This window comes from Protomyctophum bolini (genome assembly GCF_963924005.1).
Source record: "Protomyctophum bolini genome assembly, chromosome: 1".
NCBI classification, from domain to species: domain Eukaryota; kingdom Metazoa; phylum Chordata; class Actinopteri; order Myctophiformes; family Myctophidae; genus Protomyctophum; species Protomyctophum bolini.
Window position 1 is genome coordinate 42,304,784 of NC_137862.1, and position 144,179 is coordinate 42,448,962.

At 41.8% G+C, this 144,179-nt stretch overlaps 6 protein-coding genes and 1 pseudogene across 12 annotated transcripts in view; 5 read left to right on the forward strand and 2 right to left on the reverse strand.

The window, feature by feature from the left end:
• The first annotated feature begins 28,859 nt into the window (after positions 1–28,859).
• Positions 28,860–70,200, forward strand: LOC308312758 (chromodomain Y-like protein 2). Of its 2 annotated transcripts, none has more exons than XM_080759465.1 (7): positions 28,860–29,089; positions 44,613–45,273; positions 52,021–52,238; positions 60,795–60,967; positions 62,620–62,830; positions 64,238–64,381; positions 66,239–70,200. In XM_080759465.1, exons 1-7 carry the CDS (start codon positions 29,066–29,068, stop codon positions 66,395–66,397), a joined length of 1,590 nt encoding a protein of 529 aa, XP_080615591.1. In that variant the 5' UTR covers positions 28,860–29,065; the 3' UTR covers positions 66,398–70,200. The 2 variants fall into 2 exon arrangements, with proteins under 2 accessions (XP_080615591.1, XP_080615592.1); XM_080759466.1 differs by lacking the exon at positions 28,860–29,089 and adding an exon at positions 29,540–29,545.
• Positions 70,201–72,145: 1,945 nt separating this feature from the next.
• On the reverse strand, positions 72,146–77,347 carry cmc2 (C-x(9)-C motif containing 2). 5 transcript variants are annotated; one of them, XM_080768736.1, is made up of 5 exons: positions 77,123–77,282; positions 76,398–76,556; positions 75,495–75,603; positions 72,776–72,847; positions 72,146–72,656 (listed from the first exon to the last, which is right to left on the reverse strand). In XM_080768736.1, the coding sequence occupies exons 3-5, from the start codon at positions 75,573–75,575 to the stop codon at positions 72,567–72,569; spliced, it is 243 nt and encodes an 80-aa protein (XP_080624862.1). In that variant the 5' UTR covers positions 75,576–75,603; positions 76,398–76,556; positions 77,123–77,282; the 3' UTR covers positions 72,146–72,566. The 5 variants fall into 5 exon arrangements, with proteins under 5 accessions (XP_080624862.1, XP_080624859.1, XP_080624860.1 ...); XM_080768733.1 differs by having other exon boundaries at positions 75,495–75,611; positions 77,123–77,281; XM_080768734.1 differs by lacking the exons at positions 76,398–76,556; positions 77,123–77,282 and adding an exon at positions 77,327–77,347 and having other exon boundaries at positions 75,495–75,611.
• Positions 77,348–78,371: 1,024 nt separating this feature from the next.
• Positions 78,372–87,636, forward strand: cenpn (centromere protein N). Its single transcript, XM_080759986.1, has 10 exons — positions 78,372–78,655; positions 79,260–79,305; positions 82,232–82,291; positions 83,842–83,915; positions 84,065–84,238; positions 84,320–84,421; positions 86,159–86,207; positions 86,361–86,470; positions 86,747–86,858; positions 87,224–87,636. Exons 1-10 carry the CDS (start codon positions 78,479–78,481, stop codon positions 87,346–87,348), a joined length of 1,029 nt encoding a protein of 342 aa, XP_080616112.1. The 5' UTR covers positions 78,372–78,478; the 3' UTR covers positions 87,349–87,636.
• A 1,037-nt stretch (positions 87,637–88,673) lies between these two features.
• atmin (ATM interactor) lies at positions 88,674–98,151 on the forward strand. The gene is made up of 4 exons (XM_080777512.1): positions 88,674–89,048; positions 94,675–94,800; positions 95,019–95,218; positions 96,368–98,151. Exons 1-4 carry the CDS (start codon positions 88,692–88,694, stop codon positions 98,127–98,129), a joined length of 2,445 nt encoding a protein of 814 aa, XP_080633638.1. The 5' UTR covers positions 88,674–88,691; the 3' UTR covers positions 98,130–98,151.
• Positions 98,152–103,119: 4,968 nt separating this feature from the next.
• On the reverse strand, positions 103,120–104,136 carry LOC308320373 (DEP domain-containing protein 7-like; annotated as a pseudogene). Its single transcript has one exon. The product of its transcript is annotated as a DEP domain-containing protein 7-like (transcript).
• A 6,492-nt stretch (positions 104,137–110,628) lies between these two features.
• On the forward strand, positions 110,629–115,336 carry LOC308331138 (protein phosphatase 1 regulatory subunit 3E). Its single transcript, XM_080786330.1, has one exon. The coding sequence runs from the start codon at positions 110,966–110,968 to the stop codon at positions 111,890–111,892; it is 927 nt and encodes a 308-aa protein (XP_080642456.1). The 5' UTR covers positions 110,629–110,965; the 3' UTR covers positions 111,893–115,336.
• Positions 115,337–131,391: 16,055 nt separating this feature from the next.
• The window catches only part of LOC308320380 (kelch domain-containing protein 3-like), a gene marked incomplete at both ends in the record, with an annotated part of 42,164 nt that continues 29,376 nt past the window's right edge, over positions 131,392–144,179 (forward strand). Inside the window, 3 exons of the mRNA XM_080770731.1 lie at positions 131,392–131,460; positions 132,948–134,122; positions 136,155–136,279. Of these exons, the coding sequence (XP_080626857.1) occupies positions 131,392–131,460; positions 132,948–134,122; positions 136,155–136,279 (1,369 nt within the window). The remainder of the gene's footprint in view (positions 131,461–132,947; positions 134,123–136,154; positions 136,280–144,179) is intronic.

The following is a 144,179-nucleotide window of genomic DNA, read 5'->3' on the forward strand; positions in this document are numbered from 1 at the left end:
CTGATCTTTTGCCGTACTTCCTCGTTTGTGACAGGTTGGGTGTAGGAGATACCTTATCATTTCCATACTCGGTATTCTCTTCTGTAGCTCACCTGTAAGTCCAAACTTGGACTCTCTCTCTCTCTCTCTCTCTCTCTCTCTCTATATATATATATATATATGAACGTGTGTGTGTCTGTGTGTGCGTGCGTGCGTGTGTGGGGAAGAGAAAGAGGTAGAGAGAAAGGAGACATAAGTCCTATTCATACTCCAGTTTTAGGTGATAAGGTGACCACCGAAGCGGTGGTTAGTAAAAACAGAGAGATGTGTTTGGGTGAGCACTGAGTCGCTTATCACCGCGTTGTCATGTTGACATTTTCGGTGGTCACCTTATCACCTGAAACTGGAGTATGAATAGGCCTATAGAGGTACACTTAGAGGTGTGCAGACTCATCAGTGCGTTGTGTACATTTCTAAGTATAGCCTATAAGTACAAGTTTGCTTGGAAATAATAATTGCATGTGCAGTTTACATGCACATCTGTTTGCATGCAATAAGATGTTGATAAATGAGGCCCTCGGAGTGCCTTATGTTTAATGTATGCTCTACTGTGCGTCAGTGTCACTGCCCCGAAAAGAAAGAGAGAAAAAGAAGAGTTCTACAAGCTCACAACGCACCGCATCTGTGACGCGTTGTGAGCTTGTAGGTTCGCTATGTTTGAGCTTGTAGATCTGCTATTTTCGAGGGCCCATCCTATATACAGGTTTAATGTTTGTTTTTAGTTCAATGTTTGTATGCCTAATTCATGCTTCATCGTACAACGGTGTCGTTTGCCAGAATTAGCAGATTGTCGTAGATTTTGCTACGACATGCGAAGGAGTGTGGAGATGCAATTGTGCAAACAAAGGTTGTTCTTGTTTGTCGTTCGTGAGCTATATGTAGACAATACGTCCCTTCGTAATTTTTCATGTTGCAGGTTCCCTGCACTGTGATAGTGGTCTCGATCATGCTCCGAAAACCTGTATGTCTCAAAGAGTACACCGATACAACATGATTTTTCAGCATGTTTTCAACATGTTTTCAGCATGTTTTTAACATGTTTTCAGCATGTTTTCAGCATGTTTTCAGCATGTTTTCAACATGTTTTCAGCATGTTTTCAGCATGTTTTCAACAACGTTGGGCTTCATGCTGCCTGCAGGGCGCCATGGGCCAGGGGGAAGGGCTGATGAGAGTTTGGAAAAGGTGGAATGAGGCTTAAAGGTTTGGAAACGCATCATGGAAAGGAGGCGGATTGATAGATTGACTAAGATTTAGCTATAGAAATACTGTAGGCCTGCATGTGGCCCAGATTATCCAACTAACACAATCATAGATGGCTGTGGTAAATAACCCACACATGATGTTCCTCCGAGGTCTCGTTACAATTTGGGTAATTATAGTTTTAGATATCTAGTGTTTATCCATCTTATGACATACCTTGCAGCCTCGAACATTTAAAGATGGAGTGCCTTTGAGAGTGGAGATGGAGAGTCTTTTCAAAAAAGTGTACAGTATTTGTTAAAATGACGTTTTTATGTGGACACGCCAACAACAGTTCATTAAGTATGCCTGGTTTGCCTGGTGGGTGATGATCCTGAACTAATGGATGGACCCACATCTGTTGTTTTATGATAAAGGGGGAGGGGTTAGGGGAGGGATCATATTGTGATGTCACTAAATCACACTTTTTTCATTGGTAGCCTACGTTTGACTGTCAAGGTTTCAGCCTCCAGGAAGAAACCCTAAATACAAAAGAAACACATCATTGCATATAGGAACCACACCAAGCGGTTTAATGAAGTACTGTCACCTCATAAACACATGCAAAACTGGAAAAAAGACAAAAATCACAGCACTCCATCTTTAAGCAAATGTCAAGCAATTACCCAGTCAATTTGGGCACTGTGGTCAAATGTAATCTATTATTGTAGGCTACAACCACATCACGCAAAGGTAGTTAGGTTAACATTATATTATATAGTCATGTATTTAAAATTATTTTGTTATTGAATAGTTATTGTTTGCTATAATAATCGTTTGTAGAATGTTTGTAGAGCTCATGAACCTAATAGAGGTTTAGCAAACAATGCCAGGGGGTTTTGTGTGGAACGTATTTGTTATTTGGTTGCAAGTGATCAAGGACTAGGCCTACTGTAGCAAAGGCAAAGCTATTTGTAAGTTTGTACACAGTAAAACTCCTCAGTGTTAATGTAACCATTTGTAACTCCAAGAGTGCACAAACCATCAGGGGTCCATTTGGTTGCATTTCTACGTTTATTGTTTACTTCATGTAAGGTCCCATGGAAAGAGATAAGGTTAGGAATAGGTTAATCTGTGTCCACACAGCTCTGTATATGGATACTGATTATGAGAGCCATTATGCAATAAGTTCAAGAACCCTTTGCACAATTTATTTCCTTTGATACATAGGAATTATGAATTCATATTCATTTGCAAACTGGCATGTGTTTTCTGTTATGTTTGGTTTTATGCAAAAGGTGTTTCATACTGCAAAATGAGTTTTCCAACGATGATTTAATGAAAAGATGAAGCTGTGTCACCTCACCTGTTCAATTGATTTGAGTATACTGTACGTACATAATTAGCCCTTCTATCTTCATGGTGTGATTTGATTCTTTTCTCTTTTTAAAGCTGGCCCTAAGCTTACTCTGACAAATCCCTGTCTACTTATACCGTATACACTATAGGACCCTTCAAGATTGGAGACATTACTTTTCTTTCCAGTTGATAAGCATGCACTTGAGTCTGCCACAAGGGCTAATCATCACATTGTTCCTAATGAATAGCCAGCCAAAATGATTATGCACTCTACAAAAACTCTTAATTAGCAAAATCCCTTCCTCAATCAAGTATCTAAATTACATTTGTACAGTTCAGTGATTACTGACCAAAAGGATGATTCTTCAGCAGCAGAGCCATAAACGCTACCAGTGAATGGGTGACCACTCGATGAATGAATCATGTCCTAATAATTAAATTGTATGGCATATCGGGAGTGTTAACTTCAGTGGATGCACATTGGGCGGCTCAGATTTTTTCAATAGGCTTTTAAGGCAATTAAGTGATGGGCTTGGACAATAATTCCTCTTCTCCTAGTCATTGATCGGTTTCTTTTTTTGGCTCCCTCCTCACTCAGACCCATTTCGTTCCACTACTGAAGATTTGCATTCGATGACTCCTGCCTCATCCCCATAACTTTAAAACGCATTTCACCCCAAACCACTTGAACCCTTGCATCCTTATTCTGGGAATGTCATAATAGGAGAACATTAGGCAAAGATAGCACAATAAGCACACAACGCATCACAACGTTGCGTCACAAGATTGTTGATCAACTATTTTTTACCAAAGATATTTCGTGTAGAGGGGGAAAAAAGGAGGGGGCCACAGATACTGTAGACCCCTGGGGACTCCCGGTCAATTCAATAGGGTTTAAGTGATTAGCAGGTGTAAAACCAAAGTCAAAGTCTACCGAAACATGATAGCCCTTCTTAAACGTATTTCTCTTTGCAATTCTTAATTGTCGTGAAATTGAAATGATATATTTTTAAATGCGTTTAATTAGTTGTATGGTCATTGAGAGTATTAATAAAGAAAATAAATATGGAAACTGAGTCAACAATTGCCAGAGAACAAAGAACACATTGCATCTCTGGGGGTTATTTTGGTACAATGGGTGCTTTTTCTATGTTGAATATTTGAATAAGTATCCAGTGAACAAACTACAGTAGAACGGAGAACACCACCACCATCTAGAGCACAAGTACCAGCATGGCCTCATTATGTCCACTGGCAATTTATACACAAAGTACAGTATAAACAGACAGATTTAATTAGATTAGTTCAGGTCAATTTATACACAGGTATACAGTATTTACAGATGAGTTCAGCTCACACAGAACCTTAAACAAATCCAATGTTTAAAAGCAAACCATTTTTTAATGCAAGAGTGTACAATGTGTGACAAATAAAGCTGCGTTATAAATGCATCATGTGCAAAACCAAGCGAATCAAACATATACGCTGCCAAAATCCTATAGTCTGTATACGTTGGCCTGTGTCATTATCATTAAATGGCAGTGTTTATTTCATTTCATTAGTTTCTTTGTGAAATAGATTTGTTTGGATACTATTAAATCAGTAGATATTATCGTAGCTAGTGTAACAATGATTTTTGTGCGAGTGCCTGTGTGTTTGCGTGAAGAATATTCCCTGGCTGTAGATAAAGGGTGTTAAGTGACTGTAATTGCTACACCAAAATAATACGAAAGTCTGGATTATGCCTCCTTAACGGAGGCGGAAGGCAGAAACGAGCAGCTGTCATGCTGTCTGAGATCTAATTATTTAATCCAGCCACTCTCCATGAAACGCCTCCCAGCCAGTAGAACATTTGTTAAACACACTGCGATTGTTGAAGCAGGGAAATTAGTCACATCGCAGAAAGGTTTTTATTTTTTTATACTCGTTTCATTTCTTTGTTTGACTTTAGAAGAACTAAAAATTTACTGTAATCTATTAGCATCCGGCTATTAATCAAGCTGGTTGCCGAGCAGCCTGCCTGGGTGTGATTTAAGGACCATAACAAGCGTCTCTTCTCGTTCTATAGGCCTATACTCAAGCACCTGCATTTCATTTGTTTCTGTTTTCCTAAAGCCGTAAATCGTGCTAAACCTGTCAGAGTGCCATAATATTAGGCCAATAATCAAAGTCAATTATCGTTTTCCACGGCCCCTCCCCCACCAACCCCATCGGACCCACCCAACCCACCTCCCCCATCCCCTCACCCACACATGCTCATCTTTAGTGTTGATGGCAAACTTTGATTTAGTTTATTCACACATTAGTCACATTTTCTGAAATGTCTACTTTATATTTTCTGAAATGTCTACTTTAATCTACTATATCATAAGATTTTAAATCAGTTGATTTAGTTGACTAAAATGTATTTTGACAGGCCTTGATTGTGTCGTAATGATTGATTTTAGACTTGCGGTTGCATGCTGAAAATAGCAGATCTACAAGCTCACAACACATGACGTGTTGTGCTATTTTCAGCATGCGACCAAACATAAAATTACTTGTAGTTTAGGTGTCTCTTCTCCAGTCCATCCCTAACAATTTAGTCTATTTTGTTGACAAAAAGGTCAGTTAGCTTAGTTTTTATTTAGATTTTATTCAGTGTTGTTTCTCAGATATCTGACGACTCAGAACCTCAGATTCTCACTAGGGATGTCCCGATCAAGATTTTCTTTTCTTTTGCTCCCGATCCGATTCCGATAATTTGATTTTGAGTATCCCGATATGGATTTTTCCAGTTATAGAACACTTATGCCATATCACAATAGTATACAATATCCAAAATCACAGACAATCTCAAGTCGAATATCAAGATATGGATATAATATTGATAATATCATACTAGTTTTTTTGCTCCCGATCCGATTCTGATCATTAGAAAATGATGTGATCGGCCCCGATTTCCGATCACGTGATCGGATCGGGGCAACCCTAGTTGTCACCTCCACACACACAAAAAAAGAAAAAGAAAAAGAAAAATTGTCCTGAACAGAACCTGCCTCATGCTGATGAGTGATAGACCTTCCACCATCTACTTTTCCTTCTAGCTGACTCATAAAGACTGATTAGGCCAGAATCAGAACCTCTTCTCTTCTTCAGTACTGTACACATCATCAAAAAAAAGGGGCTTCCTGGAGTCAAGCAGCCGTATGATAGACGAGGCGCTCTCCGGCGCGAGGCCGCTGTATTGTGCGTGCCACGAAGCCTGTTTTATAGGGTCCATGATAGATGTTGTTTAGAGCGATTTAAGCGGCCCTTATGCTGGTGTCAGCATCTGACCCCTCGGCAGTGATAAAGCTATCAGATAGAGAGAGTAGAAACAGAAGTGAAATATGGAGGGAGGGGACGGGGCTGCATGCCAGATGAACGCCTGCATGCTTGGCACCATCCCAGCTCAAGGGAGAGGGGAAAGCCTCCATGGAGCCTTAACCACTAAAACCCTATACACTTCTTTGACTGGTCTAAGAATAGACCCAGGGGTCCCCGGCCTTCTTTTTGCCCTCTATATACATCCAAATCTCTTTGCCAAAAATAAATAGCCGAACTACAAGCTGATCTGGCATCGGAAATCACAGGACATTCTTTTCCAGGACTAAAAGTAAAGCATTTGGTCCTCGTCACCTCAGTCAAATCTTACTGCATTTAAGAAATCACTTGCTCATCAAAAAGACACGGTTATAGTGAGTTGTACAACAAGTGCACTCTGCAGTTGTAGCTAGAGTAGCCTATATGCATGAGGAGACTGATCAACAAGTGCCCTTTCCTGAGGCTTCCATCATGTATCATAGCATATATGTGAGGTTTTTTTTTAATGATTAGGCTATTCTTCGTCTTTGTTTCAAAACAAGCTTGTTAAATGTGTTTCATGAGTGGTGGTGTGAAAAACAAGAAATTATTTCTCAGGTGCATGTTTGTGTGTCACAAACATACAACCTCGCGCCTCGCGGCTGTTGTTTGCGTACGTGCGCTGTCTCTTTTGTGTTCTCCCCTCCCCCATATCAGTCTAATTAATATTTTAGTAATGTGTGCCTCGCGGCCGTTGTTTGCGTTTCCGACGTTATACTCGGAAATACAGTTGAGGGCAAGACCTAATTTTCAATGTAGCCCAGGTTACAATTCACAAAATACAGTAAAAAAACAATACATCCAACACAATACATTACAAATCAGGATAAAGTACAAAGGAACTTTATGCAGAACAACCAATGGACAGGACAGGTGTGATGTGGTCCCTGGATCGTTTTGTTTTTTTTGAGAACCTTGGTGGTGACGCCATACAGGAGGTTATTGCACTAGTAGTCGAGTCTGGATGTGATGAAGGCATGAATGAGTGTCTCAGCGGCAGTGTGGGATAGCATGGGACGAAGGCGGGCGATGTTGCGAAGGTGAAAAAGGGCGGTTTTGGTGATCTGGTTGACATGGGGCTGGAAGGAGAGGGTGGGGTCAAGGATGACACCGAGGTTGTCATCCATGCTTATAGCTGTGATTGCAGGACCATAGCAGTTTGGGGAGGGGCTTAGCTATAGGTCAATTGAAGCAGGAGAAATCACAGTGAAAAATGTTCTGGAGCATTCCTTTGAACAGACCGAAAGATGGCAGGGAGCTCAGTTTTAAAGAGTTTTGGAGTTCATTCCACGTAGTTGGGCCACTGACAGAGAAAGATGTCTTGCCCAACTCTGTCTTGTGTTTCAGGTGTTAGATATCCATCTACTGCAAGACTATACCCCTTCACTGGCTCGGGTGTATTATATACTTATTTGCAGCTGTATTAGGAACAGACCAGAGCCACTCCTTCAGCTGTGTTTGGGCAGCATTCCTTTTCGGGTTTATGATCCGGTTGGGGGCGGATGATATCGTTACGTCATGTTGTAGTGTCGTCAGTTTGAGCCGGAACCCTCAAACCAGAACCTTTCCCTCAAACCGGAAGAATAATACCTTCCCAATAAAAGCGTGACTCGCTCTCTTGTAGCCTGAGATGAGAATATAATTTCCCTGTGGCATAACAAAGGTATACAGACGCTAAATAGTCTCTGAAAAGCACACTCAAATTTATATTTATTTTGTATTTTAGAAATAAGAGAAACTACGCTTTTAATTGGGACGGTATTATTCTTCCGATCATACAATTTAGTAACACAGACCAGGCTTTCGTCCAAGGTGGACGTGGTGACGGGAGTTTAGGAAAGACCAGAAAGAGAATAGGAAGGACAGTATGAAGCCAGCAACAGCAGTGCAGAAGTGTTGAAGTCACAAACCCCTCATAGTAAGATGTGGAGGTATACAGACTGGTTTGAGAGATTGGGTGATGGAGAATAGATAGATAATAGTTATCTATACGGTAGATTATTTCTCTGCAAAAGCACATTGCTCTGGCAGGTGCCATGTAGAAATGTCATTACTGTAATAGACTCTAATATACTATACTGTACATGGAGAACCATTGCTGCTCATGATGGTATACTGAACATTACATCTATGCAGGCACACACCATTGGTACAGTGACTCACCACTATATTCCAACATGAGGCACATGAGGCAAACATCTCTCATCAGACCCCAAATATATGCAGCAGCCAAAGACAAGCTTGGCAGACACTTCCCATCTTGCAAGATTCCATTTCCGTCTCCTCCTAACTGCTGTATACGACTAGTCGTGGATGTCTTTCGTGGAAGATACTTTGAGGTTGTAGGATTCCTGAATCTACCATATTTTGCTACAGTGAGGAAAGATTTTCAACCATGCATAAATCATGTTATTATATAACCAACCAGTGAGTGATATTTCAACACTGCCATTCACATATATTTTAACAAGATGACGTGTGATGCAATTGAGGTCTCTTGGATGAAATGAATGCATATTTAGTGTTAGTGACTTGCAGTAAGAAGGGATGGTCTTATCTGTTTGTACTAGGGCTGGGACCATTAAAAAATCCAATTAATTCAAGGCATTGTAATTAATTAATCAAAATGAATCACATATCAATATTTGACCTGAGATACTTTTTTTTCTTCTATTAAAACAGATTTCGATATATACGTGAATCAATTTGTCAGTTTATATATATATATATATACGAGTAAGACGCGCAAACGCGGGAAGCGAACGCAGATCGTAAATTGCAATAACAATTCACCATGACTCAGCCATAACCATATAAGGAGTCCCCAAAGCAGCTATACGTCCAAATATGGAGTGTGTTGCATCAATGACAAACAAATCACTCAGCTCCATATATGGGCACAAAGGAGGGACGGACACACGGACACACACACAGACATGATCTGCTAGGTCTCACTGCGTTCGCAATAAATTTCCCACATCCACTGGGCCCAGCAAAGCGGTCAGATCAGCTAATTATCCCATTGCGTGCACCGGTATGATCGGTACGCCTGAAATTCGTCCAGTGAGAAAGGGTCCGTATGTGGTGCAAAAACTAAGCGCAATTAATTTTTAATGGCGTTATTGTTTTTGTAATTAATTAGTCAGTAATCGAGATGAATCGGTAATTATAGTCCCAGCCCTAGTTTAAACGTTGCCAGACTGATGGGCTCATTCACAGTAGTGGGAATGGTGTGGTGTGATATGAGTTCACTCAGGTCAGGGAGCTGCGTGCTATAGGGAGCTGCGTGCTATAGGGAGCTGCGTGCTATAGGGAGCTGCGTGCTATAGGGCGCGCTTGGAAATAGACGGGTTGCAACCCATAGACGGGTTGCAGTTCACTATGGTGAAGCAAATTGACTATATGCATACACGTCATTTTGGAAAGAACATGTTGGCTCACTGGAAACACTGCTACACCAGTGGGTCTCAAAGTGTCCTTGAGTGGGTTCCAAATGGCCCTGTGCGGGTGTGCAAACTCTGAGAGTCTCATTATGTTGTATAGAACATACCTCAAACCGGTTCTGACATTCCATATGTTGATCCTTCCTCTTCCATGTCTCCCTTTTGACTGATACCTGTCCATTTAAACTCTAGACGGGCCTGTTATTAGTGCAGCCAGCGAAAACTAGAGTTCTCAACATGCCCGAAAATGGGTGACAGTCTGCTGTCACCCAGGTGGATATGTGGATCTTACCCCCCATGCTAAAGAACCAGCGCTCGCCCAGCAGTCTGCTGTCACCCAGGCGGATATGTGGATCTTACCCCCCATGCTAAAGAACCAGCGCTCGCCCAGCAGTCTGCTGTCACCCAGGTGGATATGTGGATCTTACCCCCCATGCTAAAGAACCAGCGCTCGCCCAGCAGTCTGCTGTCACCCAGGTGGATATGTGGATCTTACCCCCCATGCTAAAGAACCAGCGCTCGCCCAGCAGTCTGCTGTCACCCAGGCGGATATGTTGATCTGACCCCCCTTTCCAAAGTGCCAGTGCTCCCCCCGCAGTCTGCTGTCATCCAGGCGGATGCATGCAGGGCGAGGTCGCTTCTTGCCCTCAGGCGTCTTACTGGTATATTGTAGGATTGTATATTGTTTTATAGAACATAATTTACATACTACAGGGGTGATGTGGTCAATACAAATATGTTTAGATGAATACAGCATAAGGTCCCTTAAAAAACAACACGATGTGAAAAAAGGAGAGGGGAGGACAAAGGGAAAAAAAGACCAATAAAAGACCATTTCATCACATAGTTCATCAACATCAATTTAAAAAGGTACAATTAAGATTGACCAAAGTAAAAAAAAAGTACTCATTTACTTGAGTACTGTACTTTAAAAAAGTACAGTACTCAAGTAAATGTACTTCATCACTATCCACCACTGGAAGCTATTTTAGAAATGAATTTCAGCCCTAAAGGGGCCATGCATGAACCTCTGCCCTCCACTTTATACACATCCATAACACACTGACACCGCCCCAAATGAATACTTGGCATTGTCATGTGAAATTGAGACCTATGGTTTGTAATCAGCAACACAACAGGCCCTGTCCGTCCCCTCAGAGAACGCTCACCTCGGTCAACCTCCCTCCAACCCATCCCCCCCTTTTTTTTTTATTCCATCTCTGTCCACATGCACCTGACCCCGTCATTTTTCACCCTATTCCATGATTACGGGTTACACTGTCCAACCAATCTCCACTTACAGCCCGTTGTCTTTGCTGGCTTTTTATGACATTATTACATGTCTTTATCACCTCCATCAATACTCCCCCCCCCCCCCCCCCCCCCCCCCACACACACACACACAGTGTGCAGCTGCCCAAACACTGCTAGCTCTACCACAAATCTATGACATACTTCATTTTACAGTAGAGTGTTTAGTATAGAATCGAGCAAACTGTAGCAATATTTACCATTGTACGCAGCATCATGATGCAAAGCAACAAAGTTAATGTATTTTCGATTCCGCAACATCAACACTTTGGTTATATGGCTGTGATAATACTTATTGACCTACTTGGCAGGGCCTGGGATCTAATTTTCTTGTATATTAATGCGGGTTGACTGCTCAGCCTTGACCTTGACGGCGCAGCAGACGTTCAATAATTCCGCCAGCCAAGCATGTACACGGTTTGTTAAAATTGTCACAGGTCCATGTATACAATTTGATTGATCAAACAGAAATTAGATATAAATCATCAAAACATGGCTATATATTTCCTGTATCAGTACTATTTCATAATTTAAATCGATCAAAAAAGTAATGACTAACTAATACACAGTGGGCCAATTAAACAAGATAACATGTTTTGTAAGATAATAATGTCTTCTGCCTACAGCTACACACATACTGTATCTGTATCGTGAGGTTCTGCTGCCCAATGTTGATTGTTAACCCCCCCCCCCCCCCCCCCTCTAATGGAGTGGGTGAAATTATTTTGTGCAAAATAACATAAATGCACGTGATTCCAAAATTAGATTTTGTTGAAAGTGAGGAATCCATTTTAATAATTTGGAACCCTGCTTAAAAACCCTGCTTCCAAAGCATTTAAATAGCCTATATAATTGTATTATGATAATGTTTTTGTACTTGTTTTTACAATTGATCTATTGTGCCTGTAAGAAAGTAGAGAGGAAGAGGAGCTCAATATTCAGCACACTCAAGTGATGTGTTTGTTTTGCTTTCCGAAAAAGCGCAGTGGAGGCAAACAGCATTTTGTTATGAATTTTCATGACAGTGTTAGTTATGTCAAATAATATGTCAACCAATATCAAATCACATCAGTGCCCACTATCGATATTGTATGGAATTATTTATTTCCATACATGTGCATGAACTCCTATTTCCGAAGACTTTAACCGATGGAGATATGTGGAGGTGAGCAGATGCAGCAATATAGATGGGTTATATAAATATACACAGATTTGTCCTGAAGTGGGATTATCCTGCGCATAATGTTTGAGAGGGCACAGCTAGGTTTGCATAAACATGCACAATGCAAATCAATATAGATGATATAGTGGAAGGCCATATGAAAGGGTCTTGCCATGGCTGCATTGCTTAAGGAAGGAGCTAAAAAGAAAAAACAATGCATCACACAATCAAACTAATCATGAGCAAATCTAAACAACAATCAATTACAAACAAACACATTTTGCATTACATTGGCTCAGAAAGAAAACAAAGGTATTCAATAAGATACACCTGGCAATAGACTCCATGCAGACACATAACAGCGCAATAGTATATGTAATAATTATGTATACAGTACAATAAAGGCAAAACTAATCATGATTATGTCACTGTCATGAACTGTACTTTTATTGTGTAGTTATGTTCCTAGTGTTTCCTGTCTGCTCTATTTGTTGCTACAGTACCTGTCATGTCTGTCTTGTCTCACCTTGTAGTTCACCTGTGTGTGTCCATTTAAGTCTCAACCAATCATGTGTTGTTTGTAGTTATGTTTCACCTGTGTCTAGTTAGTCTGTGTCTATTTAAGCCTCTCTGTGTTCAATGTTCCCTTGCCACTTTATAGGCCCTAGTTGTTGTCACAGCTTGTCCTGCCATGTATGTCCTGTCTAGTTCGTGAATAAATCATCATTGAACTTTATCTGCCTGCATGCTTGTGGCTCTGCAAAAATCTGGAATTATGTATTTATTCCAAAATCTTACACAATGTTTTATTGTGTCACAAACTGGCCAATAGTACATGAATCTTGCCTTCTCAAAACAGTACCTTTGCAATTTACAGTACCTTTGCAATTTACAATTTAGGCTCTTACTACATTAAGCAAGAACAAAAGCATGGCAACATCACATACATCAAAAGTTGTCCACAACTTGTCCACAAATTGTCCGTCCACAACAATGGGTACTACTACTACTATTATAGTGCTAACTAATCAATATCACAATATTCGATACATTGTGAAATAGTAAGCCTGCTACTGTATACAATGTGATATATAATCTGGTCAAAATTATCCCCCGCCATCTAATAAATACTAGCATGTTCACTGGATAAAATTAATATGTATGATCTAAAATTCTGAAGGCCCTATTTTGTGAAAACAGGCAGACCAGCATGAAGCATGTATGGTGGAGTGGAGTGACATATTTTCTGTGCTGTATGTGAGTATATAACCACAGTGAAGTAGTGAGATATCGGTTGGCTTTATAAAATGTCTGGTGCAGGTGGATTCAATCATGAGTCATGACCAATCAAAATTATGATCACTTTCCATGAACTGTAAGAGCAGTACACTCTTCTCAGTGGTGTACGTAGCTCTGGTCCATAGCCCTAATGCCCTTTGCTGCCGTTGCATTAAGGCTCTGCCACTCTTCTTCCTCCTGGCTCTCATGAAACGCAGACAAGCCTCTCCTCTTTTATGGAAATAAAAAGAATGTTTCACCTACTCACCAATGCAAAGGCGGCTTATGTAATTAGAAAGCCTACTTTCCTTAGTGGACGCACTCTGAGCCCCCCACCACACGTAAAAAATACTTTTAGTTACTCCACTGCACCCTCTACCGCCAAGAGAAAAATAAGATTTTCCTTCTGGTGAAAAGAAATGACTTTCTGGCCAAAAAGTGCATTTTATACGTGTGGTGGGGGGAGTGCGTCCACTAAGGACTGTATTGGTGAGTAGGTAAAACGTTCTTTAGATTTTCACTACAGACGAGAGGCTGGTCAGCGTTTCATGAGAGAGCTAGAAGCCATCAGTTCCATAGCTTTAATGCGATTGTAGCATTGTGCGGAAGCGGGGATTGAACCCGGGCCTCCCACTCGCCAGACCAACGTGCAACCTGTCGTGCCAATAGGGCTGAGCCCCATTGGCAGGGCTGTGGCGGGCTGGGTCTTGGCTGGGGGCTACACAAGGCAGATTACGCATTAGGACTATGGACCAGAGCTACGGTATACGTACTGCCAATTTACACAGCAGTGTTTTAGAAAAAGGTCTCGGAAAAGGAATTCATCCCATGAGTAAACTGATGTCCTTGTGCAGTGCGGGAGGTACACTGCACAGTCATCATCAAACAACAAAATGTACAGCACCTCAAACGGACTGCCAAGAACAGATTATGTAAAATGATCCTGGGAGAAAATAACACATAGCCAGTTCATACATTTGGCACTGGTGCTATGAGAAGCGTTTCTCAGTGTAAAGCCCAATTCATATTTTCCAGACAAACTAGTTCTAGTATGTAGTATGGTGGATGTATAGTTTCTGTGCAAACATACAGGTATATATAGGTGCACACATCCGCCTGGGTGACGGCAGACGGCGAGCAGCGAGCGCTGGTGCTTTGGCATGGGGGTAAGATCTTAATTTCCAGGCGTGTTGGGAATTCTAGTTTTCGCCGGCTGACGGGCGTGGCTGCACTAATAACTTTGCGGCAGGCCCGTCTAGAGTTTAATTGGACAGGTACAGTCAAAAGGGAGACATCGAAGAGGAAGGGTGGATGGGGAAGGATCAACATATGGAATGTCCGAACAGGTCAGCTCCATGTATGGAGATCTAAGGGTTTGAGGTTTGAGGTCAGATGTAGAGTTTCTGGACAATATTTATGACATCAGGGATCTCCATACTGTATATGGGCTTAATATTGATGACATCAGGGATCTCCGTCCCTGATGATGTCATGTGATGTCACATGCTCCATCCCTGATGATGTCACGTAATGTCACATGCCCGACCAACCAACACTGCGACCTTTGGTCGCAATTAATGTTATATTATCAATACAATCTTAGCGTAACTTGTCAATTATGTGAGGGCCACAATAACCTCACGGCTCACCATAGTGGGGCGTGGTCAACAGGTTGGGAATTGCTGCTGTAGCAGACCCTAAGCTGAGCAGGCTGCAGTGGTTGCAAGAGAGTGTAAAAGTAAAATGAAACCAAATGGACCCGTACGAGTCCATTTGGTCCAACTCTCAAGAGTTAAATTATTGTTAAACATCTGCATCACTTAATTTTCAAGAAGTCTACACAATTAGAGAATGTAAAATAATTGTTATTTTGATGAATGTTTCAATACAGCATGGAATTGTGCAGGACAATGAAATATCCTTTAGTCTCTGCCGGGTCAGAGAGGCTAAATCTCATCCAATGGTGGTCCGTGGCTCAAATGCGAAATGGGCCTTGAAATGAAAATGGTTGAAAACCACTAGCCTATAGGAGGTTCATGCAGCAGTAATTCTTTGTGTCAGTCTGTATCTATCCATGTTACAGTACTTACTACTTACCCACAAGAAATGCTGTCTGTATAATGGGGCTATAGTACCCTGAATATGTTTCTAGTACAGTGGACTATAAAAAGGCAAAAGTCTGCAAACTACATCCATGTACTGCATATTTTCTACATGATTTCTGCTCCTTGATTTCAAATAAACAATTCAATGACAGCTGGTGATGAGCCACACAGAACCTGGCAATAATTATAAATAATCCATCTAGTTTACTAGAAACTATGGATATCATGTCTTTAATCAGTTCTGCTTGTCATGATGCACACTGAAATGGTTGTGTTGAATACAATCATTTAACCATTGTCACATGTGAGTTAGAACGCATCAAGAAACATTCTACAAATACTTTTCCAGCTTGATTCACAACTAAGTCTGAAGCATAACAATATTTAATTTGAACTGTGATTTTGGAGACACATTTTTGGAGTTTCATCTACGCAACTTTGCAAGTGTGCTAAAATTATTATGGACAAGCACGTGACTCCCTAATACAGTTAGTGATAGACATGGTTCATGCAGGTGGATGGTGCAAAAGCTTGGCCCTGCTGACCCCAAAATTGGAGTCCCCAAAATACCAAACACAAACACACACAAAGGCGGTACATGAATAATGACCCCACTTCGCCTCCTGAAATTGTCAAAATTCCCATTTGCTGCATGCCTCACACCAATCTGCCTGCCCCAAAATAGGGCCTTTAGTGTTGACTCATGCATATGAGAATGTGTGCGTGCGTGCGCACGTGTGTGTGCCTGCATACCTATCTGAGTGTCCTGGTGTGTTTAGGTTTAGGACCACACGTCCGTTCATTATATACAGTCACTTGATTGAAATGGGTAATATTAACATGTGTGAGATGTAAGCTCAGTCTCACACAATAGGCCGTTTCAATGTCAGAGGAGCACTGCACTGGTGGCAATTACTATTGACATCATGCTAATTGTGGCTGAATAATTAATAGTTAGTGTTCAGAGAGAGGGGCCTGAAAAGGTGAGTTAGACGTGGCAGCCAGGGCTGAACTCTGGCACATTAGAATGGTGACTCTGTCGCTAATTGGAATTAGGATGATTTTGTTTATTGGACAATTACACTATTACCGATTCCAGTTCAGGTCAAGTTCATGGTGAAAGAGGATGGTTGTCATAATTATTAGAGTCAGGAGACCACAGCATACTGATTACCAGCTATTGCAGCTTGTTATACATCCAAATAATCCAATGTGCACTTGAATCCAAGTGTCTTTGTAAACACACTCAGTTTGTCAGAACGGTGTGCTGCAGGCACAAGTGAATTTGTGGATGGTGAAATATGTTGAGGTCTTGCCTGCCCTCTGTAGGACTGTGAGAGGTTTTTTTAATGCCATGTTTGTGTTGCAACAAAAGGATCTGCCTTGCAGTTGCAAGAATTACAAATAAAACTAATAATAATAATAACAACAATAATAAATAATCATGAAATTCAATTCAAATGTTTTGCTTACGATGACATCAAGGTGATGATGAATAAAGTGGCAATGATCAGATTGGATCACATTGTTGGTCAGTAATTTAATTAACACCAACCATGGATTTGGGATATTTCTTTATGTGAAAATGAATAACAAAAAATCAGGCAGAGAAGTAGCGATTTAAATTACTTCATCGTTTATATTATGCAACCAAATTAACTGCAAGCCTTTACATAAAAGACTGTGTATATGACATTGGACACCTTTTCCAGAAGAGTACAACCACAGCGTTTTATTGTACATTATATGCACAATTTTCAATTTCTTAAAATGTGAAAATTAAAATGTCAAATAGAGGTTAAATGTATGTTTACATCTTTCTAGTGACTGTAACACTGCTGTCAGCAAGCTTTGCCACTGGTTATACGTCATTCACAGTACGTGGAAGCAAAGGAGACATAATGTGATTTCATATGACATGACACTTCATAATTTACCACGGTATACCTCCATGACAAAGGCACCAGTGTGCAAATGGCATTAGACTATAGAGTGAATGAGGTGATGATACATTTTGCTTGACACTGACATGTGATACAGCTCTGTTAATATACTGTTAATGATCCTCCATTAACTGCTAATAAATTAATAAACTAATAAATTAAATTAAATGGTCAAGTTATAGCGATGTTTCATCATGAGTGGAATAATTCTACCAGGTAAGATTAATTAAGGGCATTTCCTCACTGTAAAAAGCAAGAAGGATATCTCTACATGTAAATGTACAGGCTGTGTAGGCTATACTTAATGTCATAGGCAAGTTCTACTCGTTTAAAGAAAATAAAACATGTTTGACTTTCTGAATGTATGGTATTGTATAATTGTTAAAATACATCTACATGAGGTAGAATGGAGAAATTTTGGTTCCACCATTTGGAAGGCAAGCTGTCTTCTGCAATACAATATTGCCATCTAGTGAATAACAAGCCAAACTATTTTTCAAAGCTCTTCATAAAAAAAAGAAAACACACAGTCTCTATTGGATTAGTCTTCTGGGAAATGTATTTTCCAGAAAAAATATATTAAATAATGAATCATTTATATTGGTATAATATATTGCTTTGACTTTACTTTACTTGAGTTCCTAAAAGCCCCATCTGGGCGAAGAGTCAGTGTTGTTTTTGACAGCAAATTTAGATTTTTGTTTTAGTCACAGTCTTTTGAATAATTTTCACTTAGTTTTAGTCACATTTTAGTCACCTAGAATGTTCTAGTGTTAGTCCAGTTTTAGTCGACTACATCTCATACGATTTTAGTCGACTAAATCGACAAAATCTACAGTTGAAAAAGGTAGTCAATTATGCCAAAATTGGTCAGCATGGTAGCTCTCAGTGGGTCACAACCCAGCCTACAGCTTGTAGATCGGCTATTTTCTAATGGTCGAAATGTATACGGCTGAAGTGGTTACTGTATGTTACTGTATGTTTTTGTAATATTGTTAAAAATCTACAAAGTAACAATAGTAACTAAAGTTTTAAAACAAATGTAGTGGAGTAAAACTGCAATATTTGGATCTGAGATCGTATTATTGGAATGGAAATACTCAAGTAAAGTACAAATACCTCAAAATTGTACTTAAGTAGCCTACAGTAGGCCTACTTAAAGGACAACTTTGGGTTTTTTCAACCAAGGTTCATGTTTTAGGTTGTTATTAGAGAAACGATTTTAGCTATTTTTTACAGGGGGGCAGGACCGCAGGACATTCGAACAAGTGGCTAAATAATGTGGATTTTTTACACTGTTTTACAGCGATTTCTTTATTATTATTTACTATAGTCCTACTAGACCACAGGAAAGATTGCGGGGCCACAAAACATTGCGGGGTCTATTGAATGTGAAGGAGGAGGTGACGAACTGACGATTGAACCTACAACACACAGCACGGCAGCCCCCTTGGTTCCAGGTGTTAGAATGCCGTAAAAGAAAGCAGCAAATGAAAAAAAAATAATAATAATAATATTAACACAAATCTTTTACTACCTTTTACAACCTAAAACATGAACCTTGGTTGAAAAAAACTAAAGTTGTCCTTTACGTACATTTCACTGAGTTACTTTAGTCAGTTTAGTGTATATGATATCAGTCAGACTCCTCAGCGACAATTCAAAGTTGATCATCTATTCTTGGGTCTATAAATTCCATCACTATCAATCACTGCATGTGATTGCTTTGGCAACCTGACTGACTCACTGTGATATTTTTAGGTTTGCTCTGAAGTAGCCGGCCCTGACTGTACTAATGGATTCACTGGTGTAGCTGCCGTCTCTGCCACCATCTGTTCTGCTGTTCTCATAGTCCAGGGGTTCTCTTCTCAACCTGCCCATTTTTATTACATTTTTTGCAACTGGATGGCTGCTAGAAACTAGAAAAAGGGCCTCCCGGGGCACAGGGCTGCACCAGGGCAGGTCAGGTTGTGGCCTCCTGGTGGCGCTATAATAAGCCAATGTGAAAAGGGTGACATTTCTTCTTATGCCTTGTGTTGATGATTTGAGGCTTTTTGTTAAAAATCCTGTAAACTTTTAAAGCCAATGTTAGCCAATCAGGATGGAATATGAAATATCGGACAGATCTGTGTTGAGCACATGACTATAGAGATACTGTGTAACGATTTGCAGGATTGTGGACAAAATATGGAGGAGTAATATCAAAAAATGCCTTTTACAAAAGTCGGCCTCCTGGTGGCGCTATAACAGGCCGTTCTGGAAGATTTGGGGCAGAGGTTCGTCTTGGCATCTAGGGAGTGTGTGTGCAAAGTTTGGAATCGACCGGGTTAACGGTGCCGGAGATTAGTTGTACACGGACGGACGGACAGTCGGACACACACACACACACACACACACACACACACACACACACACACGGATGGACAGTGGACACACACACACACACACACACACACACACACACACACACACACACACACACACACACACACACACACACACACACACACACAGTGTCACACACTCAAGGTTCCTCATGCTCAGACAGAGCTGGGCAAGACAGCCTTCTCTGTCAGCGGCCCAACATCCTGGAATGAACTCCAAAAGTATTTAAAACTGAGCTCCCTGCCATCATTCGGTCAGTTCAAAGGAATGCTTCAAAGCACTTTGTTTGTTTGTGTGTTTGACTGCATGGTTGCTCTGCATAAAGTTCCTTTGTAATTTAATCTGATTTATAATGTATTGTGTTTTGGATGTATTGATTGTACTATATGTATTGAAACCTTGGCTACATTGAAAATGAGGGCTTCCGAGTATGAATAAAGGTGATGATGATGATGACTGCTGAGAAAGGGTATGCCCCCCCTCCCCCATGGCAGTGTGTCTGAATTGCAGGCTTTGGAATGCAGGTGTGTAACCTGCATGTAGGGGTCTAGTCGGCTATAGATTTGATTACCCTAGTATCCCTATTCGAGGGCTGAGCATCGGAGCATTCAGTATCCTTTCCCTCTGATCGAGCTCAGGTATTTAGGCCTATAGAGGGAGAGTGAGAGGGAGCCGGGAGAGATTGAGAGCTCGATCGGCGATGGCGAGTGAGACCGCACTTCCCAAAGTGCTTTACAATGGTTCATTCATTCATACATTGGGAGGTGAAGCGGCAAACAGTCGACGCCAACGTCCTCACTTCCCACACCAGTGGTGGCAAGCTCACACCGACCGACTCATTGGCTGGCAATGTAGTGTCTTGCCCAAGGACACTTCGACATGTGGACAGGAGGAGCCGGGATTCGAACCGCCGACCCACCGATCATTGGATGACCTGCTCTACCTACCTCCTGAGCCACAGATTGTAGCTTTGGGCATTTAAAGATGGAGTGCCGTGATTTTTGTACTTTTTCTGTTTTGCATGTGTATAGGGAGTTAACATTACTCTAATAGACCCCCAGGTGTGGTTATAATATTCAAATATGTCTTCCCTGTGTATTTTTGGTTTCTTCCTGAAAGCTGAAAGCCTTGAGTCAAAATGAGGCCCAATCGAAATAACACCATTTTAGTGACATCATAACCCTAACCCGTCCCCTAAATTAACCCTCCCACGTAATCAATTCATACAACAACAGCTGTGGACGAGGCTTATGTTCAGGTGGGTGGTGCCACAAAACTAGGTATACTTAATGAACTGGTGGTGAGTAACATATTTTTAACCCTTTCTGTACAATTTTTTGAAATAAATCTTCCTCCTAGTATAACCTTAGTACCTGATGATCATCTTTAAGTCATCGTTAAGCCAGGGGTTTGACTCCACAAGTCAAAGATGCATCTGCGACGCGTGGAGTGTGTTTGTTTACAAGTCATAGACAGACGGGCGGCAAAGTATGCAGAGCTACGTGCCTTATTTCTAATCTATAATGTTTTCAGATGCATATTTTAGCGTGGTGATTAAGTTTAAAATGAGTAATACACACTGTCTGGATGTCATTAAGAATGGAGTAGTTCAGTAATCAAATCCAGCTGTGTCCGGAGGAACTGCAGCAATGGGAAGAAAACAGGTGAATGAAATCAAGATTCCTTGGGAGTCTACACACCTCATCACGCATCACATTTTTGTTTTTCATAGATGTTTGATATAAAAATACACAATACATGGAAATATTCCCATTGTTTTGTCACCCATTGTTAGGTATGCCCATATGATCACCACAGATATGGTCTAAAAGTGTGAAAAAAATATTTTTAATTTCACTCTTTAAATTTAAATGAAGCAAGTGACAAGCAATGTGAGCTGCTGGACATTTCAAGATATATGAGCCAGACGTTCACAGTCTGTGAGACATTCCAAATTACGTCCATGAGCCAAGCAAGACAGCTAGCGTCTAATACCATGGTGGCTTCTCTGACATTATGTCAATATATCATGTTAATGAAGTCATGTTGACACTGTGTCATATTGACTTCCAAATATGAAGTTATTCTCCACTCCTTTGACTTCCAGTCAAAAATAAAAGTTCAGTTAGGGGGTTACTGTCAGGGAGTTACCTGCTTGGCCTAGTGAAGCAAACACAACAAATGTGGTGCTAACCAGCCAGCGCCGTCGCTACACGCACCATATGCACTGCGAGTAGGGCAACATGCCGAGGTGAGCACCGAATTGTGCCAAAAAGGGACAATACAACACCTTGCAAGTTCTTACGTTCTGCCTCGCCTCTGGACAGACACCCCAAGCTGTTGAAAGTTCGCACGCACACACACACACACACACACACACACACACACACACACACACACACACACACAGCCAAAAACACCTTCTGGCCTGGCAGAGATAATTAACACAGGTACAGCAGAAAACACCAATGAGGGAACACTGGGAACATCTGCTGGATATGAGGACTCTGGACAGTTAGATGCAAATAACCATGATATAGGGAGTGCCGTTAAGCCAATTTTAATATTGGATTATGATTAAGAGAGGCAGATTTAACACCTACAGTAACTAACAGCTGAATACAACATCTAAACCTGTAATTGACTGTGTCCAACAGGTTTGGTATAGCGTTGCGAGGTTAAGCACCTTTTAGCAAATCAGATCTTTTGCATCTCTCAACATTTACACACTTCACTCATCCTCCATAATGTCTTCACATTACTGATATCTCATACACGACTACATGCTGTACACACATACTAAGATTCGTTACTATACATTTGTTAAATATCCATAGTTTAATTAAAATCTGACTTTTGCATGTTGTGCAGTCTTCCCCCTGCTTGTTACACAAAGAGTCACGGTTCATATAGCTTTGGGCATTTATACTTAAACGCCATCTGCAAAGAATGATTCTCCCCGACCTCTGAACAGTGTGTAACTTTTATAAGCCCTATAAACTATGAATACAGGACTTGGGTCATATTTAATCCCACTGCTGTTGTTCGGCATCTTCTTCTTGTTCTTTCTCCTTATCCTTATCCTGTTTCTGAACGTTATTGCTGCTGCTGCTCTCTCTCTCTCGCTCTCTCTCTCTCTCTCTCTCACCCCCCCCCCCCCCCCCCCCCCCGAAACACACATGCAGTTTTTGCCTACATGACATACCCAAAATTGCGACACCAAGATTATTGTGACTTGAAACGGGACGAGTATATGTTTACTTTTGGTATTATTTTGATAGTACTTTTACTCAAGTAAATTTTGATTAGGCCAACCCGACTTTTACTGGTAACGGAGTAGTTCTACATTGCAGTATTATTATTGATACTTTTACTTAAGTAAATAATTGAAAGTACTTTTTTCCACCACTGCTTTTAACCACATTAACCTTGGTGTCCCTAACACCAAGGTCAGGGTCAACCTAGTCCTGATGGGATTTGGTTTTCTTGTGGCTCATTCTGTGTCATTCTACCAGAAAAGCGGGCCGACACAGACCAGATAATCAGTATTGCTGGCTGGCTTGCAGTGACAAGATTGCAGTGAGCCCCAGAGATTGTAGCATTTAGATAGGAAATGTCAATGACTCATGATGGCACATCTCCTCTTCCTTTTGTCTCTTGTCCTTTTGAAATTAGTGAGGAAGTATAGGCTACATTTTTATTCTCTGTACTAACCAAGAACAATGTTTTTGATTGTGTTCTGCCAGTTTAATTAGCGATGGCTCCATAATAGCTTGATGCCATTAGGACTATAGTGGATGTGAGGTTTCACAGACAGACGAGTGAAAGAATATGTCTCCATTCCCGGCTTTCAGTCTTGTGGAGACAACAATCAATCATGTATGATGTATGATCGCCCCTCACTTCACACGGGTGGGATTTTTTACAAAGCCAATGGGACTATGGTAGGCAACTGCTGAAACCTTGCCCACATCTGCAATCATATAGCTAGATCAGGGGTTCTCAACGTTTTTGGCCGAGGACCCCCGGAATTGCTTTGGCAATGTCTCGGGACCCCCACCCGCCCCCTCCCGACCCCCAATATAAATTGACTGCTACAATAACCTTAATAATAGAGACAATAAACCATAAATAATTACTGAAACTAGATATAATCATTGGGGGAAGGTGTATGCATGTACTATGTGTACTATGTAAACTATTAATTTCCATTTTCCAGTTCCAGCCAGTTGCAAAAAAGAAAAAAAGAAAACCCCACGGGTTGAGAAACCCTGAGCTATCTATAGAGTGCCATCACAGACTGACCTGCCTGACCATGTCATGAAGCCCAAGACTGACATGGGAGCCACACCGTTTACTTTACTTCCTGACACTTGTGATCACCTGGTTTTCCTGTCCTATCTGATTAGATGTGTTGTGTCAACAACAGAGCAATCACCTACTTTTCTGCACAGTATATGAGGCACGGAATGGAGAGAGAATTCTTACCGTATGATATTTTCTTACGGTAGTGCTCACTGCCTCTGTTTCAATTGCATAATATGGATGGATGATGGCAGGGCTCTATTTTCGTCCTTGCTAAACCCTTTATCCCTAAACCACTTTGCCTTTTTTTAACTATTATGAAAAACTGTTTGTAAGAGTTAAAATAGCCAATCTACACTAGCTACAAGCTCACTAGGTCGTGAGCTTGTAGATTGGCTATTTTAACTATTCAAAAATGTTTTTCAATAGTAAAGAAAAAGAGAAAAAGGAAAAGTAGTTTAGGGATATTGGGGGTTTAGCCTATAATAGTGTCAACTGTCAAACACCCCTTTGGCAGTTTCTAGCTGTGTGTGCTTCTGAGAAAGCCAGAATATGACAAAATGCAGTATTTATGCTGCATTTGATAATGGTAAATGGTGCTTTTATCCAAAGCGCTTTACATAGATTATAATAAAATAATAAACTATTTATCTAGCACCTTTTTGAACAATGTTCCTTAACGACATAATTAAAACAATCAAGCAATCACAAACATCACGACAATTACAACCAAAAACATAACAACAACACTATCAGGGGGGAATAAAGGTGTCAATTTCTGGGGGTTATAAAGGCCTCTCTGTAGAAATGTGTCAGCAAATGCCCTGTCACCTCTAGAAGGGCTAAGTTGGAGGACCTCAAGCAACGGACCGGCACATATGGTTCCAGGAGGTCCGATATGTATTCGGGTGCCAGGCCATTAAGGGCTTTAAAAGTCAACAATAAAATCTTAAAATCAATTCTAAAAGTAACAGGCAGCCAGTGCAGTGACACTAAAACTGGGGTGATGTGTTCTGACCTCCTGGTCCCGGTGATACAGTAAGTCATATAGCTGCTACATTCTGTACTAATTGTAAGTTGTGTATGGATCCTTTGTTGAGATTTGAATAAAGAGCATTGCAGTAAGATTGTGCATTACTGTACATTCACCCATTCAGATCATACACTGATGGTGGGGGAAGGCAAGGCACCAACCTGCACATCGGGAGCAATTGTTAGGGGTTCAGGGTCTTGCTCAAGGACACTTCGACACTAACTCTGGGGGAGCCCAGGATCGAACTGGGAACCTCATGGTTCCCATCCGGCTGCTCTACCAGCCACCATACCCCTGAGCCACTCTTCACCGATAAACTCAAGTCAGAGGGTTTATGGCAGTGTTGTTTTTGGCAGCAAATTTCTATTTTAGTTTAGTCATAGTCTTTGGAATGAAAGTTAATTTAGTTTTAGTCATATTTTAGTCACCTGGAATGTTTTAGTGTTAGTCTAGTTTTAGTCGACTAAATGTCGACTTAGTTGACTAAATCTGCAGTTCATTTAGTCGCCTGAAGATGTATTTTGGCGGGCCTTAATGCCGTCATAATAGCTCATTTTACACTGCCGATCTACAAGCTCACAATGCGTCACAGTGCGATGCGTTGTGAGCTTGTAGATCTGCTATTTTCAGCATGCACTTATACTGGATCTCTTGTCCACTAGTCCCTTCCTAATATTTTAGTCTTGTTTCTATCTGTTGACGAAATTGTCAATACATTTAACTTAGTTTTAGTCATCATAGCTTAGTTTTCATTTAGTTTTCGTCAGTGGAAAAAGGTAGTCGACCAACATTTTTCACCTTAGTTCTAGTCGACAAAAACAACAAATATCAAATACTTGCTGGTCTTTGCTCACACCATGGATGATCCCCATAGCTCCATAAACACCCACCCATCCCTGGCCAAGGGGGGAATGTCTTCAGACAACTGAAATCTATTCATATAACACTTCCTGTTTTGTCATTTCCTCGTCCGTCAAAGCTGCATTTTAGGCGACCCTAGGGTAGCGATATTCCACAACTCAATGTCAAGAAAAGGTATAGAAAGAAAACACACTTGGTTGCACAACGTGTATGGTCTCTCTTTGTGTAACAGTTTATAAAGCAGATTTGGGTCATGGAAGTATGTGACCTCATGAGGAAACGTCCAATGTTCCCCTTTCTATTCAAAAAGGCAAACAAATCCCCTGACCTTAATAATCACTATGGGAAGTTCCAATACAACCCTCAGTGCAGGACTCATCACCACAACAACAGCTCATAATAATGTGGCAGTGTATCAGTGTAACAGAAACAGACAACAGCATGGTAAACAGTCCTGAGCAGCCCACCAAGCCAGATTTGTCATGCAGGCCTAGATGAGTTGCATGCAGGGAGTTGTGTAGGAGGGCTGTGGTTATAGCCACACATTCGCACAAACACATATCACATATCTTTATGGGTCTGAATCTGCAGATGCAGTCTTACACTTGTTAAAGGGACACTTTACCCTTTTTGAACTGTTCTATTGGTTTTTATTCATTTTACTCGTTTACACGTGTAAAGCGTCTTTGGGTATCAAGAAAAGCGCTATATTAGTACCAGATATTATTATTATTATCATTATGAATAATTTGACATACTTTAGGCCTAATGATTATGGGGGATATGGAAACAACTGCATGCAGGCCCTAAGCAAAAGTGCTATGATAAAAATAAGTTAAGTTATGAAGTTGTTATAAAGTATAAAGTTGTGCACTAATTTCAATTGCGAGTGTTATAAATCAGTGGGTCACTGTACTCTTGTGGGTCATGATTACGCATGGAAAGTCTACCTTTCCATCCGATATATTTCTATAAATAGTATCTTTCAGACCAAGCAGCAGGGTGTTCTTCTTGAGGAGCTCAGCTCCTTCAGCGTGTTCCACAGGCAAGTACTACCCACAGATAGAAAAGTTAGGAACATACGCGTCCTACTTCCATGTTCACGGCCACCTGCCGCATGCCAAAACCAACACATCTTCATATCGAACAAATTTGTAAGTCCCTGGAGGCCCTCATGGATTGATTACTTTCTCTTCCATGTTTGACACAGAGGGCAGAGCATTGTTTTGTGAATTGAAATGTACCAGTAAGTGGTATCTAGGCACCAGGCAGCGTGCTGCAGTTCACTGTTGGTGGGAGTTATGTCAGTATACTCAAACTATTTAAAACAATATATATTATTATGACTGGGGGGTTGGTCCCCTCCTTTTTTGCCTCTATACTCCAAATATCTTCGGCCAACATATATGTAGCAGCTCTACAATTATGCTCACAATGCATTGCGATGCAAATTGTGAGCATTGCACATCCACTATTTTTGAAGTATGTTTCCCTGTTATGACATGCCGAGAAAAGGGATTGGAGGTTGATTGAGGTCATTGGACAACATGGACAATACAGCACAATAGACACTATACTTGCACTAAATAAATGTATCACATTGACACTTCGTGCATGATGCATACCACTACCAAATGGACAAATATATGGCATATTGGGCAAAAATGCACACTTTCTTCTCTTTACTTGAGGATATGATATTGTTTACATTATTCTGCAAACATTTTGTCATCCTTGCTTGGCCAATTTATTTGTATTGCATTCCACTGTCATCTTGTATCATTCGGTTGTATACTACTATATGTTCCATTTATATTATCTTTGCTTAATCTGCAACACAAAATGATGATGAAGCTGCACGGGTAAGCTGCTGATTGTGTCAAATAAAATGAGATGAACTGTGCTTCTGCCAGAATTGAATTTTTAATATCAGTGGCAGTGAGGAGCCCCCACCGGGAGGACGCAGAGCCTTAGTCCTACTCCTCCTGCCCAACACTCCTTGCCGACAGGTGCCTCCCCAGCCTGTATAGGATTGCGTGCATTGACGATTATCGCCTTCCCCAGCTGGCTTCCCAAATCTCCAACTGTAGACCTGTACATTCAATAGACAGAATATGCCTTTTCTCTCCACATGACAAGATCACTTGGATTCTAACAAGCTTTGGTTCAAAGTTCAGAATTCAAAGTTGACAAATTGGCAAAGACTATATCAACCTGTATAATTCTGAATAAAATAGCCAATGGATAAGTGAATAAAGTAATAAATCAATAATGATTTATGGACATATTCTAGATAGATAGATAGATAAATAGATAGATAGATAGATAGAGAGATAGAGAGATAGAGAGATAGATATATATTGATTGATGCTTATGAGGCACTCGAATAATCTCAAAACTATATAGCCTATATTTAATTGCAGCAACCATGACATTTCTAATAATATATTGAAAATAGGACTACCTAGTGGATTGGTATTTATTGAAGTGATAAAATAGGAAGCACAACATGTATGATACACACATGGTCACATGGGTAATTAACCTATGGTCCTGAGACTCCCTGGGTATTTCACATACCTTAATTAAAGAGCATGTGTTAGGGCTATTTGTCAAACATAATAAGTATAGACATGCCACGCATTCTCACGTCCCATGTATTGTAGCGTAAACCTAATGCAGCCACATGTCCATAAACAGGACAGGACAGGACAGGTATAGAAATGAATTAGTACTCTCAGTTCATGGTATCACTCATCACTCATCGGTTAAGACATATCCTCTTGAGTTTAGTGGGATTACAACGACAGAGAGTCTAGAGCAGCCAGGCAGCACAGTAGGACGCCTGCAGTGCATTCGGATTTAGCCTACTGTAGGCTACGTCCACACATACATAATAGCTCGACTAATTTCACTCCTCCATGCACTTGGATCATGGCAGTGGGTAAACACTAAACAGCACCGCCTCGATATGGTTGTTGTTTGTTTTAAGTGTGTGGGAGAGAGCGATCCATCGCAGCAAAGCAGCCGGCGCTCGATTGACACTGTCTAGCTGCTGATCTGCTACTGCGGCTTGGTTGGTTGGTTGCTCAGAATAACAAGGCTGCTCTCCTCGCCATAATTCCCGGCCGTCTCTATCGGGGCTTTTACGCCGAAACACCGAGTCAGTGAGTCGCGGTTAAAAAAAAGAAAAAAAGAAGCCCAACCAACCAACCCAACCAGGCAGGCAACAAGACCAACCGCCGCGCCGCTGGAGTCCAGTCCGCACCCCAGAACCATGGCTTCAGGAGACCTTTATGAGGTAGGGCTGACAACCATGTCAAGGGGAAGGAAATACTACTGTAATGTTGACGAATAATGGAATTAGGAAGTAAAGGAAGGGGAGGTCGGTCGTCGCGTACTGTACTACGGACGGGCAGGAAAACGATGTCCTGGCTATAAGCCCTTTAACAGGCGAAACCAACTATAACCAACCCTTCCCAAACAAGCTCGCCGACGAGGCACGTTAATTTATGCGTTTCACTTTATTGTAGTCGCTTTCAAATATACTTTAAAATATTTGTGTACGACCGACGACGGCAAGATAGTAGATGAGATAGAGAGGGAGCTGAACTCCTTGTCGGTTTAGCCGAGTTGAAAGTCGTTGGTAAAGTGACAGACAGGCTGACAGCAGTCAGTGTGCCGAGCGGACGGACATGTATGGGTCATGGTGAATAGCTACGGTCTGACGAAGTGATGATAATGGGTCTCACACAAGGTGCGCATATACATGTCGTACAGTAGGCCTATGCCAAATTATATTTGGTCATGATGACAAATTGTGTATATTTTGAAACGACTGATGACATTATATAGTTTGTAAACTCAAGTCCTTCCGAGTTTCTTTCTGTGTTACTTTATGGTTGGGAGAAATTGTTGTGAATTTATTATGGCTCAGCTGGCAGCAGTTTTTAGGGGCGTAAAAGTAATAGATGGATGGAAGGGCACATTCGTTAGCAACATGCGCAACATCACTTTGGAAGCAGAGTTTTTTGGGGGAAGGGGGGGGGGGGGGCTGGGCTGGCCTTTTTACACTGTTCTATGTTCATAATGATGCAATCAAGCATTGGTTCTTGGCCGTGTTAAAACCGAGCCGGTGACGATTGTGTGTGTGTGTGTGTGTGTGTGTGTGTGTGTGTGTGTGTGTGCTTGCGCGTGTGTGTGTGTGGGGGGGGCAGTTAATTTGAGTGGATGCCATCAGGTGCCTCAGTCTGAAATTGCAATTATATTATAAAAGTCACACTGCCTGCAAGGCTCATACATGTAATTTCTAAGAAGGCAAATCACACATTATACAATTATATTGCCCATATCCTCCCTGTACCACTGAACATAAAAAACCCTAATTAATAGTCTTTGGTAACAAGAAGACTCCCCCCGTTTCTGTTTTCCTCCCAGAATTTCCCCCAGTGAGGGGTGGGAGAAGCTGGACAGCAGACGGCTGGATTTTGAATTTCTCTAACTATAAGACAGACAGCCTAAGTACAAATATAATTTATGAAAAGCTACTACAGTGAAGTCTGTTAGTCACCTGACCTGACTGGATTCTGCACTTATATGTAAATGACAAACAAGATGTTTTTCAATAGTTTACATATTCAATTAGATTAGATAAGGAACTGGATATCCATTTTCACAAACTGTGTGTGTGTGTGTGTGTGTGTGTGTGTGTGTGTGTGTGTGTGTGTGTGTGTGTGTGTGTGTGTGTGTGTGTGTGTGTGTGTGTGTGTGTGTGTGTGTGTGTGTGAGTGAACACTTACTCACACCAGGGCTGACTGTTGAAATGAATAAGGCATATTATGTAAGGGATAATATCTGGCTAGGTGCAGTCATTGTCGGGAGATAATTCACAGACAGGGAGTCACCTGAAGGTGAATTATATCACGCTTATTACATGGCTACTGGCCAATGTTTTCAAAAATAAATTGCGAGCAATGTTTAGCTGTAAATTACATTGTGTGTCACAGTGTTTACTTGGCGTCATTTTGGAAACGGCAGTAAATCAGTGGGGCCCAGCAGGTGCTCAGAGGGTTTGATTAGGCAGCGGTCTGTTATAGAGCAGAGAGGTCTGTTATCAAGAAATAACACACTGCCGAATTCAGCGACTGACCAAACAGAATCAAGTATTCAACCAAGCCATGTAATAATTATTTGTATTTTTATGAATATCATTACATTTAGCCCTTTATTCCTCAGGATTTTGTCATTGTGTTTGTTGGCGCTCCCCTCGCATTTCTGCGTTGCTCTTCTTGATCAGGGGAAGCACCCTATGATCCGACGGACCATTGCTCCGATGGAGCATTGGTCCGAGGTGCGCTGGGGGTCGGGAGAGGGTGGGTGGTTAGGTTTAGGTGTCTGCCCCGGGGGGGGTTAGGGTTAGGGTGAGGGTTTGAGGTAGGTTGTCGATCGGACCAATGGACCGTCGGCATATTGATGCGGACCCCTTGATCAGCCGCATGTGAGGAGCCCCCACCGGGAGGATGTAGCACCTTTCCTTCCTACTCCCATAGTTAACCCTCTGGTCCACACTTGGCGAGCGTGGACCAGTATCTTGAGTGTGGTTCTCAAGAAATGGCCCGAACCGAGGAAAGAAACAAAATAGTGCCTAGTATCTCTTCTTCTCCTGGTATTTTGCGCATTTGACTGGCACTGGCCTCACGATCCCGCCTAGTGTAACGGGAGAGAATGTGTTCAACAAACAGAGTAGCAGCCAAGTCTATGGACTTTTTTAATGTTTGTTTAGAGCACTTTAAACAAATATTACCGTGTGATTTTTCTTGATCATTTTGGTGCCCAAATGCATGAATTCTAACTCCATGAACGCGCCTGAATCGATTCATGAACAAGTGCTCTGTGTTAAACCCAGCTGCGCGCTCTTTTGCTCGTGCAAAAAGTATTTTGCCCACCTGCAGTTCCATCCTTGGCCAGTCGGGTAGGGCGGGTATGGCTTCACCGTTTCCCATGCCGTTCTTGGGCCTGCCATAAACATGCAATAACCAGCCTACATGACTTGTTGGAGGAAGTAGCCTAGCACATGCATTTCAGCACCACATGGAATGAACAGTGCCACAGGCACATGCACACACACGCACACACGCACTCACACATTTTAGTTCTTAATTTGAATCTGCAGATTACAATTAACAGGGTTGACAGTTCATGGGCACCTATAAGGATACACATGGCACCTTCTCCTCCACACAGACAAACTGCCTATATAACAGCCGAAACAGAAGTATTTGGAAAGTTGTTTGGCTTTGCTCTTTATCATGTTTGCTATATTATTATTTGTTAGGCCACTCGTGGTCAGTTCATGTATGTTTATGTACATGGCCCAGGCTTCCAAATATCAGTATGGCAAATCTACAGTAACCTGGCTTGGCTAGCCTCTTAGCGGGGATTCACTGAAGATTCCTCCCCGCATATGAGTCTGGGGTCGGGCCCATATAGGCTGTATGAAAAGTGGGCTTAGTAGTTGCCTTGACAGACAGACCCATCTAGTCAATCAGTGTAACAATGCGCTAGTCTGCTCCTCTAAATGTCTATGCACGCCACTGCACATTTTTGTAACATACACACACACACACACACACACACAATCACTAACCATGATAATGTTAGCTACACCATGACATGCCCCGAAAGTTACCTAATAATCAATGCCACCCCAATTGCTTTGTAAAAAAGGCTAACATGAACATAAATCATAGGTCACAAATGAGCTCGCTGTCTCTCCAAATGCATCCAGGTTCATATTTCATGACACATTCTTGTCACAGTTCACTTTCACTTTGCAATCTTATTTTGGTCATCAGTTCAACCATGTAAACAATGCACTCCATGTGCATAAAACACAGCAGTACTAAATCAAAATGACAACAACAATAAAAAATTATATTACCGTACATAGTTATGACCAAAAAAGGCTGAAGCTAATAAGCTTATGCTTTATTCTGCCTACCCTTTCCACATACAATACATACAACAGCAACACATTTTCTTCTGTTTGGTTCATGACAAACAAAGAAAACAGATATAAGCCCTTCCAATTAAAGACAAATTTAGTTTCACTAGTTTGATTATCTCTGTCAAATTCTCAAAGTCCATTATATCTTGAAAAGCACTCATCCCCAAGACTAGAATTTCCACCATGCTCTCTACTTTAGCGGTTAATCTGAAATCAATTTCATTTGGACAGTGCCGTCTAAAATTTGCAAATCACAATAAAGCTATGCCTGCTGTAGTATGCACACATTCAGTCTACTCTGGGGGAAAATATGCTCTGTCCCTTCCTGTATGTAGGGCCTCAAACTTGTACCGACTCCACCTCCTCCTCTCTGAAGGTGAGGGGCATGACGAGAGCGTCATGTTTTCTCATGCACCTCGGCTACTTTTGCCTTTTGATAACTTTTATTTGTCCTAATTGTTGGTGCTACATTACACTTAACCTATTTAGGCCTGACGTCAAAATGTAATAATTGTCTTCTAAATCCTGTGTCAGTCATTCTCAAACATTTTCATGTCAAGGACCCCCAAAGATATATATATTTGGCCGCCGACCCCCATCTGAAAATATGTTGTTCCAGGGACCCTCCCAGAAGCTAAGATTTGAGTTAAAAACGTTGGCTCTGAAAAAATACATTTTCCCATTTTTCAAAAATAGCAGGTCTACTAGCTTGTCGCGCAGCACTCGGTGCCGCGCTATGAGCTTGTAGATCTGCTATTTTACAATAGCTAAAAGTATAACAATGCTAAAAACACCAAAAGGGGTTCCCGCCCAGAATGGGTTAAATTCACTGCTAGACCGGACGGGGGAAGAGGGGCTTCGATCTTCAGTGCTTCAGCTCTGAGCAGATCACGCATGCAACTCGAGGACATACGCATGTCGCACGGGCGCTCGCTATTAGGCGGCGGATCGGCGGAGAGAAAGATTATTATGAGGATCGGCTTGGCACATTGTGTTGCCCCATGCACACTGCGTGCGCACAGTATGCCTGGCAGCGGTACTGGTGAGGGGATTTGGAGGCCTCTTCTTGCTCTGCTGGTAGTCTACTTGGTATTTCCGACAGAGCTGGAGGTGATTCTTGTCACACGACCGTATATACAAAGCTCTCTGCCAGGGCTCTGTTCTCCTCCTTGTCGTCATCCGTGATGTGGTTGAAGTCCAAGGTGAACAGAAAAGGGAGAAAGCACTGTTACTTGAGGAGTGCCAATGTATGAAAAACTATTTACATGTAATCACATGTCTTGGACAGAGAACTAAGCTCGGTGGACAATTTGGAAATCACGAAAAGCCATATAAAAAGTAAAAACACAGGCCTATATGTCTGGCACCAATTACCAATGCAAACTTCTATCTATACTTTCAACTAAGGCCTTGCTTCCATTTTCAACAACCCTGCTATTAGTCAAATCCACAAGTGTCAAATCCACAAGTGTAATCTTGCAGCCCCTGCTCTTAAGTCACAATTTCTTGACTTGGTAGCACTGGCGCTCTCCAACAAACACCAACACGTTTACGTGTTGTCAGCTGTCATTGTATGCCGATGCATTGCGGTGTGAATAGGGCATTGAACTATCCAAATGATTCACACAGGCATGTGCATTACATTTATGAACGACTGGAACGGAAATACACAGAATAAAGTAAAACAAACTAAAACGTGTATTTGGTCTTGTAACGTTTCAGCCAATACACACCACACACACACACACCAAAGAGAAAGTGAAATTATATTTTCTTGAAACATCTACATAGAGGTTACCGGCGCCACCACCATATTGTAAAGTAACTACGTTGAAATAATGATCATCAGTGATCCTTTTGGCTATCACAAGTAGGATGTCCATTTCTCTTTTGAAATACGTTTTAGCATTAAATGATGATGTCAGGCAATACACACCACAGAGGGAAGTAAAAGAAACTTACCGATATGCAAGATAGAAAAAGGGAGACATGCATGAGAGACAAATGGAAAATAGATATGGATATGTCTGGAGAGTGACTTGTTGGACTGACCAGTCAATCAAATTAATCAAATTAATTCATGGACTTACTGTGATTGTTACCATAGTAGAAATTTGAAAATCATACTGCCCCCAGGTGGGGTTGGCGAAAAGACCTTGTATGGAGTTTGCATTTTCTCCCTGTGTCCCCTAGGCCCTCACAAAACACATGCAGTAATCCTGGTCTCGGGAAAGGAACTGGTTGGAATAACGTGTTCCTTCCACGTTCTACGTCCAACCGGTGAAACTACCCCTGTCAGGTGATAAGAAGCGGCTTGGACTCCTCATGCATTGAAGAAAGCATGAGCTCAGTTTGAGGTTTCCCCCCCAGGCTGGCAGAGGGAGAGTAGTGCGCAGGAGGATTACAGCTCACGGCGGGCTCCACCGGGCGCGTTGCGTCTCCGCCGTGTGCGTCAAAAAACGAACCGGGGCAATTTTAATGCAGTCACGCAACGCAACGTGGGCAGTGGAGCCACCCTTCATTGATTAAAAAGGGAACATTCCCTGACGTTGACGGAGACGCTGACACGCCCGGTGGAGCCCCGTGTCAGTAATTGGCACCTGGCTATAAAAATTAGGGTGTGTGTGTGTGTGTGTGTGTGTGTGTGTGTGTGTGTGTGTGTGTGTGTGTGTGTGTGTGTGTGTGTGTGTGTGTGTGTGTGTGTGTGTGTGTGAGTGTGATGAAGGCGTGATGCCGTGAGGCGTGACCATATATGGAGGTGTGACTTGACACACGGAAATGCAGGTTTCCATAGTAAATGCGACCTACGGTCGCAATCATCCCGCTCTAATCATTTTTAACAAGGCCCACATTTCTGCTCTCCTGAAATATGACCCCTCTGGCTAGGTAACAAATCAAAGGAAATAGTAATGGGAAATAATTTACATTATCCAATAGAATGTGAACTGGGATTATAGCATTTTCAATTTCACAGTTGATTTGACAATTAGATATTGAGATGTGATCTCATGTGTATCGTACAAAAGAAATAAGAAAGTACTTTGACTATGTAATAAACAATCAGTCAGTTTACCTAGCTCAGAGGAATGTTGAATGGCACCTCCTCCAGTGGATCTGTCACTGACCTAAATTGCCACTTAAGGCACCACTGTGTGTCCTGTTCACCATTTCCTGGTTGCTACTGGATGCTACTATATACTGTAGACTCTACCGTGTTGTATAGGGAGGCTTTGACAGTTGACCGTGGACATTTCTACATCTCTACTAAGCCAAACATTTGTAGTACCATGTGTGGCCAAACCTCTCCGGTCGCTCTCTGCCTTTCTTGAATGCAATGATCTGAATGTTGTGGGATGGTATGCATCATCATCATCATCATCATCATCTTCTTCTCATTTAACTCATTCACTAGTGCCAGAGTATATATATACCAGTAAGACGCGCAAACGCGGGAAGCGAACGCAGCTGAGACCCTGCAGATCATGTCTGTCTGTCTGTCTGTGTGTCTGTCCCGCTGTCACTGTATATGTGGACCTGGCCCCTTTTGTGCCCATATATGGAGCTGAGTGATTTGTTTGTGATTGCGAACATGATGCAACACACTCCATATTTGGACGTATAGCGGGACAGACAGACACACACACACACACAGACAGACAGACATGATCTGCTAGGTCTCATAGTAAGTGCTCATTGCGTTCGCAATAAATATTTCACCCAGTTTTTCTTACCTTTTAAGGTGAAATTGACAGAAATTGTCCAGTTAGTCCAGGGTTATGTCAGTTGTGGCGTGCAGCCATCTAGCATGTGTGACCACCTATGGGTGTGAGTGCTATTGCTTTTACACTTTATACTTTTGGAGGCCCCTCCATGCCTTGACAGAGATGACAAAAATTGAAAGAGAAAATATTTGAAGATGAATTGAATACACATCAGTTATCCAAAAGGAAAAGGGTTGTTTTAGCCCAAATCCGATGGCACAAAAGAGACAGAACTTGATAGCCTACTTGTTGTGCAGTGAGCAACCCATTCTCATTCATTACCTTCCCCTTTTGTGAGGCTTTGTCACACTGACCTGTAATGGATGGCTAGCGTTATAGCTTATTACTCTTCCAGACCATTGTAAAATGGTGTTAGAGTACTCGCTGTACCCGTCTCTGCTCCTTTTTTAGTCTTCATGCCCATATATGGGTATACAGTCTCTGTCTGTCTGTGACCCTTCTATGCACATATATCCACTTCCATGTCCATCCACAGATGGACAGACACAAACAGAGATTTTGCACATTTATAGCATAGGATAAGATAGCAGACTAAGACTATACTCGAAACTCCTCTTGGATTTGTTTTGGGGGGAAAAGCAAAGGAAACAAAGTGATGCTCTGACGGCAACAGTTACACTGACTGAGTCAATACTGAGTGTATTGAACTGCACCTTCTATATTGTCACTTCCCTTGATGTCAGTAAAAGTAGCTATAACCTAGCTGGGCTGATATGCCATGGTTGCAATTACTTCAGGAGCACCGAGTCAATGGAATGGACATAAAAAGGTACAGGTTAGCTTTCACACCATTATGTTACAAAGTGGCATGGCATTGCAGTAGTAGGAGTTTCCCCTGCAAAAACATTGTAAAATCTAAGTTAATTTAACTCTAAGAGTGTACAAATGGTTCCATTTGTACACAACGTTTTGGCCCTTTTTAGGTCTTCATCAGGCCGCCTGCAGGAATATTATTGAGGGGTGCTAGCCCCTCCTACGCCCAGTTTTGAGGGTCTGTGTAAACATAAACATTGAAGACAAAAGTGTGTAAACGCAAACATTGAAGACAAAAGTGAGGACGCAAATTGTGATTGGCCAGAATGAGATGATGTACGATGACATATGATGATAAGAGTGCCACTTCACACACGGATGGGATTTTTATATAGAATATTGTTGTGGATTCCTAACGTGGCCCCTGCTGGGACTATGTCATGGCAGGCCCCTGGCCTGAACAGTGTTTGTGCGGATTGGAGCAATGGTGTGCCTGTGGCCTCCGGGGGCCCCTGCCCTGACATGACCCCTGAGGGCAACACGTGGTCCCTGTTGTTCCAGGCCAATGCCCTGTTGAGCAAATGTAAGCACCCTACTGGTCAATTTAAATTTCTTTTGGGGACATGTTTCAACTTTCAACAGCTTCATTATTAAAGGACCACTTCACCACTTTTCAACATACCTTCATATAATAGGTCCTCACTAATAATCATGATAAAATGGCACCATTTTTTGTGTCTGTGTCTCATAGGAGGGCTGTGGGCAGTTCAGAAACCCGTCCACCAGTGACATCATCAGATCTTTTTACAAACATGTTTATATTATTATTATCGTGAGAACGATGGCTTCCATTTTCACATTGGAACTCTTCAGGACTAGAAAGCCTGCAGTTTATAGTAGCTTTGCTTCCCCATTGATGATGTCACTGGTGGACGGGTCTGAACTGCCCACAGCCCTCCTATGAAACACAGACCGAGTAGAAAATAATTGTGGTATTTTATCATGAACATTAGAAAGGACCGATTATATGAAGATACGTTGAAAAGTGGTGATAAATATATAAAGCACTGATGTTTGGATGAAATGTAATTGATTTATCATCAAATGTGCTCCAGGCCCATGCATGTGTTTGGAGCCCTATTGGGTGAATTAAAAATACTAATACTAAACATTACAAAACAGTATTAAGAAACAGTTTTTTGTTAGTTTTTTCCTATGGAATTGGATAAACAATTTTGTATTAATACTCTTATTTGTGTTATGCCATGGCTATTTTATGTAGCCAAACACAGCTAAATGATAGTTTGTAAACAAATGGATCCTTATGGGTGTGCAACTCTTGAGAGTGTACAAATGGACCCGTTGGGGTCAATTTGGTTCCATTTGTAAACACTCTCAGAGTTAAATTAACATTGATTTTACAATATAAATTGCCATCAAATGGAGGTCGGTAGACTATGCATGTCAATTTGGGAGTCCTTGACATGAAAAGGTTTGGGAAGCACTGATGTAGACATATCCTGTTTGTGTCGAGCCACACCCGGTCAATATCTATAAAAAAAATGATCTCAAAATTAAAGTTGTCATTTCAATGTCAGTATTGATAAGTTTGGTCCAAAAATGGATCATGCCATGCATCACTGCAGTGCAGGCTGGGTGATAAGAGAATAGACCTTCACAGAATAAACAGCCCATGCCCTGTGACTGGGGCAGTGAAGGTGTTTCATTTTACAAAAGATCACACCCGTGTGAAGTGAGGGGCGCTCTTATCATCGTACATCATGGTGTAAAATAAAAAAATCACACCTATGTGAAGTGAGTGGCGCTCTTATCATTATACATCATCGTACATCATCTCATATGAACAAGTACATTTATAGCCGATTTGCTCGTCTACATATGATTTTCCCTTCATTGTCAACGGCATGTAATGTTTGTGTTGCCACAAATTTACGTCATATTTGACGGACATATGACTTATTTCTCCTTTCATTTTCAATGGCAAATATGAGACGTGTGAGACTCTTGACAGCATGAAATGAAACCTATTTGGTTTCATTTTACACTCTCAAGAGTTATTGTTAAAGGTAGAGTAAGTGATTTCACTCAAAAAACCTTAGGTTTCGTTTTTGGCTGTGGGACCTAAGCCTTCGTCCAATCAGGATAGAGAGTCAAAAACGAAACCTAAGGTTTTTTGACCCCCAGGGGTTAACTGGGGACAGGGAGGAACTCCTTATATGGTCAGCACACTCTATAGTAGGGAGGATTATCACAACAAAACAAAAAAATAAGTGATATTTGAATTAAGTGAAATCACTTACTCTACCTTTAAACATCTTGCATTACCTAATATACAAGAAGTCTACACAATTAGAGAATGTAGAAGAATTGTTATTTAGATCTTTTGCCAGATTATCTCCTCTCTATCCTCTCTCATCTCATATAGTAAAGAGCATATAGAAATGACAATGAAAACAATAGCAAAGAGCAAAGTGGTACCAACATTCAATACAGCATGACATTGTGGACAAACTCTGATCCAACAACAACAACATATGTATTGGGTCTGAGAGGCTAAATGTCATCAAATGGTGGTCCGTGGCTGACATAAATAACAGGCCTGAAATGGAAAGGATTTAAAACCACTGTGTTCGGGTGACGTTGAAATGCAACAAACACTGACGTGTGTTTAAGGTTTCTTCATGTTCATGATGGCACTCATTATCAACTATGGCCTCTTATCTTATACTCCCACACTGAAAAAAAGCCCCTTATCTTACAGGCACAACATGTCGCCAAAATAATATACGTTTTGGATTTGACCCGCCCTGGAAACGTCTCTTGGAGTCCTTGTTATGCAGTTGTTAGTTAAAAGTGATTTTCATATAAGTGCTTTGTTGGCTTTGTTTGAACGGCCTGAGGATGCATGCTGTTATCTCTATAGTGAAGGACATCACTTCTATCTAGAAGGCCCAGTCACAATGACACAGGCTGGGGTTGGGCTAATTTTAACCACCATTTTAACCCTAGATATCCGAACATTCTGTGAAAATAGCAGATTTGTGCTTTTTTGTTTCTTTGCAGTTTTGCCATATAGCCATACAATGTACAGTATAGCCATAAAGACACATATATATACAGTTTGATTGGCATATATAAAGCCTATGTCAGCTCTCTATTATTATTGTTTATTTTATACAGGTTTAATGTTTGTTTTTAGTTCAATGTTTGTTTAAAAAATGCCATTGACAATAAAGAGAATTTAATGTTTGTTTTGTCTGACAAAACAAACATTAAATGTACATTTTACATCATCATGTAAGATGATAAGAGCGCCCCTCACTTCACACAGGTGTGATTTGTAGTATTACTTGCGCAAGCAGAGCGAGCAAGTGCTGCGATCGGCTGGGTATGTATGCATGTCGGGGTATGTATGTCGGTGTCCTCTCTTGCTTAAGACCGTAGCCCAATCAGGGACCAGCATCTCTGGTAACGTCTTTATTAAACAGGCAATGAGGGAGCAGTATTCCTGGTGATGCCAGTGGTGATGTCATTGGCATCACCAGTGGTGATGTCATTGGCATCACCAGTGGTGATGTCAGTGGTGAACGTCTCTACTTCAATCCCAATAGGATTAATGATTGAAACAGAGTTGGTTATGTCACCATCAACAGCCAATAAGGGACCACCATTCTTGGTGACGTATCTAAGGTACGTTTCAAGGTTGGTATAAGGTCAATAATGGGTCTAAAGCTAAAGGATTTAGAACTGCAGTTGTATTAGACTTATTAATTCAGAAGATGCAGTAGTTTTTTTAGGGACGCTAGCCCCTCCTACAGTATAATACAGCTTTGGTCCCCACACGTCTCAATATAAGTAAATCAATTGTTCCCACACGGCTCATATTTGCCATTGACAATGAAAGGAGAAATTAGGTCAAATGTCCGCCAAATACGACAGAATTTGTGGCAACACAAAGCGCCCCTCACTTCACACAGGTGTGATTTTTGTTTTACCAGCTGTTGTGTAAGCACAGCTGGTTAATGTTCTCTCTGCGGTGCTTTCACGCCCACTTGCTTTAGTTGAGACCTATGTTTCTCATTGGCTGCACTGACAACCTATCGTCCTGATTGGCTGCCTCGTCTCTAGGCAACCACACACTTTTTGCCTCTAGCCGACCTCTCAGCCATGGGATATAAGGCACCAGCTGGTAATTAATTGATGTCATCAATTCGTGTTACTTGCGCAAGCAGAGCGCGCAAGTAATAATTTCGCTCGGTCTCTTCAAAGTGACAGCCGTCCTTTTCAACCGTTTTTATGTGTATGCAAATCTGTGCCTGGTTTGCTGGGACCAGATTACACAGATGACCATTTATCTTACGTCATCACTGAGAGCTAGTCATACATATACACACCATGTACTCTGGTCCCAGCTCTCAACGATGACGTAATGTGTAATCTGGTCCCAGCAAACCAGGCACAGATTTGCATACCCAAAAAAATGGTTGACGGCTGTCACTTTTTGGCACCAAGTAACCACAGTATACTGCTAATCAAATTACAACTACATACTCTATATAGTATATGTATATGTATACGTATGTCTAGTCATTAGTCATTGCTGGGACGGTGCATACGCATCGAAAAGGCTGGGACGGTGCATAGGGCGCAAAGTAACCACAGTATACTGCTAATCAACTTACAAATTACATATACATAGAGGCAGAAACTGAGATTTGACAGTTTGTAGCGGTCGAAAGTACTTGCGCGCTCTGCTTGCGCACTAGTAGGCCATTTATTGCCTACTAGTGTGCAACAAGCAAGTATGCACTCGGCAGAGTGCAGTTCTAGTTTATACTACATCTTAGATTAACAGTGTTTTATCTACCACAATATATCATATGATATATAAAATATATATAAAACATATTTTATTTTTGAAGCGGTGATGTCAGTGGTGAGTGCACCTCATGGCGCGCTCTGCTTGCGCACAAGTAGGCCATACAGTACACGTATGGCCTACTTGTGTGCAAGGTGCAAGTTGGCACCTCGACAGAGTGCATTTCTAGTTAATTTAAGCAATTATCTTTCTTGCTATAATGACATCAGTTAGGCCTGATGATACGTATTTGTATTGTCAACATTATATTCTCTTGCCTACGTTCAGCATAACTTTAATGATACATGTAGACTTGTAGATTGTAGAGAATGGAAGCAGTATGCTGTTGGTCTAGCCTATATGAAAATATGTATTTGTGCCACCCAACCAACTTGTGCAGCATCAAGTTGTTAAATTATTCACATTTGATTTTGAGAGTCCGCATTTGTGTTGGAAAAAAACAATCTGCATTTTGTATGCTGAAAGTTATGAGATAAAATATAAAGGTTGTGTTGATCACAGCATCACGGAATCAGAGAATATTTAATAGAAATCCATTCTCACAAATTAACTCTAAACATGAATATTTAGTGAAATGTCATCTTGCCCTTTCATCTCAGATATAAAACTGAGCAGTATTCTGTGTGACTATGAAACGATCACCCTTTTCCCCTTCTTTTGTCACTGTGTGGCTGTGACATTGTTCTTGTTCGCTGTGTTTACGCAAAATGTCAATCTTGACCATTTACAATTTAGGCATTTAGTAGACGCTCTTAATCCAGAGCTATTTACACTTACAGTAAACGAGAACAACACAGGGTAATACATACATCAAATTCATAGACATATCTAGGATAATTAAATATGAATCAGGGAGAGTGGTTATTTAATTATATCTTAAATATAGTTGTTTCTGTAGACTCAACCACATGAACACTGGCATCCATCCCTATTCTGGGGTTAACATTCTGTAGACTCAACCACATGAACCCTGGCATCCATCCCTATTCTGGGGTTAACATTCCTACCAAAAACAGCAGATCTATACTCGGGTGCCGCATGCAGTGGTGAAGTCCTTGCCTACCACCACGGAGGTTGTGGGTTCGAATCCACCGCGGTACATCTGGCTTAATCCAGCGTCTATGCAAACACAATTGGCCCGTGTTCGGTGGAGAGGGACGCCGGGCGGGCAGGGGGACATCGCTCATTGCATGTACTGTGCTCCTACGGGCTGGGGGGACGGCACCTGTCAGCAGGGAGTGGTACTGTATACTCCTATAGGCTGGGGGGACGGCACCTGTCAGCAGGGAGTGGTACTGTATACTCCTATAGGCTGGGGGGACGGTGCCTGTCAGCAGGGAGTGGTACTGTATACTCCTATAGGCTGGGGGGACGGCACCTGTCAGCAGGGAGTGGTACTGTATACTCCTATAGGCTGGGGGGACGGTGCCTGTCAGCAAGGAGTGGTACTGTATACTCCTATAGGCTGGGGGGACGGCACCTGTCAGCAGGGAGTGGTACTGTATACTCCTATAGGCTGGGGGGACGGTGCCTGTCAGCAAGGAGTGGTACTGTATACTCCTATAGGCTGGGGGGACGGCACCTGTCAGCAAGGAGTGGTACTGTATACTCCTATAGGCTGGGGGGACGGCACCTGTCAGCAGGGAGTGTTGGGCTGGAGGAGTAGGATGAAGGCACTATACGTCTTCCCGTTGGGGGCTCCTCACTGTCACGTGAGGCGGTAGAGAGTGACTGACAACACAGAAATCTACGTGGGGCTCATAGTGCATGGCACAGGGTGCCGCACTATAGAGGGTATGTGCATGCATAAAGTGAATAGCAAAATTAGTGACAAAGTGAGTTTAATGTTGATTAAAGTCATTTAATGCAATCAAATTTGACTTTTCTGTTTGGATGTATGGGCTGTCAAGGCCAGAAAGTAGTTTTCTGCCACTCAGTAGGCATTTCCACATAACTTCCTGGTATGATGATGATGTCACGCACATACGCTCTGTACGAGCCTGTAGATCTGCTGTTTTTGAAAAATCGTGAAAACGTGTGCAAATCTTTGAATATTCACAGCAAACGTTTTTAACGCAAATCTTTGCTTCTTGGGGGGGCTCCCTGGAACTACATATTTTCAGATGAGGGTCCGGCGGCCAAATATCATATTTGGGGATAGCAGATCTACAAGCTCATAGCACGCCACCGAGCGCCACCGAGCGCCACTGTAGCGCGCTACGAGCTTGTAGGTCTGCTATTTTTGAAAAATCGACTGACATAGAAACATAGCTTTTTCAGAAAACTGTCAGGATGTAGAAGACATTTTTAGAATCTGATCTCAGGTCAGAATGGGTTAATGGGTATAACATTACAGTGTACTGTCTTCCTGTCTGGTCCTCAGGTGGAGCGGATCATGGACAGGCGGCGGAACAAGAAGGGGAAGTGGGAGTACCTGATTAGGTGGAAAGGCTACGGGAGTAAGGAGGACACATGGGAGCCGGAACACCACCTGCTGCACTGTGAGGACTTCATCGAGCAGTTCCACACCTTGCGACCGCACACGGCACACAAGCGGCCGAAACCTCCCAAGATATCTTCTTCTGGAGGGGCGGCGGCGGCTGCCGGCCCGCGGCACCATGACAGTACCAGCTGCCCCTCCGCCCCAGACCCCTCCAGAGCTCGGGTGGAGGCCCGCAAGAAGAGAAGGACTTGTGGTCCAGGGGTTGGGGTCAGAGTGGGAGTTGGGTCAGGCATGACTGTTGGTTCCGGAGCCGCGCATAAGCACAGGAAGGCGGGTGGAGGAGGAGGAGGAGGAGGAGGAGGAGGGGGGAAGCAGGCCACGACGGACAGGATGAGTAAAAGCATGTCATATAAGGCCCCTCCAGCAGGGAATCTTCAGTTTGTTCCTCCACTGAGGACTCCGCATAATGGACTCCAGAATGGCGAGGCGGAGCCCCTCATGTACAGAGCAGCAGCAAGGTCACATGGCTTGCCCTCGGACCGAGTGGAGAGGGCATTAGGCCACGTGGATACTACTGGGCCACAACACCCTACTGAACTAGGTAAGGATCTAAGGGCTCTATTCTTCGTCCATGCTAAACCCCTTTAACCTGACGCTGCCAGATCCAAGAAGCTTGCTACACAAGTTTGTTTCACAGCTTATTGGGATCTGGGATCTCGGGAGGCAATTCGATGACGGGGCTGTTTATTTTTTTCAAGATACTTGGTAGATGATTGGATGGGACCGTCTGTCTATCACCGTGTGGGCGTGCAAACACAACCAATCATATTGACGTGTCTATATAGCTTCACATCCGGTTTCGCACATATCCCGCCCTTAGCTCACGCTGATTGGTTCGGTACGGAGCGGTTCGGTGTTAGCTCAACTCCCTGAGAGGTCCCAGATGGTTGCGGTGTTGGGGAACATGGTTACCCAATACCGCCCCCAGCTGGCAAAGTCAGGTTAAAACCCCTTATCCCTAAAAACAATTGCATTGTTAAAATAGCCAATCGACACGTTGTGAGCTTTTTTAACTACCGGTATTCAAAAATGTTTTTCTGAAAACCCTATATTTCTATATCAGTGGTTCTCAAACTATTTCATGTCAAGGACACCAGAAATTATATGTAATTGGCTGCCAGTGGTCCAGGAACTGCCAGTGTGTAGATTGGCTTTTTTAACTACCGGTATTCAAAAATGTTTTTCTGAAAACCCTATATTTCTATATCAGTGGTTCTCAAACTATTTCATGTCAAGGACCCCAGAAAGTATATGTAATTGGCTGCCAGTGGTCCAGGAACTGCCAGTGTTCCAGGGACCCCCCCCCCCCAGAAGCAAAGTTATGAGTTAAAAGCGTTCCCTGTGAAAGAATATGTATTCCAAGAATTGCACACATTTTCACAACTTATAGTTTTTTTTAGCAGATCTACAAGCTCATAGCACGGCACTCGGTGCTATGAGCTTGTATATCTGCTATTTTTCAACAGTTAAAAGTTAAAAAAAATGGTTAAATTGATTAAAAGCTAAGGTGACACAGATGCGTTCCAGTCCTTAATGGATTGTTAACATCTATTTCTGGGTGGCTATAATGACATTCAGGATTATTCTGTCTCAACCCTATCTTTGTATATTTGGTCCTCACTATTCTCATTATAAGCTGGTGCCATTTCCACTTACACGCTGCATGCAAATGAATATTCCATTTTCGAAGGAATATTTGAATATATATTTTTTTAAGAATAATCTAATATAAAAAAACTAAGGTTCGAATTTAAAAAAATAAATGTAAATGCTGTCGAGTTCTTGCGAGACACTGGGCCACGTAACGTTAATCGGCGGCTTGTCTCACGAGATCACAGAACCCACAGTCATGGGCAGAAGGCGGGAGAAGTCTCCCCTAAAGCTTTACTTAATCGTACGGCGGGTGCCGTGTGTAAACGTGAGCCGAGTTAAAAGTCCACAATACGTTGTGAGCTTGTAGATTTGTTATATTTGCCATGCGACACTGGCATACAATGAAGAATAAATCAGCTGCCTCGCAACGCTCTGCCTGCCTGTTAACAGACTTCACTCTGACCACAGAGTGACACGGTCAGGGCACCGCCACCAGTTGCCTCCGGAGTCCGGAGCAGAGACTTATAAGCCTTGGAGTCGCTAGGCTTTACTAGGCTTTTGACTTTAACTTGCTCGGTATTAGAAAGCATACATGTTTAATCACACAATGTTACTTTGATTAACAAATGATAAGAGGTACTGTATATGGATGGACCGTTCAGAAACCTGCCTACCAATGATTGGTGGAGATTCCAAGCGAATGGAAACTGAATATATGAATATTCTTTCAAAAGTCTGTGTGTGAAAAATAGGCCCTTAACACTGAGGATAGTCATTTGTTTTGCCATGCTTATGAGTAGCACATTAACTTAGCATAGAAACACATTTTGCCCATTCCGTTGTCCATTGAAATGTTGTGTAATTTGACCTCATAGCTCATGTCATCCTTTAATGGTAATCGGTATTCATTTCTAACCCTTGGATGCCGGAGCTCAACTCCCGCAAATGCACGCGTGTGCCAGTGTGCACTGGCTTTTCGTCGGGTTTGGGGGTATTTATGCCGGTTATTTGGCAGTAATTCTGCCCCAGAGTGACAGCCAGGCAGTAGGTATACCAAACACTTTTTCACAAATCAGACTGCACAGCCACAGACTGTACAGTCACAGAGAGTGAGACTACAGCCAGTCACCATGTCATGATAAGAGAGATGATTATTGATTACAAACTGCAGCAGCAGTACTGCTAGCCCCGGCCACTATCCACCATAGCGTGGCTCAGCCTGTACAACACACAACCACAACAACAACAACCAGGCGCGTCACCACCATTCACTGTGAGTCGCAACACCCGCACTCTCACATATAGGTGATTCCCCCCCGGCCCCCACACACACAAACACTTTCACCACCCGATAGCTTCGTTTGGAACCTAGTGACACCCCCCTAGTGACAACAAGTAACAAAAACCGGCATTCACAGCACAGGACACTGCAAGGCTGCAAGTTGACATGTTTATTTACCTGATTGCTGCTGCAGTAGTTTCAGTCTGACACCTTTTCTTTTTTCATATCCTGAATGGATAAAGTCGCTTCATGATGACTGATAGATCCGTGTGTCTTAAAATAAACTCTCCTGTCCGAACCTGAACCGATTTACACCGAAGCAAAAACACTTGCAGTGTGGGGGTGTTTCCGCGTGGTGGAAATAACTACTGCGGTGTCGGCATGTCTCTGATTCTGATCACTAAGGTACGCTGTTGACGGCAGATTTCACCCTTCTGAGCAGCGTACACTGCGCAACGTTCTTTGAACGTAGTTCTTTGTGCATGGTGGGTGGAGGCCTTGTTGGGAATCGGGGGTCCTACGCAGCCTGCGTAGTCTGCGTATAGGACCAATCGGCGCCCCCTACACTTAGGGGAGCTGAAGTAACAGGTACCGGAGAGGAGCTCCGCCAAGCTCCGGCTGAAATGAAGCCCTGATGGTAATACTGTGCTGTTACTGTAAACTGCAGAGAGCTGCTGGAGATTAAGTGCATTGGTTCTGGGCAGAGGTAAAGTAAAGTGACCACTTAGTGCATGTCTAGTGACAACTTTGGTGCGCACAATAGCTGTAGAAACAAACTGGAGAGTTTCTGTGAGAAATACACATTCCTTAATAACAAAATAAGGCTGCATGTGTAGCAGTGGCTCAGAGCCTAATATCTAATATCTCCCCTTGTCCACAGGGATGTCCCTTTGGTCTAGTGCTAGTAGTGGTTAAGATATTGGACTTTCACGCAGGAGACCTGAGTTCGAATCCCGGGCATTACACATGCCAGTCTCATTCAGCCTCATCCATGACTACTACTCCCGACAGAGCAGTGAAGTAACTGATAAGAGCTTTGGATCTCACTCCTGGCTGGGTCACAGTCCAGTTTCCACTGTCATAGTTAATCATTATTTGACTGTTCAAGAGGTCATCACAGCTTTTTTTTTTACTAATAAGGCTGTATTTTACATCTTAAGTGGGAGTGGGAGAATGGGGGGGGGGGCACAGTGGCTCGCCGTCAGTAGTGCTGTCACCTCACAGCTAGAGGGTCCCGGGTTCGATTACCACCGGGGACGCTGTGGGCGTGTTCTCTCCCCCGCATCATCATCAGTCAGTGCCCATACCCTAGCTGGGGTTGCCGAAAAGGGCCTTTCTGTGTGGAGTTTGCATGTTCTCCCCGTGTCCCCTAAGACTAGGGTAGGTACCCTCACAAAAAACATGCTAATCCTGGTCACTATACTGCCTCCCCCTGGTCAGCTAGGGTAACGCCCAGGATTACAGCTAAATCATTGCCACCGGGTGAAAAAGGTTTACAGAAATCGTGGGAGTAATCCGAGTACCGGTAGTTGGGCCACACTTATTATATATCATGCTGGATAGGTACTATAACAGAGAGAAATAACACAAAAACAATCAATCTATTGCCACTTTCTTCAATTCTATTCTATTCACACGTTTGTTGTTGATTCTAGGCAAGGCCATCATTTAGCTGCAGTCAACTAAGTTATTAGGGGTTAAATCACGTCCCTCCCATTCCACCTGTTTATGTTTATTGAAGGATCCCCATTAGAGACACATGACTGAGCCTCTAGTCTTCCTGGGGTCCTGAATAAAACAAATACAATAGTTTTGCCAGAAGCTGCTCCTCTGGTGTTGTAACCATGTTCAGGAGCCAAGCTATACGGCTTACCAGTGGACATTTATTTTCAACCATTAGCCATGCCAGATGTTCGGGCATATAACTAATACTTGTCCGGTATGAACAGCCTAGTGCCAGACGAGCCGCTTTATTCTGAGCAATCTGCAACTTTTTGAGATCCGATTTTGTAGCTGATAACAGGGCAGTATTCTAAATGAGACAAAACCAAAGAATGAGTAACATATTTCATTATAGAGGGAGTGATGAAAGCAGAACACTTCCTAGTCATACCGATTCCTTTTCCCATTTTGACGACAATACTATTTATATGTTTGGACCAAGATAAATACCTATAGTTTCTCCCAGAAGTTTTATTGTGTTCACCTGTTCAATTTGTGTGGTGCAAATTGACATTGCAAGGATTCTTACCCATGTGTCTAGATCCAAGCACAATGGCCTTTGTCTTGGAAATATTTAACACCAGCTTGTTGCACTCAATCCATTTGTAAATGGTAAATGCAGATACCTTGTGGAACTCCACAGTTAATGGCGTTCCATTTTGAATAGCTGCCATTAAAGAAGACTCTCTGTTGTCTCCCTGAGAGATAATGAATAAACCAAGATGATGCATTGGAGGTGAAACCGTAACACTGTAACTTATCAACAAGCAAGGTGTGATCAATTACATCAAAGGCTGCACTGAAATCCAGCATAACAGCACCTACTCATTTCCTATTGTCCATGGAAGATAACCAATCATCATTCATTTGTAAAAGTGCAGTGCTTGTGGAATGACCTTCCTGTAAGCATGCTGAAAGGGTGAGAGTAGATCGTTATTGGCAAAGTAGTCCATGACCTGTTTGAATACATTGAATACATAAAATACTGACGGCTGTTTGGACCAGTAAATGTTGATGTAAGTGGGATGATTTTAGATTCCTTCCATACTGTTGGATGTACCCCACTGTTTAAACTGTTTAAACCTGTCTTGACAGCAGGAGGATATAAGGCTGAAAGATGAACGACTGTGTCTTTGATTCGATTGCACTCAAGACACCCTTTAAACACCCATACAAGGCAATCATTCCTAACGTCATATACCTGACTTTGTAGGGGAGCACACTCACACATCACAATGTAGAAAATGCTGAACATAGCTGAACCTATTTAGACCTGATTCTCAAAAAACTTCCTGTGGGTGTGTGTCAAATTACAGATGTAACATCTGTAACGTGTAATCTGTACAGATTTATGTCTGTAATCCACGTTACAGACGTGGAAAATCCATCATCAGGTTGACATCATCAGGGTCCATTATGTGTAAAGGTTTGCACAGGAACCACACTTCGAACTGAAGTATTTCATCAAATGTGTGAAGAAGTCAGTCAGTGTGGAATTGTGTTACACTCTCACAAATGCCTAGTAGTAGTAAGCAAGCAAAAACAAAATGAGGGGAGGAACTTTGGCTTGTGTTGTATATATTTCTGCTATAGCCCTGAACCAGCATTGTGGAGAAAGGAGGGAAAAAAAGAGTGGTGTGACTTCTAAAGGGAGGTCAAAAAGCGGATCAGTGACCACAAAGTACGTTTCATACTAGCCACTGCAGGAGGAGCAGAGGAGAGAGACTGCATAGCACTCTCTCCACTGGACCGGTGCATGGCTGCTATCCTCCACTGCAGGAGGAGCAGAGGAGAGAGACTGTATAGCACTCTCTCCACTGGACCGGTGCAGAGGAGAGAGACTGCATAGCACTCTCTCCACTGGACTGGTGCATGGCTGCTATCTGCAGGAGGAGCAGAGGAGAGAGACTGCATAGCACTCTCTCCACTGGACCGGTGCAGGAGGAGCAGAGGAGAGAGACTGTATAGCACTCTCTCCACTGGACCGGTGCAGGAGGAGCAGAGGAGAGAGACTGTATAGCACTCTCTCCACTGGACCGCCACTGCAGGAGGAGCAGAGGAGAGAGACTGCATAGCACTCTCTCCACTGGACCGGTGCATGGCTGCTATCCTGCACCACTTAGCTGTCAATGGTGTCATCGCCAACATAAAGGGAGACAGCCATGCCCAGAGTTTATATATATATATATATATATATACACCTCTCGTTTGAAAATCCTCCCTTCAACTGCTTTGCACTGTGAATATATTTGCAATCCCATAGTTTGAACGGTGGGGCGTTGCTATGGGAACCGGACCAATGTTAAAGGCTTCCGTAGTCATCAACCATGATATAGACAAATACGTTGGGGTACGTATATATACGGACCTGGGATATGACGCCACCTAGCGTCGACGTATATACTGTACATACCTGGGGAAAAAAATTGTTAAATGGGGGTCCGTAGACTAATGCATGTCAAATTGGGGGTTCTTGAAATTAAACGTGTTGAGAATCTCTGCTAGAGATGTAAAAATCTTCTCTTATGGCGGTCCCTGGCATATATTTTCAAATGGGGATCCATGGGCTAATTAGTGTCAATTTGGGGGTCCTTGACATGAAAAGGTTTGGAAGCCCCTGCTTCACACCACTGCCTAGTAGTAACATACACGGAACACTGGACAGTTCTGACCCTCCCCTCTGTCTCACAGGTTCCCCTCTGGCCAACGGCGGGAGTCACGTGAACAGCTCAGTGAAGCGGAAGCTGGCCGAGGACAAAGGCTACGTGTTCGACAAGCGGCTGCGGTACAACGTGCGACAGAATGAGAGCAACTGTCGCTTCCGAGACATCGTGGTCAGGAAAGAGGAGGGCTTCACGCACATTCTCCTCTCCAGTCAAACGACGGACAACAACGCTCTGACACCTGAGGTGAGTCAAGTCAACACACTCGTCTCTCTCTCTCTCTCTCACACACACACACACGTGCACGCATGCACACACGCACACATCACCGACATCATCGTTCCTTTTCATGAAAATCGTTGCCATAATGCAATGTCAATGATCAGCGGTACTCTTACTTTGAAACCACGTTGTCCAGTAAAATCCGCTATTTAACATATCCGTCCGGCAATTGTCATTTAATCCACCCAAAACATACTTTTGATCAGCGAAATACTATTGTTTGGATACATCAGACTCAAAGCAAGGTTGCATTTTGGTCTAAAAAGTGAAACCGAGATATTTACGTTCTAAGATGCTGTGTCCCATATAGCAAGCATAAGCCAGCAAAATTTTAATTTCCAGTTTTGGATGAAAATGGGACTGTTATGAGGGGAAACTGGACACAGCTGAGCACCGTAATCAATGGATATAAAGAATCACTGTGTGAAGTAAGCGGTGCAACTATACAGTTATTGTTATAGTTACTGTACTCTACTGTTGCGCTTTGTAATGTATTGTATTGTATTCTAGCTGGATGCATGGGGGTTATTAGTAGACCAACTCTTAGAAAGAAATACGAAAAACGAATAAAGCACCAAAAGAGTTTAATGGCTGTGAACGGTAATCAAACCATTAACCCCTATAGAGGTTATGGCTGTCAAGGAATTTATTAATAAGTAAATAAAAAAGACGCACTAAACCACAGCAAAAATAGCCAATCTACAAGGTCACTTCACGACGTCCTCTGACCTCATGGATCGCCTATTATTGCTACTTTTGTGTGACACTGTAGTTTAATGAAGTTAGGCACTAATAAAATAGTTAAAATAACATTTGAAACATAGAGATACTCTGCCCGACCGCGACGATTTGCGCATCCCTCTCATCCAGGTGTGTGCCATCTGCTGTTACTGTAGCTAAATATCAGCTGAGCTAGTGGGGACTTTTATACAGCATGACATGTGTGTGTTCATTTGTGTGTGTCATACATCACAAATGCAACATACCATATTGGCACAAAGATCACAAATATACTATAGTATATGTACTGTATATCCACCATTAAATTGTGACAGATGAGTTGGTTTACAATTTAGGCATTTAGCAGACGCTCTTAATCCAGAGTGATTTACACTAAGCAATAACAAAAAACATGGTAATACATCATATACAAAACATTGTCATGTATCATACGTAAGCTAAGAACCTAACAGTGGAATATCTATATAATGAAACAGCATATATACTATAGTGCTATGTCTACATAAAATATATAAGTGATATCTAAATGTGATCTTGGTTGATTGTCACCCGTTTCTCCTCTGCAGTATACTGGCAATCCTACTATATTTGGAGGTCAGGTGCCAAGTACTGTAGAGGAGTTGTCGCCGACACTGCCATCTGGTGGATGAATCGCTGTTCACTTCAATGTTCAATGTGAGCAACAACAATAAAAGACTTCTCAAGCTCTTGATGCATCGTTCAGATTGCTTAAAACACATAGGTTTCTTGACTGGGGAGTCAAGAAACCTGACCGAAAGGGAGCCTGTCAGAAATTATGACAGGCAGAAAATAATCATTAACATATTGAATCACATGATCAATGATTTTTTTCAGACCTCTAGTTCTAGGAAACACAGAATGGGGGGACTTTTTTTATTATTTCCACAACAGCTCTAAGGTATATTAATGACATAGTAAAATGTTGAAAATTTGTGGAATGCCCCATTAATAAACATAAAATGACCACACACATACAATTGGTGCTTAACAATAATGTAATTTGGGCGATAATATATATAAAAGATAATATAGTATAATGACGGTATTAGTATTATGACGGTATTCACTATCAAGTATTTTTTATATACTCAAAACAAATTCCTGAGTTAACTGACTTTAGATTGCTGAGACAAATATGATGTCTGATGAATTGAAAGGTTCAACTTCCAGCCGCTCCACCACCACGCAGCAACTGTGCGCCTCCCCAACCAATTAGTTAACATTATTGCTGGCATGTTGTTTTTTTAATTTTAAAATGTTACCTCTGTAATGAACCCGATACTTACCGGCGGTATGGCGTTATTGCGGTTATTGCACCGAGCCCTAGTCACCATCGACAGCCTTATAACCCGACATTGAAACATATCTTATCTTTTTGTTCTTAATGTAATTCTACACGCATTCAAACTTTGGGCAGTCTGGGAGATAGTTGGGTTATTGCTGCTAGTCTAGTTATCATACATCCTGGTGTGAAAGAGAATATTTCTAAAGGCTGTCGTATGCATAGCCTATGGACTATTAAAATCAGATGGAAATATTATATTTTCATGTCATGGTGTCATAATTAAAAAGGGACATTTCACCACTGGAAGAAACTGCAGTCACTCAATGTTAATTGCATTTGTTGTAGTATATAGATAACAGTGGCACAATACATTTTAACCCTATATGTAACCCTACATTTTTGGTCACAAACATGACATATTATATAACAAAAAAAACGTATTACACACCGAGAGACCAGGAAAGGGTTTATTGTGTCCTAAACATTAAAATAAGATCTGGTTGCGAAAAGGGTTGACATGGCATATTCCTCAATCCTGACAGTCATTGACTGATATAAGCAAACTGGGTGTTTCTGCACTTCTGGTTGTTGAATACATCTAAGGTCGTGTATTGTTCTAGAGAGAAGCTGTCTCGGTTTGAATCATCAGTGCGTCTGCATGGTGCTGCATGTCGGCTGTTGTTTCACCCAGTGTCAATTATCTAATGTAATCCTGGGCACTACACTTCCTCTGCCAACCTGGGGGGGCAGCGGACTGATGCTCATGCTGCCTTCTAAGCATGAAGAGTCCAAGCTGCTTCTTTTCACCTGACAGGGGGGAATTTCCCCGGCCGGACCCGTGGAAGGAACACGTTATTCTGGCCGGCCAGGGGAAGGTAGTTTAGAGACCAGGATTACTGTAGTTTTTTGTGAGGGTACCTACCCTAGGGGGCACGGGGAGAAGATGCAAACTCGACACAGAAAGGCCCTTTCGCCAACCCCGCCTCACCCAGGACCTTCTAGCTGTGAGGCGCTACCGACAGTCCGTACCGAGCACTACCGACTGTGCCACCGTGCCCCCTTGGCTGTCTTTCACAGCCATTGAAGTGGCTTTCTATACTGTGTGTGGGTGGCATAATATGTGTGAATGTATGGCAGACAGTAAGCCTTTTAGCTGTGGGCTTATCAAATAGCTCTGGTGCTCTTTCTCAGTCTTTGAGTCTTTGGAAGCTGCTAAAGCAAAGGAGTCTGTGGATGCTTTTACTAATGGCTTTAGCTGAGATAATCTAAAGAAAAGACCTCTGCTAGCTTTACTTTGCGTGGCCTTCAATCAACCACAGCAATAATACCCATTACCTCTCACGTGAAGAGAGAGAGAGAGAGAGAGAGAGAGAGAGAGAGAGAGAGAGAGAGAGAGAGAGAGAGAGAGAGAGAGAGAGAGAGAGAGAGAGAGAGAGAGAGAGAGAGAGAGAGAGAGAGAGAGAGAGAGAGAGAGAGAGAGAGAGAGAGAGAGAGAAAAGATAGATGCACAGCAACAATAATAACTGCTGTGGAAAGAGTGGTCAGTCTTTTTCTTTTGTTGAGGATCGCTGAGAGGGAAGGAGCACTTTCTAGGAGCAAATTTCAAAGCACTTTCCCTGCTTTGAAATTTGCTTTCAAATGTGACATTTTCCACGCCATCAGGAAAACCAGAGAGGCAGCTTTTAAAATGCAATAAAGGGGAATCGAGGGGATGAGACCGAAGTCACTCGCTCATCCCCTGGTTCACGGAAGTAATTTCTCTATGGAGAATAACATGGGGTCATCTTGAAATCGTCTCATATAAGCATTGTGGTCCAAACATAAACAAGCTGTCTCGGCGATATTGTCAGGGAGGTGCATCTGTACCATTTACGACAGTCAGCCACTTATATTTGATACAGTCTGTTTTTAGCGAAAATGTAACTAATTCAGTGGCAGTAACATTAGCGTTTTCTCTCAGTCAGTTGATTCTTCATATCCATATGAATGAAACGGCCAGGATGACCTGTTCACCATTTTTCAAACACAGTTCTTATATGAGGCGATCTAAAATCCCCCTATGGGGATCACAATGCAAATAAAAAGTACATGAACCTGTGTACTCCGGAACTACTCTGCCGGGACTGGGAGGTAGATCAATCTGGCACGTGAAAGGAAGGACTAAGTTCTGTGGGTTGACTCCCAGCACCAGGCACTACATTCAGGAATGGTGGATTCTTGAGCCGCAATGTTTCTGCAGGCTCCACCTGGGCAACGATGGTGCTGCAGGCTCCGCTTGCGTCTTGAATGGCCCTCCTAAAGGCCTCACCAAGGGCTTGTTGGGCTTCCTCCTCAAGGAAGACACAGGCTGGGGCGTCAACCCATACTGCTCCCGGTTGCTGTCTACATTCCGGCTGTCACCCGTCTCTGCAGTGGTCACCAGACTATTCCTGGTTGTCACGTAATCTATTCCTATGAGAAATAGTTGTACCTCCTATTGTGCATCATAACCTGATTTCTGTCCTTGACCCCACTAACTGGATCGTGCTCACTGTGTGTGTGTGTGTGTGTGTGTGTGTGTGTGTGTGTGTGTGTGTGTGTGTGTGTGTGTGTGTGTGTGTGTGTGTGTGTGTGTGTGTGTGTGTGTGTGTGTGTGTGTGTGTGTGTGTGTGTGTGTGTGTGTGTGTGTGTGTGTGTGTGTGTGCGCTTTCGTGCGTGCGCAGTGGGAGGGGGCGGGGAGTGGGTAATTTGCGTCACAGCGAAATATTGCGTGTCTGACAAAAGTAATATTTATGTGGTTTGGTAGGAGAAGGAGAACGGATAAACGGCCATGTGCTTCCATTAGGGTAGAAGGATGATCATTTCAAAATACGTTATCTGTAAGCCACCCATCCATTAGTCTGGCCCAGGGACCGTGATTTCTGTTATAGAAGGGCGGGTGCCGTCAGGATAACGGCGTTGGATCACATTGGTTCACCGATCTGAGCGCCCGCCCCCCTCGGCCCCTCCCCTCCCCTCCCTGGTAGAAAACAGCGGAAAACACTGATGTCACTGATGAATCTGGAGCGACGCTCCTCTGCACTGTAGTTCACTCCCACTCCTAGACCAGGAAATGTGTCTCGTTTCCCCAGGCTTTCATTTTTGAGCCGAATGTGAAGGAAAATGAAAGCCTGGGTACCGAGGCTTCAGGCTACCCATCCAACTGTACAGCTTCAGCAGCTGTGGATTCCTCCCGCACAATGTCCCTTTTGCTAAGGATATTTACGAAGTGACAGAATCTGCAGTAGTCGGATGGATGCTGTGCCTGTGGTCCCACATGTTCACAGCACACCTACTGTAGGTCTGCTTTAACAGCCTTCTCAATGACAGTGCCTGGATCCAGCTTGCTCGTGTTGGCTTTGACAGTTGTAACTTGGGCCAGTTGTGATGCCGAGTGTCTCCGAAAAAGGAGGCAGAGAGTTTTGTAGTTGTCTCCTGATTTATTTCAGCCGACATTCCTTTGCGATCTAAAAAAAAGGTAGAGGTGTAGTTCCAGACTCTATATAGGTGGAGGTTGTGGAAGGGTTGTCTGGCTACTCAACGTTTTTGGCTGTAGACCCCGGAAATGCTTTGGCCATGTCTCACGACCCACCGAAAATAAATTGGCGACCCCCCGAGGGGTCGCGACCCACGGGTTGAGAACGCCTGCTATAGACCACAATAGACCCTAAACTTATTAGCCATATTTTACTATTTAAAAAAACATTTTAAAAAGGTTCAATTAGACGATCAGCATCGACTGAAACTAAAATGTTCGTCGACTACCTTTTTCCACTGACAAAAACTAAATGAAAACTATAAGCTATGATGACTAAAACTAAGACTAAATATACTGACATTTTCGACTATAATGTATAGGAAGGGACTAGTGGACAAGAGACAGTGTAAGTCATCTTACACTTGTTTGCATGCTGAAAATAGCAGATCTACAAGCTCGCAACGCGTCACAGCGCGACGTGTTGTGAGTGAGCTTGTATATTGTAGGCAACTGTTTCAACTAAATCAACTGTAGATTTAGTCAACTAAAATCCTATGATATTTAGTCGACTAAACCTAGACTAAAGGCTCATACATAGTCTGGATTTTTGGTGGTTAGGTGACCACCGAACTACAACATGACGTCACGAGCCGCGGTGAAGAGCAAACCAGCAACCAGCTCCGGTGGTCAGCTCACCACCGGAGCAGTGGTCACCTCACCACCGAAAATCCAGACTATGAATAGGCCTTAACACTAAGACATTCCGGGTGACTATAAAATGTGACAAAAACTATTCAAGAGACTATGACTAAAACTAAAATAAAAAAATGCCAAAAACACCACTGGTCCAGGGACGCTAGGGTTCATTTGGTTAACACATATAGATGTGTGTATCTATCTACCCACATTCCACTCAAACCATGTGTGTACGGATCAAGATTTTTTTTCTATTCCTAGTGTTTACCATTATTTCTCAGGTGTGTAGGCTGTGTACGTAATTCAACATAGTGAGGCCTTAAAGGTGATTATCTGTATCTTGTGTGCTTCTCTCTCTCCCTCGGCATGGATAATAACGAGGTGATCCAGGGGATTTGTTGTGTACTGCAGTTTGTCATATCAGTATGGTGCAAAAAGTACAAGAACGTGTCATATCATATCCTTGCTGTGCCATGCTATAAATATATGGTTAAGGCGTTTAACTTGTACCGTGTGTTAGCCCATTTTGACCTGAGATCAGAATCTAAAAATGTCTTCTACATCATGACAGTTTTCTGAAAAAGCTATGTTTCTATATGTCAGTCGATTTTTCAAAAATAGCAGACCTACAAGCTCGTAGTGTGGGCGCGCTATGAGCTTGTAGATCTGCTATTTTTCTATAGCTAAAGGAAGAATTTTCCCTTCTTCCTGTAGGTAATGAAGGAGGTGTGTCGGCCCTGGATAACGTTCCCTTCTTCCTGTAGGTAATGAAGGAGGTGTGTCGGCCCTGGATAACATTCTCTTCTTCCTGTAGGTAATGAAGGAGGTGTGTAGAGCCCTGGATAATGTTCTCTTCTTCCTGTAGGTATTGAAGGAGGTGTGTCGAGCCCTGGATAACGTTCCCTTCTTCCTGTAGGTATTGAAGGAGGTGTGTCGAGCCCTGGATAACGTTCTCTTCTTCCTGTAGGTAATGAAGGAGGTGTGTCGGCCCTGGATAACGTTCTCTTCTTCCTGTAGGTAATGAAGGAGGTGTGTAGAGCAGTGGTTCCCAAAGTGGGGTCCGGGGACCCCCAGGGGTACCTGAGGGAGTTCCAGGGGGGGACCCATATATTTTGTTCATGTTCATAAAGTGCTAAAGTGTTTAAAGCAGTGGTTCCCAAACTTTTTCATGTCAAGGACCCCCAAATTGACACTACTTAGCCCGTGGACCCCCATTTGAAAAGATATGCCAGGGACCCCCATAAGAGAAGACGTACACATTTAGACGTCTACATTTAGACGTCTACATTTAGACGTCTACATTTAGACATTTAGACGTCTACATTTAGACGTCTGTATACATTTAGACGTCTACATTTAGACGTCTACATTTAGACGTCTGTATACATTTAGACGCCTACATTTAGACGTCTACATTTAGACGTCTGTATACATTTAGACGTCTGTATACATTTAGACGTCTACATTTAGACGTATACATTTAGACAGTGTCCCCCTGAGTGCCTCCCCAGTGTCCACCTGAGTGCCTCCCCAATGCCTCCCCAGTGTGCCCCCCGAGTGCCTTCCCAGTGCCTCACCAGTGTGCACCTGAGTGCCTCCCCAGTGCCTCCTCAGTGCCTGCCCAGTGTCCCCCAGTGTCCCCCCAGTGTCTCCAATAGCAATACAAGAGCAATAATACAAATTAATCTTAATGTATTAATCTTATTAATTAATGAATCAAATTAATTAATGAATCAAAATTGCGGCCTGTGCCCAGCACCATGCCAAAGCTTTTTCCTGCAGGAAACACTGCTTGTGGTTGTAAATATATTGTTATCCGTGTTGCGAGGATGAGGGGGTACCTGGAAAACTATCTACCCCAAAAGGGGTACCTGGTCCAAAAAAGTTTGGGAACACCTGGTGTTGATGGGCTCTTCTTCCTGTAGGTAATGAAGGAGGTGTGTCGGGCCTGGATAACGTTCCCTTCTTCCTGTAGGTAATGAAGGTGGTGTGTAGAGCCCTGGATAACGTTCTCTTCTTCCTGTAGGTAATGAAGGAGGTGTGTAGAGCCCTGGATAACGTTCTCTTCTTCCTGTAGGTAATGAAGGTGGTGTGTAGAGCCCTGGATAACGTTCTCTTCTTCCTGTAGGTAATGAAGGAGGTGTGTAGAGCCCTGGATAACGTTCCCTTCTTCCTGTAGGTAATGAAGGTGGTGTGTAGAGCCCTGGATAACGTTCTCTTCTTCCTGTAGGTAATGAAGGAGGTGTGTAGAGCCCTGGATAACGTTCCCTTCTTCCTGTAGGTAATGAAGGAGGTGTGTAGAGCTCTGGATAACGCCGCTGCCGATGACAGTAAAGTGTTGTTGCTCAGTGCCGTGGGGACGGTGTTCTGCAGTGGCCTGGAACCGTCCTACCTGATAGGACGTCTGTCTACTGATCGCAGGAAAGAGAGCAGCCGCATCGCAGACGCCGTACGGTAAGATTAGAGAGCCCCATGTGCGAAACACGCGACAATTACAGCTATACTTTAGTGCAGACTCTCTTATCCAGAGTGACTTTGTCATGTATGTGTGAGATCTGAATGAGCAGAGTCAAACAAAAGGCAGGGTGCTGTAACTAGACGCATAGGGCTCCAATTTTGTCTCCGTCTTTACCCGCAGCGCGGCCCGCAATACAGCCGCTGCCCGGAAATTACGAATATAGGAGCTTTCTCTGTCCCTTAATGGTATTTTCGTCCAGTATCATCCGCTATCTTTTTGGCCGACACCGGTATTTGCGCCTAGAGGTGTAGTCATGGGCGTGTTGGCACGCTTTCCCCTAAATTGCTATTTTGGTCACATACATTTGGGAAAGCGATAGTGGCATTTAAAAGCACCCGTAAGCCGTACCAAATTAGTTTGGTAAAGAGCGGCCACCGCGCGCTTCAATGGAGATGGAGATCTCCAATATTCATATTGCATCTCTTTGTAATTTTCCTATAATCAGCTGAAGTGAGTGCCTGCCACTTCCTTGTGTCCATTGTGTTTATATAATTGTATAGTCAAAGAAGTTATTTGTGCCAGCCTGCCAGCAATTGTGCGGCTTGTGCCGCGTGCGCGATTCCATTTGCTCTTCAGTTCATCACCAGCGCAACAAATGGTTTAATCCGACTTGCCGAACTTTCCTTTTCGCTTCCTACCGTTCCGTAGAGGCAATCTACACGCACAATCTATATACCAAATGAAAGCCCTAATTTCGTAGTTTACATAGAACTTTGAATTGTATGGGTTAGATTTGAGCGAGTTGTGACTCAATGAAAAGACGAGTGTTCTTGGCTCTTTGCGTGTAAAAAAAAAAAGAACAACACGGGGGGTGGGGGTGCAGCACAAGTGAGGCAGCAATGGGCTGAGGCTATGAAGCAATATAGCACTAACGGGCATCGCATAAGGGATCTATTGAAGGCAATGGGACGTGGACTAGTGATTGGTCTAATTGTGTAACGCCCAAACCACACCTATGCATAATATAATCCCCAAATAGTGGCTTTAGGAAGTTGAGACAAAAATGGAAACAATGTAGTGCCTCAGAGAAACTATGGCACCAGGTAACCATCGATCCAAGCATCTGTCTCTAAACATGTTATCTAAATAATATTCTTACCGTTTTAGAATTTAAAGTAACTAAGTACATGTACCTACCTACGTACAATTTTGAGGTATTTGTACTTTACTGGATTTCCAATTTCCAGTACTTTTACTTCTATTCGACTACATTGCACTTTTACTCCACTACACTTATTTGAAAACTTTAGTCACTGGTTACTTTGTAGATTTTCATTGTTTTCACAAAACATACACTGACCACTTCAGCCCTACAGTATAAATACATTCCATCCATTTGAATATAGCAGATCTACAAGCTCACAATGCATTGCGATGCGAGTCGATGCATTGTGAACTTGTAGATTGGCTATTTTCAGAAGAAGCTACATTTTGATGCCAATACTTTTGTACATTTTGAATTCCAGACTTTTACTTGTATAGTTATACAGTATAGTTATACATTGGCGTCGCAGTATTGACACTTTTACTTTAAGACTTTAAAACAATTGAGTACTTTTGTCCACCACTGGTCTGTGCTGTCGTCCAGGGACTTTGTGTTGGCGTTCATCCACTTTAAGAAGCCCATCGTGGTGGCTATTAACGGCCCGGCTCTGGGCCTCGGAGCCTCCATCCTGCCCCTGTGTGACGTGGTGTGGGCCAGCGAACGGGCCTGGTTCCAAACCCCATGTGCTGCCCTCCGCCTCACACCGTCTGGCTGTTCCTCTTACACCTTTCCGCAGATCCTGGGAGTAGCTCTGGTGAGTGGCTGGCATTATTAAAGTGAGTTTTGTATGTGTCTATGGAGTTAACGTTTGTCTAATAGACCCCCAGGTGTGGTTAGAATATTGAAATATGTCTTCCCTGTGTATTTAAAAAAAAGCTGAATGATTAAGTGATGTAATGGTGATGTAAAACAAACACAGACAAAACAAACATCGAACTCTCTTTATTGTTAATGGCATTTAATGTTTGTGTTAGCGACTAAACAAACATTAAACCTGTATATAGGAGGGGATAGCGCCCCTCAACAACAGCTGTGGGTCCACAGCTTCAGGAGGATCATCACCCTTCACCACCCACCTGGAAACCAGAACTGTTGTACACATAATTTTATCACTTTCTGTACACTTTTTTGTTTTGTTTTTGTACCTGATGTTCATGTGGGGGGGGGGGGGGGGGTCACGGTATTCCATATTTAAAGACGTGGTGAAATGGTTAATTTGGGCGATGACAGTAAAACGGAGCAGTTCTTTAATCAAAAGCACCTGTGTTTGGAGGACGATGCAGCAATGGGAATCAAACGGGTGAGCTTCATTTTAATTGGCTTTTATTGATGTGTAGCTCTACATGTCAGTACAGTACGTTTTTGTTTTAAGTATGTAATTACAATTTTATTTTTCATGGACTTTTGATATACAAATGCACAACACGGCATCAGCACTTATGCAGCCGATATGTGTGCTGGTTTTTAACCTGGCTTCCCTATAGAGGACTGAAGTCCTGACGTCACTCGCTCATCCCCTGGTTCATTCACGGAAGTAAGTAATTTCTCTATGGAGAATCAGAATAACATGGGCTCATCTTAAAATCGTTTCATATAAGCGGCCCACAAATAATCAAGCTGTCTCTGCGTTATTGTCAGGGAGGTGTCTCTGTATCGTTTGCGACAGTCAGTCACTCATATAGGATACAGTCTGTTTCTAGAGAAATTGTAACTAATTTAGTAGCAGTAACAATAGCGTTTTCTCTCAGTCAGTGATTCTTCATATCCATATGAGTGAAACGGCCGGGATGACATGTTTATTTTTCAAACACAGTTCTTATATGAAGCGATCTACAATCCCCCTATGGTGATTAGAGTGCAAATAAAAAGTACATGAACCGCTCCCTCTACCGAACGAGATGCCGTTCTGTTTCATGGTTTTTGTAACAACTCTCCCACATCCCTGTGTAAACCCCAGGCCAACGAGATGCTGTTCTGTTTTATGGTTTTTGTAACAACTCTCCCACATCCCTGTGTAAACCCCAGGCCAACGAGATGCTGTTCTGTTTCATGGTTTTTGTAACAACTATCCCACATCCCTGTGTAAACCCCAGGCCAACGAGATGCTGTTCTGTTTCATGGTTTTTGTAACAACTCTCCCACAACCCTGTGTAAACCCCAGGCCAACGAGATGCTGTTCTGTGGGCGGAAGCTCACCGCCCAGGAAGCCTGCAGCCGAGGTCTGGTGTCACAGGTGTTCTGGCCAACCACCTTCAACCAGGAAGTGATGCTACGGGTAAAAGAAATGGCGTTGTGCAGTGCAGTGGTAAGCATTGATATCTACATACATAACCTAGACTAGAGCTCTGGTTCACAAACACTTTTTATAGGCGATAATACATATATTTTATTAACTCAACGGACAACGTTTAGACTCAAGCATAGGGCTTGGACATTACAGGACCCATTTGTGGGTCATGGACACATTTTACGGGTCCCTTTATTATTTTATTTTATTTTCTTTTTTTAATATTATTTCAACACATAAAAAAAAGAAAACCCCAAAAAGCTAGAAATGTTCATGAATTCAAAACAAATTAAATGATTCATATATATATATATAAAAAAAATCACTCCATTTGTTTTTATAAAATAAAGAAAAAGAACAACCCTCTTATTACCAGCCTTAAATCACATCTTTTTGTGGCTTAGGCCAGATTTGGCGACTTTTTGAATGACAATAGAAAAATGTGAGATATGACCACAATGGCATGAAATATCTCATTTTAAAGCTGCATGTCTCTAGTTCACAATGAAAAAATAATTATGACTCTAGCATGTTCCTTCGTTGACTTATAAGCATTTTAGTACAACTTGGTTTCACTGTTCACTGAAAACCAAGGTGTATTAAAATGCTTATTACTAAACAATGGAATATGCTAGAGTCATAATTTTTCTTTAATTGTGAAGTAGAGACATGCAGCTTTAAAATGAGATATTTCATGCCATTGTGGTCATATCTCACATTTTTCGATTGCCATTCAAAAAGTCGCCAAAGCTGGCCAATGCTGGCCAATGCCCCATTTCTTAATTCGTCATTTTCATGCAAAAAGAAAAAACAGCGGTCTAAATAAATGATATGTATATAATCCGGCAGTTTAACTGTAACACCCAAAACTGCCACCAGATGGCGGGAAAGCACCATTATGCTGAAAATGCCGTTAGAGTCAAATCTCTTGACATCACTTCCTGTTCAAGGGGAGTAAACAAGAAGTAAAAGATTGTCCCCTACAAGATAGCCTCACTCTCTCGGAATGCTAGGCTAACAATAGCTTCATCATAAGTTAGTCTAAAACCACCCAAATCGAGCCCAGAAAGTCCCAAAATATCAGATTTTTTGCCGGTTTTTAGTAGATTACATAAAAATAAAAAATAAAATGCAAAAAAATCGGAAAAAAATGATAATTTTATTAATTGTTTTTGGAATTATTGTCTACCACGTCCACAACGTCCTTGGCCATGAGGGATTTGTTGATAGCACGTCAGAAAGAACGTCCTTGGCCTTCAAGGGGTTAAGAAGAAGTGAAAATAGAGATCTACAAGCTCACTACACTAATTTGGGTCCTGCGGGCAAACGTCTGGTCTACTACGATACCCATGTAATACTTCCTTAATGTCAACAAAGTCCACAATCACAACACCAGACGGAGTAGAACAAACCACGTTCAACCCAGATTCGGCTCAAACAAGGGATTAAATTCACTTCGCTCCTTTGCCACTAAAATGTGGAACGCCCTAACAGCCATTAAGAAATGTGGATCCCTAGCCTCCTTCAAAACCGCTCTAAAAACAAATCTATGCTGTACACGTTTTCCCTGTATTTTAACCGTGCATTATTATGTTTTTGTGTACATGTTTTTTTTTTTGTGTATATTTGTACATCTTTAAAGGTTTTGTATTGCCTGGCTCCAGCCATGAATCGCTAGCATTAAAAACAATATGTTCTGGCGAGTGAAAACGAAATGAAAATTCAGGCTGAGTTTCCGGCTAGTTTTTGTATTGACCTGCACCTTCCTTTAACTGTACCCATTCTGAAATCTGTTAATAACATTTTCAATCAATCAATCAATCACACACCATTAACATACCACACCTATCTCTCTCTGCCCCCTCCACGTCGTAGGTCCTAGAAGAATCCAAATGTCTGGTGCGGAGCATTGTGATGTCCGTGCTGGAGGAGGTGAACGAGAAGGAGTGCCACATGCTCAAACAGCTGTGGTGCTCAACCAAAGGACTGGAGGCCCTTTTCAGTTACCTGCACAACAAGGCTTACGAGAAATGAACACACTTCTACCTGGAAACCTACACCATCCATTGGATCATCATCAGCATCGCAGACCATGTTGGTCTACAGTTAGCCAGAGAGGAACACTCATGGTGATGAGAAGGCCTTCAACTGCAAGAGAAAAGGCATGTTTTCTTTTTCTTTTCTTTTTTTTTAACCAGCAGAGGGCACTCTAGGCTTTAGCTGTTTGCTAACATCTCTAGGAACAACATAAGATCCATCATCATCATGCCTTTTAAACAGCATCCTCTCTGTTTGATTCATGTCTGGCCAAGTGGCCAAGAGTCCATTCTATATTTGTAAGTAAATGGAGAGAGACGAGCCAAATCTGCATTGGTCATGAAATGACAAAATAGATGGAGTTTCTTCAGGAAGGTACTCTGTTTGTGCGCTTGTGTGTGTGTGTGTGTGTGTGTGTGTGTGTGTGTGGGTGTGTGTGTGTGTGTGTGTGTGTGTGAATGCGCTCGTGCGCGTGCGCGCAGGATAATTTGTGTTGATGGAATCACTAATGTATGTGTTTGATGGGACATTATGTGGTAATAATAATATATATATATTTATTTAAAATGTGATTTAAAAAGTATAGTGAGTGTAAGCATAAACATAGGCTCTTTTGTCTGCTACAGTTTTGAGCTTAATGTTTTGAGTGAAGCATAGAGATAACCAAAGTTTGTATGAGGACAGAGTAGAAGACTGTTTCTCTCTCCTTATTGCACATTCCATCCCTTGTTGGACAGAATGAAGCTATACATTGTCTAGAATAAAACACCATGAAGTCATTCACGTAAGATCGTTGACCATCCACAATATGGCAAATTAAGATGGATACTCTGATATTAACAAAACGACATTTGTTTTGTTTATTTACCATTATTTTTCATCCAAAATCCATTCATGAATTTGTCTTGTGCTTTTGTCCTGTCCTTACTGTAAGCTTAACTTAACCTGCTGCAGAAATGCGATACGATCTCTAGAACGTGACATGTTGTATAGTGTATACAGTCCTCTCATCAAAATGCACAGGAATTAAATGTGGGAAGGAAGAATACAGGAGGTGCACCAGTAGCAGTAATCTTTGTGTAAATTAATATACAATTAGCCATTTCCCCAATGGAGCAACATTGGTTGTGTTGTGACTGCATACAGTATGTGATACACTGTACTGTAGTGTATATCTGTGTGCAGCAACAATGGTAGGACTACTAGTGCATAATGGAGTAATCTTGCCCCGAGTTGGCAGTGTAATGTTGTGTTGTTGTGTGAAGTTTGTGATTGCCGTTTGGAAATGTCAAAGGATCTTCTGGATATTATCTTGCAGTCATTCACTTTTGTTCTTTCTAGTTATGTCCTGAATAATCATTTTTATCACTGCACTAATTGTCTGTCATGTAAATTGTGGAGTTGCAGTATAGTAGTCCATGCAGCTGTAGCAGACATTTAATGACATTATCCACGCGTGATGAATAGTTTCAGGAAATACGTCAACTTATATTTTATGTCGGGATATATTTTGGTTTACCAAAAAATATAGTTCTGTGAAAATGGTTTTGTATAATTCAGGCAATTGTCATTTTTGGAGTCGCACACATACAGTACAGATTATGTAGGTTGATTTACTGCATAAATGATGCATGTAATATACTGTAGATAAGTGTGTTGCCTGTCAGAATACTTTATATTTCAGGGTATGTTTTGTATTGGCATTGTAAGTAATGTTACAAATGTTGCACAGTTTATTTTTGTATTTATTTGAGAATAGTTTGTGGGTCTGCGGTGCCATAATCTTTCCTTTCTTGCAGAGTATTGAAGAGGCTCTCCTCAATACTGGGTCACCCACCCCAGGAGTGTCCATTATTAATACATTAATGTCATGCATGGGGCATGATGGCAGTTCAGTCATGTACTTGTATCAAAATGTTTAAACCCAGTTGTCTTTTTAATATCTTTCCAGGTGATTAATTATCTTCTGTGCATTCTCACAAAAAATATAATGTAATTGTAAAACAACAAAAAAAAGTATGTGTTTTTGTTTCAACACTAAATTATTGTCATTGGGTTATTGTTTTTAATGCATAAAATATTTTTGAGACATGTGTTGCCATGGAGAGAGAGAGAGAAACACAGAGCTACCTGTTGTCCACTCAAAGAGCACAGGAGCAACTGATAGAAATGTGGTTCAACACCATCGCTTATAATCAAGCCTATATGATACTAAGATCAAATATGTTATTTGGAATCATAGTTGTGTTTTTCTTCTGTGTGGTGCAGTGATGAAATGTAATGGTTGAGCATCATCACTGTTACAACAAATTACCAAAAAACAAAGAGCCATGCTTGAATTTAATATGCTTTATTAGTTCATATTACTTATGTGATTATTATTTCTCTCCTTCATTAAACTAGATGTTTCAGAATAGCGTTCATTTATATTTAGTTAAGTTGTAGTGAGTCAGTACTAGAACAGTGAATGTGGGACTGCCGTGAAGTGATACTGTCTGAGAGGCTGAAATAGCTGATCTACAAACTCACACAACCCATAGCTTATGCGAGCTTGTAAGCTTGTAGATCGGAGATTTTCAGCACGTGATACAGTACGACAAATGGTGGTCCGTGGCGCAAATGCCAAATAAATAATGGACCATGATATGAAAAGGGTTGAAAACCACTGTTTTATAGTCCCATGGCCCCAGTGTGGCAATAGTAGCAATCACAAAGCCTGATTGGAGTGCACACTAGTGCACCTGGACATGGTACCCTGGTGAACATTTTATTATTTGTAATTTATTTTTTAATTTAAATGAAAATGCACATTTTTACAGTACATATAATTAATTTAACTTGTAGTTGCTCTGTCTGGCTTTAAGGGCTGTCCATACACCAAGCACTGTCGTCATATTTGTGGTGTGGACGATTTCTAAAACAATAACCTTATAGTTAAAGTGCTTGGTGTGGCGACCTGAGGACGATTCTACAAATGTCTTCTAAATCCTCAGTTTTCTTGAAAAATCTGTTTCTATGTTTTGTGTTCTCAAACTATTTCATGTCAAGGACCCCAAAAAATTATATGTAATTGGCTGCCGACCCCCGTCACAATAATGCTTAAAACACCAAAAGGGGTTCCCGTCCTGAATGGGTTAAGAACTGCATCGCATTGCAATCCGTTTGTTATTTGGGAATAATGATTTGAAGAAATGTAATGAACTGAAATGTCTGCTTTACAGTGCATGTTTCATTATGGCACCATTGGGGTCTTCTTTGTTTTTCACTGATACTATTTATTTCCATGACATCTTATGTATCACGTTAAAATAGTGCACATGTATCCTTTACATGTACGCGAGAGCACGCTTTGGCGCGATTCATACTCCTATTTTAGAGCCGAATAAAAGTCGGTTCGGCTCTGTAGAGCCTAATGTGACGTCATTTGAGGTTCGGGGGGGGGGGGGGGGGAGGGGCGGGTACCGTCCCAAAGTCGTCTCTTCGGTGCTACTGAAAATTTCTGACGAGCCGGAATCATTTCGGCACTACAGCGGTAAAATAGGAGTATGAATCGGCCTCCCAACTCTACAAACTATACCTTGTCGTGCCTTAGAAGAAGTCTTATTTCTGTAAAAGATCAATCCATACGTTGTCAAGGGAAGCAGAGCAGTTGTAAATAAAGAACAGTACTTTCAACATGCTATTTGTTTGTTATACATTATTTAAAAGATTTAAAACAAATATATATATTTAGTTTTGTATTTTCGTGAGAACGATGGCTTCCATTTTCGCATTGCAACTCCTGCAATTTCTATTAGCTTGGATTCCCCATCGATGTCACTGGTGGACGGGTTTCTGAACTGCCATGAGTAGGGGAAAAAGTGCAATTTTATCATGATCATTAGTGATGACCTATTATATGAAGAGAGGTGTAAAAGTGGTCCTTTAAGCCAGTGATACTCAACCTCAGGCCCGCGGGCCACATCAGGCCCGCGGGACCATTATGACTGGCCCACCAATGAAAATCTAAAAAAAAAGAAGAAAAAAAAATCTGAAAAATGAAATAAAAATAAATAAATCTGAATGAAGTTATCTTTAATTACATTATTATAAGTAATACTATTAGAGTTATACTATTACTCGAACAAAAATAAAAGCTTGGGGGGGGAGATGCAATGCAAATGAAAGACATATACTGTGTATCCCTATTCCCTGACATAATTTTATAGCTAAACGGACAGAATTCTATTTTATTTGAATGATGAAACCCAGCTGCCATTAATAGTTGGAAATGGAAATGGAAATTGCGGAAATGGAAATTGCGGAAATTGTAATTGCGGAAATGGTGGAAATGGAAATTGCGGAAATGGAAATTGCGGAAATGGTAATTGCGGAAATGGAAATTGCGGAAATGGAAATTGCGGAAATTGCTCTTCACTTATAGCTATCTATTTTCAGGTAGATTGTTTTATTTTACTCAGTCAGCCATATCACTACTCATTTTTTTTCATGAAAAAGGTCATAGCTGGGTAATCTATTTTCAGGCAAATTGTATTTATTGTATTTTATTTTACTCAGCCATAACAATTTATTTTCTGTTAACCAACTTGCTGGCTGGCAGGCAGGCAGACAGCTACTCATAGACAGGCAGACAGACAGACAGCTACTCATGGAGAATTGGACAGGCAGGCAGTCAGACAGCTACTCATAGACAGGCAGACAGACAGCTACTCATGGAGAATTGGACAGGCAGGCAGACAGCTACTCATGGACAATTGGACAGGCAGGAAGGCAGACAGCTACTCATAGACAGACAGACAGCTACTCATGGACAATTGGACAGGCAGGAAGGCAGACAGCTACTCATAGACAGACAGACAGACAGCTACTCATGGACAATTGGACAGGCAGGAAGGCAGAAAGCTACTCATAGACAGACAGACAGCTACTCATAGACAATTGGGCAGGCAGGCAGACAGCTACTCATAGACAGGCAGACAGACAGCTACTCATGGACAATTAGGCAGGCAGGCAGACAGCTACTCAGACAGGCAGACAGACAGCTACTCATGGACAATTGGACAGGCAGGCAGGCAGACAGACAGCTACTCATAGACAGGCAGGCAGACAGCTACTCATAGACAGGCAGACAGTAAGACAGCTACTCATTGACAGACAGACAAATAACTACTCATGGACAGACAGACAGACAGACAGGCAGGCAGGCAGGCAAAGAGCTACTCATGTTATGTTATTATGTTATTATAACAGCTACTCATGTTATGTGCAATAATTTGTGCAGTTATGGAAACAGCTCTTTGTGTTTATGCAAGAAAATGTAACACATTTATTTATTTACATATTGTGTGCATGCACATTGTACTTTGATACATTTTGCGAAAATAAAGCAATTGAAAGAGAGAAGTTATCAAGTATCATTAATGTCGTAATTTTATCTACTGGCCCCTGGCCCCTTGCCATTTTTGTAATGTGGCCCACAGGTAAATCTATTTGAGTATCCCTGCTTTAAGCTATTAAGACATGCGTCCGATTCTCATTCTCCGAATGCCTTCTAAAACAGTAGTTCACACTGGCAGATGTACCACACTGTGAGCTTGTCTTCTATATCTGGTGTTTCTGAATAAATAGCAGATGCACCGCACTGTGAGCTTGTCTTGTATATCTGGTGTTTCTGAATAGCCAATGCAAAAATCTAAAATTGCACAGATGCTTTCCCAGTATTTATTAGTTAAGTACGACTCAGGCTTGTGTTCAACAAGATGGAGATTTAATGAATATCAATGATAATTTTTTACCAACATCAATAAATAAAGGCTTTCATAAAACATTTGCAAGGTTCACAGGATTTACATATTTGATTGAAATCATTGAAATATTACCTTATTGACTGCTTGCTTGTTGATATTTATTATGTCAACCAATTTCAGGATGACATAGGTGTCTTCCACTAGTTCAAAGTCATCATCACAGGACACTCTGTTCTAGTTTTGTCCACTATACAAACTAGGCAACAAATTAGGGTAGAGCTGTGGCGTGCCGAGCCGGGACTATGCCATGGAAAGGACATCATTCAGGTGGTGAAGAATATATGCTTGTCCTGGTAAGCTTATGTCCGTCTCCCAGCATTCTATTCTGGTACTCAAAATTCAAAGAGCCCATATGTCCTTCAGATCTGCTCTGCCTCTTTAATTCCCTGCTTCAACCTCTTCTGCATTTCTAGCGCATGCTGCTTACTGCGCTCCCTCTTTTCCAGTCTCTGTTGAACGGACAGGAGAAAATGGTCAAAGACACTATCGAAAAATAATAGTCTGATCTCAAATCTGTGCATGTAATCGCTTGCCTTTATGATATCACAAATAAGTGAGAGCCCCCTACCTCATTCTTCAGGCACCGCCGCATAGCACGGTCCATATCGTTGCATGTGCCAAAGAACTTCAGGACGACATGCTGTGGGTAATATGAGAATAAACAATTTAATTTGTTTGTTTCTGTATGAGTCTCTAAAAATATATATTCCTTTTGGCTTGACTTGTATACAAGTTTGACGTGCACACGCACATAGACAGAGGTGTCTGTCTATACGTGCTGAGCAGGCAGAGCAGTGCCTACGGTAGCTCTAGTCTAATCCCTAAATGTAACAACTAACTAAAATGTAATTTGTAAAAACCAACCCCTAAATCAATGTCTAATCCTAATCCCAATTTGAATGTGTTCCTAGTTGTAAACCTAACTCAAAACATATTTTAACGATAAGTGACACAGTACAGTGCTTTGATCCTCATGTAGTGCGGGTAATTTTCCCTTTTATTAATTTTTTACAGATTATGAAAGTACAAGAATGTACGCTTTCAAATGATGTGGCATTCATTGAAATCTGAAAATATTTGAAGATGTGCTTATTTGAATGTTGTTAAAGACCAAACCAAGAAGGTGAGAAAAGGGGTCTCAAAGTTGTCATACTACTAGCAATCAGGTAAAGGGTGTGGACAATAGCTTGTAAACAACACCCAGAGTGACGTCATAGATTGGCCACTAAGCACTATATTAATGGGCACAATTACAGTTCAGCGTGTCAGTAATTATTCGTTCCAAAAAAGCCGGTAACTAAAATTAATTAAATCAAACTAATTCTTCAACAGTGAGAGGATGGCAGTCATCGTCCCAGCATACGCCACTGCCTCCCCAGCAAAGGCGGAAGCGAGGAGGAGGAGAAGGAGGATGGTGAAGGCGGCGGGTCCCAAGAGAACCGTCAGACGCAGGAGGAGGACAACGAGACGCACTGCGTCCGCGAGGCCCAGGAGGAGGAGACGTGCAGCCAAAACCACCACCAGGAGACGCAGAAAGTCCACCGTGCGGCGCAGGAGGCCCGCGAGAAGGACCGCGCCAAAGAAGCAAGTGAGGAGGAGAAGAAGGCGGGCTGTATCAGCTGAGTAAGGGTCCATATTGGAGGCTGCAACTATGGATTATGGTCTTTTGTTCAATCACTTTTTTGATTCATCAATTTATTTTTATTTCATATCAACAAATTGATTAACCTTTTGAGTGTTATTTTTTTTTTAATACTTTGCTGCATTGCGACGCAGTTGCTTTGTTGCACTGCAACACGTTTTGAGCTAGTAGATCATCTATTTTTGCTAGTGAGGAGGAGAAGAAGGCGGGCCGTATCAGCTGAGTAAGCGTCCATATTGGAGGCTGAAACTATGGATTATGTTCTTTTGTTCAATCACTTTTTTGATTCATCAATTAATTTTTATTTCATATCAACAAATTGATTAACCTTTTGAGTGTTATTTTTTTTTATACATGCATTGCGACGCAGTTGCTTTGTTGCACTGCAACACTTTTGAGCTTGTAGTTCAGCTATTTTTGCTACGACAAGTAAACAATGTGGCCCTCTGGAGTCTGGAAATATAGTGGCCCTCTCCATCGTCAAAGTTACCCACCCCTGATGTAACAGATCCTATTTTTTGTTCCTTTTTTAAATCAAACAGTTGAGAGAGGCATATTTCGGCTGGCAACGTGGCATGTGACTTTTTTGCAGTATATATATTTTGTTTCACATACACCACATGTACATTCTCCCAGGTGCCGCGGCGCAACTGCCGGTAAACTGCCGGTAACAACCGTGGCGCTGCCAGGGGGAGGGGCTGCATCTCCCGGTTGATTATGTCACTCCACTGCCGCTCCATCTCGTGGCCGCCACTCCACGCCGGGAGAAGGTGGGGAGGCGACATACTGGAGACATTGTGGGTCTCGGGAGGCTAACCATTGGCATATTTTCTGGGAGTGTCCAGTGATTAGAACCTTCTGGACAGAATTTCAGGGATGAATAAATACAATATTTTGTGCAAATTTGCCCTTACAGTTTACTGCATTATTTTTGGGACGTGTACATTTCCAGACGGGGAGATCTGATGAATACTTATTTAGTGTTCTGATATCTGCTTGTAGAAAAGTATTTACATGAGACTGGTTGCTTCCCGAGGCCCTCACCATAAAATAATGGATGGATAAATTGGATATAGTAAATGATATCTATAATATGGAACAGATCACTTTCTCTCTCAGACTGCAGAAGGAGACATTTACTGTATAAAGATTTGGTCTAATTGGGTGAAATATGTTATAGCTTTGCGACCAGATATTTTAGTGGCAAGGATTGAATGTGTCTTTTTTTGTTTTTATTTGAATTATTAACTTCACATACTCTCTCATGTTTACTTATGAGTATCATACTTTAACATGTACGTACACATCTTCTATCTCTCCCATACACTTTATTTTATTTGTTGTTGTTTCTTGTCTTTGTTTAAAAAATATATATAAAAACCTGTGGACAAAGAAATGTCACTTCAGAAAAAATTGCATAACATGCTTATTGATCATATAAATTAAATAAAGCATATAAAAAAAATAAAAGTAGCTCAAAGTAGCTGGGCAGCTGGGCTACTTTCTCTATGTATAGCTGTAGCTTCATCAAGCTACATTTCCCCAGAGGCAGAAATGTAGCTTGATCAAGCTACTGCCATGGTGAGCTACTTGTATCTTTACAAGCTACGCTTTCGAAGTAGCTGACCCAACACTGCTGCCTTACCTCCTGGTGGCACTGCTTTAGAAGAGTTATCAGTTCATTACACTCATCCGTGTGCAGGTGAGGCGACAAGTCCGGGTGCATGTTGAGTTAAGGGTTTACAGTACCACTCCTGCAATACTGAAAAGTCAAAGGTTGTACAAAACAAAAATCAAATAGTAGTGCAGTGATTATTTACAGACAGTTGTTAAACATTAGCCATTAACTGTACATCTTCCAGGTTTTTACACCTGTCTCCAGCAGTGGAGACAAACAGAAGTGTGTGATAGCATAATTTATGTAGACATTCCATAGTACTTCATACTTCATTGTACATATATTCTACTCTTAGACAGATGTAAGGTTCTTAGCTCAGTGGTTCCCAAAGTGGGGTCCTAAATGATAGTTTGGAACCAAATGGACCCTTATGGGTCTGTAACTCTGAGAGTGTACAAATGGAACGAAATGGACCCGTCAGCCATTTGTACACTCTCAGAGTTAAATTAACATTGATTTTACAATATAAATTGGGGGTCCCAGAGATAGAAATGCCATTAAATGGGGGTCCGTAAACTAATGCATGTCAAACTGGGGGTCCTTGAAATTAAACGGGTTGAAAATCACTGCTAGAACCGTAAACATCTTCTCTTATGGGGGTCCCTGGCATGTTTTCAAATGGGGGTCCGCGGGCTCATTAGTGTCAATTTGGGGGTCCTTGGCATGAAAAAGTTTGGGAACCTCTGTCTTAGCTGACTTATGATCCTTGATCAGCTTGATGACTACTTATAGAGGGTATGTGCATGCATACAATTAATGGCAAAGTGAGCTTGTCATTTAATGCAATCAGACTTTTCTGTTTGGATGTATGGGCTGTCATGGCCAGAATGTAGTGTTTTGCCCCTTAGTAGCCGTTCCAGCATAACTTACAGGTATGATGATGATGTCACGCGTATAACCTCTACTAGCCTATATTTGATGTGTTACCACATGTTTAATGGAAAGCACTGTTCTAAGGATACTCCATCCTCCCTCTCCCTCTCCAGGCTGATCAGTCATTGTGATGATGAGCTGTTCCCTAATTCCAGACTGTAGGAGACACACGAAAGAGAAAGGCAGAACGATAGAAAGATATATAATATGTATTATGGGGCGAGGACATGTGTTCACCATGTATCCTAGTTCAGTGGTTCCCAAACTTTTCCATGTCAAGGACCCCCACATTGACACTAATTGGCCCGCGGACCCCCATTTGGAAAGATATGCCAGGGACCCCATATAAGGCAAGATCTTTACAGCTTTAGCGGCCATTCTCAACCTGTTTAATTTCAAGGACCCCCAGTTTGAGATGCATAGCCTATTAGTCTACACCCCATTTAATGGCATTTCTATCTCTGGGACCCCAATTTATATTGTAAAATCTGAGTGTATGGTCCATTTGGTTCCAAACTATCATGGGGACCCTCTGGAACTCTCTCCCCTGGCCTGCGGGTCCCCGGACCCCACTTTGGGAACCGCTGTCCTAAAGGCTACTCTTGGAAGTTTCACAACAAAGTCATGCAGACAGGCATGCAATTTAATTAGCACAACAAAATCAATGTCAGAAGAATCGTTGCTCATTGACATTCTGTAGATCGGAATCGTATGAATCTTACCAGATTGATGATGATGATGCCTGGATCATTTGATATACATTCCAATGAAATTTGATGGGCCTAAATCATATTCCCACTTTTAAAAACAAGAATCACTCTATGCTATATTAGCTAACAATTTAAGGGCAATGTTATATGCGTTATATGCGACATGTGGTCATGCAATGAATCAAATAAATGTAGCAAGGACACGCTCATATGTACCTCACGCTCTCAACAGTTCAGTGACAGTTACAGTAAAGCATGGCTCTGCAGTAAAGGAACGTCACATAGTGACGTGAGTCCTAGATATATATATATATATCTATGACGTGAGTGACAACGTACGAGCGAATCGGCGTCCGTTTATCAGTTTGGTCATCCAATGAAATCAGTTGTTGCGCGACAAAAAAGGCCAAAAAGGTAGGACTTCTGCTGATGACGTAAATAACAACAACTACTTCCTCCTAAAAAAAGAAAACATGGAATTGCTAAACCAGTGTCAGACTGTCGCCACTCGCCAGATGGCGCCATGGCGGTAATTCACGAGTTATATAGGGGAAATATCCAAGAGTGTCAAGAAGAAGACGACGAAGCTGTGTTGCCAGATTCTGCAACAGAAATAAGCGACCAGGTTTTTGATGGATTGATTGATTGATTTTTTTGTTTGCAGAATTATGAGTGAACGATCGACAGACACCATAAACTTAAAGCATTACTTACACTCAAGCCCCAAAGAAGCAACTCCTCTACAAAATGATCACATTTAAATAGTATTCTTTGGGCCATGTACAAGCTTTTGTGAGCTTGTACATCTGGTATTTTCTTTTAAAAAATACAAAATTTAATAAGTTAACCCAAATTTGGCACAAAACATTGAATGGGTGTCAAATGTCCGTTGTGCGAGTGCACACAAAGGACGCATTTCCGGACGCACCCAAAATGTTCCGATGAACAGAATATGAAGGACCCCAATGGAAACAAGTCATAGTAGTGCGTAGCCTGGTTTCCAGCCCATAGACCCCGCCCACTCGACTGAGCGCACTGGTTGGAAGTAAGCTGGAAGCTCTCTGAGTCTGACAATCAGGCTAAGTAGTGCGTGCTTTTGTTTTGCTGCAACTTCCCGGGGGAAGAAAACAAGCCTACAGTCGCTTATAACAACCGCAGCGGACATGGCAACACTGCGAAAAAGAAGGGAAGCTGTTGATTCATTGGTCGATTCAATCCACCATTTCCTGTTCCTTTGCTAAAGGCGCGTTTTGTTTGGAATCTCAATCTAATGTTTACCTCCTCGGTCGGCTAGCATTGCAAGCTATTTATTTGCACGTTGTGTTATTGTTTGGTAGAATATCGTTTTCTTTTCGACGAGTAGTAGTCATGGCCTCGGCCTTACTGTTACGGGCCTTATTACAGAAGGTCATGAGACGAATCCCCAGGGGGAGACTGAACGCCACTTTGGAGAAGTGGGGTCGGTTACCGTTGGAACAGAGGGAGTCTCTGGACTTCACACTGAGCACCCGAGAGTTAACCGAAACCCTGCTGAATCTCTGTGAAGTATGTTGTTGTTTGGCCCCCGTAAAATCTGAATCTTCCATCCACCCCCTTCTCCCTCTATGATGATTTCCTGTATATTTGTATGTCTCTAAATGTTATGATGAATTGAACAAGTGTAATGCTTTATTCAGTTTATTGCGTCGTCCATGAATTGAACAATGTGGACCCTGTTGTAAACAAGTGTAAGGCTTAATTGGGTCGTCCACTCACAGTTAACAGTCTTTGTATTGAGTTTGTGCTTGAAATGTACTGTAATTCTGCAAACTGTTAATAAAGATTTCAATCAATCAATCAATCCACTCACAGTTAAAGAATTTGTAAACATGTTTACTATGTCATTAATATACCTACCAGACAAAACAAACATTATACTCTGTCCATTGTCAATGGCATTTAATGTTTGTGTTAGTGACAAAACAAACGGTAAACTCTGTTCATTATTTGTTAATGGCATGTAATGTTTGTTAGTGACAAAACACACATGCATGCGTTAGTTTACTACATCAGTAGGCTACACTACACAACAACCATCAATCAACAGCATGCTATTTTCTGGTAAAGAGCTGAGCATGATGATTAATGCTATATTTTGTATTCTTAACAGGAACACAGCTTTTCTGTTAAGCACATTGCTGGACTCGAGATGACGTGTAAGTATATTATCATACTATACAGTTATTCTGAGGGAACCTATCCAGTTAATCATGTCAGTACCCTGTGTGTATAGTATACCTTTTTTTGGGGGGGTGGGGGAATCTTCCCAAATACAAAAAAAGGTAATACAGGCAAGCTTCTTCATAGGGTCTAGCTAGCCCCTCTCGGAACCCTACATAAAGCTTTTATGAAATTTGATGGTCGCTTTATATAGGGTTCCTGGTCATGATAAGATTTTCTAATGCGATTGTTGGAACGCGGATATAAACAAACTCATCGTTTAGTCGATCGGCGCGGTATTACGCCATTTTGACCTGTGTTGACTTACGAATGTGCGAACTATAAGTACCTTACATACCTCTGATAAAATCTCCTGTGTCGCGGAAGCCGTTAAGTATTTTTAATCCATGTTTGATTAAAAATGTCGCTTTGATTTCCTCTTGTTTATTTACCGTTTATTGTACCGCCTCCCGATGTGCGGTTGGCTTGTGCCGGCTACGTAATAGCTATAGCACCACTAGCTAGCCAGATAGGCGGTACAATGAGGTGTCAATAAACAAGGTAGGAAGAAGCAACATTTTTAATCAAACATAGATTAAAAATACTTAACGGCTTCCGCGACACAGGAGATTTTCTCAGAGGTATGTAAGGTACTTATAGTTCGCACATTCGTAAGCAAACACAGGTAAAAATGGCGTAAAACCGCGCCGAATCTTTTCTCCTTACGTGTTTACATTGTATTTGTGTGTGCTTGTGTGTGCGTAACTGGTGGCAGCCCAGCGTGAACCAGGACCCAATGGGTAAAGTAATCAAAGTGTCAGAAACTTTACTACATTTGGGTTCTGCTTGTGGGGCTAAGGGTCTAGCTAGCCGCAATTTGCAACTCTAGATTTTTTTTATAATGGGATGAATCTAGAGTTGCAATACCCTCCATTGACTATTTGACTCCCCACTCATCCAATTTGGTTTGCGATCTGCTTGTCTTAAACGACGTTAAACTCACCAACATTGCAGCTGTAGTCCAAGCTTGAATTATCCTCTTTCAATCTGCCAAGCTTGTTTTTCATAAAACATCCACCGTAGAGATGTTATGAGCTACTTTCTGTCAAGACATCCTCTGCATGTGATTCTTTTTCTAAGTGTTGCAGTTTGGAAGCACTAGTTTTTGTTAACGGTCGTGCTGCCTTCTGCATTATGTGCAAATTTGAAACAGGTGGTACGCAGGGCCGTTCAGTGACATATGACGAGTGCTTCCAAACTCCAGCAAAAAAATCACCTGCACAGAATTTATTGACGGAAAGTAGCTCATAACATCTCTACAGTGGATTTTTATGAAAAACAAGCTCGGCAGATTGAAAGAGGATAATTCAAGCTTGGACTACAGCTGCAATGTTGGTGACTTGGTGAGTTTAACGTCGTTTAAGACAAGCAGATCGCAAACCAAATTGGATGAGTGGGGAGTCAATGGAGGGTATTGCAACTCAAGATTCATCCATTATAAAAAATATATAGAGTTGCAAATTGCGGCTAGGGTCTAGCTATCCACCACAATCGCCAACATAAATAATTTTGTTCGAACATGAATATTATTTTATGAAGGGCTTTTCAAAACTGGGTTACTCCTTTCTGTCTACACAAACATCTCTTTGCCAAAAACAACTATAAGCTCTCAAGCTTGCAGCTACCTAGGTTTAAGTGGTTAACACTTAAAAAGCCAGAGACAGAGGTCTCCGCCTAAGGGCCGATTCATATTCCTATTTTAGAGGGGGGGGGGGGGGGGTACCGTCCTAAAGTCGGCTCTTCGGTGCTACTGAAAATTTCTGACGAGCCGAAATCATTTCGTCACTACAGCGCCGAAACAGCGGTAAAATAGGAGTATGAATCGGCCCTTATTAATTAATTACGTCAGATGCCCGGCATGGAGATTAATCAAAAGACGGAACATTAGCAACAGAGCGCACCGCTCTACAGGCTGGGAGCGCCTATTTGGCAACATTTGATGTCATTTCCGGCTGGGAAGTCATCCAAAGTGGTCCCGCTACATTTTAATGGATGTGATTGAAAATCTAAAAACGTGAATAACTCTTGATCTAAATCAATGCATCCGATTCTAAACAAAGACTGTGTTTTTGACGGCCCATCGCGGTCCCGGCGCTAGTCGTGTTTGAAGTAATCATACCTACATTGGCTGCCGATCCTCCGAAGGGTCTTTTGGCTACATCTAGCACCTTCCAAGATGGCGACGTGCCGCTTGATTATGGATCCTGCCACAAAAAAATTAGGCGTGGCCTTTGTGCTTAGTGTCATTCACTTTAAGCATGCGCATACCCTCTATAGATGTGGTACCATAGGGGAGAGACACGAACGTTGATCAATAATAACACTCTTGAGAGTGTAAAATGAAACAATGGAGTCTGGACCTGTATCGATCTATGACAAAATTGTACGTTTGGGGTCTGAGGCTTAATCTCATCAAATGGTGGTCCATGGCTATCTGGGGTCCAATGCAAGAGATGCATCGCGTTAAAACTAATACAGTACATGTTAAGAACGCAGGCTTGTGTAATGTCACTTCCAAGTAACAATGCTTCTCATACAGGAAATCAATAAATCGCTTTGTCGTTTTCATTCGCGTTAATGCCTGAACAACTCTACTACTTGTGTAATGTCATTCATACGAGGGCCTCGAGTTAAAATACGAAGTAACAACTCGTATTATGTTAACGCATTGCTTGTGTTCTTTACAGCACTGCCTGACAGCCTGTCACTCAAGACGGCCGTGGGCCTGCCTCTAAGCGCAAAGGCCGCGCCTCCTTGTTCTTTAGCGGCAGGATCCGTAATCAAGCCGCCGTGCCACCTTGAAATGGGCTCTGAAGCTGCAAATAGCTGGTTAATGGTTGTTTGTTTTTGTTTTTCTTCCAGATGTAATGGACTTTCCAGAAAAAAGGAAGTGGCATGCTCTCCATCTCCAAAACCAAGAAGGTAAGAATAATAATAATAATGATGAATTGCATTTTTATAGTGCTTTTCCAAGTGCTCAAAGTGCTTTACAATGGTTAATTAATTCATACATTGGTAGGTGTACCCAAGTCAAAGTAGTAGGGCTACAACTATGTTATTATTGTATTACTCTTTTGATGAATAAAAATCAATTAACCATATTCTTGTTAGTTATATATGAATCAAAAGTTGTATTAATATTAATTTAATCGATTCATACTATAGTACTTCGGGGGAACTTGAAAATATCCAAGCCACACTGTTACATGCTAGTTGAATTGTGTTGGTCAGCAAGCATTTCTCAACTCTTTGCCACGGCATGCATGCATTAATAATAAAGCAATTTTTTAAATATTTAAGTATGCCTTGTCAATGCCTGGCATACACCAGCTTCTTGGTTGCCCTTAGACCTAGAATGCCTGTAATCATTTAATTATACTTAATAAATTTTCATGTATCACAGGCATAGATCGCTTGCACCAGGTCCTGGTAGAAATGAAACATGTGCGGCATAAATGTGATAAATGCTCCGTTTGTACTCACCCATTAAATAATTCCAAAGACGTGGAGTGAAATATGGTCCTCTAGTTTTATATCCATGTGAAAGTTCTGGCACAAAACGTGTATTTAGTCAATTATCTCCACTTTTTCAAGAGATGCACACGGACATCTTTCTCTCCGGGCGAGGGGGGCCGGAACGATCGATGAACTGATTTTACAAATACGTCCTGTTTACCGCAGACGTCATCACCAATTGACCAGGGAAACACAAAAGTTTGGGTCACACATTTGGCAGGTGGTGTGATTAATTACCCAGCACCTATCGCAAAGCACCTGCCAATTGTGTGACCCAAACTTTTGTGTTTCCCTGGTCAATTGGTGATGACGTCTGCGGTAAACAGGACGTATTTGTAAAATCAGTTCATCGATCGTTCCGGCCCCCCTCGCCCGGAGAGAAAGGCGTCCGTGTGCATCTCTTGAAAAAGTGGAGATAATTCACTAAATACGCGTTTTGTGCCAGAACTTTCACATGGATATAAAACTAGAGGACCATTTTTCACACCACGTCTTTGGAATTATTTAATGGGCGAGTACAAACGGAGCATTCATCACATTTAGGCCGCGCATGTTAAATTTCTACCAGAAATCAAGGAGGGTGTTCTCTGTATGTAAAATACTGTATGTAACAACAAGAGCCGTTCTAGGGCTAGGTTTCCCTCACCTCAGGCACCACCTTCCCACGATCCTGTTTATATCACCAATGACACTTATGACAGAGCAAGCCTTCATGAGATTATTCAGTCTGTCACTGTCCAAGTTCAAAGGAAATTAACTTAAACTAATTTATATCTTAAGTGGTAATATTAGGTTATTAGGAATGGTGCCTCGACTAACCCAACACTGTCTGGCATACAGTTGTGTTCGACTCGTCATTACACCAGCATTCTTTTCTGTTTTCACAGATGATGCTGTGTCTGTACTGTAGATCTGTAGATGAAGCTGTGTCTGTATATCTTTTCGGTTTTCCCCAGATTTTGATGTGTCTGTAGATCTGACCCACTTTAAGGAGACATTTAAGGCCCATCTCACTGAAGTCACCGGACAAGTAAGAGTCTTCTTCCATGAATAGATATAGAATGCCTGAAGCAGATCTCAGTGAAACATATCATTGTTATTCCCATGTTTATGACTTCTTTCTTTTATGATCTCCTTTTATAAAAATATAAACCCTTTTTTCCCCCTTTTACACCCAAGGTGTGTCTCAATGTAAGGAAGCACACAGATGATGCTATATGGATACGTATAGCCTGGGGAGGTAAGCGCTCTCAACCCAACCACCTGAATGCAGTATACATTGTTCATTACCTTCAAACCCCTTATGCCTTCACGACCACTATGACATCACAACAAAAGCTCATTATTTGCCAGGTGAGAAGAATTGATCTACTTGAACAGGTCATGATATTGTAACGATGGTTGACAACATTAACAAACTGTTATGCCCCGCAGGCCTTAGGCTTTGCCACCAGATTCAGCTCTGTTAACGACGCTAATCTCACTGGAATGAGTCTTACTGCCATCAAGGACCTGCTCATGAGGAATTACCAACAGGTATTGTAGACTTGAACTTTGTCTGGTATCATATAGACTTTTGGACCACCATGAAGGTCAAGTTGTGAGTACAGTACAGCAGAATCTCATTGAATTCTCAGAAATCTGTGCTAATATTCCCTACATACTGTAGGACTTTCATAGTTGTCGAGGAGTCATCAGATCCTTTTTTGAAAGTCATTCTTTGGCTGTATCTTTGTGGCTTTCACACTAAACGATTGATCGCCGACTAGGGATCACACACTGCAAGAGTTCACCAAGATGCGATCCAGACCCGATACATATTGTATAAACTACATATATATATATTTTTAATTTCAATCCATTTTGATGTCTCACATACGTGCAGGATCTCGTGAGTCGTGATACATGCGCGAGACCGACGGGACGCCCCCCTCTCTCCCTCTCTATTTTCATTAAATAATTATGTCTTTCTGCGTCTCTCTCTGTAGGTGTGAGCACACACACACGCGCACGTGGTAAAATGTTTGTGCTGCAGCGTAGATTCCAACACGGTTTTATCAGGTTTAAATTGTTTTATAGACTATTTAACAGCAATACTTTTCTAATATAGCTTGCAGCTACCAATATGTACGACACCTAGATTAAAGGTTATCTATCGATACAGACACTTTCTGTCTGTGGGCACAGCTGTCCAGTGCTCTCATTGGCTGTAATACGGACCTTCTCGGGGTACGGTCGCAACCCCGTTCATACTATATATGATGTCCAGTCGGCGAGCGAGTCAAATATCAAACCTGCTAGATTTTCAGAAATGCTCGGGAAGGCATCGGCGATCGCTTTTATAGCCGCTGGATCGTCTCAGTCAGAGCCTTTCACACACAGCGAGCAAAACCTCTGTGATCAAAGCCCGATCTTGTGTCAGATTTAGGGGTTTTGTCGGCGAGAGCCAAGAAAGCTCCTCAACAGCATAATCGGAGTAAATATTGTGCAGTGTAGGGGCGTTAATGAGAAAAATAACTAAAAGTAAAATGCTGGTGGATATAATAATGCTGATGATGATGACAACCGGACCTTTTGTACAGCCTATTGACCTAAATAATGATATATTCACTCATAATACTCAAAAGTGAAATGATATTTTCTAGCACTACCTTGCATGATGATCAGTCTTTGACATTCTAAGGCACGATTCATACTCCTATTTTAGAGCCGAATAAAAGTCAGTTCGGCTCTGTTACTCTGTAGTGCCTACAATGTGATGTAATTTGAGGTTCTTCGGTTCTTCGGTGCTACTGAAATTTCTGACAAGCCGAAATAATTTTGGCACTACTGCGGTAAAATAGGAGTATGAATCGGTGCTAACTCTGACGGGAATTTTATTTTATTTAGGCATTGAGACAGAATATTTGCTTCAAAATTTACTCAATCTGCTAGTTGCGAACGCAATGAGCACTTACTATGAGACCTAGCAGATCATGTCTGTCTGTGTGTCTGTCTGTCTGTCTGTGTCCCCCCCCTTTGTGCCCATATATGGAGCTGAGTGATTTGTTTGTGATTGATGCAACACACTCCATATTTGGACGTATAGCTGCTTTGGGGACTCCTTATATGGTTATGGCTAAGTTAAAAACTTAACTTAAAAATAACTTAACTTAAAAAAATAATAACTTAAAAATAAATCTTTAAAAAAAACAAATATGTACGAGCTGCGTTCGCTTCCCGCGTTTGCGCGTCTTACTGGTTTGCTAATACTGTCTTCTCTTTTGTCTATAGGTTTTTCCAGCCATGCACCGCAGTACTATTGAGACAAGGAGACAAGAAAGTATGTTAATCATTGTGTATATTGACCAAAGCTACCAGAGTACTGAGATTTAAATATATCTCTGTACAACTCTGTCAAATAGATTGCATTTTTATTTAATTCTGGTTCATGGCTGTGCTCTATTGTGCTGCTATATTCTATGGTTTTTCATAGACCCACAGATTGTAGGAGAACAATTGGCTGAAGCAGAGATGAGACATGCGCTGGCTTGTGAAGCGTTTGGTCACCAGGAGTTACCTCAGCTGCAGACAGTAGTTTACAAGGTAATATACAAGTTGGTTGCGGCCGTGTGCACGAAACGAGCACGTGCGCGACAATTTCACGGGACCGCACCCACGTAAATACGCTTGCGTTGTCGTCGCCCCTCGACTTCTCCGTGTGTAAAAAAAAACCCAACAACAATGCGGGTCTCATTGAAAATGAATTACTAGGCGTGCCTGTCTGAAAGTACCTTTACTCTGACTGCCTGGTTACATAAAAACACTCATGCGTGCCTTGTTTTAATAGTCATGTGCTTACAACACTTGTTCTGTGTTCAGTTGGAGACCAAGTTCAAAGATGACACACACACAACAGAGGATGCCATCAAATGCAATGTCAGGTTTTCATCTACGAATGTGCTAGAATCACTCAGAGACTGTGCGCAAAAAGGTAACCAAATACTACTAATAATGTTGTTTTTTGGGTTTTTTTAGCTATTCGTGACATATTTCTGCCCTAATTTGTTACTTTTTCCATATCATCGATTGACATGTAACAATAATTTAACTGTTCAGAATGACCCTGTGACCCCTTATGTTGAGGTTTAATATATTATGTTAAGTAAAACCCTAATGCACAACAGTTGCCAATATAAGGGCTGAAATCACTCAAAAATAGAGCCATTTATTTCAAGAAATATTACCTCCAACTGCCCACTAGAGGGCAGACACGTTTAAAAAGCCTACAATAGATTGTTAGTGCATCATGTGAATACTTCTTCTGCTGATTGAACTTTTAATTGTAACATTTTGCAGGAATTGTCTCCACCCCTGTCTCGCACCTGTTGTCTCTTATCACCCGAGAAGGAAGGAATGTTTTTCATGTCACAGACACAAGACCACGTGGTTCACAACAAGATGCTGACAGAACAAACCCTTAAAGCGATAGTTTAGGATTTTTCTGATTCGTGTAAATCTAAACATTTTTGTAAAAAAAAATCTGCCTAACGATGATGTCACTGGTGGACAGGTTTCTAAACTGTTTCTGAACTTGTTTTATTCTTCTTCCAAGGGCTACCAGTCAGCCATTTATCTATTTCTGCAGCCTCTTGCCCTCTTCCGAGTGGCAGCATTATTAAAGACTTTATTGGCAGTGCTCTTGGGGAGCTGGGTAATATGTATAGTGTGATGTAATGACAATTGATCCATTTTATGTATAATAAATTAAAATCTTTGTGTAATTCTGGTAATGAGAGTTTTATTGCTATAGAGACCAGTGTTGGGCAATATTACTCTCAATAGTATTGTTTTTTCTTACATAGTAAATGTAATCATATTACATATTTCCAATTACTTAGAATATTTATTATATACTACATAATACATAGGCCTATTACTTTTGCCTCCCCACCTGCAAAAATAGGATCCTACAACACAATATGTTTAGTCAGCTTATTTTAGAACTGAATCCAATTGTTTTTATAACAATAAGAGGAAGAGGAGTCACCAATCAGCCAAAAAGGCTGTAAAATAAAGCAGCAATCTCTTGACCTTTTTAAATTAAATATTTTCAAATGGTAACCAACAAATCCTGAGTAATATGTAAGTAATATGGTATATTACTGTTTTGGCAGTGTTATACCGTACACTACTCATTACTGGGTAAAGTTACAGTACTATATTACTAGTACATGGTTACTGCCCAACACTAAGAGACAATAGATATTTAGATGGTGGAAGCTGGATATGCATTTAATAAAATCACACCCGTGTGAATGAGGGGCTTCAATATATTAAAGTCTACCTTATGTTTATTAGGTGATATAAAACAAACTGTGCCAACATTAAAATCTCTTTATTGTTAATGGCATTTAATATTTGTCGTTTTTAAAACAAACTAACTAAAAACAGACATTAAACCTGTATATACAAAAACTGGCTCCTGTGAAAAGTCCCGTTTTCTTTTTTTTGCATATACGTGTATATTTAAATGTCTGACATTTCCTGATGAATTGGAAATGGATTATGTAATCAGCAGATTTTGTACTTCCTTGAATTGTGCCTATATGAGCAGTTGAGACGAATAACAGTAGGCCTAAGTCAAGGCAAAAAATCAATCAATATAAAATAATCAAACATGATGCAAGCATGCAGCATCAGTTTCGACGTAATACCGGAGGTGACGTCGAGTCTTGGAAGGGAAGGGGCGGATGATGATCCGGTCGCACAGTCAGTACAGCAGTACAGTACACACAACAACGCTACCTGTCCCTGAAATGCATGCATGCGCCCCGGGCGCGTGAATGAATGCTGCCTGCCTGGCTGGCTGCTGCAACTTGGCTTTCAACAAGAATCACAACACATCAGAAGACTATTCTCAACAACAACAATACACAAAAAAACACTTGAAAACATGGCTTCCTCCGCATCGGGCAAAGAAGGAGACGCTCCGATCAACAACAGTAGCATGGTGGTGGTGGTGGTGGGAGAAGGAGCTCATCGGGAGATCATCACGCCAACCGTCGGGGAGCTGAGCAAAGAGGTGCGGACCAACATCCTCTGCACCGTGGAGGGATGTGGCAAGATCCTCCCCAACCCGCCTGCACTCAACATGCATCTGGTCAAGTCTCACAGAGTCAAGGTAATAATTAGAATAATGCTATCTATGTACTAGTATCATTTCGCTCCTATGCCACCAAAATGTGGAACGCCCTACCAACGGTCTTTAAGACATGCGAATCCCCTTTCCCCCTCTCACTGTATATGTTTTCTTTTCCCTTTTTACCTCCTTTATGATGATGATTTACAGTTTTTTGGCTATATACAAGTGTATATTGTTATGTCTCTAAATGTTATGATGAATTGAACAAGGTGGACCCTCTTGTAAACAAGTGTAGTGCTTTATTGGATCGTCCACTCACAGTTAACAGTTTTTTGTATTGAGTTGTGCTTGAAATGTTCTCCAATCTGTTTATAAATACTTCAATTGATTGATGACTGAAGCAGAAGGTTTATATGCTTATGCTGCTAACAAAGCAGGTTCGGCAAGCGACGTCGTACGACAAAAAAAAAAAACACCTACGCATATCCTTGTTTATTTTTAACCGAGAGATTAGTTTAGGAGGAGAATAATCCTTCCTAGCGAGCACGCTCATTTGCTGCTGCTGTATGTATGTGACCTTTATACCCCCAAGATGAACTGATAAAGTGAAGACCCCCCTATCCCACAGCTACAGCCTAAATAAAGCTTGTATTTTTCACTCTTTCGGTAACACTGGTAATTTATACCCTTCCAGTAGCATACAAGAAGGTGCAATGCCTTATTATTATGCTGACATGGTCCTGTAAATCAGTGGTAGGCAACCTGAGGCACAGGTGTTGGCACAGGGGTGATCACTAGCATAAGTGTTTATTTTTGTCAAATTAAGTCCCCTCACAAATTACATCCTGCACATAATAATGTATTCAAACTCCTAACTCTACCTGGGAAGGGATGATCATTACATCCTGATGTAAAATATGTGTATATCATTTATAAATCTATATTTCTAAAGAAGAAGAACTAAATGATGCTTGATATGCTTCTAAGATCATCAGACTTCCTACACCCACACTTTCTAAAATGAACAATTAGGCCATCACATGGCTAGCACTTTAAATATCAAATGACACTGCACCCCCTGTATTGCTTCTTTAACCTCATGCCATCTGGACAAAGATACAGAACCTTGCCTTGGAAAAAGGTCCGTTTTAGTAGGAGTCTTGTTCCCTCAGCCATCACGGCATTAAACAAACTGCCCCGTCGATAGGATGGTTCTGTACAGGGGGGACATGTTTTTGTATTGTCTTGGTGATTTGTGTTGTTTTTGATGTGGGTGTTTGAACAGACTGTGAAGACGAATATCCTTCTGGACAATAAAGATTATTATTATTATTGAATAAAGGTTGTTGTAGCCTATGAAATGAAGAAAATGCCATGTCATTGTTGGCCTTCCTCACAACGCTGAGGCCGAAACCCGTACGTTGTCCATTCTTGTCAGGGGTAAATAAAATCATGTGAAAAGGACATATAATGAGTGCTGGCATTTTCTTCATTTCATCTTGTATCTTCGAGCCTTGCACCTAGAAGGATTCTGTTCTAACCTGGAGTGCTGCAGGTTGTCTGCCTCATATAGCCTATGGTCAAAAGGAGATATTTTCTACGATATGGCACACTGGATATCAAGAAAATGAAAACGTGGCACTTCATGTCAGAAAGGTGGTCGACACCTGCTATAAAGTACTAGGCTGTTGGCGAGTTGTATTGAAGTCTCCTTCTGGCCTTTCAGTTAGTTGTCCCATGACCTGCTGACCCACTGGTTTTCAGGACTCCTGTGGGAGGCATAGTGATTCCCCTCAGTGAATGGCACCCTTTCTCTTGGAAAGACTGCCTTTTGGACTGCAACAGACTACAGTCTGTTGGAAAAATAGGTGAATGTTAAGAATTTGAATTTGGGCTTAAAGGCACCTTCTGTGGCTCATGCCCAGCAAGAAGAATGCTTAAGCATCCTCGGATGTAACAAGCTCACACAAGACGGGAGGGGACCTAGGGGGAACTATGGTAGACAGCAGCAGTGCTTCTCACTGTATGCAAACTAAGCACTTTGTGAGATCTCTCTGTGAAGGGTGTATAAAATGTACTTACCGGCCTACTATGAAGGCAGCATAATGATAAAAGTGAAGGTGTTTTTTTCCCTCCATGGCTGCATGATGAACTAAGCATCTAACAGTAGAGTGATAATGATACCACCATCATCAATACAAAAGCAAGCCACATCCTTGATGGCATTACTCACTGTCCTATAGCTATATAGAGTCTGGAACTACACCTCCCGAAATCCGAGTAAGGAAGCTTCCGTTCACGAAAATGTATTTTAAAATATCTCAGCATAAAAAAAAGTATATTTCCATTTCTGCTAAGTAGCAAACTAGACTATTTGTATTTATATTAGGATACATTTGTGCCATTGTGAAAGACTTAACGGAAGTGGGGAGGAGGCTTCACTCCCGCTTTATCACGTACTCGTCATGATGGAGCTTCCGTTGCTCCAGACTATACAGTATGACGGAAGCATTTGAAAATTTCGATAGGCAACAGTCTGGCCCGAGACTATTTGTGCATCATTGCACACCAGTTTTCAATTTGCTGTGCTCAACAACTACGTTTTCATGTTTGACTGGACAATAATGCCACAGACGAAAAACAGTCTAAGTCCACACTATTTATCCATAATGTATAAATGATAGATAAGGGGTCAGGACAACTAGGCATTTTCGTGGAGGGGTCAGAATGAAATTTGGACTTAGACTGTTTTTCGTCTATGGTACTCATTGTTGTCCCTCAATGAGGTACTGTGCTAGTGCCACCACACATTACCTTGACAACGCTAATGTTTGTGTTACACAGTCAGTGCTAGTATCCATTTCTGGAATGACAATTAAGCTTTATAGGCTCTCATAGTTGGACTTATTGACTATAGTTTGTGGTGACGCATGGTTTCTCTTTGCTAGAACAGACGTTTGAATTGCCTGATGTTTTGTCCACTGATGTAGCTCAAGAAGGTTTACTTGTCACTACTCCTACAGATACAAGTAGCGAAATGCAAACTGTGGTATTAAAGGTGGGTCCACCTCAATACTGTGGTAACAGCAACATAAGAACAATGAAGATGAATTTACTGTATAATAGGCAGTCTTTCAGAACATTGGCTATTTCCATGGCATCATGCAGCGGGTGAATGCAAAGCTGTCCACTTATAAGCTCTCCCCAGTGGTAACAGCAGATGGAGGTGACCTTGACCACTATGATGATGCTAATGATGTCATGTAGCTCAATACGTTGGTCTGCGTGTAACATTTGGAAGTGCACCCAGCTCTGCATGTCTTACATAACGAGTATCATGCTGTTCATGGATTCAATCATGTGCTGTCTGCAGACGGCCTCCTCCTCAGCAGCGCTATCCAGGGATGGCTTGGAGAGCTGAGACAAGACAGACACAATGGCTACGTTTACATGGACAGTTAAATCCCCTTTTCATTCAGAATAAAATTTAAATCCTATTAAAAGTTGTCATGTAAACACCTACAAAAACTTAAATCGGAAAGGAAAATGGCCAATCTGATTTAAACTTAGATCTGATGTAACTGACCGGTTTATTCCATTTTAAAATCCTATTGAAACAATTGTGGACTCATGTAAACACACTATAATTTCACATCTCTGAGAGAAACCTCTCATAGTAAGCTACATCAAATATAAAGTAATACAGCATAAATAGCATTTATAATTATTATTTTGTTTTACTGAAATGTAGTGGAGTAAAAGTATTGGAAATTGAAAATACTCAACTAAAGTAGAAATACCTCAAAATTGTACTTTAGTACTAAAGTAAATGTACTTATTTACTTTCCACCACTGGACGTAATCATATCCGCCCCTATCCAATCAGAAGCCTTCCCAGCCCCAAACCTGATGTAGAATGAAATAATGGGATTTAAAAGTATTCCATGTAAACACACATTCGGAATGGCCATTCCCATGTAAACACGCAGCAAAAAACATTACTTCTGAATTCATTCATTCTGAAGTTTTCATTCTGAATGAAAAAGCCCTCATGTAACCGGAGCCAATGTAAAACTCAGGAATCTGGGGAAATCTGTCATTTTAGATTTATTTGGCTATTCAAAAATAGCAGATCTGCACTATGAGCTTCAAGCTTGTATAACTACACATACACACACGAGTGGGCGACTGTGGCTCAGGAGGTAGAGCAGGTCGTCCAATGATCCTTGGGTCGGCGGTTCGAATCCCGGCTCCTCCTGTCTACATGTCGAAGTGTCCTTGGGCAAGACACTGAACCCCAAATTGCTCCCGGTGTGCTGGTTGGTACCTTGCATGGCTTCCACTGGCTTACCAATAACAACATTTCAGTCAGACAACTCACAAATAGATTTAACCAATATTTATTGTAGAATGAGAATACAAGTGTGCATATGATATTTGACTTGGCGTTCGGCTCTGCTGCATTTGTCCTAGGAGGATGGCTAGGACAAATAAAGAGGATAAGGCACAGAGGTGCGGCCTGGTCTCCTGCGGGAGGTTTGCACATGCTCGGTGTAAACAGGAACTGCGATGATTGAGTGTTCCAGCAGAGGTGCTAGATAGAAAGCTCATAACTTGTGATGTAAATAATGAGATCCAGAACAGTTGAGAATTAAACGGCAGTCACCCTTCCCTTTTCAAATGTTTTATATCATCCACAGCACTTTAATGAACAGTATCCATGTTCCTTTGTCATGGAAAATCCACAAAAACATTAACATGTCATTTAGTAAATGTACTTGTCCTTTATCTTTCAGTCTGTTATACACATTATTTCCACAGTTAAGAAATTTATATACTTTTTTAAAATAAAAACAACATCAACTCTTTTTTTGACTGAACTAACCCCGCAGGCTACGTCTCATACGTTTTTCAGGAAACTGTTAGGATTTAGAAGACATTTGTAGAATCGGTCTCAGGTCTTAATGGGTGGTTGACGTAACTTATTATGGCCACTCTACATGAACTAGATGCATTGACATACGTAGCCATAGATCTCTCAAACCATGAAACATCTCTGGAATGAACTCCCAAACCACCTCAGAGCTGCTCCCTCTCTCCTCTCCTTCAAAACCCACCTCTTCAGGATAGCTTTCCCCAGCTGAGGCCTCGTTTATCCTTTTATCTTTTTAACCCTGTGCTGTTGTTGTATCGGTTATGTTTTGCTTTATTTTTTTCTCTTATTAAAGTCCGTTCCTAGTGTTCCTATGTAAAGCGCTTTGGGTATTCAGAAAAGCGCTATATATATATCTGAGCTATTATTATTATTATTATTATTATTATTAAATACATTATGCATCAAAAATGCAAGCAACCCGTCAGCAGCGTGATATGTGATCTTTGCCGACTATTGGCTCTCTCAAGCTGATTTCCTTGTTTTGTTTTGGACAATTAATTTGAAACATATTGGTTGCGTTTTAGGTTTGAGTGCTATTGAGAACGATCTTCAAACTTTTAATAGAGCTGTGTTATATTGGTTAAAACACGCACAAAATAATCTCACACTAATCAGAACTTTAACATTTTGTATTTGTTATTCTACACAATGTAGTGTTTTTAGCATCTCTCCACATTACATTCTTTAAACCCTTTCCTACATCTTTCTCTCATTCTCTCTCACTGTCAGGATGGTTTTGTCAATCCCACCATCAGTAAGGACATGAAGGGCTCAAAGAAACTGTACTGTTGTCCAATCGAAGGCTGTCCAAGAGGGCCAAACCGACCCTTCTCCCAGTTCTCTCTGGTCAAACAAGTAAGCCTTACAACATAATGACTACGCAAACTTGTCAGGACCTGAGGAATTGAAATGGGTCATTTACGGCATCGTATACAATACCATAGATGCATTTTCTTATTAAAGTGACCATATGCTAGTGTAAAACCGCAAATCATGGCATCAGCTCCAGCCATCATACAGACAAATACCAAAGTGCAGACCATATTTTTGTTCTTCTATCCTCTGTATCCTAGCACTTCATGAAGATGCATGCTGAGAAGAAACACAAGTGCTCCAAGTGCAACAATGGCTACAGTACAGAGTGGGACCTGAGACGCCACACAGAGGATTGTGGGAAGACCTATTGCTGTACATGTGGCTGCCCTTATGCCAGCAGGGCAGCTTTACTGTCACATGTCTACAGAACTGGCCACGAGGTCCCTACAGAACACAGGTGAATGCATGCAGCATCACCTGATGCCTGTCAGGAAGAAACCACCTAACTCCAGAATGTAAATTAAGGAAATTAAAAATATACATTGTTCAGGAAATTAAGTAAACCGTATATTTTGAAAACAAAGCAATACTGCCTCATCAACGTTATATTATATTGTCAATTACTATTGCATGAGAGGTGGTGGTAGAGTTAGTTGCTTTAGCAGACAGTTTGAGGGTCCAGTGGAGTTGAGAGGTTTTTACTTGTGTTTTTACTTTTAATTATTATTTTTTTTCCAAAACAACAGACGTAAAGGGTGTTCTATAGACACATTCAGAGACGGGTCACCTTGTCGCAGCGAACATATTTCCTGTAGGCGGAGACAATATATCTGCAATGTAAACAGGCAGGTCTTCTACTACATTGAATGGTAAAGTGACTGATGTTAGTCTGCTCAAACGTTACTCTTTTACCTGCTTTTTACTAACACTAACTTTACAAAGATGCCCAGAACATCGGGATGAACCTGTGTAGTTTATGGCTGCTCCAACAGTAGTGGCAACATTCAACACAAGGCTGCTCTACTTTATACTTCATTTAAAGTATGAGGTATAAAGTACAGCAGCCTTTTGTTCTTACAGAAATATTGGGTATTGGGTAAGACTGACGTTATGTATCTTTCAGGACCTTTCACTGCCTCGTTTCAACCATTACTCTGTGGCTCTGGTCTCAGCCACCGCAGTGTATATTTTGTTCAAAGTTGAATGTTGCCACTACTGTTGGAGCAGCCATAAACTACACGGGTTCATCCCGATGTTCTGGGCATCTTTGTAAAGTTAGTGTTAGTAAAAAGCAGGTAAAAGAGTAACGTTTGAGCAGACTAACATCAGTCACTTTACCATTCAATGTAGTAGAAGAGCCGACTGTTCACACCGCAGGTATGTTGTCTCCACCTACAGGAAATACGTTGCTTACGACCATGTGACCCGTCTCGGAATGTGTCTATAGTACTGATTTAGGGGGGGGGAAATCAAAAACCATAAAAATGGAGTTGGCAACATAGCAACGATATACAGTCTATATGGCATATAGGCTTGACTTGTAACACTGCACTGTTTGGTGCTAACAATTTCACCCCCCTTATCTTCATTTGTGTCTGTGTTGCAGAATCCCACCGGTTAAAAAGCGCAAGATGGAGAAGCTGATGAGCGGCTCTATGAAGCCCAAAGAGGAAACCTGTCAGATCATGACTGGCGACAGAGAGTGGTCAGAGGCTTGTTCTCGTTATGACCCGACAATAAGCAACGCCTCGGAATCGAGCAGGCAGGCCACCCGAGCCCCTAGAATCCTCCAGAAGCTGCTTCTCCCCAAGCCCAAGATATCCCTGGTCAACGTGCCGCTGATGCAGTTGGCCCACCTGCCTGTCCTCCTTCCGTCCACCGAGAGTGGTGCTTTGAGGTCTGTGGTGCTGGCTGTCGACAGCCAAGGCTCCCTCAGCACCCTCCACTTCTTCCCGCAGGCCATGAGGGCCGTCGTACCCCAAATGGACGCCAAGACCCTGGGCTTCAAGATCGGTCTGCCTGCCTCCTCTCGCTCCAGCCTGGGCCCCACCAGCACGGGAGTGCAGGCGAGTCTGGAGTCTGTGGACGCCCAAGACGCAGCCAGCAGCCTCGGATACCAGCGGGGGAGGAGCACTTCCACAAACATTCAGACTGACATATCTTGCCTATCTCGCTTGCACGGAGGAGTAGGGATGGGTGTGTGTACCACAGCGGAATCCTCTGTGTCCTCCTGCGCCCAGACGGACATCAGTGTGAGTGCTCAAGTCCTGCTGCCAGTCAGCGTGGAGACCCAGACGTTCTCACCGAGATCCAAAGCCACCTCCACTATCGGAGCTCAGACGGACATCCCATGCCTTAGCCAAATACCCTGCACCTCCTCCACGTCAACCCCCTACATAACCAGGCAAACCCAGACGATCCGGCCCATGACTGGCCCAGAATCCGACCAGGCCATCATGTGTTCTGACCTGTTTGACAGCAGCTCACTCAACGTTTCCACCCAGACAGCTCTGGCCATGGATGTCTCCCTCACAGCAGCAGGTAACGCTCTCTATGAGGACGAGAAGTCCGTGGGGGGCATGTGCTTTGGGGTGCAGACGGATGAGCTTAACCCAAACAGTGTCGCGGACAACCAGACCCAAACCATGACCTTGCTGACTGACCTGGAAAACATTCTGTCGGGTCACCAGGTGCTCGCCGATGCCACCGCGGGCTGTGGGCCGAGCCTGGGCTCTGTTCAGGAGCAGCACACCGGCATCGACTTTGACTTCGAGGAATTCCTTAATGCTGTACACATCCAGACACAGACGGAGGAGAGCGAGCTGGGAGCACTCGGAGGTGACACACCACTAGAGTCTCTGGATATCCAGACCCAGACAGACTGCCTCCTGCTGGCCCAGCTGGACCGAAGCGATGGCCAGAGTCGGACCCATGCCAGTGACCTGGAGCTGGCCATGTTTGATACTCAAACTCAGACTGACCTCAATTTCTTGCTGAACGCCGGAAGCCACATGCCGCTGGGCAGCATTTTGCACCAGTCTAGCTTTTCTATGAGCACAGAGTCTTCGGACACAGAAACACAAACCGATATCCCTTCCCTACCCCAGAGTCTCTCAGCACAGTTCTCCGCTTCCCAGAGCGAGCACACGAGACTGCTCAGCAGCACTGAGACCCAGACTGTGAGCAGCCAGGCAGAGGGCCTCGGACACCTCTTCCTCACCAGCAACGAAACCCAGACGGTCATGGACGACTTCCTGTCGGCAGACATGGCCTGGAACATGGAGTCCCACTTCAGCTCCGTGGAGACCCAGACGTGTGAGGAGCTGTACGCTGTTCTCTTTCAGCAGCCGGAGAAACCCAACAGCTGAAGGCCTCCCGTGTGGAGCTGCTTTAACCCCCCTGGCCTGCAGCACATGTCTCTGGTGTCTGCGCTTTCCCTCTAGAGTCTAGGAGACCTATACTGTGGTCCGACTGTGCGACTACAGTTCAAGTCCATCATAGCAGGAAGGATTCAGCCAAGTTTCTGAACATTCCATTGGGGGGGTGGGGGTAGTGTCCAGAAACTATTTTAGACACGTATGCCGATCGCTCCGCTGCACTTTATTAGTTAATTGGGCAAGACTTATTGAATCCTCTGCCAGTTTACATATTTATTTGCACATTTAATACTATTGTTATATGTGTCTTATCTGAAACGCCAGTTCACTCCTACATCTCAGTGTATCAACACTAGCTTAGTTGTCATTGTTTGGTCATACTAGCTTTGAAAATAGTTTGAAAATGGTATTAGCACCTTGTTACCTTGTTAAGATTCCACTCAGAGGATGATATTAGAGAATATCTCCTCCAAAAGCTGTTGAATTGTCCTCTTTTCCAAGACAATTTACATTCACCTCGTTGAATCAATGTAAAGTTTGTCTGGTACTCGATAGAACCCTTTATAAAAATGCATTTCAATTTATCTATTCTAACCAATCACTACTACTGCAATAATCATGAAGACTTGCAGGGCCAACATTGAAGCATGCATTTACAGTAATGGCAGTTGTCTGCTTGTGTCTCTGATACGTGCCCCTGCTGTTCTTATATCATGGGCAAGATTGTCAACTTCCTCATGGACAGCACCCTCTCATTTTAGCACGCTGTTCTGTCAGTAGAGCCTACTTAAATTTAATAGTTGCAAGGCAAAAGCAAATCCTTTTATACACCCTGCAAAGCATCGATTAAACCCGTTATGCTTCAGAGGTATACTACAGTATATGACCAAGTGAGTTAGTGGGTCCCCTGTCTAATTAGTGTTTGTAATTGGTGCACTTTGTTCCAGTGAATGGATATCTTACTGCTACAGCTACACTGACATGGTAGAACATTGTATGCTTCCAGTTTGTTGGTAACAGTTTGCGACTGTCTGGTCCTGTTTCAGAATGGCATTTATAGTAGGCATTTAGCTTTTCCAGAGCGACAAAGTGGTGGTGAATGTATATTACTTTTGATTACATCCTTTGTCACTATCTAAATAACTAAAGTATTTACTCCTGACTAAAACATTTGCAACAAACTACTGAATGAAACTAAAGGGTTTTGTCTTTCCAGACACCTAATGGATGGAATTTGTTTTAATCATTTCAAATCCTGAGGCAGCTTTTTTCTCAAAGATGAGGTTTTGTTCCTCCTGCCTTGTGGGATTGTAGTGTGACTGAGCAGTGCCCGTGAGCACTGTCTTGGACACTGTCCTAGACATCATTAGTTGGTTGTGATGATTCCAGACCACGAATGCAGGATTTACTATGGTGAAAGAAATGCACATGTGCCTCCTTTCCTTTCCATACCGGAAGGCAGCATTCAGGATAATTTTGTTTTTCGAAATCCATATCGTACACCACATCTCCACTAGCTAAAGAGTGCCTGGTTGCGCCCCGAAAATAGCTGATCTACAAGCTCTCAACGTGTCGCAGTGTGACGCATTGTGAGCTTGTAGATCTGCTGTTTTCACTATTTTTGTCAAAGTGCCCTCTCACAGGATTTCAGCCCCTGCCTCTCTAACACTCCACGTCCCTGCTCTGCATAAACTTGTGTTTTCATGTGTTCAGTTGAGGTGCTGGCTCAGTCTATCTCTCTCTGTTTTTCATCACAAATGCCCCCATTTAAACACTTTTTGGAATGAATTGGAATGTCAAATGCGAGCCCGGCCTGATCATCCAAAGTAAACGTGCGACTTTTTTTCTTATTCTCTTGTGGCTGAATGGAAGCAACTTGCAGCAGCAATGCTCCAATTAATCCAAATAGTGAAAAGCAATCACAGAATAGTGTTATAGTGGCAAAGGGGAAAATGCCATAATAATGTCTGTGCTTGGCTTCCTTTTAACCACAGGAACATTAATGAGGTCAGACACTGATGTTGGGCGATTAAGCCTGGCTCACATTGCCGTTCCAATTCCTGCCAAAGGTGCTCGAAGGGGTTACGTTCAGGAAGGACTGCAGACAAGCAAGGTTCTTTCTCACCAATGTTAACAAACCCTTTCTGTATTGGGGAACGGCCCACGGGATTGTCATTCTCAAAGAGCCTTCTGCAAACTCATCACAAAATTGGAAGCACAAAAATGTCATTGTAGCTGTAGCCTTAAGTTATGGTTTCCGTTAACTGGAACAAAGGGAACTAATTGGAAATGTAAGTAAGGAAATTGCTAAGCTCAATTCTCCCCTTGTCACACCAGTTATTGATATGTGATTGTGAACTGTGGTCTCGTGTAATCAACGTACTGTCTTTGGCCCCTATAGTTAAGCAAAGACAGTTAGTAGACTAGACTGTCGCCGTACGGTCTGACTTATTTATTAGCTGGCTGTAAGTGTATACAGTATCGGCGCTCTGTGTTAAAGTGATACAATAATGCTGTACAGAAACCAAGAGCATTAGCCTCTCTTCTGCCTGTGAGTGAAATGTGACTATGTTCACCACCTAATTAACCACCTGACATATTATACAGTAACTAGTTGAAGTTCCTCTATCGTAATTGCCTGGATTTGAGCTTTTACCAATGGGACGTGCTTTGTTTCCTTCTGTCTCTTGTACAAGCTACTGTTCAAAGTAACCTAGTGCTTTGGTCATGTATGTGGTTTTCGTATGGGAGCTTCAGACCATTGCAATTCTTCTGTGCTCCGCCGTACGAGGGCGGTGCATGCCAAAAACAGCAGATCAGCAAGCTCTTAAATAGATGCTAGCTGTTTGTCATGCAACACTGTCGGGTATAAATTGAGCTTAAACAGTTCTGTCTAGTTGCAAATCTGATCTAGGCTTTACACCCATGTTACAGAGTTACCTCATTTGCACAGTCACCCCAGTCACACTGTTTTCTAGGGACAATGTAGGCCTTGAGTATTTCTTAATTTTGTTATGTTGGTGCCTTAAACCTAGTATTATACTATATAGTATAGTATTATACTATATATATATATATATATAATTTGTTGTAGACAATTTGCTGCTGATGGTTAAAATGTATGTTGAATAATGTACAAAATGTTTTTTTTGCATGTTTAATCACATTTTTCTTGCATGAAATCTTAGAATGCCTTCAGTAATTTGTGTTTGAAAAGCATTCTTCTGTCCAGTCATGTCAATGCAGTATTGTGTTATTTTATAGGCATTTGTTTAATGGCTATTTTAGGAGGGTGGGTTCACCCTCTTTCAGTTTCTAGATGTTCCCTTGAAACTTGATGAATGTACAAGATACTGTGCCCTGATGTTACATGGCCATGTTTTTGCACTGCATCCAAACCATTCTACACTGTTATATAGAATGTTTATGTTCTACTGTTAAAGCTTCTCTAGTGGAAATATTTTTATTTATAAAAATAATAATTTATACGTTTATTTAACAGGGACAATACAAAAAACAATGTATCAAGTTGTAAAAACATGAAACCGTTGCAATGTATATGGGTTTGTAGCCAAGGCTAATTTGCAACCCCAGTCCCTGGTTAGGCCTTTCTAAAGTTCTATACCTCCAACTTGTTGTTACTACAACAATGTGTTAATTAGATAGATATACACATCTATATCCATAATGGTGCTGTCAGAGATGGTATTTCCCTGCTCATCTCTTCACCTCCCCATTCTCATGCTTCATTATTCTGTCTTTTTTGAGAATTAAATCATTTTCTCCATCACTTGACATCTGTTCTCCATCAGAATCAATTTCGTGTTCTTTTCTTCGGAGGCCACCGAGCTCCGTGTCCAGTTCCTCCACTCGCCTCAGGCCCTCCTGCTTTATCCGGCTCATGGCTTCCTCGTGGCGCAGGCGACTCTCTGCGAGTTGGGATGTTCTCTCGTCCACTTCCTGCTCGGTTCTCCTCAGATTGTCCCTCAGTCTGGTCAGCTCCGTCCCCTGCTGGCTCACCTTACCAAGGGACTCCTCGAGGGCCTCGCTGGTCTCTTTCATCTTGACCGCCATGTCGCCCAGCGCCTCCTGTGAACATCTCAGCTCCACCTCGCAACTGTTCAGTCTCTCCTCGGTCTCTCTGAGTGTCCTGGGAGGCCCCAAGCTTTTGCTGACAGCTCGCCGACTCCTCCTCTTTCTGCCGCACGACACTAGTATGAGGTGTTGCAGTTCCACTTCTCTCTCTAGTTCACATAGTTTCTCCTGCTGGACTTTTGTTGCGGTTTCATCTGGCTCTTCCCTCTCATTACACTTCAGCCGAAGGTCCTGTATCTCATCGTTGGCTATGTCCAGGTATCCCTGCAGAGCTCTTACTTCTGCCCTCAGTTCCTCCATCAGTGCATGCAGTCTATCCATCTCATTCTCCAGCTCTTCATTCCTTTAATTCGTTGCTTGATGGAGGTCCTCCAGATCACTCTTTCGGTCCCTGAGAGTTGTGAGGGCAGTTCTAGTGGTCTGCAGGTCCGTTTCCAGTGCCTGCAGCTGCCCTTCTGTGGTGTTGTGCAGGTCATTTAACTCCTTGTTTTTAGCATCCAAATTGTTTCTGGCCTCCATCAGTTCCATCATCAGAGAGTTGATCTGTTTCCTTGTGTCAGCAGACGCCTTGTTCTTCAAGAACTTGTTGGCTTTATTGACCTCAGCCAGTTGTCTCTCCAAGGTGGCCATATTAGCAGATTTAATTCTAAATTATTGTTCATTAACTTGGAATTGATAGGCTGCACACAAAAACAATGTACATATCTACATAGGTTGTCGGTAAAGTTCTTTAATGTGCATGCAGATACAGAACGCAATTGTCGTTTTGTCTTGGAGTAGCCTTTGTTTTGTTTTTTTAACATTTAAAAAGCCTTTAATATTTTGACAGGGCTATCACATATTAAAACAGACAGGACACATACTTTCAAACTGGTGTTCCTACTAAAACATTTACAATACATCAAGAGCAGAATCACCAAAGTAGTCATTAAATATCACTGGGTGGGCTTGGTGAAATTGACCCAGTAGGCGCTTTCTCTCCTTGGCCGATATTTTAGGGTCCAGGTGGATGTTCTTCAACAAATCGCACAGATGCTGGTTTGTGTTGCTCCTGGTAGTGTGACGTCAGGATAGATGCTGCTAGGGTCCTGCTGGCAGAATGTAGAGCCCGTTACATCTGGTTGAGTCCCATTCGAGATTCTGTCCAAAATATCGCTGACCTTCTTGTGTAGAGCCCCAGGTATCTTGAAGATTTCCTTTCTGTTGTCAATCATGAAGAGTACCATCAGTTGATCCCTTTCCATGGAGAGCTTCTTGCTGTGGAGAAAAGCCCTGCTGAAGGATCTCACCAATGCCTGTCTGTTCTCCATCTCTTTGTCCAGTTTTATCGCCCCAGGGTTAGCTGCAAGAGCCAGGAAAGTCAGAAGCTTGTGCAGCTCCTCTCTACAGCTAGGCAGGGCCTCAAGTGCCTTGTCCAGCTTTGCATTCACCAGCAGGTCAATGATGGCGGTGTAGACGTCACTCATGTGATTGGGCAGCAGGGCAGGCTGTAGTGATTGACCAAGGCCTCATAAATCAGCAGCTTACTCTGGGCCATGGGATCCAGACATAACCTAACCAGGCCTGCAGTAGTGTAGCCAGGACTGTGACGGTCATGATCATGAGCGGAGCATCTGGGCAGCTCCCTGCTGAGCTCCACCACTGGCTGATCAGGGAGGCTGTCCAGACAGTCCAGTGCTGCACAGAACCACTCATCCTCCTCTGAGTCTCTAAGCGCCTTGAGGACCTGTCTGTCCAGGTGACTGCTGCTGCTGTAGACGAGGTCTGGTTTGTCATGAGCCCGCTGACGACATGGAGAAGGTGAGGGGTTCTGGTTGCACTGAAGCAATCCATCCAGCATGGGGAGTTCTACCACTGTTAACAGCCTGACCATGGTCTGTTCCTGCCACAGTTCATCCACAAATGATTAAGTATGTTTCTGTTGCCTAAATGTGTAGTTAAAGGTTGCCTTGTTTTAGTTGCCGAAGCTATACAGTTACAAGACATACTCTTAATAAAGTGCTAATGAAATATTTGTCTCTGTCAATTGAAGCATATCTACTATATACGTGTTACAGTTAAAGGACCGCTTCACCATTCTTCATAATTATACTATGTCCTCACTAATAATCATGATACAATGGCACCATTTCTTTCCTACTCTGTCCGTGTCTCATAGGAGGACTGGGCAGTTCAGAAACCCGTCCACCAGTGACATCATCGATGGGGAATCCAAGCTAATTGAAACTGCCCGCTTTCTAGTCCTGAAAAGTTGCAATACGGAAATGGAAGCCATCGTTATCACGATAAGAAAAATCTATCTTTTTTTGTTGAAAAGAATATTGTTTAAAAATAAAATCTGCCTAACGATGATGTCACTGGTGTGGTGGATGGGTTTCTGAACTGCCCACAGCCCTCCTATGAGACACAGATTGAGTAGAAAATAAATTGTGCCATTTTATTGATTATTACTGAGGACCTATTACATGAAGATAGGTTGAAAAGTGGTGAAGTGGTCCTTTAATCAATTTACAGTACAGAACGCTGAAATCTGGGTTGTATCAAAGTGTCCAGATATAGCAACAACGCTACACAGTGACTTTACTTTTTATTTTATTTTGCATGTCATTGCGCACAAATGCATGCTGCACCTTCAGGTAAATCCAACATTTGAATATAGTGGCTGCTGTTAGAAGTTCAATGCCACAAAGTAGTGATATGATAAGCATCCCAGAGGTAGAGTAATGGAGCAGGAGTTCACATTCATCCTACTAATCCATACAAACAGGCACGTGCACACATAGACATCAAAGGGGGCTTCCGTCCCTGCCCTTTTACCTGTCTGTAAAACAACTGCCCTCTCCATACCACGAATGCAGCATTTACTATGGTGGAAGAAATGCGAATGCCACTCCTTTAATGCCATGCCGGAACGCAGCATTCAGGAGAATTACTTTTTCCCCCCGAAGTCTCCTGAAGTTGAACACAGTATTTTGCATTGAACAAATTTGTTTAGAAATCCATGTCGTGCACCGCATCTCCACTAGCTAAAGAGTGCTGGGCTGCGCCCCGAAAATAGCTGATCTACAAGCTCAGAACGCGTCGCAGCGTGACACGTTCTGAGATATTTTGTAATATAATATATATAATATATATAGTGCCCTCTTACGCTTACGGGATTTCAGCCCCTGCCTCTCTAACACTCTGCACGTCCCTGCATACAAACAAAGTAATTGACTGGCCCCGAGTAAAACATGAAATGTTTGAAGATTCTGCATTCATATGTCGTCAATATCCATAGTCTACTGCACGGGTATTTTATAGAAACCACTCAAACCAGTGTCTGGATGGCAAAGAATCGGCAGGAATAATCTAATTGTCCTTGCTCCTCAAGAAAGATCTCCCAGATTGTGAACTGCATACTCTGCTTATCCTGGCAGTTACAATTGTGTGAATGTGACTAGATGTGATTTTCTTTTCTTTTTTGACCTAACCGATTGGCAGTGGTTCACGTTTACAGTCTACTTAGCACAGGGATTGTGCCGGGAGGAGGACAACCACACATTGTTGTTTGTGTGGTGAGTGTTTAAAGTGCAAGCCACATAGCTCTGCTTTTAGTTGGATGGCAGCTGTAGTTGCTGGGCAACGAGAACAGCTTGAGAAACATTTGTGGGAAACTGTCAGCACAATTGTAGTATGTACACAGTGTTGGCATAGCTCTGAGTGTACACGTGAACTCTGTGTGTACACGTCGGTGGTGGAAAAAAAGGTACTGGCATGTTTTTACTTGAGTAAAAGCATCAATACTGTTACCCTTTTACTTGAGTAAAAGTACAAAAGTATTCATATAGAAATGTACTAAAAGTACCAAAAGTAGAATGTACTCATTATGCAGAATGTCCCACCAAATATATCGGGCTGAAGTGGTTAGTGTATGTTAATAATCAAAATATATAAAGTGACTAGTAACTAAAGTTTTCAAGTGTGTGTGTGTGTGTGTGTGTGTGTGTGTGTGTGTGTGTGTGTGTGTGTGTGTGCGAGCCTGTCCAAGCAGGAGGGCTTAACAAGGCTTGCACAAAATGGGGTGCTCAACATTCTTTTTCATACAGCGTTTTCCAACCAACATTTGAAAGGTGTTGCAAGTGTGCTACATTTCCAAGTCACACTAAATCACTTTTCTTTGTGAGCACCGTGTTCTGACTTATGGGTTGCACACACCAAGAACTGCTTTAGTTTTTATTCTTGCAAAGTGAATAATAGACGTTTCGGCTATCCAGCCTTCATCAGTGTCACACTGATAAAGGCTGGATAGCTGAAACTATTATTCACTATTCAAGAATAAAAAGTAAACTAAAGCAGTTTTTGGTGTTTGTTATTTCTATTGCAAGTCACAAAACAAATAGTCACCTGGACAGATCCTTTTTAATGTATGAGTTGAATGCCGAGTCATACTAGATTAAAAAATGAACGAATGCATCTTGTAAGCACAAACAAATTCAATTTCACAATTCTTTTTTTCCCCCTTAATCTTCTGAGCCTTGACCTGAGCTTTATTTCTTCTTACATAAATATAATCTTACAAGAATATATATTTTTTTAATTGGAGATGTCCTGATACTGTATCGGTATCGGAAAAGTATCGATATCGACCCTTATTTGTCATATCGGGTCATATCGTCATCGGTGAATCTAACCACCGATCCGACACAGGGGTAAGGGGTTGACACTATGGCAGATAATAAAATGTTGCATGTGAGTTTGCTTTCGAGTTGTGCAAACTGCAAGTGCACATTTGAGTGATGAGTCTGCTATAAACACAACACAAGATCACAACACTGGTATGGTATCGGTATTCGGTATCGGCTAACACAGAAATTGTGGTATCGGGATTCGGGACATCCCTATTTCTAATTGTGCACTCATACAGAGTGAGGATTCACAGCAAGACGAACTGTTCACAATAGTCTGTGCGCTGACGCCCTCATAGGCACCTTGGTGCCCAACAGTATAGGCAGCTGTGGTGTCCCTGCTGTTTGTTTGGCTGGCCTGCTGTTGCTCCGTGGGGCCTGCCTGAGATGCCTGCCTGTAAAATATGTGTTGCGGGGGGCAGGGTCGGCCATGGAGGTGAGGGACACCTCATACCTCTCGGGGACACAGATACTGAAAGTGGATAGCAGGTGGTGATTCTGCTGACATGGGCAACAGTTTGAGTTGAACGCTGCACTGTAGGTGTCGTCTACTCTCGTTACCTGACCTCTTTCGTCACCTGTTGTTGCCTCCCTGAAAGTGGCGATGTTGTCCGCATTCGATTCTAAGGTCTCTCCGCTGGTCCTGCTTATATGTTCCGATCCAGGCTCACCGTGGCCGATCTGACCGGCGATCTCCTGGGGTCTGAGCTGGGGTGGATGGACCGGAGGTAAGACGGTAAAGCTGTTTATGGAAAGCAGTATGTTACTCGGCCTGGCCCTTAGAAGGCGGTACTTTGAAGGAAGTTGGTGTGGCTGCAGGAGAGATTCCCCGAGCTTCCTTTCCGCTACCGTACTTTCGCCACCGAGTAAGAGGTGATGAGTGGCTTTCTGCAGGTCGTTCAGGACAAGGCACTCTGGGGTCTGCTTGGCCTGCTGGGCCGCTGATACACTGGTGTGACTGTAGGAGGTGCTCAGGAGCCGTGATGACGGGGTGGTGGTGGTGGTGGTGGTGGTGGTGGTGGTGGTGGTGGTGTTGTGGAGGCCAGTGTCATGATGGGGTTGAGTATGTGGCTCCACAGCACAGTGGGACTCTGGAGTGACGGCCGAGCTCTCTAAGTCAGGGAGTCTCATGTCAACGCACAAAAGGCAGTGTGGTGGGTCTGGCTCGCCATTCCTGGGCTTCTTATTCCCTTTCCTCTGAGGCTGGAGCATACAGGCTGCTGCCGGAGACATGCCCCAGCCCTGGACCTGTATGTCGTTTCCAAACCAGGAATACAATATTTTATATGCGCTCAAGAGCACTGAATATATTTCAAAAACAGTGGTGGAAATTAAAAGTACTCAAATTGAAATTCTTTACTTAAAGTAAAAGTATCAATACGGCAATATAGATGCACTCTGTCACAAGTAAAAGTCCTGAATTCAAAATGTACAAAAGTATTGTCATTGGTGTACTTAAAATTCCAAAAGTAAAAGTACGCATTGTGCAGAATGACGAACGAATAAAGAAAAAACATAAAACAACATAAAAATCAAAGCAATATTATTTAGTCTTAGTTTTAATCATCATGGCTTAGTTTTCATTTAGTTCCTATTTAGTATTCCTGTGAAAAAAGGTAGTCGCCTAACATTTTTCGCCATAGTTTTAGTCGACGAAATCAACACTGGTTACTTGGATGTGAGTGTGACTTACAGCCTCTTCCCAGCCAGAGGGACAGTGATACGTGCTGCGCTCCTCCTGCTCTTTCCAGAAGTTGTCCTCGCTGATATCTATAAGTCCATCGACGTTGTCCCGGTCTGCCACCATGCCTGGCTGCTCCCAGTACTCCAGTGGCTCATCCACACAGTCTTCCTCAGTGGTCTGGTCACATTCTCTTATGTTTGCCATCATGTGAGAATTATTAAGGCTTAATTTGGGGGTGAAAACTACACAGAGAAATCAAAATAAGAATTATATCTATAGATCACCACTAATACTGATAATTCTAATCCCTGAAACATGTGACGCGTTTTTTAAAACCTAAACGCCAGTGTGTAATAATGAAACCATGTGCAACCCAGATTCGGGACTAAATTAATTTTACTCTTATATGCCACCAAAATGTGGAGCGCCCTACCAACAGTCATTAAGACATGCGAATCCCTTGACTCCTTCAAAACTGCTCTCAAAGGGCACCTACGGACTGAATCGCCTACCCACCCCCTTTCCCCCTCACTGTATATGTTTTTTTCCCTCCTCTATGATGATTTCCTGTTTTTAGCTAGAAGAGTATATTTGTAAGTCTCTAATTGTTATGATGAATTCAACATGGTGGGCCCTATTGTAAACCAGTGTAATACTTTATGGTGTCGTCCACAGTTAACAGCTTTTGTATTGAGTTGTAGGCTACTTGAAATATACTGTAATTCTGCAAACGGTTAATGAATCAATCAATCAAAATGCCAAATGTTTATGGATATAAAATAGCCTACACTGGTATACACAAGTCACCTCAGACACCTCACAGAACACCATAGTGTTCTAATTCTAAACACATATATAAATGTGTTTAAAAAGTGTTACCGGGGTAATGTTCTTCTGTTAATAATCTAAACACTGACACGTTACAAATAAGTGTTTAGAACCTAAATGCTTCATGGATTTAGTGTAGTTTATTAGTTTCCGTTCCAGTTTATTTTTTCTTGGACGATTGCAAACTGCATGAGACTGTGCTGCTGAAGTAATCCATAATAAAATCGTATTAGTCTATTGTAGGCCTATAATTAAGATCCAGTTCGTCCACTTTGAAAAGTTCACTCACCAAAACGCAGTTTGAGTTCGAAGTGCATTCGCACACGCATTGGTGCGTGTCAGCAGCAGGTTGCAGGAGATGGTGCACTACTCCAATAAATAAAATATTGCAATATCCGCGATTCCGGTCTAAAAGAGAGAACGGCATTCAATTATTAATACATTGTGTGTTCCAGATTATCCACCGTACAACAACGTTTGGTGCTCGTCATCAGGAGCAGCAAACCTTAACAAGAAGTGAGACAGACAGACACGGAAATGCATTTAATAGAGTGCTGCTCAGTGGGAACGCCGTGCGTCACCATGGCAACCCCTAGAGGCCACACTAGACGTGATGTGACGTAGTGGAAAGGGGGAGGGGTGAGATGCACAGCACTGGTGGTGCACCCACTTAAACTGTTTACTGTACCCCACTTCAATCTATATAGTAGCCTACTATAGAAGTAGGATGGTATCGGCCTAGGCCTAGCCCTGAAAGTCATGTTTCAGGGCTAGTTGTGCGTATATATATTTGACTATCTATGCGATAATAAATATTACCCGACGCATAATAGTGTCAATTTACGTCAAATGATATATTTGCATGATAACAAATGATGTATTTGCATAATAACATTAACAAATGATATATGTGCATGCATACAAAACAATGTCTGCATATAGTAATACATATAAAGGGAAGATGCACGTTCAGCGTTCTTATCGCTTTAATCAAAGAGGAAGCGGCATGTTTGCTTAGTGGCGCAGCTAGCAGATTGGTACGTCGTGTTCCCAGCAGCAAGCATCCCACTGAGACACACACATGCACACCCCTTCATCATCATCAGCAGCAGCAAGAGCATCATATATCAAGCTCTGCCCACTCCGCATACATGATATAAGTAAAGGACACTGCAAAAAAAAAAAGGCACGTTGCTGGAAACGAGCAGAGCGCGCGTGGAAGGAAGGAAGGAAACCCCCAGTGTTGCAAACTAAATAATTAAATTGCATGGTTTCAACGGATAGGATTTATAGCCGCCGCCGCTACTGCTGCTGTCGTCGCATGCATGGGTAGAATTTGAAAATGTAGTGGGGGTGCATCTGCAGCAGCTTGGCTTATTGGTTCAGGGCTGCACCGTGTCACCGCGCCTATCCTATCCGCGCGTCGGACGCACTACGCAGACAGACACCTGACGGCTGACGGGCTTCGTCTCTTCTCGCAAGCGGTCCTTTTTTCCTCCTCCTCAGCACCACTTTCGGTTCTGCACAGAGAGGAGAACAAACTGTCCCGCTTTATGGAAACGGAGACCGTGGTGATCATGCTGCCTCCAAAGAACTGTCTCCCCAGGAACTACAGCTGCATAGCCGGACTGTTCGGGAGCCTGGCGGCCGCGAACACGAGGCTCGAAGACGGGGACGACTTTGACCTGATGAACGGGACGTGCGAGCCCGTTGAGTGCCCCGTGGTGGACGAGAGGCCGCGGGGCAGGGAGATCTTTCTCAAGCCCCCTCCTTCCTCAAGTCCCAATCTGCGCCGGAGGTGTAAGTCTCTCCCGACGCCCTTAGCGAGGGCGAGCCTGCAGATATCCCCGCGCAGCCGGAGCCCCACCAGTCAGAAGAAGGTCCGGTTCGCGGACTCCCTGGGCCTGGAGCTCATCTCGGTGAAGCACTTTGACGACACGGACATGCCGGAGGTGCCGGAGATACTGGCGAAGGTGACGGTCCCCAAGGGGCCGCTCCATCTCCACCGCATCGACACCAAGTTCCCCCGCGGCGCAGACAAGGCCGTGTTCATGGAGCTGCAGTTCACGAACCCAGGCACGGTGCCCGGCTTCGAGCACAAGGTGAGAGAGGTGAAGGTGGTGCTGGAGACCGTCGAGGCGGACGAGTCCAGTCTCTCTGGCATCGTGCGCGTGTTAAACATTGCATTTGAGAAGAGCGTGCACCTGAGGTACTCCATCAACAACTGGATAACGTTCATGGACAGCCTGGCGTCCTACGTGCCGGACTCGAGCGACGGCGCCACCGATAAGTTCTGTTTCAAGATCGTCACGCCGACATTCCTGGAGAACGGAGGCACGTTGCAGTTTGCCATTAAGTACTGTGTCGGGGGGGAAGAATACTGGGACAATAACAATGGAATCAACTACAAAGTGCGGCGTCACAGGCTGAAGATGTCCCCACCGCGTGAATGGGAGAACGGCTGGATCCACTTCATCTAAAAACCGGAGCTGAGGTGTCTAAAAGTGTCTTGGCCTCTAATGTTGTGCGTAATAGCCGTGCGGACGGTTATATGGGGCACCTTAATGAAGAGAAGATCATAGCCAGTTGTTAGTGAGTTTACTGCCGTTGTCAGTCACTCTCAGCTGTCATTTTGTGACATTGTTTGAAATTAATATACCCTTGGCTCTATAGTCATAATGTGCTCGACAGATTTGACAGGTTTGAGATGAGCCTTGAATGATAGGTGCCCGGTGGTTCAGGCCTGCCTGCGAAGTTGTTTGATATTTTTTTGTTATCATCAGGGTGCTGTCCAGTTCAGCACCCCCTGATAAGGGCACGTCCACACGTTATATAACGATGAAACAGCGAAACACGTGCCACGGCAAAACGTGCCCGCCATCATGACATGTATGGCCACTTTACGCATCACTTTTCCTTTCACAGTCGCAGGAAAATGTGTCTAGATTGGTCTAGCTAAATAAACACCAATCGACAGGTTTTACTCAATGAGGTTTTATTGATCGCTATTTTTTTTTTTAAAGACTGGCTCAAACAGTTTAAAAAGTGCATACGTTGTTTTTAAAGCAGCGTTGACTCACGTATAGCTACCCCAAATGAACCAGACCGGCATTATGTTTCATATTCTCCAGAATAACAGTTTTGGTGTCAGGAACCTTGCCATTATCTTAATAAGTGTGGCAGTTATTTTTTTTAAAGAGAATTAATGCTATTGTTCCCCACTGTCATTTAATTCCAAATGCCTTATACAAGCCATGGGGAGTTGCATCCAGTGCATCGGATATCTTACAATGCCTTCCTTCCATCAAAAGCTTCTATATCACCTTTATTATCAGATCACATAATAAGCATTATACTGTACATACAGTATGTTTGATTTGAGCACTGGAAAATAAGAAGCAAGTGGCTGGAGTGGACCAACCAGTGGCAGATTCATGCCTTCCCCCTGGCTTGCACAAACACAAAAGGTACAGAATGTTCAGTCAGGGTACAGGATGTTCAGTCCGAATTTATAGTGTTTTCTCTCCAGAACAATTTGTAACATATATTAATAGAAAACGGTATAATATACCGTTTTCACCAAATCATGATGAAGACTAGCCATTGCAAATGATGCACTATTGCTGCACTTGCCACCATTCCCATTCTCTACTGTAAATAGGCAGGCTACACAGAACATTTTGTTCTGAATGGATAAACCCCTTGAAAATGATTGTTGTTACAATAATGGACATGCTTGCAAGGGTACGTTTTACCTCAGACCTCTTGTGGACCTCACAATATTCCAAATGCAGGTTTTATTTTAATTCACCTTCAGGTTGAAACAAACATTATTATTTACTGAAAGATCTTTTTTCTATGAATACAAATATAAATGCGGGTCATTTTCCAAACTCAACACATAATTTCCTTATTGTACTGTCTTTGTGAATATGTTTTCAGAGAAAGGCATGTCTATCTGGTAGTGATGATGACTGCTGCTAAGAGGGTCAAAGTCATAATAACTGGTTTTGGATGTACAATACCAAACGATATTGCTTCAGCTGTACTGTACTAATATTTTTTTGCAACAATTGTCCCCCTTGACTCAATGGAATATTGGTATAGGTTGAGATATAGATATGAATATTCTTTAATCATCTACTGACCATACATTTTGTTGTTTTGTTTTTAAAACTGGGCTGTGCCTTCAACAAAAATATATTCTGTAATATATTACTTAAAAACTCAGCTCAGCTGGATGAAAAGCAGAGTTAAATTCTGTGTTCACGCCTCTGTTTACATCACTGTGGCGGTCGCAGTGGGACAGTCCACTTAAAGTCATTAAGACTTGTTATGGAAAAACATGGACTTTGACTGTTCCTGTAACCACTTATTTTTTTTGGGGAAAAGTCCTGAAGTCAGTCCATTAGAGATGGTCTCTGACTGTGCGGTACTGTTGCCAATATAGTTATTATTTCCATCATGATATTAAAACCTCTCTGTGAGGTGAGATCTCCACATGGAATTGAAGTTTGCCATGCACTGCTTTGCTTAGAGGAGACAACTTACTTCTGATACCAATTCTGAGTTCCAAACTTTATCAATTCATAGAGCACTAACGTAATTAATTCCTTTGAACAATTTTGATGTAGAACATTATAGGTTGATATTAGTATGCTAAAAAAGTGCAATTGTTCTACATACCATAGAAGCACATTTAAATCATAAAAATGATTTCTTACACGTGCCTCTTTATTTTGAGATATTAGTTCTGGAAGTGAGAATTCTTCCATATCAGTACCTGGTTTTAGACTGGTATGTGACCAATATGTGAAGCCAGTGTGGTAATGATGCCTCCCTAAATTACAATAGAGAGGATTCTACTCTACTTATAGGGAATTTATACCTATACACATTGTATTCCACATCAGAACTCACTGATATACTGTATTAATACTCACTGATGTGTGTAAATGCATTAACATTTCATATTGAATGTCTTGCCAGTGCAGTGCTATATAGGTTCTTTACATTTTGAAGCATTTCGGAAGCAGGATTGCAGAATCTTAAGGGTTAAGGCATGGCAGTTTGCTGTTGGATGATCATGTGCAGATGCCCAAAATATGACTCTTGTTACAATTGAATCTTAAAGCACACTTATTTCGAATTTATATGATATTAATATAAGTTATCTTTTGAACTTCAGTCACTTTAAAATTATCCTAGAAATGGCTAAATGTGTCACATTATAGAAACTATTGTGAATTTGACAATGAAGCCATGCCAAAATGTGAAATGCATCATGGGAATCCTAATCCACAGACCACACATTGAGAAACAGTGTGCTAGCTAATAGACACTTTGCAAAGGATGCACAAATCTGATTTATAGCAGGAACATATCTATATATGAGAGATCATGAGGCTCTAAAAAATTAAAAAATAAATTATTGACTGACAATAAAGTGACTTATGATTGTAGTTGGTGGGTGGTGAGCGATGTATTAAGATAGATGGACTAATCTTATGTATCCAATGTACTGTATAGTGAACTGTGAAGACAAAGAAAATCCCTGTGGATATGACGATACCTTCTCCTGACTGTGAATAGCTACTAGCTTTAATGTTCTATTTTATTTAGTATAGTTTCTCATACAGCTCTTCTCTCTCACTGTTTTAACAGTCAACACCAGATGATCAACGTTTTTAGCCATTGTCATTGAATAACGACTGCCTGGTATACTTTTATCCCTTCCTTTAAAATCCTATGCAAACCTTTTATTTTATGATTCCATACCTGTGACCACCTGTCTTTTTTTGTGTGTATATTGGAGTCTGACCTGTTCTTTTTTGCACTCAATCTTTTTGCTGTATGCATGCACTGCTGAAATACACTCCAAGTTTTATGTTGAGTTTGTAATGTAGCGTAGCCTACATTTTATGAAAAGAACGTCAATAAAGGCATTTGTGATGAAAATGAAATCCTCTCCATTGAAATGTTAGTAGACAATTGTGCCTACATGTGTGCCTGTGTCCGTGTGTGTATCCCAACCTGGCTTATTTTATTATAGACAAAATCTGTAGTGGTCCTTTTAGCTCTGACAGTATAGTCATTGTGGGACTTCCCTTTTAATGCTCTTTTCATGTTAATTCCTCTTACTTATCTGTCCATGTCAGTAGGCATGTGTAAAATGACTTTGTCTAACCACATTCTGGACAGCAACCCCTTTTGGTGTTTTAAGCAATCTGTTGTAGGCTACTTTATCTATTGAAAAACAGCTCATAGCGTGGCACCGAGTGCTGCGTTCCGAGCTTGTATATCTGCTATTTATTTTTAATCGTGAAAATGTGCCGCAAGCCCGCAAATCTTTGAATATATATTATTTCAGAGCAAACGATTTTAACTCAAATCTTTGCTTCTGGCAGGTCCCTGGAACAACATTGCCAGATGGGGGTCCGTGCAGGGCCAAATACAGATAATTCTGGGGGTCCTTGACATGACAAAGGTTGAGCACCAGCACCACTGACATAGAAACATAGGTTTTTCAGAAAACTGTTAAGATTTAGAAGACATTTGGCCTCTGGTCTATATGGGTTAACTGACAGTGTAGAAATGGACCTACAGGTCACTTTTTACACTCGACAATTGACCACTTAAATCCACATACTGTACTGTATGTGTACGTTGTTGACCGAGGTCGGTCTGGCTCCTATATTTAGCCTGCTCGTTCCCCCCCCTCTCCAACTTTGGTGAAGATACAGTAGCTGATCTACAAGCTTACTATGCTTCACAAAGTCACAATGCAATGCGTTGTTGAGCTTGTCGATCAGGAATTTCCATATAATTACATACCCATAGTATTAGTAGGGAAGCTGATTGATTGATTGATTGACAATTTTATTTCACACTATAGAATGGGTACATTTCAAACGAAAGTACAAGTCAATACAAAAACTGCTATGAAACCGAAAAGCACGTCATATTTCAGGCACATATGACGTACATTCTCCTTTCATTGTCAATGGCAAATGTTAGACGTGACGGGACAAAAAGCTGTATATAGGAGGGGCTAGCACCCCTCAAAAATAGCAGATTAATAATTACGACCGAAGGTCGCAGTTAACTATCTCTAACAGTTGATGTTCTGACATTCCTTATGTTGATCCATCCCCATCCATCCTTCCTCTTCGATGTCTCCCTTTTGACTTATACCTGTCCATTCAAATTTTAAACTCTAGACGGGCCTGCCCCAAAGTTATTAGTGCAGCCCCGCCCAGCAGCCGGCAAAAACTAGAGTTCTCAAAAGGCCACCTGTCCATTCAAACTCTGGACGGGTCTGCCCCAATGTTATTAGTGCAGCCGTGCCCGGCAGCCAGCGAAAAGAAAACTAGACTCTCAACAGCCCCGAAAATTAAGTCCCGGGCCCCCGGCCCAGGGCCCTCATCAAACCCTGTACACTCAAGAGAATGTCCCCGCTACCACCTTTAGATCTCCTCTGACATTCCATGTTGATCTCACCTCATCAAACCCTGTACACTCAAGACATGCTCCTTATATGGCCAGTACAGAATGAATACCAAGTTGATCTGACACCCCCCCCCCCCCCCCATGGCAAAGCACCAGCGCTCGCCCAGCAGTCTGCTGTCAACCAGGCGGTTGCGTGGTCGCTTCACGCCCTCAGGCGTCTTACTGGTAATTTATAAATATTTTAACAAATGTTCTCTTCTGGCGGACTCTGTCACAGAATCTTTTCAGATGGCCGAAGGCAAATACATGTTACCGGATTGATGTTGATTTCAACTCCTAAGTCTTTGTTTTATTGCTTTTAATCCATATCTTTTTCTTTTCCAAATAAAGTCCCCCCCCCCCTTAGCCCCCCCACCCCCAGATATTATTATTATTACCCTTATTTTTATTACCCTTATTAGTATTAGTATTAGTATTATTATTATTATTATTACTTGCGCAAGCAGAGAGAATCTGTTTGAGAAGCAGTGGTTCAATGCACACTGGACTGTGCTGTGTGTCTCATACTGTGGAGGGCTTCATTCACATATAGCACAGCACTGCAGTGCTCCATTAATGCAGACATGATGCCAGCCATGTGCTTGAATCGATATGCCTCCCTTTCGTGTGTGTGTGTGTGTGTGTGTGTGTGTGTGTGTGTGTGTGTGTGTGTGTGTGTGTGTGTGTGTGTGTGTGTGTGTGTGTGTGTGTGTGTGTGTGTGTGTGTGTGTGTGTGTGTGTGAGAGAGAGAGAGAGCATGCGCACTGGACACAGACGAATAGCGCCACAGCATAGGCCAAACCAGCCCATCCAGCTGATTAAAGGAATACACATTTGAGGATTTTACTGTGTATGATGAACTGAGGAAAGTGAAACGTTTGTACTTTGTTGAATTTTAGTTTAATTAATATGTGGATATAATTAATTGCTTTGTTCCAATAGGCACTGCAGCTTTATACAAACATTTATCTTTCCCTACTTTAGTTCCATGCATTTGTTAGTTTCCAAGATGCTGTTTGCTCGCTTTATTGCGGATTATAGTTTATCTTGGTATTGAGACAGTTTAAACTTCAAGAAACAAATTCTTACCAAGGAAACCAACATCAAATGTTTCTTCCTAAAATGTTGAAAACCATATTTAGCACACAAAAGTGGAAAAGTAGGCCACTTTTGCCTTGATTTGAACTATTGTTTTAAACATTTCATGGTGTGCATCCTGTGAAGGAATGTTATTTAGAATTTTCAAATTCAAATAAAATACAGATAAATTCAAGACACAGTACAAGACATCAAATTTTAACTTAACACTACATACTAGCCTATACAAGAGACATACACGCACACAAAAAACTAAACAAAAACAATGGACGAATGGATGGGATTGATGACCATTTTGCAGCAACCATACATGATACCTGCTCAATCATCTGTCTTTGGTGGGAAGGAAGGGCCCTTCCTTGTCTCATGAGAGCAACCAAATATTTCTAAACAGCCTTTTTTCTTTTTTCAACAACATTTATTGTCAAAATCTTTTGTATTTCCTGCACGACCTCCCTCCAAAATTCCTCCAATTTTTGACACGACCATAGACAGCGAACAATGTAGCCTGGCCCTATACCTCTATCTTCACCACATCTGGTGCATACGTCCGGAATATTATTATTAAGTTTCACTGGTTTGTGAACCATATATTTTTTTGAAAAATGGGCTATAAATCTAATTAAGTATCATATTTGTACGAAGCCCAAAGTGCAGTAAGAACATTTTTGGACACTGACTTATTCATTTGTCTCAAAGGTCAAATTACCTACATTGTACGGCATAATCTTTGAGTGCCACTGGCAGTGTGGCGTGCCTATAGTGCTCTGTGCCTGCGTAGATTGATTGGTCATGCCTGATGCCACACTTCCTTGTGTTGTTGATATTTGCTGTTTCAGTGTTTCCAGAATGTGGCAGATTCGTTTTTTCTTCACCCCAGAAACTTGTGTCTTTACCTGCTTAGTTTGATGTTTCTTTATTTACTGTGTGTTTAGAGAACAGACCAGCCTAGTAATGTTTGTACATAAACCACTGTCCAAGTATCCCAAACCAAGGGAAGCTGTGTATGGTAAGGGTATTTTTTCTTACTGCCTATGCTCTCAACACGTTGAACTCATAGATTGCCTATTTTTGTCTAAGAAATGTGGTGCAGATGCATGGAGAAAAAGAAGGAACCAAGTATCCAAGTATATAGACACCTGAAGGACCTGGGTCAACAAAGTACATATGGGTTTAAGAAGTTAAGGAAATGAAATGACTGATAATGTCATCTCAATCAAAGTGCACTGCAGTCTATACCAACCAGCATCTAGCTTTCTTGATTAATGCTTAAGCTTTCTTGTTATATGTTATATACATATTGAATTGTGATGGCAAAATGTTCTTGGCAGGCGTGCGTGTATACAGTATATGTATTTATCCTGTTTCCGTGAGTGGCATAAGCAAGGATGTCTTGTTTTACAACAAGATCTTCTGTAGTCTTGTATGTCCATCAATCAGCCTGTTTTAACACAATGACGGATTTACAGTCAAGTGCTGTCATCATAAAGCTGATGCTGTGTGTTGGCTCCCCGCCAGAGGTGGGGGTGGTGTGGAGGAGGAGGTGGGGGCTTAGCAGTCCTTAGTCATGCTTGCCTTGTGCTGGAGGGGACCCGACGCTAAATAATTCACTTAGTGTTGCTGCATAGTGTAAGTCGTCTGCATTTCTGTCATCGCACAATATGATTCTACGTGGCCCAGCCCAGCAGTCAGGATCAATTGTACGACACAAATCTTATTGTAGGATTATTCGAGCTTTACACAGAAAGCTAAAACAAGTGTATATGCTTCATTAAAGATACAAGAAAAAGGTAGGCCTATAATTATACCTCCGTAAGCCAGGGAGAGCCAGGAACGTATTATGTTGTGCCCTGTTTTACATGACTGTTTGCAGCTTGCCAAAGTGGCCATGATGACATGATGTGTTTACTCATGGCTGCATCTCTGTGTGTGCTATAGTTATTTACAAATAGATAAGCCATCAGCCAGATCTCTACCTGAGTGTGATTAGCTGGTTGTGCATGATGGCTCATAAAACTCAGTGATCTGTGTACATCATGCACGTGATGCGCCACTGCCACCACTGTGTCTGTTTTTATCCCCAACCAGATCTGATGGTAGTAATCAGACAGCTTTGTGCCATGCATGCTGTCATTGCTCATTGCCATGAGAACAATATTTAAAATTAATGATTTAAAAAACAATCCTTCTTGATTATTTGATTAACCTACAGTTCATGAGTGAGATTAGGTTGGTTATTGGTTGTAAATGTAGAAATATCTTATGCGATGAAGTCCTAACGATTGTTCGCATAAGATATTTCTACATTTATAACTAATAACCGGAGGTCTGGCACCATCAAAGCACACCCACACTATTAAGTAAGTAAATTTTATTTATAAAGCACCTTTCTTAACAAGGTTACAAAGTGCTGTACAATGAACACAATAAAATCAATCAAAGTTAAAACAGGACAGTGTAATGATACAAGGAAAAATAGAGTACAACAAGCATATAAGAACATAAATAACATCGGGAAAATGTTTCAGAAATAAAAACGTTTTCAACAAAATCTTAAAAATATTGACAGACTCAGCGTTTTTTAAAGTGCAAGGCAGGGCGTTCCATAAAGTAGGTGCAACTACTGCAAAAGCACGGTCACCCTTTGTCTTTCGCTTAGTCCCAGGAACCATTAGGAGGCCTTTGTCAGAGGATCGCAGGGATCTCACATTGACCTTGGTGGGCAGAAGATCACAAATGTAAGGTGGGGCCAGTCCATGTAGGGCTTTAAAAGTAGTTAAAAGGATTTAAAAATGTATTCTATTCTTGATGCCAATGGAGTGTGGCTAACACCGGGGTGATATGTGCTCGACGGTTGGTGTTGGTGAGAATTCTGGCTGCTGTGTTCTGTACAAGTTGAAGTTTGGATAATGAGGAGCTGCTTAGAGTGCAGGTATAGAGTCCTTTGCAATAGTCAAGGCGGGATGAAACAAATGCGTGCATAATCTTTTCTAGGTCAGTGGGAGTGAGAATAGATTTTATTTTAGAAATGTTGCGTAAATGATAAAAGCATGCCTGGGTAACTTGACATGGGACTCAAGGGTCATCCTACTGTCAAAGTACACCCAGGTTTTTGGCTGTCAATTTGACATTTGCTGCCAGTGGGCCAAAGGACTGTCGAAGGCAACTCCACTCGACCAGACATTAGGAAGCACAGACGACCCAACAGGAATGTTGTAATGGTCTGCACTGCTTATCACTCTTCCTGCAATCCAAGGTTGAATGTTTAATAATGTAGGCATTCTAGCCAAGTCAAATGTACATGAAGTGGTCTCATGTCTCCCGTTTGAATAATGCATGTGAGGCATTCAGTACGATACACGTATATCCCTCACTACTCAGCACTGCATGGCAGATTGGCTATACTGTACAAAGCTAGAGTTTCATGTCAGGGCAACTGGAACACGTACTGGACCTGAACAACTCACTTTGTTTCACTTTATTTGGAAAAATGTGCCACTCTAATCGATCATTTAGACGTTTTGCCTTATTACAAGCACGCCAGTGCCTGACAGCGCGTTGTGTGTTCGAGTCCCCTACATGTCTCTCCCCTTCTCTCTCTCCCTCTTTCCTGTCTATCTTCACTTGTATCTATCAACTAGAAAGGTCGCAATTTAAAAAACTTGCAGAGTGTGGTTGCCGCAGTGGCTTACTTACGGAAAAGGGCGTGTATGGGGAGATGCGTCATGACCCAAGGAATCCAGGGTAAAAATAATTTCGATTTTACGACCTACGGTTCAAGAGTTATGAGCCAAAAGGTAAAGTGGGATGTTATAGCGCCACCATGAGGCCGACCTAAAACAAAATATTTTTAATTAATTTTAGTGATAATTAGGAAATATTCCTCCAAGTTTTGTAACTATAGTGCTTACAGTCTCAGAGGGAAAAATACTTGAATGTGTTTTTTTGCATTTCCCCATTCATGTCAATGGGGAAATTTAATTCACTAATAAATTCATATCAAATAAAATATACAACATTTCTCTTCGCACAGTACAAGCGCTCGATTCCCGTCAATTTGACATATGGCTCAAGTGCGTACAGTCAAAACTTCTTGTTGTTGTAGGGCGCCAAACTTGTCTTACTCCAGTTTGGAATAATTATAATAAAGTGTTACAGATACAAGAGTCTGGTTGCCCCTTTAGGGCAACCACACTAACAAGAGGTGAAAGCTGAACTGGTAACTACTAGTAACTCAACTTGGTTGAGTTTCTGTGTCTTTGTACTGTCTTGGAAAGGGGTGAAGCTTGGGGGACCAGTGTTTGCTCAGTGTGTGAGTTGGCCGTTCCTCACAGTTCACACTGTTTGTGATAGAGCCACTACCGTATTTAGTTTAGGTTTATTTTTTGTTACAGGCTTGCATGCCATATTTGCCAAACTGTGGCATTCTTTACACAAATAAGATACACCAACACCAACTTCTTGGGGAAATAAAGAACCCCAATATATGTCTGTGTCCTGTGCCCTATTTGCCAGGTTACATATAAGGCTATTATGGGCCATTAGATTGTTTTATTACTGGAAGTATATCAGTTACCTTATCCCTCTTCGCTATACCAACATTTCATTGCATATTCCATAGGATAATGTTAATTAAAATGACTCCTATATCTCTAGACTTTCCATCTACATCCCTCTCCACAACTATTAATAGACTACCTCTGTGTGTGTGTGTGTGTGTGTGTGTGTGTGTGTGGGGGTGCACACAGCTGTGATGATCAACAGTGGATGATCCAATCACCTATGACTCTGACCAACGGACCAATGATGAATGGACTAGTTGAACAGGTGACCGGATCCAGTGGGCGTGGCTTTGGATTTAAATAGGAGCGGCCATGTTGTTTCCCAGCATGCAGTTTGGTTTGGGAGCCACTGAGCCAGGCTGCATGCTGTTGCTGTCTGGGAGCCATGCTGTTTGTTCCAAGGTAAGGAGCGTTTGTTTGAGAAACACGGTTTTATCATTGAACACTGTTGTATAAACATTAGAGGATTGAACACTGTTGTATAGACATTAGAGGATTTATAGGACTGTATATTGTGACACTAAATGGACAATGTCAGGAATATTTGTCCTTTTTCATACAAACAACACTGTCTGTGTTTGATGGCTGCCTCAAAGCTTTTCCAATGGGAGGAACATGGTTTGTCCAAAAACTTGTGTTTCTTTGCCCCCCTCCATCAAACACAAATTTTTGGTCAAACCATGTGACTTCCATTGGCAAAGCATTGAGGTGGCCATCAAACACATGCAGAGCACAGAACATGTGTTGTGTGAATGAGGCATTGGGCCTCTATCTCACAAAAAAAAACATTTGTTTTGTCTGTGTTTAATGGCCGACCCAATGCATTTCCAATGGGAGGCACATGGTTTGACCAAACATTTGTGTTTGATAGTAGTGTTCTGTCCCCCTCCCCTCCATGAAACACAAATGTTTGGTCAAACCATGTGCCTCCCATTGGCAAAGCATTGAAGTGGCCATCAAACACAGGCAGAGCACAGAACATACGTTTGTGTGAAACATTTGTCTCGTCTGTTTTTAATGGCCGCCTCAATGCTTTTCCAATGGAAGTCACACGGTTTGACCAAACATTTGTTTGCTGGAGGGGAGGGGGACAGACACAGCCATCAAACAAATGTTTGCTCAAACCATGTGAAAAGCATTGATGATCGAGGCCTTAGAGAAGGAACAATCGCAAACAAACAAACCATGGTTCCCAACAGTGGTGGAAATTAAATCATTATACCTTTACTCAAGTGTAGTGTAGAAAATATACTCTATTTGGAAATGTTTAACTACTAGTTACTTTGTAGATTTGTATTATTACTAAACGTACTAGCCTACATTGTTCATTTACCACTACAGCCATATTTGGGCCATTTGGCTGATCTACAAGCTCACAATGCATTGTGATGTGACACATTGTGAGCTTTTAGATCTGTTATTTTCAAAAGGCCTCAGTAGAGGATAAAGTGAAATATCCCTTTATTATATTAATTTTACAATGTATGAAATCTGGATAAAGAGTCTAATGTTTTTTTTTATGTGTCTTACAGGTTAATCATGTGACCTTGGTGTCATGTGTGACCTTGGATGGGGTCATCAGGAGATGGCTGGTATTGGTAATAGAGTGTCTACTCGGTTGAGCTGAAACTTCTAACGGTGTCAACGAACGCTCTTCCTGAGATTACGAGGCGAACGGTGACGATCGGGACGTATTGTGCCATACAACCTTCGCGGCTCTATTAATACCGGCTATCTTCAACCGAGCGACGGAAGCCCCCCCATGGTACGTACCGGGATTGCATGTGGCTGTAGTAGAAACTAGGGCTGTGTCAAATCTTATTTTAATTATTTTTGGGAGATAAACACTTTACTGAGGTTTTTAATGCGTCTTTAGTATTTCAAAGTGTCCATTATGTCATGGACACTTCCTACCCAGACTACAATTCCCATAATGCTTTGGTGCACTGATCCTTGTGGATAGGGTGAGGGCTGTCTTACTGAGACAACATGTAGTCCAGGAAGGAAGTGAGCCCAGTGTCCATGACATGTCATGGAGCCCATGGACACTTTTGTAAAATAATTATTGCCCACATAAAAAACCCAGGAAAGTGTTTCTTGTCTCCAAAACATAATTGAAATAAGCTCTGTTTGCAAAAGGGGTGAAGTCTCCCTTTAATGGGTTGAATCGTTAAAGCTGCTATAAGCAACATGTCAAATGTAATTTTATTTTTTGGTATTCAGACAGCAATGGGTAAAACTAAAACACAATTTTGTCTCTGACACATCTAGGGGCCACAATTTGCATTCAAAGATTTTCCTAGATTTGTCATTGGTCGATTTGCCTGTCTACTTCCTGATTGGTTAGTCATTTCGACCGGGTTTTATTTTTCTTCGACCAATGACAAAGCTTCTAGGAACATCTTTGACTGCAGATTATGGCCCCTAGATGTGTCACAGAGACTAAATAATTTGTGGTAGTGTTTTACTCATTGCTGGCTGTCTGAATGAAATAAAAATCATTATAATTGACATTATTGCTTATAGCTGCTTTAATCACACTTTTGAGACTATATTAAAGTAAAATATTGGTGACACATGTAGCCCTGTCAGTGACAGTAAAAGGATGGTGACACAGCTTTCAGTGACTGTTATGATTTCCAAAATCATAAGTCATCCTGTAGGCAGACAACTAATGTTTCCTATTTTCCCTGTCATTTCAGAACGTGAAGCTGGGCGACGTCTGTATTGAAGGTACAAACTCTATGCTGTTGCCGCTGCTGGGTGCTGTTAGCAGTGGAGGTTGGTAATGAACCTTTTGATTCCTGCTGCTTGTGTAAGTGGGCTACATGCTACCGTAGGCTACCGTAGGTTGTCATTCGCACAGTGTATCGTTTCACATCATTTGTGTATAATGCCACTCTACATCACATGCCGCTATGTGATGTTTGTGTAGGCATGTGATTTATTTATCGTTTAACATAATTTACGGGTAAAGCTTTCACGTCACATCACATATGTATGTTCTGTTCTAGTGTCTCCTTTCTCTTCTTTGCTTTTAATAAAGTTATTTGTTTTGGTTGTCTCAGGAAAAAAAAAAACACTTTTTATTTCTTCCTCCTTGCCTATCTATCGCCCTAGTTCTTCACTAGTGGACTGTACAAATGTGATGTGACGGTATGTGACTTATGTCCGGTAGCATGTAGCCTGCTTAACACTGTTTACAGCCTTCTATGCTGTAGATCTGTCCACACTAACAGGAAGAAAATTATGGCAGATTTTCTTCCTTCGTTAGTGTGTTTTGTTTAGTGCTGATAGTGAAGGTAAGTGAGCGTAGTTTATTATCTTTGGCTGTCGGGCAGAAACCTTGTATCTCCATAGTTTTGTAAATTAATTTCCTTACTTGGTCATGCTACAGTGTCACACACTAAAGTAGCAAATGGCTCAGGATGCAAAGATCATCCATTATTGAATATAACCTATTTTTGTATGTATCGAAACATTTAAGTATAAACAAGAGCTTGTGACTAAACATTGGAACACAGATCATTATATTAATAATAAATATAATCGTATCACAGGTTTTTTTTGTCCAGTAACTGTTTTGGACATGCACGGTTTCTTCCCGACCTTTCATCTCCTCTTCTATTCTTTGCTTTAATAAAGTTATTGGTTTTTCTGGTCTCAGAGTTTTTAATCGCATTTTGCTTCATATTTTAAAGTAATTTCTTTCCTATCTATTGCTAGTTCTTCACTAGTGTATGTGGTGCGTGTGTCGGGTCGTGTCTCGCGTACAGTTTCTAATCATTGATTGGAGCTGTATGTCGTTTCACGTCATTTGCGTTTGCGTCATTTGCCGGTAAAGCGCCATCACGTCAGTTCACATCAGATATGAACACACCCTGTATGTGATGTGCATTTATGTGATTTTTTTTGGTGATTTATTTTCACAGTAATTGCGGATAGCTCGTCGGTGTCGTCGCACGCCATACGAATTTTGTTCATTGCTGTTGTGTTCTAATGTCATTCGTAGTGTTGTTGTGTTCTCATGTTCATAGTGTTGCTGTATTGCTGACAAATACTGGGGTCCAAAGAATGCTGCTGCCATTGCATAATTTGCACCTCGTATAATTTATGTCAAACGTCCACAAATGGCATAAATTGTAATATATATTTTTTAAATGTAGGCAATTATTTTGAAAACACTAAATATACATTTTAAAATAAAAATGTAGGAAACAAGGGACAACTGGCTAGAAAATCTTGCACCACGAAAACCTACGGCCAACTGCTTGGGCGGAGACCAAGAATCTTTTTGTTTTGTTCATGTTCATAAAGAGCTCCAAGTGCTTTAAGTGAAAGTCCAGCAGCAAACCTCTAGGTCATAAGACCATTGTTGGTGCTATATTATCAGATCTAATTTGTGAGTAAAGCTTCATCAAGTAAGCCCACATCACATGCCCGGTATGTGATGTGTGTTTATGTCTCGTATCATTTCACATTGGTGAGTAAGGCTTCATCACGTCATCCCCACATCACATAATGAACTTAGGGTTAGGGTAGGGTTAGGTATGTGATGTGGATTGATGTGATGTATGTCTTTTATAATGTGCGAGTGAAGCGTAATCGCGTCAGTTCACATCACATTATGTGGTGTGTATTGATGTGATTTATTTATGCTGCCATTTGCAGCTAAAACTTCATTCATGCCGGTCAGTAGGCGAGGCATTGACGATGGGCCTATGACCCAAAGGTTTTCTGCTGCACTTTCACTTTTAGCACTTTGGAGCACTTTATGAGCATGGAAAAATAAAGATTTTCTTAGTTTATGTCAGGAGTTTTCTTTAAGGTATTTGTGGAGTGAGTCTTCTTCTTCTCGATTTCAATTGTATAAAGACATAATCATAGCTATCATTTATAGTCTGTTATGAATCAAATTGTTATGAATGATTGCTTTTGGACATGTAAATTACAACAAAACCAACTAAGGCACTGGTGTGGTACTACTGGTTTACCAGAATGGGGTTCAACTCCCTACGGTGCCCTCAATTTGTTGTATTTACATGGTTCATTTTCTGCTCATTGTGTTTCCTTTGCATAGATGATAACCCCCAGGTTCTTTACTGTGTTTGTACTCTCTACAGTTGGGTTACAAGTCCATTTAGGGACCAAGACCAAATGGACTCTTGGTCCCTTATCTTTCTCTTCTCCTTCCACCAAAAATGCCAGTTCTGGCTGAACCGTCGGTTTTCACGAAAAGATATGTGACCAAATTTGACTGACTGCCATTGGATTCTTTTTGCTTTTTCATGTCTTATGAAAGCTGTGAATCATAGCTTCAAATTGATGTGTAATATGGTATTTGGGTTTAGAGTTAAAGTTAGACTAAACTAAATTATAAAAAGGAAACTATCTGACACATTGGAAAGAAGCAACACAAGAATCCAGGGGATGTTATAGCGCCACCATGAGGCCGACCTAAAAAAATATATTTTTAATTAATTTTAGTGATAATTAGGAAATATCCCTGAAAGTTTTGTAACTATAGTGCTTACAGTCTCAGAGGGAAAAATACTTGAATGTGTTTTTTTTGCATTTCCCCATTCATGTCAATGGGGAAATTTAATTCACTAATAAATTCATATCAAATAAAATACTTTGTCTTACTCCAGGTGTGGAATAATAATAAGAAGAATAATAATAAAGTGTTACAGTTACAAGAGTCTGGTTGCCCCTTTAGGGCAACCACACTAATAAAGGCAGAAAAGGCAAAAAGAAAACATGGTTGTGGCCATCTTCCTTGACCGGAGTCTCCCAGGGGTCCACACACACACACAAAATTGAAATAAGAAATCTATCCCTTCAGCAATGTGGTCAACAGCATTGAATGCTTGAGATGAAGATTATACTACAAATTAACTGACAAAAGAGAAACTCTCAAACTCAGATTCTCTGAGTTTCCTTTAAATAACTTTGAGACCGTTTGTAATAAAGTCCAAGGCTTTGAGGAATATTTTCCTTGGAATTGTCTTTTTCCTGTTTTTTAAACTCCATATCTCTTTTTATTTTGTGTTATATTGTTGAAACCCTGTGCGCGGAATTTCATTTGTTTTCTTCCCCATCTAATTTCCCTTTCGGTCCACGTCATTCTTCCCTTCATTTCCTTCCCTTCGTCACCCCCCTCTCCGGTCTGACTGCGGCTTTGCAGTTACACAGTGTGCCGTCCACATCTCTGCAGACGCAGTAAATGTCTTGCTCTGGCGTCCTGTTGGAACATGGCGGGGGATACGCCTTATAGTTATAAATAAGCCATGCAGACTCTCAGATTGCCCTCAGAGACGCAGAAAGACGTAAACACAAGCAAATTGAAAGCGGAATTAAATTTCTTTCTATAACAGTGTGCGTAATTATGCATGTGCACACAGACACATGTGTGCACCTACAGCTCCTAGGCTACATGGACAAACACACGTACAATTCCTACCCCACCCCCAACCTCTTAAACTTAACTATAAAGAACCATAAAAGAAACAAAGGACCAGGAAAAGGTCAATTTATCAAATCATACTATATACTTGTGGGCCCTCACAAGTGTACGCTTGTTCATATGTTGAGAGGAGATAACATTTATGTGTGGAATGTTCAGCAACATCAGTCTCAACGCTCAGCCCCAGGCGCCTGACACACTATTAAAACAAAATCGCTCTCTCCGTTCCGGGGGGAGAGGGGAGGCAGAGCAGCTCACAATTCATTTTCAATGGGAGTCACTGGGTTTCACAGAGCAGCTCTGCTCCATGGGGGGGAGGAGGGCAGAACACAGCCATGGAGCAGAGCTGAAACTCACCTACTCCCATTGAAAATGAATTGCGAGCTGCTCTGCCCCCCCCTCCCCCTGGAACAGAGAGCGATTTTGTTTCAACATTGTGTACGAGGCCCCAGGCAGACAGAGCTGCCATCTCCACTCTGACTGATGTGCCTGACATGCACAGTGGAAACCCCAGGAGACACTGTTGGTTCACACTGCTTCATGTGTGACGATGGAGACAGACACATGAGTCCTTATTGGATGGAATGAAACAGGCGAAGCCAACATTCTGTGAAAATGACCAGTCTACGAGTTTATTGTCAGCTTATTTGGCTATTTTCAGTGAAGAGATAGCGAGGTACAGTGTAGTGGTTAATAATGTTGGTTAACTCCAAGGAGTGTACAAATGGACCCCTAATATATATAATCCCACAATTTTGCAATCCATTTTTACACACGGTGCCAAATGCCTAAACTGTAAAGCTGCAGGTCCTACAGTTATTTTTTTAATCTTCAATAAATGCTATACGTATGTTCTGACGTATACGGTATGTATCACGTGTGTACTGTACATAAGTGTACTGTATGGATGATGACAGATCACCCTTGTTCCTCTGTTATCCCTACAGAGCTGACAATGCTGCTACCAAGCCTGCATATAGCTCTGCATGGATTGGCCAGTAATTAGAACCACAGCCAGTCTCTGAACCTGATGACTTTGTGCCCTCAGGCACACAGACTGCAACAATACCAGATACCACCACCCTGACAGTCGTCGACCACTGCGTGTGGTGTGGAAGTGGTCTGACTATAGTGCTACTACAGTGGGATCTGTCATAGGCCTAGATCTCAGTTCAGTCAGGACAACTCAAGAATGGATGTTATACAAATAAGCAATATATTTATTATGGTTTGGCGATGAATTGGATCTGCTTTTACGTATTGAGATCAAGCGCATCAGTCCCAACCATTGGGACTCTGAATCCCTCCGACGACAGGTGGTAGCTGGGGTGGAGGAGGGTGAGCAGCAAAAGTTTCGTCAGACAGCAGCGCAGCAGTATCAGTGTTTGCAGCAGCAAGTGAGCAAGCATGGGATGTTTAAATAGCCAGGATGAAGATGGGATGACTGTGTGATTGGATGAAGTGAATCAAGTGAATGTGATGCTGAGGCGACCCAATTAAAGGGCCGGCACTGCAGGCAGCAACTGCACTGAGTTTCCTGGCTGAACTTGCTCTTTGCATGTCATTGTCTGCTACAGGCGCGATGCTCATTTGTCCGGTTAAGTCAGCGTAGGGTTAGGTTTAGGGATTGAGGTGGATTGGTGTACAGTCCAATTGCTATGTTTTATTTCGAGAGTAAAGAGGGTAGAAAAAGGGGAGACATGCTTGGAGAGAGAGAGAGAGAGAGAGAGAGAGAGACTAGGATGTGTCTGACTGAGACACATGCTAGGTCACCTTTAACAATACCTTCATTACTGATGAGTACTAAATGGCCTACTCCAGTGTCACGCCTGTCTAATGTGTCTAGTCTATCTTTAGCCTGAACCTGAGTTTTCTGTCTGTCCGTCCGAGTGTGCAATGGGTTTTCTCTGGGAGGGACCCAAATCTACGCTGAACTCCACAGTGTTCATTAAGACACTGAGTGTACAAATGTATTTGTACACAGACCCGTAAGAGTCCATTTGGACCCCGTATACGTGGTGGTCCCTGGACCCGACGTTGAGAACCAACGTCTTAGTTATTATAGGCATGGGGATGATGGGGGGCTGGCTGGCTGCCATCTATGGGCAGGACTGTCAGTGGGAGTGATGTCACAGCTGACCCCGGCCTCACCCCCCCCCGCCCCCCCCCCCAGCCCCCACCATCTAGCCTCATCCGAAATCCAAACAGTGTCTGGGTGTGTGTGCATGTGTGCGTGCTGTTGGGAGGACGATAGGAGGTCTGTGTATACACGTGAGTGTGATTCAGCTAAACGTGACCGACCGCCGTCGTCATGTGTTTGTGTGTCCTTGTTCTAACTTCTAACCCACACATCGTTTCACCACAGATGGTGTTGTGGATGATTCCAGATAGAACAACACATCATACATGCATCGGCACCTTCGGGCAGTCATGCGTGAGAGTGAAAATGTTTGCAGTTGTGCCCGCGCTCGCACGCGTGTGTATGTGTGCGTGTGTACATGCACAGGCAAAGCATGGGTGAATGGGTAGCTGTGCAACCATGTATGTTATTGCTCACATCATAAAAACAAAGAAGGGTCCCGCACACTGTCAGAAAACTTGCCAAAAATGTTGCTCTTTATTCAACGTTTCGGTCTATTCGACCTTCATCAGGACATACAATTGCTCACATCATCACACGAATGTATGCCCAATGCATGTGTGTGCGTGCGTGTATGGTGCCGATGCATACATGTATGATGCGTGGTCTTTTTTAACGTATGGTATGGGGCAGTATCATTTCCACCCTGCATGGCATTATAGAGAAGACACACACACCTCTGCAAGCTATGCTACCCAGCCCGGCCTGGGGGGGCCTAAAGTGCTCATGATGGATCTCATTACATAATGATGTTACCACACACACACACACACACACACACACACACACCCCCCTACCTCTGTGTGTCTGGCCTCCGTCATGTCCTGAATCTTATGCAATAGTGGAAAAAGTATACTTAAACGTTTTACTTGAGTAAAAGTATACTGTATATGTCTGGGACTCCAATGTACACCCCACAAAGCCCGTCCATTTGGTTCCCTTCTCACTCTCAGGGCTAGACACACCCTAAGGCAGTGGTTCCCAAAGTGGGGTCCTTGAGGGAGTTCCAGGGGCTCCCCAGCTAGGAATCAAATGGACCCTCATGGGTCTGTAACTCAGAGAGTGTACAAATGGAACCAAGTGGTTCCGTTTCAACCGTTTGGTTCCATTTGTACACTCTTGGAGTTAAATTAACAGTGATTTTACAATAATTATAGGCTACATTGGGGGTTCCCCATTAAATGGGGGGACTACCTAATTCATGTCAAACCGGGGGGTCCTTGAAACGAAAGTGGTTGAAAATCACTGCTAGACAAATCTTCTCCTATGGGTCCCCGGCATATCTTTTCAAATGTGGGGTCCGTGGGCTAATTAGTGACAATTTGGGGGTCCTTGACATGAAAGCGTTTGGGAACCACTGCCCTAAGGGTCCATTTTGACCCCTGTTATAGTGTAGAGTGTGCCGCTCGTTAACAACAGCTGATCGACAAGCTCACCACGCACCAGGTCGTGCTATTTTTATCAAGCGACACTGTGTGACGTTTATGAATCACCCCACAGACAGCCGTAAAGGAATGTGAATCCCTATAGACTCCTTCAAATCCGCTCTCAAAGAGCACTTACGGGCGGCTGCAATTCTGATTGGCCAGTATGAGATGATCCATGATGATGTACGATGATAAGAGTGCCCCTCACTTCACACAAAAAGGGCAATAATCGCAAATAATTAGCTGATTGGTCAAACCAACCCGTAGACTTCACGGATTGGCCAGACGTCGCTTGACATTTTTTGCTTCTGTAGCATAAGTGTTTGCTCACAGTAACGCTGCACTCCTTTACAGAGTGATGCTTTGTCATCCACCTCAGAGCTGCTCGGGGCAATGCTGCACTGGACAGTGCACTTGAAGGGGGCGCCCAAGGAAGCATGCCAGCCTGTGGCGGTAGCCGTGAGGCATGAGGTCTACGCGTTTGGAGGCTCCTCGCTCCCTGCCGATCAGATCTTCGTGAACGTCTTCAACACAGTCACGTTGCTCTGGACCAAGCTTCCCCCGGAGACCAACTGCGAGGGAAAACGCCCGCAGTGGGTTCCCTCCTGGCGCACGGGCCACACCGCCGTGCTGATCGAGGACACGGTCTACGTCTGCGGGGGATACACCGACCGGGGGAACTTCTGCAAGAGCAAGCCATACGCGTTCGATGTGTGCACCCACTGCTGGTCCAAGCCAACGGTCTCCGGGCCCATCCCGAAAGCCCGGTACGACGGCGCAGCCTGCGCCCTCGGGAGGGTCATGTACCTCCACGGGGGGATCATCCGGCACTACAATTACACCAACGACATCCACAAGTTGGACACCAGTACCATGGTCTGGTCGGAGATCGTCCCCACGAGGGGCCAGCCACCGTGTCACTCAGCAGAGCACTCGGCCAACATCGTCGGGACCAAGGTGTTCGTGTTCGGGGGAGAGGGAGACGAGGAGTGGAGAGAAGAGGATGAGAGTGTCCACAACTACGTCAGGGTGTTCGACACGACGTCCGGCCGCTGGCTGAACCAGCCCTCCACAAGGCTGCGCTCGCAAGGAAAGAGGTTGTACCACTCGGCGTTTGCCTGGCACGGAGAGCTGTACGTGTTCGGCAGCAAGAAACGGAAAAGGCCCAGACACCTCTGGAAGTTCAGTCTGAAGTCGTCGTCCTGGAAGAAGGTTCGCTGCAAGGGGAAAGGTCCGAGTGATAACTGGCTGTGCTGTTGCATGGTGGGAGATCGTGTCGTCCTCTTTGGAGGTTACCAGGGATTCAGCGCGGTCCACGATGACCTATACGTCTTGGACTTGAGTCCTAGTCTGAAGACGTTGTGCAAGCTGGCAGTCATTCAGCATGGTCTGGATGGGACTGAACTCCCACACAACATCAGGTGGGAGCTGGAAGCCATGACAGGAAAGGAACATACCAGGCCAACCGAGAAAAAGGAAGCCGTTGAGAAAAATGAAGCCGCTGAGAAAAGTACTATCAGCCATTGGAGGTACTGACTACCGTCCACAACGGAATTAAACTAGACAAGGGCGCTCCTCAGAGGGCAGATCTCCACCAGGCCGGGTTGCATATTTATCCAGGGTTGTGTCAGGCGTGGGCTGCAGCCGTCATGACACGAGGAAGATGTGGGGGAAATAGTTTGCGCGTCATGCGGGGGAACTTCTTATTTGAGAATCCTATTTTTTTTGTTTAACCAACTCATTTTTGAGGGGCGCTCACCCCTCCTATATATGCATAGCTTTGTGTGTCCGTAGCACGGAATGTGATGATTTGATTGGCTGAGCACGGAATGTGATCATGCAGGCTATGATGATAAGAGCGCCCCTCACCTTGTCTATATACTGTACAGTGTACAGTATAGAAAAAAAGTTTCTCCTATTTTCTAACCATGTTTATGATGATTTATTTTGTGCATAGTTTGCATTTATATGTCTTCAAATGTTCTGATGAACTACCCTTGGCCTTGTGTAAACTATATACCGGTAGCCTTAAAACAAGGCCCCAGACATCCCAAAACAAACTTGTCAGGCTTCTACTTGGCCTCTCTCCCCGAACCCACCTCACCCCCGCCCACTTTGACGGGCTGGAATCGTGTCATAGGGTTGACGACAACATCTTGAAATGGGTCTGGTCCACAAGATTTGATACAACACTAAGATATACCCATGTATGATGTACCTGTCTAAATACTTTAATGTCAATGAAGTCCAAACCCACAACACCATTGGAGTTCAACAAACCATGTGCAAGGGACTTAATTAATTTCGCTCCTATGCCACCAAAATGTTGAACGCCCTACCAACAGTCATTAAAACATGCAAATCCCTTGACTCCTGCATAACCGCTCTCAAAGGGCACCTATGGATGGCTGCAATTCGAAACTAGCCCCCACAAATCTGAATCCCCCCACGCCCTTTTCCCCCTCACCTTATGTTTTTTCCATTTTTTCCCCTCGATGGTGATTTCCTGTTTTTTGGCTATATAGAAGTGTATATCTAAATGTTTTGATGAATTGAAAACGGTGGGCCCTATTGTAAACAAGTGTAATGCTTTTATGGTGTCGTCCACTCAGTTAACAGTTTTTGTATTGAGTTGTGCTTGAAATGTACTGTAATTCTGCAAACTGTTAATAAATACTTCAATCAATCAATTAGTGCTTTTTCTGATTCTATCCTCTTTAGCAGATTTTGTATAATTGACCTGTACTTTCCTTGAACTGTATACCCATCCTAAAAACTGTTAATAACATTTTCAAATTAATCAATCAATCAATCAAACCCCACAGACAGTACGTGCAGCTCACATGGCAAGATATTGGCCTGTAGAGAGTGTCGTGTCTTTTCTTCCAGGGGTCTGTAGATTGTCACCTTATTTTCCTAATGTATCAAGAACAAGAAATGAGCTCCGATTCCCAGGCAATGTCCTTCTTTTATTCAATCAATGAGGCATCTCCCATGGTCAGGTTACAAGCATAGCAACGGTCATCTTATCATGGTATCGCACATTCAGGCCAGGTCAAGCCTGTCCTTCATGGCCTCCTCCGTTTTTCCAACCCCCAAGTCCTTCCCAACGCATCTCTTTATACCTCCATACTGTGTGTGTGTGTGTGTGTGTGTGTGTGTGTGTGTGTGCCAAACTGTAGCCTCCTGTAACCCTAAATAATGGCTCTGTCACTTATCAGCTAAAACAGGAAGGTCAAAACCCCATGTGGTCTATTTTAGACCCTAAAGATAATATCAGATCAAAATCACTCCCCAAGAATTATCTTGAGAAGTCAAAGAGTGATGCCTACAAGGCTTCCTGCCTGTGGAACAATTGATATGCAAATACTGTAGTTAAGGCACTGTGGTGGGTGATGAAGGGAGAAATGGCTTGCAAGTTTACAATTATGACTAACCAAGTAGTTATGAATATGCTATATAATTCATATACACCACAAGAACATTACATTATGGTCCCACCATATATGTTATTAATACTTTCGCAAGTGTGTGCTAATTATGGCATGAGTATGTCTGTAGGCAGAAGCACGAGTGTGAGATGATTCAGACTGAGTTAAGGCATGTGTGCGCTGAGCAACAACCCATGACTGTTCACTCACAAGGTTTGAAGCTCATTCTCTGCTGCCCTCTCCTGGACACAAACCGTAGTTGTGAAATTGCATACAGGACCCAGAAACATTCTGAATTTCTGCACAATGAGTACTTGTCTTGTACTTTTGGTAGGCTACTTTAAATCCATGTTGATGCCAATACCGTTGTACTTTTACTTAAGTGCATTTTGAATTCTGGACTTTTACAGTTGAAGCATTGATACTTTTCTATTATAATAGTAAACAAATTAATTGCACTATTATCCTATAGTATATAGGCATAGTAAATATATTATCCTATAGTATATAGGTATAGTAAATATATTATCCTATAGTATATAGGTATAGTAAATATATTATCCTATAGTATATAGGCATAGTAAATCTATTATCCTATAGTATATAGGTATAGTAAATATATTATCCTATAGTATATAGGTATAGTAAATATATTATCCTATAGTATATAGGTATAGTAAATATATTATCCTATAGTATATAGGCATGGTAAATATATTATCCTATAGTATATAGGCATGGTAAATATATTATCCTATAGTATATAGGTATAGTAAATATATTATCCTATAGTATATAGGCATAGTAAATATATTATCCTATAGTATATAGGTATAGTAAATATATTATCCTATAGTATATAGGCATGGTAAATATATTATCCTATAGTATATAGGTATAGTAAATATATTATCCTATAGTATATAGGTATAGTAAATATATTATCCTATAGTATATAGGTATAGTAAATATATTATCCTATAGTATATAGGCATGGTAAATCAGTGTCATACAAAATTGAAGAAAATGGAGAGACTTGTTGGGTCATGATCAAAATAAGAATATTATAACTACTAATTACTACTGTAATAGCACTTCGGTCCTCTCTCTCTCTCTGGCCCGAATATCGCATCTTTTGCTGATTATGAGCCATAATGAATTATGGAATGTCAGAACAGGTCAGCTCCATATATGGAGATCTAAGCGTGGCCGCGGTGGCAGTGTCTTGAGTCTACAGGGTTTGGTGAGGTCTGGCCATATATGGAGCGTATCTTAAGTGTACAGGGTTCACAAGGGTACAGGATGAGGTCAGATCAACATATGGAATGTCAGAACAGGTCAGCTCTAAAATGTGGAGATCTAATGGTGGTAGTATATGCCTTGTTGTGGTAGGGCCATATATTGTAAAGTCAGTGTATACTGTATGTGCCTATTTCCAGGCTTCATCAAGCCAACTATCTTCTATCTATGGTGTTGGGTCCAAGCTTATCGGTATCCCAGTGATCATGCAGTACATCCGTTGTGTCTGCTTCAAGACTGTTATCAGTGTTTGCCATTCATAAGGTAGAGCTCTCCGTTGCTCTCCCCTTGTCCCCCATATATGGGGACTAGGTTGGTGGAGGGTGTGTGTTTTTTTCAAAATTTCAAAAAACATGGGCTATAACCCACCGTTTTTTTCATTTTTCATTTTTTTAAAATCCTCAAAAATGATGAAAAACGGCGTGCCATAGTATGCCGTACGATATGGGCTATAGCCCACGGTCCAAAATGATGAGAAACGAGGCTAACTTTTTTTTTCAAAATTTCAAAAAACATGGGCTATAACCCACCGTTTTTTTCATTTTTCATTTTTTTCAAATCCTCAAAAATTATGAAAAACGGCGTGCCATAGTATGCCGTACGATATGGGCTATAGCCCACGGTCCAAAATGATGAGAAACGAGGCTAACTTTTTTTTTCAAAATTTCAAAAAACATGGGCTATAACCCACCGTTTTTTTCATTTTTCATTTTTTTCAAATCCTCAAAAATGATGAAAAACGGCGTGCCATAGTATGCCGTACGATATGGGCTATAGCCCACGGTCCAAAATGATGAGAAACGAGGCTAACTTTTTTTTTCAAAATTTCAAAAAACATGGGCTATAACCCACCGTTTTTTTTCATTTTTCATTTTTTTCAAATCCTCAAAAATGATGAAAAACGGCGTGCCATAGTATGCCGTACGATATGGGCTATAGCCCACGGTCCAAAATGATGAGAAACGAGGCTAACTTTTTTTTTCAAAATTTCAAAAAACATGGGCTATAACCCACCGTTTTTTTCATTTCTAATTTTTTTCAAATCCTCAAAAATGATGAAAAACGGCGTGCCATAGTATGCCGTACGATATGGGCTATAGCCCACGGTCCAAAATGATGAGAAACGAGGCTAACTTTTTTTTTCAAAATTTCAAAAAACATGGGCTATAACCCACCGTTTTTTTCATTTTTCATTTTTTTCAAATCCTCAAAAATGATGAAAAACGGCGTGCCATAGTATGCCGTACGATATGGGCTATAGCCCACGGTCCAAAATGATGAGAAACGAGGCTAACTTTTTTTTTTCAAAATTTCAAAAAACATGGGCTATAACCCACCGTTTTTTTCATTTTTCATTTTTTTCAAATCCTCAAAAATTATGAAAAACGGCGTGCCATAGTATGCCGTACGATATGGGCTATAGCCCACGGTCCAACATGATGAGAAACGAGGCTAACTTTTTTTTTCAAAATTTCAAAAAACATGGGCTATAACCCACCGTTTTTTTCATTTTTCATTTTTTTCAAATCCTCAAAAATGATGAAAAACGGCGTGCCATAGTATGCCGTACGATATGGGCTATAGCCCACGGTCCAAAATGATGAGAAACGAGGCTAACTTTTTTTTTCAAAATTTCAAAAAACATGGGCTATAACCCACCGTTTTTTTTCATTTTTCATTTTTTTCAAATCCTCAAAAACGATGAAAAACGGCGTGCCATAGTATGCCGTACGATATGGGCTATAGCCCACGGTCCAAAATGATGAGAAACGAGGCTAACTTTTTTTTTCAAAATTTCAAAAAACATGGGCTATAACCCACCGTTTTTTTCATTTTTCATTTTTTTCAAATCCTCAAAAATGATGAAAAACGGCGTGCCATAGTATGCCGTACGATATGGGCTATAGCCCACGGTCCAAAATGATGAGAAACGAGGCTAACTTTTTTTTTCAAAATTTCAAAAAACATGGGCTATAACCCACCGTTTTTTTCATTTTTCATTTTTTTCAAATCCTCAAAAATGATGAAAAACGGCGTGCCATAGTATGCCGTACGATATGGGCTATAGCCCACGGTCCAAAATGATGAGAAACGAGGCTAACTTTTTTTTTCAAAATTTCAAAAAACATGGGCTATAACCCACCGTTTTTTTCATTTCTCATTTTTTTCAAATCCTCAAAAATGATGAAAAACGGCGTGCCATAGTATGCCGTACGATATGGGCTATAGCCCACGGTCCAAAATGATGAGAAACGAGGCTAACTTTTTTTTTCAAAATTTCAAAAAACATGGGCTATAACCCACCGTTTTTTTCATTTTTCATTTTTTTCAAATCCTCAAAAATGATGAAAAACGGCGTGCCATAGTATGCCGTACGATATGGGCTATAGCCCACGGTCCAAAATGATGAGAAACGAGGCTAACTTTTTTTTTCAAAATTTCAAAAAACATGGGCTATAACCCACCGTTTTTTTCATTTTTTTCAAATCCTCAAAAATGATGAAAAACGGCGTGCCATAGTATGCCGTACGATATGGGCTATAGCCCACGGTCCAAAATGATGAGAAACGAGGCTAACTTTTTTTTTTCAAAATTTCAAAAAACATGGGCTATAACCCACCGTTTTTTTCATTTTTTTCAAATCCTCAAAAATGATGAAAAACGGCGTGCCATAGTATGCCGTACGATATGGGCTATAGCCCACGGTCCAAAATGATGAGAAACGAGGCTAACTTTTTTTTTTCAAATTTTCAAAAAACATGGGCTATAACCCACCGTTTTTTTCATTTTTCATTTTTTTCAAATCCTCAAAAATTATGAAAAACGGCGTGCCATAGTATGCCGTACGATATGGGCTATAGCCCACGGTCCAAAATGATGAGAAACGAGGCTAACTTTTTTTTCAAAATTTCAAAAAACATGGGCTATAACCCACCGTTTTTTTTATTTTTCTTTTTTTTCAAATCCTCAAAAATGATGAAAAACGGCGTGCCATAGTATGCCGTACGATATGGGCTATAGCCCACGGTCCAAAATGATGAGAAACGAGGCTAACTTTTTTTTCCAAAATTTCAAAAAACATGGGCTATAACCCACCGTTTTTTTTCATTTTTCATTTTTTTCAAATCCTCAAAAATGATGAAAAACGGCGTGCCATAGTATGCCGTACGATATGGGCTATAGCCCACGGTCCAAAATGATGAGAAACGAGGCTAACTTTTTTTTTTCAAATTTTCAAAAAACATGGGCTATAACCCACCGTTTTTTTCATTTTTCATTTTTTTCAAATCCTCAAAAATGATGAAAAACGGCGTGCCATAGTATGCCGTACGATATGGGCTATAGCCCACGGTCCAAAATGATGAGAAACGAGGCTAACTTTTTTTTCAAAATTTCAAAAAACATGGGCTATAACCCACCGTTTTTTTTATTTTTCTTTTTTTTCAAATCCTCAAAAATGATGAAAAACGGCGTGCCATAGTATGCCGTACGATATGGGCTATAGCCCACGGTCCAAAATGATGAGAAACGAGGCTAACTTTTTTTTTCAAAATTTCAAAAAACATGGGCTATAACCCACCGTTTTTTTCATTTCTCATTTTTTTCAAATCCTCAAAAATTATGAAAAACGGCGTGCCATAGTATGCCGTACGATATGGGCTATAGCCCACGGTCCAAAATGATGAGAAACGAGGCTAACTTTTTTTTTCAAAATTTCAAAAAACATGGGCTATAACCCACCGTTTTTTTCATTTTTCATTTTTTTCAAATCCTCAAAAATGATGAAAAACGGCGTGCCATAGTATGCCGTACGATATGGGCTATAGCCCACGGTCCAAAATGATGAGAAACGAGGCTAACTTTTTTTTTCAAAATTTCAAAAAACATGGGCTATAACCCACCGTTTTTTTCATTTTTCATTTTTTTCAAATCCTCAAAAATGATGAAAAACGGCGTGCCATAGTATGCCGTACGATATGGGCTATAGCCCACGGTCCAAAATGATGAGAAACGAGGCTAACTTTTTTTTCAAAATTTCAAAAAACATGGGCTATAACCCACCGTTTTTTTCATTTTTCTTTTTTTTCAAATCCTCAAAAATGATGAAAAACGGCGTGCCATAGTATGCCGTACGATATGGGCTATAGCCCACGGTCCAAAATGATGAGAAACGAGGCTAACTTTTTTTTTCAAAATTTCAAAAAACATGGGCTATAACCCACCGTTTTTTTCATTTTTCATTTTTTTCAAATCCTCAAAAATGATGAAAAACGGCGTGCCATAGTATGCCGTACGATATGGGCTATAGCCCACGGTCCAAAATGATGAGAAACGAGGCTAACTTTTTTTTTTCAAAATTTCAAAAAACATGGGCTATAACCCACCGTTTTTTTCATTTTTCATTTTTTTCAAATCCTCAAAAATGATGAAAAACGGCGTGCCATAGTATGCCGTACGATATGGGCTATAGCCCACGGTCCAAAATGATGAGAAACGAGGCTAACTTCTTTTTCAAAATTTCAAAAAACATGGGCTATAACCCACCGTTTTTTTCATTTTTCTTTTTTTTCAAATCCTCAAAAATGATGAAAAACGGCGTGCCATAGTATGCCGTACGATATGGGCTATAGCCCACGGTCCAAAATGATGAGAAACGAGGCTAACTTTTTTTTTCAAAATTTCAAAAAACATGGGCTATAACCCACCGTTTTTTTCATTTCTCATTTTTTTCAAATCCTCAAAAATTATGAAAAACGGCGTGCCATAGTATGCCGTACGATATGGGCTATAGCCCACGGTCCAAAATGATGAGAAACGAGGCTAACTTTTTTTTTCAAAATTTCAAAAAACATGGGCTATAACCCACCGTTTTTTTCATTTTTCATTTTTTTCAAATCCTCAAAAATGATGAAAAACGGCGTGCCATAGTATGCCGTACGATATGGGCTATAGCCCACGGTCCAAAATGATGAGAAACGAGGCTAACTTTTTTTTTCAAAATTTCAAAAAACATGGGCTATAACCCACCGTTTTTTTCATTTTTCATTTTTTTAAATCCTCAAAAATGATGAAAAACGGCGTGCCATAGTATGCCGTACGATATGGGCTATAGCCCACGGTCCAAAATGATGAGAAACGAGGCTAACTTTTTTTTTCAAAATTTCAAAAAACATGGGCTATAACCCATCGTTTTTTTCATTTTTCATTTTTTTTAAATCCTCAAAAATGATGAAAAACGGCGTGCCATAGTATGCCGTACGATATGGGCTATAGCCCACGGTCCAAAATGATGAGAAACGAGGCTAACTTTTTTTTTCAAAATTTCAAAAAACATGGGCTATAACCCATCGTTTTTTTCATTTTTCATTTTTTTCAAATCCTCAAAAATGATGAAAAACGGCGTGCCATAGTATGCCGTACGATATGGGCTATAGCCCACGGTCCAAAATGATGAGAAACGAGGCTAACTTTTTTTTTCAAAATTTCAAAAAACATGGGCTATAACCCACCGTTTTTTTCTTTTTTCATTTTTTTCAAATCCTCAAAAATGATGAAAAATGGCGTGCCATAGTATGCCGTACGATATGGGCTATAGCCCACGGTCCAAAATGATGAGAAACGAGGCTAACTTTTTTTTTCAAAATTTCAAAAAACATGGGCTATAACCCACCGTTTTTTTCATTTTTCATTTTTTTTAAATCCTCAAAAATGATGAAAAACGGCGTGCCATAGTATGCCGTACGATATGGGCTATAGCCCACGGTCCAAAATGATGAGAAACGAGGCTAACTTTTTTTTTCAAAATTTCAAAAAACATGGGCTATAACCCATCGTTTTTTTCATTTTTCATTTTTTTCAAATCCTCAAAAATGATGAAAAACGGCGTGCCATAGTATGCCGTACGATATGGGCTATAGCCCACGGTCCAAAATGATGAGAAACGAGGCTAACTTTTTTTTTCAAAATTTCAAAAAACATGGGCTATAACCCATCGTTTTTTTCATTTTTCATTTTTTTCAAATCCTCAAAAATGATGAAAAACGGCGTGCCATAGTATGCCGTACGATATGGGCTATAGCCCACGGTCCAAAATGATGAGAAACGAGGCTAACTTTTTTTTTCAAAATTTCAAAAAACATGGGCTATAACCCACCGTTTTTTTCATTTTTCATTTTTTTCAAATCCTCAAAAATGATGAAAAACGGCGTGCCATAGTATGCCGTACGATATGGGCTATAGCCCACGGTCCAAAATGATGAGAAACGAGGCTAACTTTTTTTTTCAAAATTTCAAAAAACATGGGCTATAACCCACCGTTTTTTTCATTTTTCATTTTTTTTAAATCCTCAAAAATGATGAAAAACGGCGTGCCATAGTATGCCGTACGATATGGGCTATAGCCCACGGTCCAAAATGATGAGAAACGAGGCTAACTTTTTTTTTCAAAATTTCAAAAAACATGGGCTATAACCCACCGTTTTTTTCTTTTTTCATTTTTTTCAAATCCTCAAAAATGATGAAAAATGGCGTGCCATAGTATGCCGTACGATATGGGCTATAGCCCACGGTCCAAAATGATGAGAAACGAGGCTAACTTTTTTTTTCAAAATTTCAAAAAACATGGGCTATAACCCATCGTTTTTTTCATTTTTCATTTTTTTCAAATCCTCAAAAATGATGAAAAACGGCGTGCCATAGTATGCCGTACGATATGGGCTATAGCCCACGGTCCAAAATGATGAGAAACGAGGCTAACTTTTTTTTTCAAAATTTCAAAAAACATGGGCTATAAGCCTATAACCCACCGTTTTTTTCATTTTTCATTTTTTTCAAATCCTCAAAAATGATGAAAAAT

Excerpts from the sequence above, each read along its gene's own strand:
- LOC308312758 (XM_080759465.1), top strand. The coding sequence starts at position 29,066 with ATGGCTTCAGGAGACCTTTATGAG. Across the intron at positions 45,274-52,020 it reads ACAACACCCTACTGAACTAG|GTTCCCCTCTGGCCAACGGC; the intron begins GTAAGGATCTAA and ends TCTGTCTCACAG. Across the intron at positions 62,831-64,237 it reads AGATCCTGGGAGTAGCTCTG|GCCAACGAGATGCTGTTCTG; the intron begins GTGAGTGGCTGG and ends TGTAAACCCCAG.
- cmc2 (XM_080768734.1), bottom strand. The coding sequence starts at position 75,575 with ATGCACCCGGACTTGTCGCCTCACCTGCACACGGATGAGTGTAATGAA. Across the intron at positions 72,848-75,494 it reads TAAAGCAGTGCCACCAGGAG|CATGTCGTCCTGAAGTTCTT; the intron begins GTAAGGCAGCAG and ends TATTACCCACAG. Across the intron at positions 72,657-72,775 it reads GGCGGTGCCTGAAGAATGAG|AGACTGGAAAAGAGGGAGCG; the intron begins GTAGGGGGCTCT and ends TCCGTTCAACAG.
- cenpn (XM_080759986.1), top strand. The coding sequence starts at position 78,479 with ATGGCCTCGGCCTTACTGTTACGGGCCTTATTACAGAAGGTCATGAGA. Across the intron at positions 82,292-83,841 it reads CCATCTCCAAAACCAAGAAG|ATTTTGATGTGTCTGTAGAT; the intron begins GTAAGAATAATA and ends GGTTTTCCCCAG. Across the intron at positions 84,239-84,319 it reads AAAAGCTCATTATTTGCCAG|GCCTTAGGCTTTGCCACCAG; the intron begins GTGAGAAGAATT and ends TATGCCCCGCAG.
- atmin (XM_080777512.1), top strand. The coding sequence starts at position 88,692 with ATGCGCCCCGGGCGCGTGAATGAATGCTGCCTGCCTGGCTGGCTGCTG. Across the intron at positions 89,049-94,674 it reads TCAAGTCTCACAGAGTCAAG|GATGGTTTTGTCAATCCCAC; the intron begins GTAATAATTAGA and ends TCTCACTGTCAG. Across the intron at positions 94,801-95,018 it reads AGTTCTCTCTGGTCAAACAA|CACTTCATGAAGATGCATGC; the intron begins GTAAGCCTTACA and ends TCTGTATCCTAG.
- LOC308331138 (XM_080786330.1), top strand. The coding sequence starts at position 110,966 with ATGGAAACGGAGACCGTGGTGATCATGCTGCCTCCAAAGAACTGTCTC.